This window comes from Ictidomys tridecemlineatus, chromosome 4 (genome assembly GCF_052094955.1).
Source record: "Ictidomys tridecemlineatus isolate mIctTri1 chromosome 4, mIctTri1.hap1, whole genome shotgun sequence".
Taxonomy (NCBI): Eukaryota; Metazoa; Chordata; class Mammalia; order Rodentia; family Sciuridae; genus Ictidomys; species Ictidomys tridecemlineatus.
The window spans coordinates 166611080-166755258 of NC_135480.1; the positions used below are offsets into that span (position 1 = coordinate 166611080).

At 34.5% G+C, this 144179-nt stretch overlaps 1 long non-coding RNA gene across 1 annotated transcript; it reads left to right on the forward strand.

Moving 5' to 3' along the window:
* Window positions 1-63519: 63519 nt before the first annotated feature.
* LOC144376904 (uncharacterized) lies at window positions 63520-109960 on the forward strand. Its single transcript, XR_013437259.1, has 4 exons — window positions 63520-63687; window positions 103256-103418; window positions 107270-107380; window positions 109307-109960. It is a non-coding gene; the product is annotated as an uncharacterized LOC144376904 (long non-coding RNA).
* Window positions 109961-144179: the final 34219 nt, after the last annotated feature.

Below are 144179 nucleotides of genomic sequence, written 5' to 3' on the forward strand. Positions count from 1 at the left end.
TTATATCCCACCATTTAAGTTTCCTAGAGAATAGATGAAACCATAGAACAAATATGCCCTCTCCCTGGAGCTCTCATTTTATTCAAAGTCCTGTGAAATACTGTACACTTAAGTTGTATAAATAGATTATTAGAAGAATTCAGATTCTCATAGATTTCAAAATTAAAAGCAAAAAAAAATGTTTCATACAAAGAGTCAATTCATCTACCTCCTCAGAGATCAAGGTGAGTAACATGACTCTATAATGCCATTGGTGGTTTTGGATAGGAAAGGTTAGGTAGGACTGCTGCATGCTCCTGACACCTTCATGAAAGAAAGCATTGAAATGATTCCAAAATTTAGTCAACACATACAGAAAGATTGTCCTCTGGCTCCCCTGTCCTTCAAATAGACCAGCACAGCTAAATGGACTCATTCACTTCCAAGTGCACACTGCCTCTTTAGCACCGATCCCGTTGTTTAAAAGCCATGGGTTCTCAGAGTCCACACAGCTGAGTGCTCCTTTTGTGTCTTTCTACATTACTATGTGACATCAGTCAAATTCTCCGTGCCACTTTTACCCTCCCTTCTCTATATCATGAGGTTTTAACCAAAATTTGAAAAAAAAATAGCAAACTGAAAAACAGAGAACAATGTTTTTATGAATGTTGGAGCCAGGGAAAAAAGAAAGCTTAGTAGACATGTAGAATCCAGTAAAAGTGAGGTTAAAGATAATGTTTTTCTCCCCAGTCCTATCCAACCTTTTCAGTTATGAGAAAATTGAGTTAATCACCCTTTTAACTCTGGGGATAACTAAGAAATGCTTCATTTCATTAGGATAAAACATTTCAATCACAGAATGTACCAAAAAAGGCAAAAGTTAAATTGGCTTTTACTCTACTAAAAATATGGTCTTTTTCTATTTCCTGTTTTTTGTCCTTCTTCCTTTTCTTTAGCAAAGTAGAAAGTGACAGATTTGTGAAAAGTAGGAAGACAGCTAGGGAAATACAACAGTCACAGCTGTTTCCCATATTTATTTCCAGTTCATTTTACACCTAATCCAACTATATTGTTTGTTGATATTCTGTTGGTAATAGACATGAGCTGTACACCCCTCTTGCTTTTATTAATATTTTTATATAAAGACAAGAGAATTTGATGAAAAGTTGCAGCAATGTTCTGAGTAATCTTTTCATTACATTCTCAAACTTTCCACTTTTTCACCCTCAGATGAAAAATGAAAAATGCTAACAGTGTCATTATAGAAACAGTACTGAAGTGTGAGTCATTCATAGGGAAAATTAATTCACCATGTCATTATAAGGACGTTCCTTGTTGTTACAGGTAGGAGTATCAATAAAGACTTACAGAAGAGTTGATACTGAGGTAGATCTATAGTTAGTCAACTTTCGATTACTGTAACAATACATGTGATGACTTAGATAAGGGTTTATTTTGACAGAATACCAGTAAACATAGTTGGATCATATATAAAATCAAAATGTCACCCAAAGTAACCTATTTTTGATGCTTGTGAATATTTCTTGTTTATCTTTTATTTGGATTTGCTATACCCTAGTTCAAAGAATAATCACCAACCCCATAATTTGTTTCCACCTATTTTACTGGCACTATTCCCAAGATTCTTTAAAAAAAAAAAAACTAATCATGTCCTTACCTACTTTTCTTATGTCCTACTATTTCCTATAAACTCCCAATATATTACTAGCAAAGTATGCAAGATTTTTAATACTGATTCATCTAATTTGTATTTACAAACTAATATCTTCCTATTTTCACATATTTTAAAGATTTTGAAATTCGATTCCTCCTATATTGAAGATCCTGTCATATACCTGGGCTTTTACACAGATATTTTATTCTGCCTAGATTTCCCTGTCATTCATCCTTCTAGACTTCTATAGTTTAGATCTTAAATGTCCCTCAAAGATCTATGTGTTAAAAAGGCTTAGTCCCAGGCTTGGTACTATTGGGAGCCCTTAAGAGATGGGGCCTAATAGGAGGTCTTTTGGTCATTGGGGACATGCCCTTGAAAAGGACAGTGGGACCCAAATCTTTCTTATATTTGCATCCCAGCCATGAGGTAAGCATCTGTGCTTTTTCATGCATTTTGTATAGTGATGTACTGCCTTGTCACAGGCTCAAAAACAACATGGTCAAATGACCATTGGAGAGAAACCTCTAAAAATATGAGCCAAAATAAACCTTTTCTCTTTTTATCTCATATATTTGTTACAGTAATAGAAAGCTGACTAACACATAGACCTACTTCCACATCAACATCTCTGTAAGCCTTTATTGACACTTCTACCTGTAGCAACAACAAAAATTCAACAATTACATGGTGACTTAATCTTCCCCCAGGAATGACTCATACTTCAGTATTGTTTTAATAGTAATACAATTCACAAGATGAAAAAATAAATGCAATTAATAATAGAAACAAATACAATTCCAAATGGTATTTTGATATTCCAATGGCTTAGTTTTTCAGTCATCTAATTAGAGTTACATAGATGATTCCTTTTATCTTTCTATATATTGGATCTTTAATCCAAAAATATTAATGTGCTTTCAGCACTTTAAGTTTTTCTGCATGACTATAAGGTTTTCACAGAACTATGTAACTATAGACTAAAAGAAAAAGAAATTCAGAATTTCATTACTAGAGATTGGAAGAAAAAAAAAGAACCTCAGATTCTCCCAAGCCCTAAAATGGGGAAAAATAATTCATAAAATTGGTTATCTAACTCAGATCTTTGTAGTAACTTCCAGAAATATTATTTTCAAGAGTTTGTTGGTATTACAAATACCTTTGCAAAAAATTTCTTAAAACAAAGGGAAGAATGGGCACTGTTAGGACTGGAAGTCAGTAAAATAGACATGACATCCACCAAAATGTGACTGCCTATATTTTGTCTCAAATCTCATGAAACAAATCTCATGAAACGTAAGCCCCCCTTATCCTTGCTACATCGTGTCTGTCTCCTACAAATGTAGCAGCATCTCAGTATGTCATCCCATTAATCCCTCATATAATTGTTTAATGGAATTTTGTCATATTGACTTAATTACCTCCTTCACTACCCCTTGGGGATTTCATAAATATGGGATGCTTTTGAAATAAAAAATAATAATTAGGTTTTGAAATTGCATGAAAAAAATGATGACCTGGGATGTTCCCAAAGCTTTTAAAATAATGTATGCTGTTGCATTCTTTATTTGTATTTTTGTTTTCATGCCTGTCCTGTAGCTGGAAGGGCTATATTCCTTCTGTTATTTCTTTCAAGAATAGGCCATCAGCTCCTATTCTTCAGAAATATAATAGAATAATCCTCAGAAAATTGTTTTTGGGGAGATTGGGGGAGGGCTTATTTTAATATTAATCTTGAAAAATGTCATAGTTTCTAAAGAGAAATGCAGGAAATGTTTTTTTTTCCTTTTCTCCATGATGCCAAATTGATATTCCTCAGCAAATCCTATTATTTTATCTTGATTAGAAATAAAGGTGCTTCCGTTTCCTACTGATGCTTCTTTTCTTAGCAGTTCTCTTGAGTCCCACCCTACTTAGGAAACATCATTGAATCCTTGCCATTAAACAGCTATCAAAATATATTGCTTTGTATTACAGTTATTGATATAATGGCTTATTGCTTCAACCAGATTTAAAACCCCTTGAGTGAAGGGATCTTGAACATTCATCTTCACATTCCTAAAATGATTGTGCTTTCAGAGTTTGTTCTCAAATTGTTTGTCAAATAATATATAAAAAAGAATATTATATATAACACAATGAGAACTTAATAAAAATGGTGCCAAAACTTTTGTATTAAAATAAGAAAATAGCTGATAATGATGGAAAATTACATAACTATCCTCCTATTATAATACGGACCAGCCTCAGTAGCATATGAAAACCTTGCCAATAGGCAGAGAAGACTTTGGCATGGGTAGGACAGATCTGCCCAACCATAATTAGGAAGAATTTCTTGAGAGGGCTGAAGTTAGATTGGCCTGCTCCTTTCTCTGAACCCCACAGTCCTGCAAACCAGTCAGGTCCTGCCAATCCCTAGGGAAGTCACCACTCCTGCCAGCTTCAACGCAGTCAGCAATGCTCTGTGACTGAAAGAGTTAATGGCCCTCCAAAATGTGTACAACTCAGTCCAATCTGATTGTTAGGATTAGCCCCATTTATGTTTTATTTGTAGTTTAGTTTCCTATTTTCTTTTCCTCTCAAAAATGAAAACACTGGGTCAGTTAAGTTCAATTTGAACAATTTTATGATAATTTCAAAACGAACTTTAAAAAAGTATCCAAGACTTTCATTCTCACTCTTCTATTAACAAATTCACCAATTTCAGACCCATCTCCCGTTTAGATCTAGTTCACCAAAAGCCGTGAAATACTGATAATGCCCCAGGGGGATGGGGCATGGTCTGTATTCCCAGGGAAGCAAATTTGAGTTTTGGCAACTTAGTCAGATCCTGTCTCAAAAACAGGAAAAGAAAGAAGAAGAAGAAAATAAAGGTATGGGGGAAAGCTTGGTGGTAGAGTGACTCTGGTTCCAAAACCCAGTAACACACACACACACACACACACAAAAAAAAAAAAAAAAAAAAAAACCCTGAGCCACAGCATTTTGAATTTTTTCTTAAATTGAAATGCTTTCCCACATTTAAAAATGATAAACACATATCTTATAATCTTATATAATAATACAGGTCAACAGATAATTTAAGAAATTGCCCTGTTAGTAAATATTTTGGATTCAAGAAGGAAAGAAAAAGAAAAAAGTGAGCAGTGTAATCTTAACTGTGTGGAATATCAAGACAATATTGATCAGAGCGAAATGGGATCATTAAAATGTGCTTTGTGTAAATACAAGCATTTAAAGACCTCAGATTGGAATCTCTGGATTAGTCAGGTCATGAATTAATGAATTAGGGGAGACCAAATGGAATAAGGCAAAGAACCAGATGTGAGGAAAGTTCTATGCTACAATTTTAATATGCCCCCCCAAAGTTCATGCATCAAAAACTTATTCCCCAATTCATAGGCTAATAGTATCTGGAGGTGGGTCTGTATAATTAGGATTAGATGAGGTCATGGGGGGAAGGCCTCCATGATGACACTTGTGGATTTATAAGAGGAGAAGCAGTGACCTGAGCTCCCATGCTTCCTGTCTCTACATGTGACACTCTCTATCATGTTATGATGCAGCAAGAAGGCCCTGACCAGATGTTGGACAAATGCCAGTACCATGCTCTAGATCTTCCCAGCCCACAGAATCATAAGCCAAACAAACTATTTATTATCAATTATAAATACCTGATCTCAGACATTTGGTTATAGTAACAGAACATGAACTGAGACACTATTACCTTAACCCAGTGATTTCAAGTGAGTAACTGATTCATTAATTCATTCATCAATGCTTTCATCTTTATCTCCATTCATCTATCATCATCTATTCTTGTATATATTTATCCATGATATAATGCAGTGCTTAGATAAGCTACTTAATTTCTGATTGAATGAATAAATTAATCAATGAATGAGGGGGTTTTTATTTTCTACACTAATATTTTTAATTTGGCTTACTTTCTAATTGAGGTAAAATTCATATAATGTAAAATTATTATTTCAACCATTTTTAATTATAGAATATGACAGTTTTTAGTACATTCATAGTGTTATACAACCATCATCATGATCTAATTTCAGAAGGTTTCTATTATTCTATTCTAGAACAACACCTTGTGGTCATTACATACTAACTCTCCATTCTAACTTATCAGTCCCTGGAAATTATTAAATTACTTTTTGTCTCTAAGGGTTTGCCTATTCTGAATGTTTCATATTAATTGAATTGCATGTATCTAGATTCTTTCATGAAATCATCATAATGTTTTCATTAAACTATTCATTATTTAATGGTTCATCCATATTGCAGCCTGAATAAGTATTTCATTTGTTTCTAAGGCTAAATGAAATTATGTTGTATGGATATACCACATTTGTGATATTATATTGAAACTTATATATCATTTTGGGAATTATTTTTATTTTATCAATATTAGTTTTTCTAATTCATGATCAAGAAATATCTTTGTATTTATGTAGTTCTTTATTTCTCTCAATAATGTTTTATAGCTTTCAGTGTACAAATATTAACACTTCCTTGTCTAAGCGTATGATTCAATTAATATTTTTCAAGCTTAAACGATGCAGTATGTACAGTGATAAGTAATGAAGACACAATTAAAAGCCAAATACCATTCCCTTTCATTTACTTATCTTAATATGTCCATTTACACTGAGATGGAAGCCTTTATTCAGGACTGAAAATACAAATCCAATCCTTCAAACTTTGACTATTTGTATTTCTATCAAAAACTGTTGCAAAGTTCAACCTGAATGCATCTCTAATTTTTCTTCTTGTATTGTTCTAGTGGTACCAAGTATTGTTAGTTAAGTGGCATAAAACAGATAAGTGGGTAGAAACATGCTTAAGTGATCAGAACTTTTATTCACTTATACACTAAATGATTCTATCCAATAACCTTTTAGAGCCACTATATATTAGACACAATTATAGGGACTAGAGATAATGAAGTGAAAAAGACATAGGTACTACCCTTGGAGAAGTTAATAAAATTGAGAAACATATATTAAACAATAAAATACTGGGTTAGAGCTAGGCACTGTTGTGCACACCTGTAATCCCTGTGGCTTGGGAGGTTGAGGCAGGAGGATCTCAGGTTCAAAGCCAGCCTCAGCAAAAACAAGGCACTAAGCAATTCAGTGAGAACCTGACTGTAAATAAAATACAAAATAGAGCTGGGGATGTGGCTCAGTGGTGGAGTGCCTGCTCCTGAGTTCAATCTCTGGTATCAAAAAAAAAAAAAAAAAAAAACAGGTTAGAGTTGGGAGTGGTGGTGCATACCTGTAATCCCATCAGCTTGGGAGGTTGAGGCAAGATCACAAGTTAGCAACTTAGTGAGGCCCTAAGCAACTTAGAAAGACCCTGTTTCAAAATAAAAAAAAATTAGAAAGGGCTGGGGATGTGGCTTAGTGATTAATCTCTCCTGGGTTCAATCCTCAATACCAATATATATTGGTATTAGCGATATTGTATACACACACACACACACACACACACGTTAGAAAGCAACAAGTTCTAGTACAACAGTTCTTGCAAGTGTTAGTTTAAAACAAACAAATTTTGACACCACCAACAATAAAGAGGTTTTCACCAGGTTTTCATGGCTGAAAGGCATTTTTCAATGAGAAGCTGCTCCAACCAGCTGCAATAGAATGTACAAAGCTTAGCAGCACAAAAGTATAAAGAAGGAACTTAAATTCATAAAACCACAGGTAGTTTGCAAATACAGGAGTGATGGATGTGCCCAGGAGTGGCTGCAAAGGATGAGGTTAAATAGGTACCCAGAGATAATGCCATCAGGATATCCTACACACCAGTGTTTTTCAAACATATTTTAGTCACATTGGCCTCTAAATCTAACCATAAGCAGAAGCAAAGCATAAATAAATGAAACCAGTAAAAACAAAAAACTTCATGTCCTCCTCAGCTACCTTATTATCATTAATTAGCAAACATTGATGAAAAATTTTTGAAAACTACTTCTGTTCATATGGTGAGGACCTGAAGTATATCCTGAAAATATTTGGAGATAGAGGAATTAATGAATTTTTACTGTTTAGAGGAAAGTGAATTTAAAAGTCCAAGACACAGATGGGCATGGTGGTGCACACCTGTAATAGAAGTGGCTTGGGAGGCCGAGGCAGCTGATGGTAAGTTTGGGGTCAGCTCAGCAATTTAGTGAGGTCCTAAGGGACCCTATCTCAAAAATAAAAAGTAAAACAGCTTTGGGGTGTAGCTAAATTGCAACCCACTCCTGGGTTTGATCCCCAGTACCATTAACAAAAAGGAAAAAAAAAAGTGTCTACGCTGTACTCAGCTTTTAGAAATGAACTATATACCCAAACTACTTTTGCTCTTGCTCTCCTATAATTCATTTACTACACATCTGTGAAAGTCATTGTTTAAAAAGTAAATCAGACCAACAGCATCTTGTTCATCCTCCCGCAGTTACATGTAAAGTAAGCTCCAGACCTCTCACCTCTCCACAAGGCAAGCTGCTCCTCCTAGCTCTTCACCTTTATTCTCCTACAACCCTCCCCAAGAACCTGCTCCAGCCACACAGTCTTTCTTTCTGTTCTTTGAACATGAGGCCTTTTCACTTTTTCTTCTGAAATACTTTACTTCTCTTCATCACTCAGGTTTCAGTTTAATTTCTCTTGTTCACAGAAGCCTCCTCTGTTGATATGTTCCAAGAAGGAGCTCTCTCCTGTCACTCCGTGATGCCACAACTCCTATTTTCTTCCTTGCATTTAACATAATCTTTAGCATCTGTATGTTTATATTTTCCATCTTAACTCCCTGCCCAATTCCCCTAAAAAGTAAGTATCATCAGACATGGACTTAATCACCCTATCCCCAGGTCTCAAAACAAGGCAAGGGGCATGGTATTCTCATTCCACATTTTTTGAATAAATGAGCTGAATACATGATACAACTAAGTATTTACATTCACAAAAAAGAAAAAGAAAGAGCATTGGGTATAAGTCAAATAGCACAGAACAAGCCTGGGGCCATCTGTAAGATTCTGATTGATTGTTCATTACTGAAGGGGACATTCTGTGTCTTCAGTATATGACTCATCACTTCTGCCCTTTATTTTATTTTTAATCTTCCTAATTCATTTTTCTACCCTCTTATAACACCTAGTCTTCATCTTGGAGCAAAGTGATTTTATGCAAAAGTAGTCTCCTAACAGCACAAAATAGGGGGGAAGGTGTTTAAAGTCAAAATAATGCAGTCTTGATGATTGTATGACAGACAACCAGCTGTCATAACTATGTGATGTCAAGTGAATGATAAATGTGAAAAAGGATCTCAGCACCAATAAGATGTATACCAGGAGTTACTTGCATTACTAAGAACACTATGTACACACAGAAAGATATTATACAGTTTCTGGGCTAAACTCACACCTAGGATTCACATTTTATTAACAGAATATGATTGAAAAGTCACTTCTTACCTTCAACAAACTATCTAGAAAACTCTCTTAAAGAACTTTTCACGACTTAAAGAAAATGGATGAACTAGAAAGAATTCTGACTTTAGGGTAGGACAAAATTAAATTGGTTTCCACTAGGTTGGCCACAATCAAGAAATTCAAACTTCACTCTGAAGGCAAGAGAGACACTTGAAGACTAGCAATATGGTTTCAGGGAGAGGAAGATGAATTTAACCAAAGTCTTTGAACTCTCTGGTGAGGAGGGAGGTCATAGATAGGAAGACCAAGAGGAAGTCTGCAGTAATCCAGGCGGGCAATGATTAAAGTCTGGATGAGAAAAGGAATTATTGATTGTCTAAAGGGGGAGTGGGTGGAGGGAGTTAATTTCCCTTGCTTCTTCTTTACCTCACACAAATAAATCATTGCTTTCACCTATACATCTGAAGAAAATACATCACAAAAAAAGCAGAACTACAGTGGTATGAGACGTTAAATGCTGCTGGAACTTGAATTTGTAAAGATAGCTCTCTAAATATAAATTATTAATTACTCAGGCCAATGCTTATTCCCCTATTGCCAGAGCCTGCTGAGATTCTGAAAACCAATATGTTTTGTCTTGAAGGGTGTTTGAAAGAAACTGGTTAACCTAAAAGGCCTTGAGATGTTAGGGGAATTACAGACGAGAGACTCTGTGAATCAATACAATTTCTTCAGCAAATACTGTATCAAAAAGAATGACATTGAATTCAACATTGTCAGCAATGGAGATAAAATCATTTATATCCAAGAAAGTGTAAACAGCCTCAGACTAAATAGTTGGCAGCACCAGAGGAAATTGAAAGAGGCCCTTCTCATACTGTAAGGCTCCGTATTTAGTAGGAGGCCTATTTACAAAGGCATACTATTGGTTTGAAGAATGACCACACCTCCAAAGCCTGCTTTGAACACTTAATAGAAAGCACTTTTGGTACAATGTTTCCTGTCTTCAAGGAGTGATTGCCACTGGTTAAAGGGTACAGAGGATATCTTCCATTTTACAGTCAGGGCACAGGAGTTCCAACTTTAAATTTCCACTAATTATGATCTTATGAAATCATCCCAAAAGTAAAGATAGAATTCCCAAAGGAGATGCTGCTACCAAAACAAAACACTAAAATATTCAAAGACTTTGTGCCAACTGCCACAAATCCCTTACTCTCTCCAGCCTCAGTTTCCTTTGTCTTTAAAATAAAGAAGCAGTACTTCATGAGTTGGGGCTATTTTAACATTCCACCCCTGGCAAAATACATAAAACAATTTACAAGAAGGAAGAGTCTATATTGACTCACTGTTTCAGAGGTTTCAGTTCATGGTTGGCTGGCTTCGTTGATTTGGGGCCATGGTGAGGCAGAACATCATGGTCCAGAGAGTGTGGTGAACAAAGCTGCTCACCTCATGACAGACAGCTGGGTAGAAAAGTGAGCAAGGAAGAGGCCTGGGTCCCTATATCCCCTTCTGGGGAATGCCCTCTGAGACCTAACTTCCTTCTCCTAGGCCCCACCTCAGGTCCAGATGCTTTCTATTTGAATTTATCACCAATTTACCGCTTCCCAATAGTACCACAGCTATAGCAACAAGCTATAGCATATAGGCCTTCAAGGGGCACTTAAAATCTAAACCATAACAGTTGTATACCATCCCATTCAAATATTCAATTAGGATGTACCCATGTTAACTTTTCTAGCTCCCAGAAAAATCCACACACAAAACTGTAGAACTTATCTTTATAAATATTCCTCTGTTCTCAAGAAAAAATCAAATGGAAATCATTTGACTTAAGTCAAAAGAATATCTAAAGGAGATGCCAGATGCCAAGAAATAAATGTCTGAATCAATGAAGAGGAAAATTAAGAATTGGATTAAACAGAATGAAGAACAAATTTGTCACTTACTAAGAATTTATTGATCATGAGCCACCATATAACTTACACTAAGGCATCAGAGAAAATGCAAAAGCACGGTAGTCATGGTTCTTCTACCTTCTAGAAAATGTCATCCTAGCATGCAGAAAATAAAATTAACTTCAAAAAAATCAGAGTGACATGTTTTAATCTTTGATGACTCTTAAAGTCAAACCATGGGAATTTTAGTAACATTTCACTCCATTTGGATTGTGTTACACCGGGAGATAGCATTATGTTAAACAAGGTAGATCTCTTCCCTTGATCACCATGTCTTGCCAGCAATTTTTGGCACTGGGTTATACCAGGAAGAATAACTAACAGGATGCAGATTCAGTAGTTGGTGTACTGAATGGGTGAGTTCTTCCCTAAATGTGCTACACCTGCTCACCATAGCTAAGGTCGTCAAGGGGATTTTCATTTGAGTTCATTACCAATTATAAGATGCTTAGGCTCCAATCCTTGAAGACTTATGTTCTCTACAGTCAGTCCCTCTGGTTTCTGTAGAGCTCTCAGAAAAGGCTGACTTCTCAGGTACCCTTTTCCCTCAATCAGATTCCCAGAGGTAAATAGTAGTGCCATTTCATTTCATCAGAAGGAAATATCCTTTTTTATGTCTACTAAGTATTATTTTTTTCAACATGGTACCTCCTACCCATTCCCTTTCTTCCAGAAATACACACTTAAGCAACCAGAGTAAATTTTCTCTTCCCTTTTTTTAGTGTAAAGATGAATTTATTATCATTTTAACCTTAATAGAGTTTGTGATTTCTGATAGGTTTTTACAAATGCTGAAAATAGTTTCTAGTTCTCTTTATTTGTTTAAGAATGTTTGGAGATTTGTAATGGATTTGAAGAATCCAAGTTACTACTAAGAAGGAAGAATTCAGTGACTTCTCAAAAATAAGTTACAAGTCCTGGTTAGTCTTATTTACTTTTTCCACAAAATGCTCCATAGTTTTTAAAAGAGGTAAGAAATATTTTTACATTATATAAGCATCTTAAGATGTATGGTAAGACTACAAAAGCAGCATGACAGGTTTTTCTATTACTTGGAAACTGGATTGGAAGGCCATGTTCAGAATTCCAGAAACATCAGGGAGATATTGTCATTTTAGTCCATTATTAGGATGACTACATTCATTCATCAGAGGATCTGGGTTGTATTGCCATCTTGCATCATGTGATCTTCATAAGCCTCCTAACTTCTGGATGTCAGAAACCTCATCACAGAGTGTGAGAGTCAAATTAGGTTATCCTGAATATCCTTTCTAGCTCTATTGTTTTAATTTCCACAAAATCAGAATAACAAATTTTAAGACATTTGGGAATCAGGGATTTTTGAAACTGTGTTCAATGCATAGTACTTCTAAAATTCTGACTTTTTTTGAGTTTGATTCACATATGTTTCTCCCCATGTTATTTTGTGCATTTAAACATATTTTCCTATTAAGCAACCTCTTCAATTTTAGAAATTCAGAAGTTCTTCAAGGATATTCTTTTTAGTTTCTTGTGTGTATTTATTTATTTTGGCTTCCTTTTAAAGTCTCTCTCCAAGATTTTTTTTCCTTTAGTTGTAGAGGGCAACAGCTTCACCACCTTTTCATGAGATACACCATCCTAACCCAAAGACACTTCATTCCTGATTTCAAAGACTTTGGAAAGATGCCCTCAGGGTATTAGCCTCTCCCTCTGATGGAGGCACTGAAATCCCTACATTCACAGCTTCAGTTGTCAAATCTGTTACATCATTTTGCTTGGAGCCAAGATTGGCAAAAATGAATATGGTAACACGACCTTTAGGATCAACTGCCACAGGACCTAAGGGACGCAGTGATCTCTTTAGTTCCTTGCTCTGGTTTTTATCTTTGTCCTTTGCACCAGCTTTCTTAGGCAAGTGGGTGCTGGTGCCAGAAGTAGAGGCCTGGGTGCGCAGTCCAGCTTGGTGGTGGATACACACACACACACACACACACACACACACACACACACACGCAAACACACACGTGCGCGCACACACACACACACACACAGGTAATGCCAGGAGTGTGGTCTATCCCATTTCTCACCAGAAGTAGGACATTTTTACGGCCTCTCCCTTCCCCTGGTTATCCTGATTATATCCTGGCTTATTTTAAGCTTGTAACTATGGAAAGTCACGATTATTGAGTATTTGTTTAGCCCCTACAGAAAATAACGGTTAAATTAAAATAAGGGTTAAAAATAATGGTTAAAAGACTCCCTAAGGTTAGAAAGTTTATAGTAATATTATCACAATACCAAGTTTCAAGAATCCAAAACAATAATGTATTTGTATTTCGATTACAGAAACACAAAGTAAAAATGAAAACAAATTGGTTTGCTTAGTTTTAATTATGATATGCACACAAGTACACAAATGTTCCAGACACTTCAGGATTTTAGTCTGATATTTGTTTACTTTTTAAATTTTTAATTGACTGGATTTTTTGTCACTAATAGGCACTAAAATCCATCTATTGAAATAAAATTGTAAGGCCTCCAAAGAGGATAGTGTCAATGACAAAGGAGCAGCATTCTGAAGATATATTAGGCTATTAATCTTTTACAAATCTGATGCCATGGTGGGAAAATATGGATACCATATGACAGACAGGAAAATCAAGTATGTGAGTGTTAAGTTGCTCAAGGTTGATCAGTAAATCACGAGAAGAGGGGAGCTTCAACTTAAAGACTGATGCCTTACTTATATAAAAACTAAACAGTTCTTAAGGAGACAGAGAAAACATAATATTTGATGAATTTTAGAACTTCAACAAGGTGGAGAAAAGCATGAAATATTAAATATGTCAATATAAAAAATTCTGTGACGTTTTGCAATACTGCTTTAGACTTACAGTAAATTAACCAGCCCTGAAATTGATCCATATATTTCTATAGATCATAAAAAATATTGCAGTCAGATAAGTGGTATACCAACCCAGTCATTTATTTATGATAAATGCAAGAAGACAGTCTGTGGGAGCCAATGATAACAATTTCCTATGGTGCTTATATGAAAAGATAAGAATTTTTCCTGATATTTACATGATTTACAAAAGTCACTATTTGGAATGCAGAGTTCCATATTCTCCTTAAGAGCCTCTGTAAAGTATTTGGCAAAACTTAGAAAGAAAGTTAATACATATTGAATTCCTGCTGTATTTCAGGTGCTAAACAAAGTAAAGCCAAGTCTTTACTCAAGGCTCAATACTTGTTATATCATTTAATTGTTATAAGATTTCAATAATGTAAACTGTAAATGAAGTTACTTCATTTCGCTGATACAGAATCATTGGTAGAAAATGATCGAACAACCAATCTAGGATCATGCAAGTAATAGTGAATGACACAGTTAGCATTTTGAATCCAATATGTTATTTTAAGGTGCCATGCTCATTACATTCCATGTGAGTTTGGGGATACATAGGAGTATTGCCTACCGTCTCCATCTGTCCTCTGGGGAGAAATTAATAACTCATCTAGACATGTTTCTCTTACTGAACTAGGCCCTACCTCAAGGAATATTCTAATAAGTCACTAGAAATCTGCTGGATTGGATCTCACACATAGTTTAAAAGCTGTCATATCTGCATAGAACTACACATGTTAGACACACACACACACACACACACACACACACGCATATTAAAACTTTAAAAGGTCCACCCCACTTAGAATTAGAACAATAGTTAACACACACACGCATATTAAAACTTTAAAAGGTCCACCCCACTTAGAATTAGAACAATAGTTAAGCACCCCAAGTATCCCAAATACTTTTAAGATGCATATCTTAAAAGACTCAAATCTAGATATATAGTATATTTCATTATTTGAGAGTCTGGAGAGAACTTCTCTCTTAAAATAATATTCCTCCAGAAGTTGTGCCTAAGAAGCTATCCTGTTTTTAACTTCTTGCAACTTAACCTAATTTTCGATTCCTGATTAAAGCCCTGTTACTACATTTATTAAGCCTCCCACGTTGTTCTAATCTGCATGCACATCTCTTTTCTTTTTCAGTTCAAAAATTTCCATTCAATTATTTATCTATCAGTCTATTATACACTGCCTTATACAGTTATCTTTAATATTTTTGGTTGCTATTTCTTATAAAATTTTGTATTGCAACAGCAATACCTGCCTGTTCTCTGTGGTGATGAGTTTGACTTCTATATCTAAATTACATACTCAAAGACATCCAAAATTAACATCAAACCTAAAAAAAATTTTTTGATAATGATGCAAATACAGTTTTGAGACAAGATCCCTAAACTTCCCCCTAAGCAAATATCTCTAACAAGAGGCTGCCTCCCCCAAGCACTTCTATGTCGGTAGAGAAGAGTATAGATAAAGAAATACTCTCATAGAAATATATTTATCTTTCTCTGAATCTCATGATGCTTAATGACCTAGTAGTTTTGTTTTCATAGGAATGTAGAATTCCCTACTATTATATGCAATTAAATATGAACTATAATTCCCTTCCCCTTTGCAAACAGAAAAAGGGGGGATTTGTAAATACGTAATTTCTAATCAGCACTGACTTGCTCAGTGAGAAATATAACAGATCTCAAGTGACTCAGAGGTTTACAAGCTTGAGTACATGATCTGACAGTGTTATATAATAACCTCATGCAATTCTGCAAATATCACTTTCTTTTAGTCTTCCCTCTTCTTGTGTCATCAGATTTTCATTCAAGGTACACTGAGAATATACTATGTTAGCCTCATGATAATTTTTGGTTCTTTTATTGTTATGCCTTTTTAACCAGGAGGAATTTGTGGTCCTAAGCCATCTTCTTTGTTGTCTGATTTATCATTTCATGCAGGGAAACCTTAATAACCCTAACATTGGGTGTGTTGCTTTGTTATATAATTCAAATTATGCAAGAACTTCAAAATATATGTGTGTGTGTGTGTGTTTGTGTGTATATATATATATATATATATATATATATATATATATATATATATATATGTTTGTTTATTTTAGATACCAATTAGGAGTTAAAGTGATCTGTTTTTTAACATTCATTTTACCTTTAATTCTGATTCCTGACAGGGACCATTTTTCTCTGCCCATTTGTTTCTAAGACACAGTGAGACCTATTTTTATATTTTTTTTTCTGCTTTCCTGTGAATCCCTTTACCAGACATCTAAGCAGTTAGAAAGTTTAAGAGCTGCCTTTCCTGGTTGATATGTGCTTTGACATCAATGGGAACTTACATGTGCAAATGAGAACTCTTCTATGGAAAGAATCTTCTTTAGGACCCATCTGGGCCAGCTAGATAAGTCTGAGAAGGGTTTTACATTACTCAAGCAATCTCAACTATTTATTACTGCTAGGTACTCTGAGCAGATTCGCATGGAATGTATTAACAATATTTGAAAATATTTTATACCATCATGCAAAAAATATCTCCAAAGTTATAGCCCTTCATATATTATAATAATTCCTCATATGAGCCTTTAAAAAGTACATCATTACTCAAGATTTGCACAACAATGACATGAAGTGTCAAGAAAATATAGTAACACTGTCATTTTTAGTTTAACTGACTGAGGCTTACCTATAAGATTAGATCATTTGATCAAGAGAGTAAATGGCAGATCCAGGATTACAAATTTAAAAATGTTCTGATTATAAATAATATAAAAGATGGATGATGCTGAAATAATTTTCTTAAAAAATAAATGAACTGATTTTGAAATTCCATTCAATTAAACCAGTATTTTATACTTACATGAAATGAAATGATTCACTTATCTATGTGTGTGTGTATATATACATATGTCGAATTTCATATATTCTGTTATTTCTTCAATAACCACTTATTAATTACCAAATATATCCCAGAAGTTAAGCTACACACAGAAGCAGATGTAGTGATAAACAAGATATGACCTGTTTAGTAGGTGGCAATGCAGTATGCTGTCTTAAGTACAAGTTCCTGAGTCAGAAGATTTAGTGTTTTATATCAGAAACAAGCTAGATATTGTTCTATAGCTCTGCATCTTTTATTTTCACATTAGTTATGTAATATATTTCATGTTCTATGTTACATATTAGAACAATTATTCACACAAATAGATATGAAAAACAAAAAAGAAAAGTGTATACAGCATTTTTTTATCTGAGATAATGTTAAACTTCCAAAAGATTTATATATATATATATATATATATATATATATATAGAGAGAGAGAGAGAGAGAGAGAGAGAGAGAGAGAGAGAGAGGAGGGGGGAGAAGATAGGGAGAGATGTTTTTGTAAAACATCATTATTTTAAAGAGAGAGAGACAGAGAGAGAGACATTAGTGAATGTTAAGTCTCAGCAGGGCAGAGTATGGAGGGAAATGTAGTATGATAGATAATGAGTGTGGTTTTTCTTTGGGAAAGCTCATTAATAATATACTCTTTTTCAAGGATGATATTTATATCTCTATATTGACAACTATGTGTGTGTAACTCTGTGAGAGTCATAGTATGTATATATGATTATACAAATCATCTGTCTTTTCTAGTGTTTGAGTTGGAAGGAGAATAGATTTTAATACAGTCCTTCATTAGTTCACATTTAATTTTCAAAGTCATTATCTTTTTTCTTTAACATGACAAATCAAACCTTGCTCATCCCTGGGGACCCTGGTAGTTAAAATACTTCATATGGCAAAATGTTTCCCTTCAAGTACACTCTTCTAATTTTATATGTGTTTATGAAATGCACAGAATCTATCTACAGAAGCTTCTGCAAAATACCTCCAAGTCTCCATCTCATATGTTACTTTCCTGGCCCTGATACTTCTCAGGAACCATGTTATTATATAGTTGAACCCCTCAGGAAATGTTGGCTTGTTGGTTGCATTACACATAATTCATTGGTGAAGAGTCAGAAAACAATTCTCTTTTATGCTTATTTCACATTTTAGATTTGATAAACTTAACTATATCACCAATTAAACCACTTTCCTTATCAACTTAGGCATATTTAATATGTTATAGTCAATAAGAGATTGTGATTGTGTAAATTTTCCTACATTCTAAGTCAATGCAATTTCACTAAGACAAAAACTGCAAATTTGTTTTAAATATCTAATTAGAGACACTGTCAAGTTTGACAAGACCCATGTACAATAAGAAAACTGAGGTTTGAACTTCAATTTTAGATTATAAACAAGCTAAGTGGAGGTTAAGCTCAAAAGCCTTTCTGAAATATTTTATTCTAATTACATTATGTTATTACATACCTAGTAACTAATTGCCAAATATATGTTATACTTAGTCTTATTCAACATGCCTGAAGAGTTTTGTAATTTTAACTAAGTATCATGAAACATTTATACAGTAAGGAACTATTTTTGTTGTTCATCTCTCAATATCAGAACTCAGCAATGAAAATTGTCTCTCTAGTGCCCAACTATTCAGGAAACTAAATCATTTTTTAATTAAATTTTATTTTATCTTTTGACCAGGTAATAACATTATCACAGATACTATTGGCTAAAATGTTAATTTTATCTTTCTAAAGAAGACAACTCAAGCCCGACTTGGTGTGTTCTTGCTATTGTTATGTTTACATAACACTTTTACAGGTTAGTGTGTGCGGCTTTCAAGCCTCCAAAACCATTGCCTTAAATGAATAGAAGTCTCAGAGAGGAAAAACATTCAAGCTGCAGCCAGAGGGCTCACCTTTTTATAGCATAAAGCTACTCCTGAGACCACCCAAATTGTCTATCACAGACTGTTCAAAACAATGACTTTATTTGATTTAAAAAAATACTAAACCATATTAAATTCTATTTTGTATATTCTAACCAATGATCAGGGGCATATTCTTTCCACATTATTTTAAATCACCAATATTGAAGTGTGAATCCACTGGGAAACTTATTTATCTAGAATGATTCCTGCACAGAGGGTTCTGATTAGAAAAGATGTTTCTATAATTATTTTTGTAAAGCATCATTATTTTAAAGATTAAAGAGACTTAAGGACATGTTCCTCAATAACCTCTTTGTCATATAGAGTATATGTATCATGGCTCACCAGAAGGGACAGACAGTTCAATGAGGTCACTAACCAAGGGGTGAAGCTAAGCCTATACCAGGGTTATGTCAGAGGTTGCTGCACACTCAGCACTATCCAATAGGCAGAGATATACTGATTAACAGATTTAAATCAAAAGGGAAAAAAAGTCACTCAAATGCAGCTGAAATGGGAGTTTTTTTCCTCTATCTATAAAAATAGTGTTTGCAAGAGTCAAAATGGTTTCTGATTCTTTAGTCACAAAACATTCAACCAAGTTTCAAAGGCGTTATATGTTCCATAATAGAAAAATATAACAGAGCAGCTTTGGGAAAGGGGGAAAGATAGGTTGATTCTATTAATATGGAGTGTTAAAAGATGCAATTTTGAATAATCAATAAGTTTCAGGCACAACAGGAAAAAGAGGGGAAATTTACTGAGAGGCCTAAATGTGTACTTAGCTGAATGAATGAGTGAATGGGTGAGGGTCTGCATTACAGAATGAAACTGTCACTGAAGTTAAGGTCATATAAAGCACTCCGAAACATGAATAAGTTATTGACCAATTCACCATGGCTAGAGCACAGATTGTACAATATACACAATGAAAGAGAAGGATTGAGACATAGGCAATGCAAACAATAGAATATTTTCTCTAATTTATAACTAACACCAAAGGCAAAGGAGATCATTTAAGTCTTAGCATAGGAAGATCAGTCTTTTTTAGATCTCAACAATAGCAAAGTGTAAGGAAGAAATTAATAAACTTGGTTTGAAATGCATTTAAGTTATCAAATTATCAAATTGATAAAATCCCTCCTACCCCCAAACCCAAACTAATCCTATGAAAGTATTTAGTATTAGTATAATTGACAACTAATTGGATTCAGGAGAGTGGTCAAATGTTCGAAAAACTCTCATGCAAATGGGAAAAACAAGGGAGATAATTAGTTGTTACTAATAACAATACACATTGCCTAATTTCCTATAGTCACACACATAGATAGGTGTAATTGTAAAGAAGGTGAAATGCTGATTTGATATGAGGCTTAAAGTGAGAAAGCTAAGGGTAAGATGAACCAATACATTGATGATACCAAAGCAAAGACAGCACAAGACAAATTTAAGCAAGGAAGAGGTTACTCAGGGCTATTGTAACATGGAAGGGAGAACAGAGCTCACTCTGGACTTATCTCCACAAAGGCAGGCAGAATTCTAGGTCACATGTTTGCCAATTGGCTGTACTCAAAGAAAGAAAGGTTTCTCCCATCTTTGTGACAAGAGATAGATTTAAGACCTGGAAAAAAACACTCACTGACTGATAGGCTCCTACTCTTCTGGGAAGACTAGGAGACAAGAAAGATTATCTTCCTTGAGGATTACATTTCAGAGATGAACCCTCTTGTTCTTGAGAAGTGACTTTCCTGGCTTGTAAAACCAACCAGAAGCATTTTAAAAAATTAATATTTCAAAGCGCCATAGAATCAAATAATTTTCTTACATAAATGTTCTAAAAATAGGGAAGTCAGGGGCCTAGAGACAGGAAGAAATTTCTCTAAAATGTAGTCAAACTGACGGAAATGTTAAGACCTTCTAGATGGATTGGAAGAACATGATTAAAATGATGTACGATGGATATGAGACTATGTGCAGGGAACTGGCCAAACCAGCAAAGAGATGGTGAAATGGAAGGAGACTAGAATGTCAAGGAATGACTGTTTTTACTAGATTTAAGAACGAAAGAGTGAAAAACTGAAAGAAGTGAATGTATAGGTGATGGTAATAAGTATTAATGTTTTCTTATATGGCAACTTAACATTTTGGGATGAGACACTATTTCAGGTTCACTATGAATATGGATTTTGTGTGAAGATAATAAAACTAGAACATCTGAGGCTGAGTTAATCTATTCTAACAGTAACAAGAGTCTTTTTTTGATGAGATCTCTATGCCTTATGATAAATGTATTGCATGTAGCACTAGCTCTAAACCCCCAAATTTGAAAGATGCTATTATATGACTTTTAGTTATGCTCATGCAATTTAAAAATACTGCTTGAAATCTGGTATACATTAATGCCCTGGATCATCATGATTTGGGAATTTTTGTGACCCTGGTAATTGGGTTTTAGTCAGTTTTTGATAATTATTAACAAAATACCTGACAAGAGCAACTTAGGGGTGGGCAAGTTTATTTGGGGCTCACTGGTTCATGGATCTCAGTCCATAAACAGCCAACTCCATTTCTCCATGCCCAAGGTAAGAACATCATGGTGGAAAAGAGTAATGGAGAAGTACAATTCTATTCATGGTAGCCAGGAAAGAGAGAGAGAGAACGAGGGAAAGGGCCATAGGAAAGATGAACCCTTCAAGGGCACATCCCTAGTGACCCACAACTATAGCCACACCTTAACTGCCTATAGTACAGTTAGCACCCAGTCAGTGCATTCAAACCAGGATGGACAGTGTAGGTTACAACTCTCACAATTTAACTATTTCACCTCTGAATATTCCTGCATTAACACAGGAGCCTTGGAAGGACACCTCATATTGAAATCATTAACAATATTGTTGATGGTGTGTTCATTTGGTCTTGTTATTTTTGTTCTTTTCCTACAGACTGCCGAGTCTTCTAATTTCTTCCAGTTACCTTTCTTAGTTTTCTAAACTGGCCATCTTAGTCTAAGAGATAAAAAAAAAAAAAAAAATCAGGCTGACTGAATTTTAAGAAAACTGAAAATAATTAATATTTATCACTTCTGGGAAGTTGAATGGGGGGGGGCAAAAGAGAGAATTTTCACTGTAAATACTTTTGTATTATTTGAATTTATTACAATAAATCCATAATTCCTTGGGAATTTGAGAAGGCTATTTTAAAAATTGTATGCAGATTAATTCTGCTTTAAGTGAGTACCTGAGGGACTTCCCCTAACAAAAATTAGTATTAGTGTGTGAGCTTTGCAGTTTCCATTCTGATTGCCCAGGGGGGTCTTTTCAATTGATCAGTGTCCTCTAAGTATTTGAGGTCACCAAGTTTTGACTTTTGAAGACTTAGGCCATTATTGTATGCACACATTTTCTAATCTGAAAAGACAATAATAGTGAAAGAATGATTTTTTAAAAACTGTCTGTTATTTAGCAGTGAAGTGGTTAAAAGCCCCACTACAGCTGATTTCAATGTTTTAGTGTTATTTGCTCTTGAAAAAACGCCTTCTCTTGTCATCACTAGAGAGTACTCTGCTCTTCTCATATTATGCAGAACAAAATCTCAGTCAGAAATAGGGAAAAACATCAATTATTAATTAGACATAAATTATTCCTAATCTACACACAATGCCTAATCCCTGGTTCACAGAAATGCAAATTGTGCTTCAAAAACAATATGTTAACAAGTCATTTGCCTGCAAAAGACAGGAGCCCAAGTTCAATATAAAATATAGAACAAATACTTCAAGCTCATTTCAAGGAATATGCTGATGGAAGGTTATCTGGAACTCTAAGGAAATAGAAAAGTATGCAAACAAAATACCCACAAGGTGAACTTGCCTTTTGGTGCATAAAAAACAACTAGTGTGCTCATTGTAGTTAGTTTTCAATTCTTCAAGAAAGTTAAGTAACTGGAAAATTGTACTGACATATTCTTTTCAGAGTAAAAACAGTAAATAAATAATGAAAGAAGTGAAGAGGACTTTAAGAAGCCAATTTTTCTTTACCCTAATAGGAACACTCAAAACAGAACTTTAAGTGGACTGCAAAACTATAGATGTTGGTGGACTATAAACATAAGCAACTGTCCTCTGATAAGAGACTCCTAGACTGAAGGTAACATATAAAGCTATCAGAGCTAACCATGGAACATATCTGTTCTCTCTCATTCAAGTCAAGTACCATACCACTGGCTTCATGCTTTTTGATGATCTTTTGGGTTTAGAAGTTCCACCTTATGTCCAGCTCCATGTATTTTCCCTATGCCCACATCAAAGATGATAGAGGAAAGATTAAACCATTACATTTTAATCTCTAGATGGAATTCTCTTGAAATTCCAGGTCACAGAAATCCCACAGTTAAGTGTTTAATTATTTAAAATGCTTTAAAAATACTAAGGATAACTTATATCACATTTCACCACTTATTCTGGGCAATGCCTTTAAGCATATGTGTACAGAGCAATACACCATTTTCAAAAGTACTTTCACTAAAAACTAATCCTTATGAGATTCTCCTTGCAGAAAAAGGCTCTGTGGTCAATAAATTTTGCAAGTTATGTCCCTGTACAGCTGAGGGATGTTCTCTTTTATCTCTTCCCCTTCCTCAAAGATAAGAATTTGCTATTCATATTGAACAGATTCCAGACACTTTTTTCATGCTATTTTATCACTAGGTGAGTTGTGTGATGCTTTCAGCCTGTGCCTACGACCCTGTCCTCTCCTGGCTCTAGTGCTGTGGAGCAGGCTCACTGACCAAAACCTCTTTTTTGGACCAGCCATCTTTTTCTCTCTATTTCTGTGTGCTTTTTTCTTCTGACAACTCTTGCCATGTAGTTGAGTCAGCAATCTAGTTGTCTGGTTTTTTTCTTCTTTTCATTCTTGTGGATTCTTTATGGAATGAGACAGGAATTATGTTAATAGTCACTCAAAGGGATCCGCCAAATTCTATCTTCAACTTCCTATTATAATTTAAATATATGGTAAACTGGAAACCTGGTTCAGCTGGCCATATTGGTCTTTGGGTAAAGGAACAAACATTTACCCCTACATGACTTATTAGCATATTTAACAGATTTCACTGGAGTATGATACACTCACATTATTAATACTAAAATGGTACTTTGAATTTCTTTCTATTATTATTGTTGATCCTGTATACAGCTTCCTCTGGGGAACCTCACAGAGAGAAAATAGGATTAGTACCAGGTGGGCCCCCTGACCATAATACCTTCCAAATGCTATCCCAGAATCCACTGCTACTTATACATACACTGTCTCTCACTTAGAGTACCAAAGTGCTTGCCTATATTAAAATATCTTAAAAGTCTTATTTAAAAAAGCTCTATACCTATGCAACCTGTGTTCTAAAACATTCAACCATGGGGTTTTTAAAAGTAACTTTTATGTTATTATGCAATTCTTATGCAAAAGAATGTCTCTATCCTAGAGACATTATTTGGGAACTTCTGCTCCAGAATGGAGTTCAAAAAATATAAGCAATTGTCTATATAGTCCAAACAAAAATATCAATTTGACATAAATTGTCTGTAAAACTACTCAATTCCTATTCATGTGCAGATTTTTCTTAAACTAATGCCATTAGAAATAAGCCAGAACAATATGCCCAATCAGCCATGATATTGCTCAAATAGTGGACTTCCTTAGTAACTTCTTTTACTTCTAACTGTTGCATATATGTATCCCGGGAACCTTTCTCAATAGTAATTAGATCTTGAAGAAATCAAAACACTAAATAATACTTTAACGATTACTTACACAGTATTTATTTCTTGTTAAATATCTAATCTTACCCCACAGGCCAAAATCTATAGAAATATAATAACCTAAATGACTTAACATTAGTTCATATACAGAACACTTACAAAAATTCCAAGGGCAATTTTTTGTGGAATATTATTATGTCATCGTATTTTGTTTTATCTCTCATATTATTTCTGAGTCTCTCTGAAATTCAGAATAAGAACTCTTTCTGGAAATATCTGAATTGAAATTAACTCAAAGATGCCATGTCTGAATTCTGAGTTTCTAAGCTTCTAACATAGATACATCCTAATCAGGAGCTCAGCTACTTCAGGCAGACCCTTCTAGACAAATCTGGTGTTAGGTAACTTTGATTTATCTCTCATTTATCAAGAAAAGAAAGTAGGCTATGGGCTAGAGAAGGAGTAATTTTGATTTTATGCAGCTGCTGCCTGCCAGAAGGGACATTGTCCCTTAGTTCTATTATTCAGTTGTATTAATGAATAGTATACTATCAACATTTTCTTTGCTTTAATGGATATCTAATATATTTAGTGTGTAACTAAAAGACCCATTGCATATTTTAAAATAAACTAACACTTCACATTAGACACATTGAATTTATAATCTTTTCAGAAAAATGCCCAGGAAGAAGGTTCTATTCAATTCTATGTTATCTTTGAATGTATCTTAAATGATAGTACAATTTCATTGACATGGCATGACTAATACAGACACGTACCTTAGAGAAAAATGAGTGAGAAAAATGCTTCCCTGGTTGAGATTTTTTTTTGGTGTCACAGGGAACTTGAACTTCTGTATAAAATCATCACTCTTGGACTACCAAAATAAAATGTCAGAGACCAGGTAGGTGACTTAAAACAGCAGAAATTTACTTTCTTGCAGTTCTGGAGTCTGTGAAGTCAAAGACCAAGGTGTAGGCAGACTCAGTTCCTCATAAAAGCTCTCTCCTTGGTTGCAGATGTCCAATCCCTTGTAATGTTTTCACATAGTCTTTGCTAAGTATACATATAACTCAGAGAGAGGAAAATCTCTCTCTTCCTATTTCAGTAAGGTCATTGAGTTAGGCAGCTTTTCATCACTGTGACTAAAACACATAACTAAAAGAAGTGAGAGAAGTAAAAATTTATTTGGACCTATAGTTGCAGAAGCTTAGTCCATGGTCAGCCAGTTTCATTGCTCTGGGCCCATGGTAAAACAGAGTATCATGGCTGAAGGGCAAGGTGGAAGAAAGTTACTCAGCTTCTGGCAGTCTGGCCGCAGAGAGAGGAGAAGGGGTAACAGGGAATATGAACAACCATCCTGAGCACACCTCCTCTAGTCATGCACCAATGTGCCTACACCTAGTTAGTCCATTCAAATTAGGATGAACTTATTCTAAACTATTATAATTATTTCCCCTCTGAATATCCCTGCATTAACATAGGAGCTTTTGGGGAAAAACATAGGAACTTTTGGGAAATAGCCCATATTCAAACTATAAGAGCCACTAATCCCATCCTGAGGCACATAGCCTCATGATCTAATCTAAGCCTCCTTAATATCTCCCTAAATTGCCCATCTCCAAACACTATGTTACTAGGTGTTAGGATTTCAGCATATAAATTTGGAGGGGGACACAAACGTTCAGTCTATAACACTATCATCCCAGGTGAATATTAAGTCTGCAAAACTGAATGATTACCATACATCAAAATTAATGGACAAATCAACTGCATGTAAGCATTACTAGTTTAGCTATGTGAGGAACCCTGACTGTTTCTTAGGTAGAAAGACACATATTTTCAGAAAGATTTTAGAAAAAAAGATCTTATCATTTTTCATGACACTTTTTCAAATGATGAAAAAAATCTTGATTATATGAATTTGTTTTCCTCTGTTCCTTCTAATATACTCACACAGGCATGGCTAAGAAAAGGACCCCATATAATAAGGTTGGCCCATGCTGTTTCATGCCAGAGCATTGCCCCCTCCAGAGCATTGCCCCCTCCTTTTCTCTGAGCTCATTGTCTAACACCTGTCTTCATGCTTTCCATGAAATATCCCCTATTTCATAGTCTTCTTTCAAAAATCTACAGGAATTCATTTCTCCTGCATTATTCATCTAGCCTTTGCTATATTTCCGGTTGAATCATAAGATAACCTTTGTTGTGTGTGCTAAAACTTTTTCACTAATGAAAAGGGAGAAGATTTTTGTATCCTTAACAACAGAGAGCACAAAGCTTTGCACTTGGTAGGTGTTATATAAATTTGGCTTTACCATGTGTGTCCTTTGAGAGGATTAATCAATATGCTAACTACAAAGGTTCTTAAAATTTTATCTTTTGAAAAAAAAATTTGCTTTGTTATTCCAGAATCCTCCCACTTTGGGATACCAGGTAATGAAACAGTACTAAAATAAAACTTCACTTACTAAAGAAAGTGTCTTTCTATTTTTGAGATATATTAGGAAACGTAATCCAGATGTTATACCATTTTTTGCTTAAAATAGTACAAAGCCCTTAAAAAAAAATCAGAAAGCTTACCTACTGTATAGTATACCTAAAAATCAAGGGTAAGTCTGTCTGCATTCATGTATCACAGAAGCACTATGGAAATGAGATCTCTAGCCACCTCAAGATCTCTGGAGGAGTTAAAGGTTTGTCCTGATTCTTACCGACAATCTGAATTTTTCACAGGCTTCTATGCTTACAATTGTGTCTTAAATCAGATGGAAGCCCCAACCTCAAGTTCTAAGAAAAAAAAACTAAGGCCATTGACTTCTTTCCTCCTGCACTTTGTCCAGTGTCCTCAGTGCAGCTGCCACAAAAGTGATGGATGCAGCAATGGAAAGCATGCAATACGGCCCAAGACTGATTACACGCAAAGAGAGAGGCCTACAGAAAACCCCACACTGGGAACTTATTTTATATCATTCCCTGTTGCTGCTCAGTCGTGAATGCTGCAGTGATTCATTTTCAACACTTGGAAATCTCTTGGCGTTTGTAATGTGCTCAGAAGCAGATATAAATCGATTGCTCAGCCTCCCTTTTTTTTTTTTTCAATTGACTTTTTTTTTTTTTAACTAACATTGAGCAACACACTTAATATTACTTCCGCATAACTTTATTTCAGCTCAGGAAAGTAAAACAGGTAGTTGTATAACAAGATTACATAACTTAGGAGAGCACCCTACAGTTTCTGTAACTACAGCTGCCCCTTTTCCTATATGTGGGAGAGCATGATTCACTGAAAGTGCAAAAAACTATGTTTTTGGAATTGAATTATTCCAGAATATTTTTTAATACTGAATGCATAGTGTTCTAGTAAGCTTTTTTTTTTTTTTTTTCCTGCTGTAACCAAAATACCTGACAAGAACAATTAAAGGAGAAAGGCTTATTTGGGGGCTCATGGTTTCAGACATCTCAGTCTATAGATTGCTTACTCTGTGGCTCTGGGCCTGAGACAAGGCAGAACATCATGATGGAAAGGTATGGCAGAGGAAACCAACTCAAGACATGGCTGAAGGAAGCAGAGAGAGCTCCGCTCACCAAGAACAAAATATACATCCCAAAGGCAGAGCCCCGCCCCCATGATCCACCTCCTCTGGTCATCTATCAGCCAACAGTTGCCACCCAGTTAATCCCTGTGAGGGGATTAATGCACTGATTAGGTTAAACCTCTTAAAACCCAATTGTTTCACCTTTAAACTTTCTTGCATTGTTTCACACATGAGCTTTTGGAAGATGCCTAATACCTAAACCATTATATATGGGCATGGAAAACTATAATGGAGTTTAGATATGTGAGTTTTGGGGATGAGATAATAAAACAGAATAAACCTCATCACAATTTCTGCAAGTAGACCTTGATAGGTAATCTTAAAATATCTTTTTAGAAGCATTCTTACTTTAAGAGCCCAGCATTCAATATAAGGCAATCGATAAAAAAAAAAAAAACAAACACATAAAATGCTTGTACATTAAGGCATAATTGAGCCCACCAAATATTAAGACAACATATAAACTCCTGTTTTCTAACCAAACACTAAATATTTAGTATTTTTTGATTTTATCTAATTGTCCTACATGAAATACATTTGTTGCTGTGCTCCGCCTATACCTATGTTCCAGATATGAAAATCTTAATAAGCAGGTTAGGACTCAAGAGTCAACTTGGTAAAATCAGGCCTCTTTGATTTTTGTTCTTCAAAATTTAAAAAGACAGTTTGCAATCTTGCCTAAGTGTTTCCTCTAGGTAGCAGTTCATTTAGGCAGAAACAGATTGCTTATTCCACTATAGCCAGTAGGAATCAAGCAATTTGTAAAGGGATTTCTCCATAGATGAGCTTTCTTCAAGCAGGAATTCTATCAGTAAAGAATTAAGATAATATGGTTCCTAAGCTTTGACAGTATTTTCTAAGTTATACTAGCTTTACCAATTCAATGCTTTATTGTAATATGACATTTAATTCCTCCCCTTCAACAACTAATTGTGTTTCAGCCTCATTTGATGCTTTGTGAATCTGGAATATCTTTAGCTGCAGTTACACCTTATTTAGCAAAGAAAATGCTATCTTAAACCATCATATAGGTTCTCATTAAATCTAGAAATAATCTTATCAACACTTTAGCCAATATAGCAATATTATGGTTTGGATATGAATTGTTCTCCAAAAGCTCATTTGTAAGACAATACAAGAATGTTCAGAAGTGAAATGATTAGATTAGGAGAGTTGTAACCTAATCAGTTGATTAATCTACTGATATGGATTAACTGGGTGGAAAATGTAAGAAGGTAGGGAATAGCTGAAAGAAATAGGTTGGGGCTTGCCTTTGAGGTTTATATTTTATTCTTAGAATCTCTCTCTCTCTCTCTCTCTCTCTCTCTCTCTCTCTCTCTCTCTCTCTCTCTCTCTCTTTCTCTCTCTCTTTCTCAGCCTCCTGGTTACCATGTCCTGAGCTGCTTTCCTCTGCTATACCCTTCCTCTATAATGTTCTGCCTTATTTTGGGGCCTATTTTAGAAGTGGAGTCAACCAACCATACACTGAGTCTCTAAAACTGTGAGCCAACATAAAAATTTTCTTCTCTAAGTTTTTCTTGTCAAGTATATTGGTCCCAGTGACACAAAGCTGACTTATATAAACAACGTTCACGTGCATTTCTTAAATAAAATGAGCATTGTGGTTTGGATATTTATTATTTAGGAATACAAGTTCCAGTAAGTTCTGACTGTATTCATGGCAAAACTCTGCAAATCAGCATCTACTTTGGATTAAGAAGAGGATAGACTTTAAAGCATTCACTCTGATTTGAAACCTGTCTCTATCCCTCACTACGTATGTATTTAGTATATATGTATATGTACAGTAATACTCTATACTAAATTTGTATATCATGCATTATACACATATACATGTATACTATATGCCATATATGTATACATATACTGTATGTGTTTATTGTATGTGTGTGTGTATAGAAGAGTTATTTAAACTCTGAGATTCTCAGTTATCTAATCTATAAAATAGGAAGGTTAATGTCTATTGTATTAACCTTAAAGAAGATTAACATTTATAAATTTTAATATCCTTCTACTAAGTATAGTTTTTATAAGTATAATTTCTACTAACAAGTCAGAAAATGGGTTGTTACTCATTTAAGACAAATATCATGAATCCTCCAACTGTATAGTAATTTTCTCCTTTAAATGGTTCAAACCACATTTCCTGAAATGTAGGAGTCCCCGGTGCCCATTCAAGAGACTTTTCTATCTTGGTTAGGTGGGAATGAAGAAGAGCTAGCCTAGGATCTCCTGAAATCTCTTACTCTGACTTTTGCTGACAGCTTGTCTTTATCTTTCCAAGCATTTCTCAATAGCTGAGAATCTTCTCTTTCACCTAATTCATGCTCTACTCAGAAGAGTCTCATTTTCCATGCTCCGATAAGTGATTATTCACCAAAAGCACAGGGCTCTGGTGCGTCATTACTAAACATCTATGGATAATAAAGAATAATTATCAAAAACTTGCAAATGCAATGCATAACACCATATATATGAGGAATATAAATAATTAAACATAGAAGCAAAGAATGATTGAGGTTGAGGGGAGGAGGAAGTGGAGAGATGCAAATCAACAGGTATAAAATTTCAGTTATGCAATATGACTGTATAACAGTTAACAATACTATATTGTACACTTAGAAATTTTAAAGGAGTAAACCAAGTGTTAATTGCTCTTACCACATTAAAAAGTAATTATAGCTAAAAGGAAAACACCTTTAAAATGCATGCCAGGAATAAGTGCTCCTAGAAATGTACCCTGAAATCTCCATTATAAGGAATTTCTTATTTGTTATGTAATATTATTGTTTGGATATGAAGTGACCCCCAAAGATTCATGTATTAAATGCTTGGTCACCAAGCTGGGGCTTTTGGAAAGTGATTGCATTATGAGGACTCTGGTCTCATCAGTAGATTAATTAATTATAGCTGAAATCCACTATTGAGAGGTGGTAGAGGCTTTGGAAGGTGGGACCTTGTTGAAGGAATGGTCCTGAGGGGCATGCCATTGGAGATTATTTCTTGTCTCTGACCCTCCCTCCCTCATTCCTCCACTCCACCCCACCTAGGAGGATGCCATGAGCTGAGCAGTTTTATTCTGATGCCATGAGCTGAGCAGTTTACTCTTCCACCAAAATTCTGCCTCACTTCAGGTCCAAATTAATGGAGTCAGCTAATCACAGTTTGAATTATGAAGCTAAATAAATCTTCCCTCCTTTAAATTTTTTATGTCAACTAATTTGGTCATAGTGACAATAAGGTAACACATGTGACTTCATGTGAGCTTCATGTGAGCCTGTTGCCATGTTGGTGTGGCTCCTTCTTCTCTTTCTTCAGTCATTTTCTTCTTTGTTTTCATCTCCACTCCCCCAAATCTGTTTGTCCTAAAATAACCACAGCACAATTCTCAGGTTTCCATTCTTCAGTACAACAAGGCTTTTCTTTGGATTCATCGAACAGACACACCAAAGATCCACCATGCACTTCTCTTGTTTCCTGGTCTCTCTTTCATGGCTACATGAGCTGAGCTGATGTTTCACTTTTAGGACAAAGGATTTAAGAACCTTTGTGCCTCTTTTATCTTTATCTACCCCTATCAAGCTGACTTTGAAGATATGTATTCCAGATGTGTATTACAAGATAAAAAGAGGCAACAGAACATGTACTAGAAGGAATGGTCCTGAGGGGCATGCCACTGGGGACTATTTCTTGTCCAAACCATTGAGATTTTAGGTGTTTTTGTTGTTGTTGGCCTTTTTCCTACTTGTACATTCCCTTCCTAAGGTTACCCTTTTGGAAATAACCCTAATATTCACATACATTTAGTTGCAATCATGAAAAAAACAAGCAAAGCTCTCTACAAGAAATAATCCTACAGGAGTGAATACAAACTGTTACCATTTTTATAAATACTTTTTATGATTATTAATAAAATATTAATAAAAATCATTCTCATCATTTCATTAAGTTTTAGGAAGAATTTGCAATAGGCATTAGCAAAGTTTATAGACATTGTCTGCATATATTACTTAGATGTGGGTTCAAGCAAGCAAGTGATGAGCAATCAAAACTTTTATCATATCAATAGTGACAAAACTCTAAGGTTGTACTTTTAGGAATTCCTTATTTTAGGAGTAGTTTAGTAATATTCTAGAGAAAAGGACTTCCCAGGTGACACTATTTGTTCTATTGAGATGTTAATGAAACTTTTATCCACAAAAGATCCTTGAAGATAGATAGAATTAGATAAAGGAAATGTGACTTTAAAGGCTATAAATATATAACTTAGAGAAGCAAATTGAAACTTTCATTTAGCCAATGAAAGTCTCTTGTTAAATCTAGGAACTAAAAAAGGGGATCAAACTTTTTTTTTTTTTAAAGGCACAGATGCCAATCTTTTTTTTTTTTTTTGTACTGGGGATTGAACCCAAAGTACTTTACCTCTGAGCAACATCCCTTTGCCCTTCTTATTTTTTTAAATTTTGAGACAGGGTCTCACTAAATTGCTTAGGGGTGCACTAAATTGCCTCAGCTGGCCTTGTACTTGGATTTCTCATTGCTCAGTCCCCTGAGTTCCTGGGATTATAAATGTATGCCACCGGTTCTCGATGCCAATTTTTGTAAATAGAAAGCTTATAAGATTTTTTTTCAGGCATCTGTCTCCTCAGAATAATTAGTAGACATGAAAATCCCTACATGACAGAGCTTAAATAAAAATACAGTAAAGAAAACTCTTTAATGTATAATATATTCCATTTTATTATTTTGTTAAACAAGAAAAAGAAAAAAAATGTATCTCAAACCAATGGAAAAATGAGACAGAAATGTGAAAAAAATCATAGAAAATTAATTGTAAATGACTCTGAAACACCATAAAAAAGCTAATTAAAAGCACATTGATATGCTATTTCTCTTCTGTTGGATTGGAAAATTCTAAAGTTTTCCCACATAATTTTGGGTAAAATACCAGAATTCTCATACCTTGATAGTAGAAATTTAAAACATTGCAAACCTTATGGAAAAATAGTTATAAAAAGCTAGAAAAGTCTATATGTATTTAAAATTTGATACAAAAATACTGTTTCTAGGTATTTATTGCAAACACATTTCAAAAATATGGAATTGTATGTGCAAATTTGTTCTATGCATCACTATTTGAAGTGACACACAAATTGGAAATAAAACAAATGTTCAAAAATAGGCAAATTGGCTGGGGATATAGCTCAGTGGTAGAGCACTTGCCAAGCATACACAAAGCTCTGGGTTCAATCCCCAGAACCATTAAAAACTTAAAAAACAAAAACAAGGAATACATCCATTAAAAAAACAGATCCTTAAAATAAAGCATGGCATGCCTCCAGTAAAGTACGTAAAAGTAGTACTCTGCTTTAAAATGGAATGAATATCTCTACATGCAATATAGAACAATTACTATAAGTATCAAGTGAACTCAGCAAAGTAGATCCCTACATGTCACAAATTACTATGTGTCTATAAAGGAAAGAAGACATTTATATATATTCATTTGTTTATTTTTATAAATAATGGAAAATAAACCTGAAAATTAAAAAAAAATGTTTACATGGACTGGGTGAAAGTAGAATTGGAAAGTAGGCCAATACTTTGAAGAGACGTGTTTCTAAAAGAGATACTCGTGGCTAATAAGCACACAAATAAATGTGCCTCATTGCTAGCCATCAAGGAAATGCAAACCAAAACCACAATGATAAACAACAACTTGAAACTACTAGGATGACTATAATAAAATACAGAGAAAAACAAGTGTTGAAAATGAAGTGGGGGAATCATAACACTCTGATACTGCAGGTGGGTATATAAAATAATGTAACAATATTAGAAAGCAGTCTGGCATGCTTTCAAAAGTTTAAATTTGGAGTTACTGTATGCTCTAGGAGTTCTACTCCTGGATATTTATCCAGGAGAAATGGAAACATGCATAGGCAAAACTTCATGCACAAATGCTTACAGCATCATTTGTAAAACACTGGAAGAAAACCAAAATTTCGTCAACTGATAAATGGAAAAGTAAATCAAATAATAGCCATGTAATAATTATTCAGTCATAAAAATTCAATGTAGTATTAAACCATATTACCACATAATATGCCAAAGGAAAAAATTCAGAAACAAAGGTCATATATTTTTATAATTCTACTTACATTAAATGTGCAGAATAGATGAATTCATAAATATAGAAAGTATATTAACTATTGACAAGGGTTGATTGGGGTAGGAGAGCTGAGTGAAAAGATGTAATTGCTAATAGTGGATGTGTAAGGAATAAGATCAAGACTAATTCTTTCAATACACCTTATTTTAAAAGTTTCACACTATATTTATACAATTTGTATATATTTGAAATAAAAATGTAAAATAAACTCTAAAATAGAAATAAACAAAAATATTGAATTTTATACTTACTTGTAGGAAGAATTTTGAAGAGCTTAAAATAGAGTAATTTGACAACTATACCTAGTGGGATATTATACAAATAAAATAATGCAGAAGAAATATAAAACTGTTCTCAAGTACAATATTGCTCTTATTGCCATTCTTAGGCAGTGTATCAATATTTGATATGAATACAATTAAAATTATGTTGTTATTGATAACTAGGGTTTTAGACATAGGAGATAGGAATGTAAAAGTACTAGTATAAAGTTATGAACCATTTTGCTTTTTAAAATCTAATTCTCATTTAGTAGCAAAACCCTCAAAGGCTTCCACTTCTGATGAATACACCTGTTTTTTAAATTTTTTTATTTGTTCTAATTAGTTATTACAAGACAGCAGAATGCATTTCAATTCATTGTACACAAATGGAACACAACTTTCATTTCTCTGGTGGTACATGAAGTACAGTGCAGTCAAACGTGTACCTAAGGTAATGATGTCCATCTCATTCCACCATCTGTCCTGCCTCCATAACTCCTCCAGTCCCCTCCCTCCTCTTTGCCTAATCAATGTTTCTCCACCACCACCCCCTTATGGATCAGCATCCACTTATCAGAGAGAACATTTGGTCTTTGTTTTTTGGGGATTGGTCTACTTTGCATAGTATGATATTCTCCAACTCCATCCATTTACCTGAAAATGCCATAATTTTATTCTCTTTTAATGCTGAGTAATATTCCATTTTGTATGTATACCACAGTTTCTTTATCCATTCATCTGTTGAAGGGCATCTAAGTTGGTTCCATAGTTTAGCTATTGTGAATTGTGCTGCTATGAACATTGATGTGGCTGCTTTACTATAGAATGCTGATTTTAAGTCCTTTAGGTATAACCAAGGAGTGTGATAGCTGGGTCAAATGGTGGTTCCATTCCAAGTTTTCTAAGGAATATCCATACTGCTTTCCATAGTCGTTGCACCAATTTGCAGCACCACTAGCAATGTATAAGTGTACCTTTTTCCTCACATCTTCACCAATACTTTTTATTGTTTGTATTCTTGATAATTGTCATTCTGACTAGAGTGAGATGAAATCTTAGAGTAGTTTTGATTTGCATTTTTCTAATTACTAGAGATGTTGAACATTTTTCCATATATTTGTTGATTGATTGTATATCTTCTTCTAAGAAATGTCTGTTCAATTCCTTAGCCCATTTTGATGAGTACACCTTTGCATAATCACCTTCTCTTTAGTGTGAATGGGATCTGTGACTTATTTCTCAACAATGGAATATGGTGAAGGTGTCACATTGGTAAGAATGTCATAGGTTTGATTAGATTATGTTATATGGCAAAAGTGGCCTCGCCCCAGTGATGATCATGCTGTATCAGGCTCTAGATGGACAGATTGAGGATTCTTTTTGCCAGCTTGATAAAGTGGGAAAGTATAAAGGAGAAATTCACATAGCAAGGAATTGTAGCACTCTTGAGAACATGAAAAGAGCAGATGGGCAGAAATAACTTGAGGCCTTCAGTCATACAATTACATAAACAACATGAATGAATATGGAAGTATCTTCTTTCTGGTGCAGCCTCCAGATGACAATATAGCTTAACCTGTTCACTTAAGCCTGAGAGACCCTGAGTAAAAGATTAAGCTGAGTCATGCTCAAATTCCTAACTAACAGAAATTGATAATGTGTACATATTCTTTAATATGCTGTTAAATATTTGAAAATTCATTATGCAGAAATAGAAAACTAATGTGTCTCACTATTTTAAAAGCTTACATCTAGACTGTAAATTGTTCATTTTTCCCCAGTGATGAGTTTTCCTTAGAGACTTGGTAACTGACTGACTTGGTGACTGGCATATAGTTACCAAGTCAGTCATTCAGTAGAGAAGATTCACAACTTAGCTTTAGATCTACATTAAAAACACAATGAAAAGAATAAATGTAAGATTAAAAAGAAAGAAGAAATATAAAAAATGAGTATATAAAGTAAAAAGTTTAATATATAGGTATGACAATAGATTAGGCACTGCAGAAGAAAACATTAATAAAACTTAAGATATACTATAGAGTCCACTCAAATGAACAGAGGAAAATTTAAAAAAAAAAAAAAAAGAAAATTGTGGACAGAGTCTTAGTTACATGTTGGACAATATCAAGTAGTCTAACTTACTCATTAAAAAAAATTCCCCCAATACAAACAGAAAGCAATGAAAGAAACAACTGTCTGGACTTTTCCAAAATTTGATAAAAATAGTGACCCCACAGATATGAGAGGCTCATCCAATTCTAAAAAGGATAAGCACAAAGAAAATCACATTGAAACATATAATAACAATTGAATTGCCAAAGCTAGTAGAAAAGAGAAACTCTTAAATGTAGACAGAGAAATAGGACACATAGTACACAGAGGAGTGAGAAAGAGAAAACTGCTTTTCTGCAATTATGCAAGCTCAAAGATTAAGTATTGGCATTTTTTTATATCCTGAAAGAAAAAAAAATACAACACACTCTACTGCCAATGAACATATTATTCAAAAATGAAGAAAAATGATACTTTCAGAGACAAAAATCTTAATAATTCATAACCAGAAAGGCTACATTATAATAATTGTAATATCAGTACTTCAAACAGAAAGAAAAAGATACAAGTTTGATAGCTGAATGCATGCCAAAAGTTGAAAATAATATAAGTGATATATTTGAAATACATATTATTTTAAGCTGCTAAATTTGTGATAATTAATTATGAAATAGAAAGGTAATAATACATCTATAATAAAAAGTTATAAACAATTATTAATTTATTAGCAAAGAACACACCTTCACCTAGTCTGTAGAACCATACTTTCTCACTAAAACAAAATAGTGACCCTAAGAAAAATGACAGATCATTGTAAGCTTGCATACATGTACATGCCTGCATGCACACACACACATCCCTATAAAAACTTTCCTTATTTTAAAACTAACTACCTTATATTCATTCACTCATGCATTTATTTATTCATTCACTGTGGTACTGGGGACTGAGCTATATCCCCAGTCCATCTTTTTTTTATATTTTTATTTTGAGACAGGAACTTGTGATTCTTCTGCTTCAGCCTCCAGAGTAGCTGGGGTTACAGGCATGAGCCACTATGCCAGGCTAAATTTTCTTTAAAGGTAATAAACAGTTTAAAGGAAAAATATTAACAATGTTATATTGAGGGTTATAACTTAGTAGTAGTAAAATGTATAATGAGTACAAAAGAGAGGAAAGGAGAAATTAAAGTATTAAAAAACTAGGGGTCATATATATAAAGTGATTATTTAAAGGTAGGTGATGAGAAATTAAAGATTCTATTTAAAAATATTAAAATATTAAAACATTAAATAAAGATAAGTGGAATTCTGAAAGAGTGACGTGTTAAGTCCAAAAAAAAAAAAAAAAAAGAAAGAAAAAGAAAGAAGAAAATAGACAAAAACAAAATATGGGAAAACTAAAATAGAGAAGATAAGAGGGCAGAAAATTTAAATTAAATTCAACCATATCAATAATTACATTAAATGTTCCAAACACTTCAATTAAAAAGCAGAAATTGTCAAACTATACCTAATTATAAGTCTTCTACAAGACAACCACTATAATATGTATGCAGTTTGCAGAAAATTAGAGTGGGAAAAGATATATTATGCAAGCAATAAACATAAAAATCTGGAATAGCTATGCAAATATGAGGTAAAGGCATGTCAGCAAAAGAATAAGAATAAATATATTAGTCCCTCAATGACAATAATTTTAAATGTATATACACACACTAAAAGAACTTTATAATAAATGAAGTAATAGATTGACAGAAATAAACACATAATTGGATATATTTTTTTAACTCTCAAAAATAGGATTAAACTAGAAATTGTTACAGAAAGATTTCTAGAAACTTACCAAAATATTTTCAAATTAAATGACAAATTTTTAAATAATTTATGGATTAAAGAAAAAAATGAGAAATTAGAAATTATTTTTAGAATATTAACATGAAAAAGCTCTGTATCAAAATTCATGGAATACAATTAAAATAATTCTCAGAAGGAAATTTATAGTTTTAAATGTTTATATTAGGATAAAGATACAAATTAATTATCAAAGTTTTACCTTAAGAAGCCAGAATAACATGAGAAAATTAAGGCAACATATGTAAAATAAAGGAAAATTACAGATAAAAGCAACAATCAAATAGGAAATGATTATTCAGAATAATAATTAGTAGACTGAATAGACTGGTGATTTTCCCGAGGTGGAACTGAGTAAAGGAGAAATTTAGAAAGCACAAGACAGAAATTTTGGCGATGAAAGAAAGGTCCTTAATGTATATTTTGGTAGTAGTTCTATATTTAAATATTATATATATATATATTTGAACTTTACACTTAAAATGAGCTATATTAAATTAACATAAGCATTAAAATATTTGCATATTGAAGAGTTATGATTTATTTAAATAATACTGTTTTTTAAAATAAAGAATCCTTATTCACTAGATTTGACATACTGATTATATTTATAGATAAAATCATAGGATCTTTGCATTTGGTTCATCATAATGTTGATAGCGGGGAAGCAGTTGGAGTCTCATGAGATGATTTGCCATAATCTGATAACTATTTAAAGTAAATGATGGGTATATAGGGATTCATAGTACAATACTCTCTACTTTTAAATTTGTTTGAAATCTTCTGTAATAAATTATCTTAAAATGTCTCTTTAGTTCACATTAAATCTAGTGTATTAAACTAAACTGAGGCATTGTAGTAGATTTTTCAACAATTAATGGCCCCTTTTCACCATATTTTGCCAATCAGCTCATTCTAGTACCTTATAGTTATTCCAGCTTGTATTATATTTATAGTCCCAATATTTTTTTCCCCTATTGAATAACCTTCCTTGGAACAGAGTCTCATAGAGGTTAAGGGTCAATCAATCCTTGGACTAAATCCCAGCTCGACCATTCTCTAGCTATATGACCTTGAAAACATTTTTCCAAGTCTGAGATTCCTCATCTATAAAATGGACCTGTACTAGCCCCACTGAGTTTTTGTACAGAATATAGGAAATTACCCACAAAACGTCTGTCCTGGTATCCAAAAATAAATGAGTTATTGTAATTATGCCGGCACTTGGGAATCCCAGAAACAGTTCTCAAAATTATATGAATCCACAAAACAAATACAGAACTGAATATAATTTCTCATTTTGCCTATATACCTAGATGGTTGCCATAATTTAAGCTCTTTTTATTAAACTTTGCTTTACCATCAAGAATAACTACACGGTAAGAATTGCACCCCTCTTCCAACCATTTCCAAGTTAGCCCTGCCATTAGCAACATATCAATACATTAATATTTATTCATAGATTTAGAATGCCTCATTCCTCCCTAATCTGCCCTAAAACAATTGCACTATTTTTCCAGCTATTTCAGCACCTTTTCTCTTTTTGGCTCCCATACTGTTCTTGGGATAGAGAGGCACAAAGTCAGAGCAATGACAATTGGAATTCCATGACTATTCCACTGAAATTCAATTGAATTTCAATTTCTTTCAATGGAGAAAGCCAGGAGGAACCAATTATTGTTGCTTTAACATTGTGCAATTTTACCTCAGGCACCACTTAGGATCCAAATGAAAACATTCAATTCCTGCTTATTACCTTCTTCCTGATGAAACACTACTTTTCCCTGGCTCCTGAAAATAGTGCTATGTCCAGGGAAAACTCTATTAAATACATTTCACTCTCTTGTTCATATTAACAACTATTAAAAGAAAAAAAAGATACACAGGGACCAATATTCCATACAATGCTATTTACTGTTTATTTTGCCAACCATTTCGTGCTGTTGCCCCGATTTCCACTTGTCTTGACAACTTATTAAGAAGGAAGTCAGTACAATTCACTTTCTGTTTGGGACATCAATTCCCAGTCTGGAAAAAATCTCATCTCCATGCTGAGTTAGCTTGCATCTGCCACAACCACAGGATTTCTGGGACGCTATTGGCACAACTCACACATTTCCACTGTGAAGCTTGGCTTTGGGAAGGAGTGAGAATGCTGTTCCCCTAGCAGTCATTCAGGGCCACAGACTGTGAAAGCCAGAGCCACCTAACAAGCTGTGAAAATTTCAGCCACCTGAGGAGCTGTGAAAGACAAAGATGGCGCTAGCTGAGGATCTGTGAGCAGGCAGGAGTCTCCAGAGGAGCTGCAAATATCCCAGGCCCTCATGTCAGTGAAGAAACAGTGTACTTTGAACTGAGTAACAAAGTCAGCAGGGACTGAAAGACATAAGAAATGAAAATAAACTCAATCACGTTAGAAAAATGACTATACAAGGGTGGGATATTAGCCATGCTAAGCCATTATGCTCTGGGTCTGTTGTACTGAAAGAAGACAAATTACAGAAGGAGAATAAAAAAGAAACTTAAGCACCAAATATAGCCAGGGCCTAATAATTGAGACAATTTCCAAGCCAGACTCTTGATACTGCAGCTCAGCATGTGAAGAACCTATAAAAAATGCAAAACTCTGGGGTAGCCCAGGATGCAAGGAAATGTACTATGTCTCTTTCCCAGTCCCCTCTTGTGTTAGAGCAGTAACCAGGAATTTTAATGGGTCATTACTTCTCCTTATGTTCTTCAAAATAGACCCATTCTGCCCAGGACACATCTGGTGCACTGCCTACCCACCCCCCAAGCCCTCTGAATACTCCTGCTTCTCTTGTCCCAGTTGGACATGAGATTGTCACGCAGATACAACTTCATTGCTACACCACTTTTCCTGCTAGTGTGATCCTCATCCCCAGCTTTTGAGAGTTTAAACAGCAATATCAATTATCCTTTCAAAGCTGTTTCACATCACTGGAGAAGCTTTGAAAATTAGATTTAAGCTCCTGTTGTCAACTTATCTTGGGGTTATGTTAGGTCTTAGAAACTGGCTTTTAGCCAAGGTATTGATGGGAAGCAAAGAAAAAACTTTGAACTTTGTTTTGTGGCTTGGCACTGCTCAAGAGACCAAGGGCAGTGTTTTGACTAATATTACAGAGCACCTCTCTGAAGATTTTTTCTTTTCCTTTTGTCATCCATAATGGATACTAATTGTGAAAGTAGTCGGAAGTAAAAATCTTGTAAAAAATGCGTTTAGAAATTTAGAAGGGCTTTAACATAGGGTTGGAAGAAATGGAAATTTTGCCCTTATGATTCGTTCCCTTAAATTGTAAGGGAGGTTATTAGAATTAAGAATTATATGGTGAATTCAGGCTAAATTCTCATTAAAGGATGGATTTTTACAGAGTAAAGTCATGACTCTTATGCAAATATAAAATGAGCCTAAATCAAAGATTTTATTTAACTCATTAATTAATAAGGGGACCAGTAAGATGTTACAATTATTTCAACAGAGGATTCAAAGAACTACACATACATAGGCCATCAGAAATGCAGAATGAATTTGCAATTAAGATGAAAAACTGAACAATTTCTCTCCCGATATAATGCTTTCACATTTCTGTGGACAAGAATCATTTGCATTGGTATCAGTTTTCTTCAACTTACAGAGTTATAAAATGAAAGGAGGAAATAATTTGGAAAGCTATCCTAGCCAATGCTTGGTTTTCTGCTAGAAACACGTAATAATCTTTTTCATCCAGTAAAGTTTTTCACATTGTTTCTTGTCTTTCTAAACCAAGGGCTGAAAAGCATAAAGCACATCTCTTGTCTGCTTTTGGACTTCTGATTAGAAAACCCAGAGGACTGCCTTGCACACACCACATTTGTTGTTCTATTGTCCTGTTGTTTATTTGGCATACAAATTCCAAATATTAGCCTATGGGAATATTATACATATATATGGTTTCTTAGTTTCATATAAATTACCAAAAAGGTGGCTTAAAACAACATAAATCTATTCTTTCATAATCCTACAGAATAGAAATGCAGGTCCCAGCAGGGTTTGTTCCTTCTAGGGGCTCTAGGAGAGAAGCTACTCCCATTCTGTGCCTTTCTCCTCCTTTCTAGGGGTTGTCCTCAATTTTTGGGATTTGTTTCCTGGCTTGCAGACATATCAATATCTCTGTCTCTGTGGTCACATGGGGTTTTCTCTGTGTGTCTTTGCCCAAACTTTCTTCTTTTTTAAAAAAAAAATTATTGATTTTTTAAATAAAGACAGCGGAATGCATTACATTTCTTATTACACACATAGAGCACAATTTTTCATATCTCTGGTTGTATATAAAGTATGTTCACACCAATTCGTGTGTTCATACATGTACTTTGGATAATGAAGTTCATCAAATTCCACCATCCTTGCTAATCCCCTGCTCCCTCCCTTCCCCTCCCACCCCTCTGTCCTATCTAGAGTTTGTTTTTTCCTCCCAAGCTCCCCCTCCCTACCCCACTATGAGTCAATCAACTTATATCAGAGAAAACATTCAGCATTTCTAAACTATTCTTTTTATGTGGACATCAGTTGTTTGAATTTAAAGCCCAATCTTATTCAATATGGTTTCATATTAACTTGATAACATTTATAAAACTCTGTTTCCAAATAAGATAGAATTTACAGGTTTTAGGTAGATATGAATTTGGGGAGCAGGACCCACTGTTCAATTCATTACACATGGTGATATCAAATCCAGGGTATGTGAAAGAAAATGTTTCTTACCCACAGATTTCCAGGTAACTGTGAAAGCCAGACTGTTTGAAGGGCAATGAGCTTAAATCAGAATACTCTAATTAAGGAGCAATTCTTGTTTATAATCAGGTCTGGATTGCCTCCAAAAAGCTAACCAAGCAAGTCAATGTGATACCAGATTTGTGGGCCAATGTTCCAAAGGCAGCAGTCCACTCATTCTCCAGGATTCAGAAGAACGAGCTCTTAAGTCTGGGTTTGTAGCTAATGAGCTGTGCGCACATGGCAATGCCCTCTATCTAACTGAGGCTTACTTCCCTCTTTTGTTAAAGAAGGAAATAGACTAGAATCTTTTAAAACCCCCTTCCACCTATAATGGGCTATGATTTATGATGTCTCTCTTATAAAAGCAAAATATTCAACTCAGTTATCAGGACAGAAGCAAGATTGTCTTTTAAAACTGTTCAAGAATACTTAACATCGACCCATACTTCCTAAGGTTACAATAGAATCTTTGGTTCTTTGATTTTTTGCTTGTTTTCTGTTGTCGCAGCATACAAAGATGGGGGTCTTTTGCCATCCCTTTTTCTTACTGCAGTGAGGGTCCCTGTTAGGATCCTGTGCCCTTACCCACAGCGGCAGGGCTTCTACTCTGACAAAGGAAAGGGACATTTCTATTGCAGTCATTGTCATGCTCCAAGGGGTGCCATGTAAAATACAGTTACATAGACAGCATTCGTGTAGACTTCCCATGCAACAGCGCTATTAAGGCTGTGCAATGGCATAGACACATTAGTGGTTGGGTCAGAGTGGACACTTGGCCAGGCTGGAACAGCTAGTGTTCATTCTTGAAGTTTTAGAATGAGGATAACACAGGATCACTCTAAGCACTTTTATTAAATTAAGAAATGTACATAAACTAGAAAGCTACTGAATACATTCATAAATTAAGCCAGTAGGCTAGTAGATTGAGAGGAAAAACCAGAGAGAAAGGAGACATTTTTTTAAATGTAAAGAGAGAATAGTATCTGAGGTCCTGATGACTAATCCTTTTGATACCTCAATTCCTTCTGTGTTCCTCTATTCTTTCTCTCTTTCTTTCTCTCTCTCTTTCTTTCTCTCTCTCTTTCTTTCTCTCTCTTTCTTTCTCTCTTTCTTTCTTTCTCTCTTTCTTTCTTTCTTCCTCTCTCTCTCTCTCTCTCTCTCTCTCTCTCTCTCTCTCTCTCTCTCTCTCTCTCTCTGTTTTTCTTTCTTTCTTTCTTTCTTAAAAATGTTTCCTTGAGGGTTGGGGTTGTGGCTCAACGGTAGAGCACTCGCCAGCACACGCGAGGCCCTGGGTTCAACTACAACTAAAAAAATATTTTTAAAAAAATGTTTCCTTAATTCATTGTCTTTTTTTTCTTTTTACTGGTTAATTAACAGAATTATTTCTTAAGCTGTTTGAAGGAGTTTTGTTACTTGCAATTTAAATAAAATTGGCTAAAACGTTGTGATTAAATATATTTTAATACAGAAATTTTCCTTATGTAAAAGTAAATTCACTGAATAATTTTCTCAGAAAAATAAAACATATATAAGTTTAATTTCCCCCAATAGGTAAGTATTTATTTATCAAGAAAGTTAATAAAATTATTGATCATTTTGACCATTCACAAAGTGATTATGCTATGTAAGATATTATTGAACAAATTACTTTAAATAAACATAAGTATACTTTAGGTGGTTCCTGCTTCAGGCAACATTTTTAAAAGATTATTAATGTTTCTTGTTTAAAACTTTGGCTAAGTTGCAATGTTCAAACACATATTTTCCATTATAACTCCTCATAATAGATATATGAGGAGGCCATTTGATTTAAGATCCATGAAAAGATTTCTACCAGTGATTATAAGTAGATTCTCAAAAGTATTGGTGAGTGCAAGAAATGCTGAGTTCTCCATAGCTCCCCAGCAGTAATAAGGATCCCAGAAGATCTCCCATAACATCTACAAAAAATAATAATTAGGTGCTCCAGAATGTACTGGGTAATCAAATGATGAAATCAGTCTAAGTAAAATCAGTTGACTAGACTTCTGCTCATGGCAGCGCATAATGGAACCCATTTCATGTGGACTATGTTGAGAATGGCAGAGCTCAAGCCAGTGAATCCTGAGCAGAACCCAGGACTCAAACCCATGTTTTACCCAGCCCTAGAGACAACCAGAGGCTGGGGAAGACCTGCATGCATGCCTCAGCTTCCCAGATGGTAACTTTTCTCAGCTGTTTCTTGAAGTAATCAATGATAAGATAAGCATCTCTAAATGTACATCTTATATTTTTTCCCCACAGAACCAGTCTCAAGGTCAAGAAATTCCTAGGATGAAATTTATGATACTTTGCTTCTTGAAAAAAAAAATTGGGGAGTGTTCTATAAATTCTAACACATTAAATACACACAAATCCATGTTTTGATCCTGGACAGCAATAACTGTGTGAGCAGAGGATTGAAATTCAGAAGACCTTATGTGACCAATGGGAAATGAATTAAGTATTATTAGTCAAATATCACTAACAAATATAGTGTTCTAAGAGTCCCAAATATATATTATTGCATGCCTCCTATACATTTATATAACAATAAACCCTAGAAGTTAATATATATTTGACATATACCATATAGCAGACACTGTGTGTGTTAGGTACTATAAACAATATAAAGTACCCAACACAGTGCTTGGTATACAGGTGTGTGTGTGTGTGTGTGTGTGTGTGTGTGTGTGTGTGTGTGTTCTTTCAGTCTACACCAAAATCCTATTGCATAGAAGTACCTACTATCATTCAACCACTACCTTCTACATTATATTATAAACATCAAGTTATATAGAGCTTTCTAAAATAAGGCACTTGATTTAGAATACTTCTAATTGATTTTCATTGATGATACAGAACATATTACATTTTTGGTATTATATCTATAATACTTATAAACTTATGACACCTCCCAAAACTTACCCATGAATCCTTTCCTGTTTTAAGCTGTGCCATATTTAAAGAAATATAACCCAAACTGAGTTATATTCTCTTCTGATGACTTCTTAAAACATTTAAAGGAATACAGAACTAAGTCAGTCCTTAGCAATTCACCTGCCCCCCATGACACCTTCTCAGAGACTCCCCCTCTTCTGTCCTACTGGACCTCCTCACCCACCTCAGCTTGCTCATGTGGCCTCCTCTCTTCTCTGGGCCAGCTCCTTAGTCTTTTATAACCTGCTCCCCACATGTCAACTGTTTTTGCCATGAAAATACCCCTGGGCTTGAAGTTCTTTTTTCTGCTCTAATTGCTTTCTGGAGAGAATTTGCCTTCATTCCTTTTATGGATTCTCTTTCTTGCAGAGAGAAAAGAAGGCAAAGGAGCTAACTGGGCAAAGGGAAAGAGGAAAGTATGACAATAAACTTTATACTGCAGAACATTTAGTGGGAACAATTCTTCCAACGCTAGTACAAAGTGACCTCAGATTTAACTGAGCTTAATCACTAAGGAAAAAAAAAAGAAAAAACCTAGAAGATGTCCCAAGAGCATTTGATCTTTTGCAGAAGCTTTACTTGTAGAAGTAGAAATGAAAAGGCATATGTAAAGGTGATATTTAAATATTGTGTAAAAACAAAATTTCAGAAAATTATAAGCATATAATTTTAACTATTACATTTGTGAAAAGAAACTCAGACTCTGAGGTGAGAGTGTGCTGGTTCAAGGTTCAGCTCACTTCTCTGACAGGGACTGCTGTATCCTCATATCTAAAATGGAATAATTATAATGCCTTCTGTATAAGAATGGTGTAAATGTCAATTTAGTAAACAACAACAAGTACAATTTTCCACTTTAAAATGATGATTATAATGATAACTTATGAAGTAACTTCTTTAGCATTACTATCTGTTCAATACTGAGCTAAGCGATTTTATATAATGTTCAATTCATATAATTACTTACAAGATAGGAATAATGCATATTAACTACTTAGTAGACTACCTGGTCTATAATAAGGTTTCATAAAGAGTAACTAAAATAATAATCGTTGCCTTAAATGCCATTGTTATGATTAGTCAATGTTACAATAAAGCTTATTCTCGTTGGAAGCATTTTTACCACAGATAGAAATTATAGAGAATGGATACAGATGTATTAAAACCATAGTTACTATATATTGTTTTCACTCAGGGAAAAAGACCAAGATGATAAGAGATAAAATTTTATAAAAAGAGGCAACAGGGAGTATGGTCTGAACTGGTCAAGACAAGTAAAGAGGAAGTCTGTGACTCATATTACTACTGATTTTTATCAATGAATATTTAGCAAGGGATTGAAGATGGAAGCTCAATGGAAAACAGCCCCCAAGCATCAGCCTCCAAGTGATGCTTGGGGCTGTTTTCCATTCGCCCCAGCCCAACTATTTCTATTATTTTTATCTAATGACCTCAGCCCCACTACAACTCCACCTCAAAGTTTCAGAAGATGCCATATGGGAGAGACCATGCATCAACTCATCTTAATTTATTTGCCACCACCTAGGAAACCCTACAACCAAGAAATCAGACGTTTCTACAGAGCCAGTTTTTCAGCAATTTTAAGGGTCCCTCGAATGTCACTTTCCCTGAGTGAGGAAAAGATAACTGTTTGCTGATGCTTGAAATTCTTTTGATGAGGTGGGGTAGCCTGTGGTCCAAAATGAGACAGTAGAAACTAAAAATAAAAACTCCTATGTTCAGAGGGTTAACATTTTAGTGAAAATGTTTCTGATAAAATGTAATTAAATATAAATCAAGGAATAGTATTAGTTGTTTTTCTATTTGCATGGGGCATTGGGAGTGAAGAGGGCAGGAGGTATCAGGACCTGAGAAGCCAGGAGATGAGAAGTCCTTACCTGAGCTGCAGGTGTATGCTTCCCACCAGGCTACTGCCTGCAGAGGACCCACACTGGGCTATTTTGACTGTGTCTGGGTAGCCACACGGCCAACCTAAGAAGGCTGTTTGTTGTTTCATTTTGTTTTAAGGCATAGTTTTTTTCTCAAAGAAATATTAATTGAGTAATTGAGTGTTGGCTGTAGTTTCAACTTGAATTCAGAATAATATTCACAGTGCAAGGATAGGTAGAGACTCTGGAGGAGGAGTTGGGCCATTCTAAGTTATAGGGCTGTTAATTTTTGCACATCTGTTAATTTTTGGACCCAAAGTTAAAGAATAATCAAAAGTTTGATACCACTACACTTTAGTAATCCTGGAAGTTACAATCTACCAAGAAATAAACTGCTTACTCTACACACAAATATATAGGAGGAAAAAGAGACTGGAAGGGAAATGAATCATAGGAGATAATTTGAGAGAGTTTGACATAAAGAATATTTTAATTTAGGAATAGGAGACAGCTGAGTTACTAAATGTTTTGCAGCAACAGGAAGGAAAGAGCCAAGTGTGCTCAGGGATTCCATCAAAACTTTTTTTTAGGTGAAACAAATTCATATGGATACAGTGTTTGCAACTAGTCTAATAGTTATTTCTAAGTGTTTCATAATCACATGGTGTGGGATGGGATGATTGCCATAGACCATACACCTCTATTTTATAGAACTTAGCCACTTTGAATGTTTCTATCAACTTTGACATTTTATTCACACACAGCAAGTACAAGGATGAAAGGAAGAAGCAATGCTAACAAATTCGTATACAGGATAAAAAGGAAGTATTAGAAAATGAGCAAAGGAATGAAGAAGAGGAGGAAAGAAACAAAATCTTCAAGGCATCCCACAATGGCTTCTCTTCTGGCTTCTCCCACATTAGCACTCTTTAGCTACTGGAATGAACATCAAGAAAGATCCTGAAGTGAGAGGAGGTGAAAGCAGGCACGAAACTGGCATTTCCGACAATAGCATAGCGTAAAAATCAACTCTGGTTTATATAAAAATCTATATTATTATCTATATGACATTTTGAATTGAATTATTTATATAAAGCAAATGTTAATATATGGCATGCTGTACTTTCATTTAATTACAAGAGCAGGTGAACAATAAGCATAGCACAACTAGCGGCATCTTCTAAGGCAATCACATTTTCACTTTTCCCCAGCTATAATAGGTTATCACTTAATTTACAGGTCACATTCCCAGAATGACCTCTGTGGGTATCACAGCAGAGTTCAGAATAATATTCACAGTGCAAGGACAGGTAGAGACTCGGGAGGAGGGGTGGGGCCACTCGGAGTTATGAGGCTGTGAAGTTTGCCAGCTCCAAGATCTGAGAGCCCAGGCTCTTCTGCAGCAGATGATGAATGGGCCAGTGGTGAACTCAGCCTTTCTTCTGGGGATATGTTTATAGGATGGAGCACAGGAGGCATTTTTTGCATAATGAGTCTGCTGAGGAAGGGAAGTACGGAATTGCTGAACCTGCTACACAGAGTACATCATTGGGAAGTCTGAAAACAAAAATAAAACAGTTTTCACTGGGGCATGTAATGCTCCTTCCCAAAGAAGAGACTCTAAACTCAGGGACAATTTAAACAACTCGGACTTGGTGGCAGTTCCAGTGTGCGGCTTGTCAAATTAATTTATGGCTGTGTATAATTGGGTGCTTGCTTTTCCTCTAGAAAGATGAAATAGCCAAGCCAAGAGAGATGTGTATCTCGCTATTTCTAATATAGAGATAAAGATCTTATTTTTAGTGTGAAAGGAAAAAAAATATGGGGGTGACAGGCAAAGATTAGGCTTTTGCAGAGTTGCAAAGGTAAGAAAAAAGCAAAAGAAATGGGGAAAGGTTTTAAAAAATCAGGAGCTACTTACTCAAATTTTTGAGAGTTAATTCTTGGACCTCCCCCAAATAGGAGGCATTGCTTCTTTTAAATTGTCTTAAGTTATAGTGAAATATTCCTGCAACTAAAAATCAAGTGCTTCTTACTTAAACCCCAGATATGCGGAAGCTTTATTTTTATTATCCTTTTAAAAATGTGCTTTATTCCAGCACTGGAATAAACTCTAGTCTCAAATAATAGCCATAGTTAATCAAAGTAGTTGGTTATACAATATCAGATTGATTTTCAAATTAAGTCTTACTTTGGGGTTCAGAGGAGAGGAAATACTTATGGTTAAGTAACAATTTTACAGGAATGGGAGTCTGAGGGACTTAAGAAAACCAGCTGGACACCAACCTCCCAGGCTGAGCTCCTCTCAGGAAAACCTTCTGTTAACCCTGCTGTAATAGAAGCACCAGAGGCTAGGCCACAACTTGTCAAACCGTGACATGTGTTGTTGAAGTCAGAGAGCTTTGGTATGCAGAACATGAAATTAATTTTCCACAGTGCAAAAATTGGAACTTTATTGACCTCAAAGGTCAATTACCCAAAAGAGTTTTAGATCCATCTAAGAAAGATTGGTCTCATATTCTGTATAAACTGGAAAAGTCTTGCTCAAACCTTTGGGGTTATTTTGTGCTGGGTGGGGTACAGAGGGCATCTTAAGTCTTCCAATACGCCGCCTATTGGATCTCCTGGAGATGCTCCAGACATCTAGGTAAACTCAGACCTTACCTACACATCACACCACGTGGTTAGATTAGGCTGAATGTGAAATGCATTGCAAGCTTGCTCCCCACATCAAGTATTTCAACAATTTTGGGGATTCCTTAACTTTACAAATGTTGCAGCAGAAGAGAAGAGATTAAATGACACTTTCATGCTAGGTGTACCCAGAGTAGAACCTAGGAAACACTTTGACTTCAAATAAAAATGAAGTTTCTTAACATATAATTAGCTGATTTTACATGAGGATAAGGAAATTGAAGTTTATAAGAAACTAAGGAACGATTATCGAAATGTACTCTTTTGAGTAAAGGAGTAACTTAAACTCACATCCTCCTCATCATCACTGCGTGCTGCTTTATATCTCACTGATTTTATTTTGCTAAACTTTGATTTTCTAAAATAGTTAAAGCAGTTGAGCTACAAAAAAGGTCACTACTTCTAACAAGTTGCTTTAAGAATGGGAGATTTTTAGTTTCTCTCCTATATAGAGACACTAATGTAAATGGAGAAGGGTAAGATTGTCTCTGGACCAGAACCTTTAGAAAATGCTTGCTTATTCAGATGATGTTCTTAGACCTGATGTACCCCACTGGTTTACTTGTTTTTGTTCTTGAATTATATATTATGGAAGGTACAGCATAAGAAACATTTGACTTGAGTCATGCTGAGTCCCAGGCTTGGTCCCAGGATTGCCTAGTTTCATTTCTATCTTGGTGGAAAATGCACACACCATGCATTCTAAATTCTGATCAAGATGAGTAATTTATAAAAGATGCCAAACAAATGTCAATTTTTCTTTTTGTTCATAGCCACCCCCCCCAAAAAATAAGGTTTTTGATAGCCTCCTGAATACTAATCTGATAGCCACATGAATACTAAATGTGTTTTGGTGGGACAGGAAGAAAGGTAGAATATAATGTTTTCACACTGAAAGAAGGAAGCAATATGTCAATTATTTGATCTGGGGGATGGTATTTTGAAGAGACCCAGGTACAATGTCTTGAGTTAGAGAGTGATCAATCATTGTGAATTCTTATAGCTTCCTAGGATGACAAGATTTGTGCTTAAGACTTAACTCTCCAACTTGATCTAGTTGGAGCAAAACCAGCAACCAGACTCTCAGATTGCTCTCGCAGCTTATTATCACAATCTGGAAAAACCTTTTGGACCACCCAGACCTTTACTAAACCTTGGCTCCTATTACAAAAGGATCCTTTCCATTATGTTTTAATCATTTGAGAACCATCTAGACAGTGATAAATTCATTATGCAAGCATTTAAAAAGAATTTCTTTCTTATCTAGAAAATGCCAAGTACACACATTTTTCTTTTCTAGCATTTTCCTATCAGAGGGTTGAGAGGAGAATAGCAAATATAACCTCCCCATTAGTATTGCAATATAAATCTTTGAAACAACTTTAAAATGATTTTTTAAACTTTATTGTCTAAGAAGGAAGACATTCCAAACTACTATGATTTAGATAAGTTTTACCAAGTTTGAGCAAATTAATTAAGAGACACAGATATTTGCTTTGGCTGATTTCCTATAAGTATTCAAGAAGAGCATATTGTTCTGAACTTACTTCCTAGAGAAATAAATTTTAAGTACCTGTAGCCACTCCAATATTCATTCATTTATTCATTTAAAAATTTTAACTAACTTATATTCTTTGTCATGCTTTATTATACACATATACTTGAATGATGTTATTCAGCACATATAGAACTTGGTTTGTAGGGTTAAAAACTCAAGGAAGTCAGAAGATGAGAAACTCAATACATAGAACAAACATTGTTAGAACAGAGGAACACAAAGCAGGAGAGAGAGATGAGCAAGTCAGAAAATGACTCTACTAAATGGAACAATTAGAACAAAGAAGATGGCACATGTGAGATTATGGAGGGAAACAAGGTTGGAAATCATGGGCAAGGGTCATCCCATGCTAGACTTTGATAGGCAAAGCAATTTGGACTTAATCTTGGAGAAAATGACAAGCTTTTGAGGAACTATATATGAAAAAGAGGATTGTGATACATATCATTAGCTTTGGGTTTTAGTAATATGAGTGTTACTTCAGTGCAAAATATATTTGGAGGTAGATGCTATGGTTTGAATGTATAGTCAACTCATATATTGAATATATTCAGTGTGTATTCAATTCATTGTTTAAATGTTTATTCAATTCATATATTGAAAACCTAATCCCTATGGTGTTAACATTTAGGAAGTGACTAGGTCATGTATATGATTTGGTGACTAACTCTGCCCTCATGAAAGAGATTAGTGTCTAATTTAAAACAGGCCTAAGGGAGCTTTTTCATTCCTTCCAACATGTGAGGATAAATATGGAAAATACATTATAGAATCAGGGAAAATGCACTCACCAGACACTGAGTTTGCCAGTCCCTTGACCTTGGATTTTCCAGTCTCTGGAATTGTCAGAAATGAATTCTATTGCTTGTGAACTACCCAGTTTATAGTAATTTGTATAGCATCCAAACTAAGAGAATAGATATGAATGGAAGCTTTAGACAGATATATAAAAGAATTGCCATAATCCAGATGAGGAATGATGGGAGCCTGAACTAATAGCTGAAAGACTGTGGTAGATATTGCTGAGGTAGCAACTATAAAACCAATCAGTTGATTAAATTAAATTGGAGAGAAAACATGGGGGGAAAATCCCATGATGGACTTTTTTAGTATGACTAGTACAATTACAGTGCCATTTGTGGAAATAAAGCAAATCTTAATAAAAGGCATTTTAACAGAAAGCAAAGCAATGATGTTTAGACAGTAGTTCATATGGTCCAACTTGTTCAGAAAAATTCGCATCTTTGCAATATGGCTTAATTTTTCCTGAAGATATTGTTGCACATTGAAAATACTGTTGATTTTCTTTTTTTACATAAGTTTTCATGATATAAACTCATTTTAAAATGTTGAACAGAAATTTCAGGGAACATCTTTTAATACAATAACAAATGTTATATCACTAAGTATAAATGTATATATTAAAAAATTTATTACTTTTATTTTAAAAAATATTTATTCCTGCTACATAATTTTGTTTAACTGTTCATTTAAATGAGCACAAAATTTAGAGTTGAATTTAGATTGAGTTAATACGTTGAGCACAACTATGTGCCAACATGTTCAACTTTCCTCCTACTTCTGCATAGTAGTAAAAAGATTAAGGGACTTCCCTAATGTCATAAGCCAGTAATAGCAGAAACACTAAACAAATCCAGGATAACCTTACTCCAGGGAAATCTTCATAATTGAAAATATGGAAAAATTTTGGAGATAGTGTCTTACTACATTATGGCATCAAAATTCTGGCTGATGTGATTCTTCTGCCTCAGTCTCCTGAGTGGTGGGTTGTAGTCACAAGCACATGCCACCATGCCTGATTTTTCTTTTCTTTTCTTTTCTTTCATTATATATCTTATTTCTGACTAACTACATTTTAACTGCTCAATGTCCACATGTGACTAGTGGCTGCCATATTGGATGGTGCAGTTCTGAAGAATTAAAAATAGTCTATGAAGTACTGTGTCTTAAGAATTATGCTCAAAAAGAATGTTTTTGTACTGATAAACACAGGAATTCATGTTGTGTTAGTCAGCTTTCCATTGCAAACCTATAGTTTCTACAACCTCTCAATAATGCCGTCAAATATGAATCCCTCAGTGGATTAAACCACTGATAAGCTCAGAACCCTTATTTATTTATTTATTTATTTATTTATTTATTTATTTATTATTTATTTTTATGTGGTGCTGAGGATCAAACACAGTGCCTCACACATGGGAGGCAGGCACTCTACCACTGAGCTATACCCCCAGCCTGCATATACACTCTTATAAAGAGTTGGCACAAAGAAAATTTTAAAACTGAGACAGAGATAGAAATATTACTAGAATTTTAAAGACACAGCAAGATAGAGAGTTAAAACTATAAAGAAGCAAAAACCATCTATGGATAAGCAGAAAGAGCATGCAGAGAAACATCCAGTAGTAACAGTGCACCAAACAGAGACCTAGACAAAAGGAAGTTGAATCATGATAATAGCAGTCTACTGAAAATGTCAGTTGCCCAGTAAGCTGTTATATAATTTAAAGTGTTATTTCAGTTCTCCATGAGACCTGACATGTAGCTTAAGAATAAGGTTCCTATCTCCCTTCATTACCACATTTCCTTTCAATGAACTTCCATCAGCCATATGTGCATTATGTCAAGTTGAAAGCAACTTTACTTGCCTTCCACTGTCTCTTTAAATTTATTTATAGAATATTCTTTCCTTGGTCCTAAAAAAAAAAATCCAACTAGCAACCTGACTTTCGTGACCACTCTAAGATGATAAAAAATTCAGTGGCTCTTAGTTTTCTCTTGCTTCTGTAATTGAAATGCTCAATATCAGGTCATAAGTAAAACTTCAGATCACTTATTTCTGCTGTGAATAGGAAGCAGATAGTCAGGAAAAAAATGTGTTTTATTTTTCTTTATTCCCAACCACTCTCCATTGTAACCACAGTTTTGTTTTATTATTGTTTTTTTATCTCCAGGAGGAGATGGGGAAGAAGGATGGAAAGTTGACAAGAAATGTTTGTGATGATCAAGCATCAGAATCCCTGAGATTGTCACGTGTTTGAAATGGACTCTTCTTTTTTCATTGCATTTTTTGTGGGTTCTTCAGTGATATCCATTTGCCCCACACAGTGGATGGATGGTCTCTCTTTAGCTCAGGGGTACTTCAACATGATTCAGTACAGATGGTTGCATTTGAATACTTAGGACTTTGACATCCTGTCATTTGTGTCTAGCTGTTTTCTTCTGGTGTTAGCCTGAGTTAACACACACCCCACACTAATAATGTCTGTACTAATGAAACAGAAATATTGAAAATCCCTTGCATAAAGGTTGGATGGGCATCACTAAGGTGTGCCTTTACTTTCTTACCCACTTTCTTCTCCCACTGTTTGTGAACCTCTACTAATTGACTCTAGAGCTATATATGTTAATAAAGTAAATCAGATTACCACTAAGTCTCTTTATGCATTGTTACTCAACTTGCATGACATTTCTCTGTTCCATTATTTATTGACTTATAAAGATTAGCTCTCAAAGTATAATTAATTTTTTCATATCCTAGTTTCCGAGAAAAGCTTTACATACACACACACACACACACACACACACACACACACACACATGCTGAAAGCACTAAGCTTTCACTTTGGGATATTTTAAGCAAATTTCATGACAATAGACTTGTTTTTCAATACTTTGCTCTTTCTGTTCTGCATATTAAGAGCTTGATGCTCAAAGACACAATTTTAAAAATGTCCTAATAAGCAAGTCATGAATATTTAAACTCAAATTGAGAAGGCTTTCTTAAATTCCTTCCCTCCTTAAATGTACTCTAAAATAAGCCAAATTTTCAAACTCTGGCTCACTGCTCACATTGGTTTAAATGCCCAATTCATTTCTACTTGAGCTATCACTTGGAAAATACATGAATAAATATTGCTGCTTGGGTAAAAAGAAGGATTGTTTTTTAAAGGAAGGAAATTATAAACTATAAAAGTTAGAAAACAAAATTTGCAGGTGAACTACAAATATTAATCCCATGAACATTCATCTCTGTGATTTGGAGGAAAAGTTTCTAAGTACATTTAAATAACTGAATTACTAGCTGGACATAGAGGTGTACACCTATAAATCCTAGCAACTTTGGAGGCTGAAGGCAGGAAGATCACAAATTCAAAGCTAGCCTCAGCAACTAGTAAGTGAGGCCCTAAGCAATTTAGTGAGACCCTGTTTCAAAATTTAAAAGTAAATTAATAAAAGGGGAGGCTGGGATATAACTAGTTGTTCAATCCCCAGTACCCAAAACAAAAAACAAAAAAACAACTGCAAAAAGTAAGTTTGATTTCAGCAATCACTTATTTCCTAAAGGTAAGAATCATTTTGAAAATGCACACAAGGCTTCAATGACACCATCTCTGAACAGCCACTTTTGTGTTTGGTATGACACTTACTGGGTCACACTTCAAGCTCAAGAAATTCAAGTGAACCTTAAGAAGAATACAGATAATGTATATATTTGCAAAGCTGAGTGGAAACATAAAGATAATTCATCTGATAATTCAGATTAAAACTCCTTCCTATTAGATGAAGTCCAGTATTTAAGGCATGAATAGCATTTAATATTGAATTTTTTATATAACTGGATGTCATAAGTCTTCATTTAAATTTTACAGAAAGATACTGTAAAAGAACCCTTCGTAATTGGAAGTGACTACCAACTTTGAAGTAAAGTCTGAATTGAAGTTTAAAGATAGCATTTAGTCTAATTAAGGTGACATTACTATTAACAATTGAAATTCATATTTGACATATAACAGTAAATAGCAATTAGTAAAACACAATAGTTAACACTTATTGAGTAATTACTACTCTTTGCCAGGTACTGTGCTAGAATCTTTACATGGAGTATCACATAAGCATAATCGGCCACAATGGAGGTGTAACAATGTGATTTTTTTTTTTTCAACTGAGAAGGATGGATGGAAGAATGAGTCCTGGGATGGATGATCATCATTTCACGATGGACCCATGATGGTGTTTATGAGTGAGATAGTACCCATGAATCATTCCGAAATTAAGAAGCGATTTTTATCCCTTAATATATAGATGAAACAGCATTATGTTATTCTAAAACTCTTTCATAAGCTGACTAGAGATAGTATTTGTTGAGCTGTTCTTCTCATATCTACAGACCATAGGCTTTTTGTTTTTTGGACATGAGATATATTCTACATTGGTTTCTATTCACTACTTTTGCTGTTGTGAGTCATTCAAATATTTATAATTGGGGCTTTTATATTTTTTCTTTGCCCCATTGGTGATGTATATTTTCTGAATACAGTGGATAAAATAGCATGCATGCAGGTCTTATAGCTTTTGAGCTTATTGTCACTTCCTCCTTCTCATACATAATAAATAAATTAGGGAGGGTTGGAGCCCTTGAATTAACAAAAGGTTAAATAAAATTTTATGATCTCCCTTGCTGATTTCCTGGCTAGGACCATATTTTGAGTAATACATCATTAGAGAAATCACCTTCTAATGCATTATTGTAATATTATGATGTGAAAGTTGTTACTTAGAGATACCTCCTTAAATAGATTGTTAGCCCCAAGAGCCTTGAAAGACGCAAGTAAGTTGCTTCATTCCAGGGTTGCTGACCAAAAGATCTTCAAAGGGCTCCAGGACTGGAGACAAAATTAATGGCTTTAGGGGACCGTTTTGCATTAACTCAGAAAGCCTGAGGCATCAAATGGAAGTCCTTAGCTTGTCAAATTATATAGTTATTATCTTGCAAAATGTTTCAATGAATTTATTTTGGCTTAAAGAGCCAAAAAGAACCAATAAGTGGAAAGAACATCCTTGAAGGTTAAATTTGTTATGTCTATAAGCACTGAATTCAAATTTGACCCTTTTTTCTTCAACCTTAATTACCACCAGTGTAAAGACTTTCAACTTATTTTTGGATGTTTGAGAAAAAAGGGTTGTTATATAATACACAAGAGAAATTACTGTACTCATTCAATACAAAAGTTAGCTAACACAATGAGGCAAATTTACCACCTTCTTTTTACTTTAATTAAAAAAAATCCTTTGGCAATATCATCTATGTTTTTGTTTGACTTTCTACCTTCCTTTTCTCCATGAAAAGGAAGAAAGATAATTTCTTCAAGCTACCTCTCCCTGAACGTGAGCAGCTGTGCCAAGAAAAGGAAAATCAAGAGCTGAGGGAGTTTGAGTCAGTCTAACTCCTCTACCCACAAAACAGTAAGTAAGAAGGCTTATCTTCATTATCAAATTCAAATTTTTGCAGAATGAGGAAGTAAAAGTATTAATTATTCAAAATGCTTTTGCACTAAAAGAATATGTATGAAATTGGCTTATTGCTAAAGGTTCAGGCTCTTCAGAAAGAATCATTTGAAAGATGTTTTTAAGTAGCTCAAATGTATCACTGGGAGTAATGAACTTTTATCCCAGAGCAACTGTAAAAGTCAGTCAAGTCACTTCTCTTGCCTTGCTTTTATTAAGCCTTTAAAGCACTTATCAAAAATAAGGTGATATATTCCTTTTAACAACCCGGGTGAGCCTTTGTTATTCACTCATTCTGAGGAGGAAAGGTGAAGACAGAAACTTGAATGCCTTTACTGAGGTCACAAGGCAAGAGAGGGCTGGGCAAGTTAATGAGGAAGCCAAATTCCTAATTTGCTTTCCAGTCACCCTTGCAGGAAAGCTCAAAATCATATCATTTTTGTCATAAAAATATCTGACTAATTTTCAGACTGTGCAACCTTAAGCAAAGGCCCAAAATAAGATTGCAAAGAGACAAAGATAATAGATAATAGTCTGTCTGAGGTGACTTTTATTTGGTTCTAAAGATTTCACTCAGACCACAAACCATGCCAAAGACAACACTGCCACACAATGAGGAGAAATGGGAGGCAATTTGATTTCCAGATTAAGATCAGTTAGGATTGTTCAGCCTTGGCAGACAGAACAAAGGTTTTCAATGTAATACACACACCCTCTCCAACTTTTATGGCTTCTTTTGTTAATATTTTCAACTCCAAGAAAGCAGTGATGAATGACATGCTTTTGAAAGAAACAGTTGCAACAGGATAAATGAAGAGAGGGGAAAATAAGAAGTAGAGCAAAGAAATGGAAGAAAGAACTGAGAACAGCTACAGAAGGCGGACAGATGCACTAAGATGGAAGAGGAGTTTTGTCCAACAGTTGAACAAACATTGTTTCACCAAATTCTCTCTAGTTTCAAGATGATCTCTATCTTTACAAATGCTCCCTTTGGCTTACATTTTGAGGTTTCATGTCTGTAACTGTTATCAGGGGAAAGATGTGATAAAACTGTCCTTGTAATATTTATTTAAAGAAGAGGAGAAAAAGAAGAGAGAATAGAATTGTGCTAAAAATTGCTACCTTTTAGTGAGGCTCTACTATGTGCTAAACACTCTACTAGGCATTTTCTATATATTATTTCTAATTCCCCCCCCAAAATATAGTAAATATATTTTTAATAATCCCCCATTGAAAAACATATCACTTCTCTCATCAACCTCTCTGAATCCCCCATTGAAAAACATATCACTTCTCTCATCAACCTCTCTGAACAAAAAATTTGAAAGATCAAGTAACTTTCAATTATTACATAGCTTGAAAGTAGTTGAATTGAGATTTGGAATTCAGTCTGCCTCCTTATGCCTTTCTTTTTAAACCACTTAATATTGATTATGTATTTAGGTCAGTAATCAGGATTTTAGTAGAATGAAGAATGGACTGTTGGGAATAATTTTGATCACCCCCAACCCAGCAAGGTTGTCATATTTTTAACTTTTAAATATGTAGCATGGTAATTAGATGAATGGTTTAATCAAAATCCTAATTTAAATGTTGGAATAGAAACAACAGTACAATATTAAGGGTACATGCCTTAAGGATATATATTTCAAATAAGAACTCACTTTGGAGGATTTTATTCAGTTTAATAAAACAATTTGTTCCAGAGACAGTTTGGGACTTAAATCAATAAATAATCCTACCCATCCAAAGAGCACAGGATTTATTAACATGTCCACTGTCTTTCCTCATTGACACTAGGTACAAGGTGTGTACTATGAAGTAGGAATCTAAAACATGCCTGACAAAAGATAGGTCCCCGCCAAAAAAAATGTTTCTCAAATGACATCATCAACAAACACAGTTAAAAAAATACCTAGCAAATTGGACTTTAGCTTCATGTACAATTTAGCCAAACTCATGCTTCAAAGATGTTAAAGTGTCTTTCTTAATATAGTTTTCTAGATTGCAATGGTAAGTGATCTAGGAGAAACTATGTTAGAAATAGAACTGTTTGAAACATTGACAATCCAGAAATAACTGCCAATTTCTGAATGTTTAAATTTACTATAATGTATGAATTTTATACACATACTCTACTAACAGATAATCTTATAAAAATAGTACCTTTACTGCTAAACTAGCAAAAGCTTGAAAATATGGGGGTTTGCAGCTGAATCTGGAAAACCTTTGTAGAAGGAGTCCCTTGGAGGGCAATATTTGTTGTTATAGTTATCTAAATCCTTAATCAAGTTACTAACAGCCTGGGCCTTAAAACTCCTAGAGAAATAAAGAGTTTGAACTAAAAAAAATGCTGCTTTACCATCAACTTTTGTCTTTCTTGAAGTATATGGTTGCAGAACAGACTGGTGTAATCCATTGTAACCTGGATCCTCTCCATTTTGTTCAAAGGAAAATAATCTTTATTCTGCAACCTCCTTGCAGATGGGGATAATCAATTAAATCTGAGTGGTTTGTGGAGATGGATTCCCAAACTTCTTCTTTTTCCCCTCTATTTTTTCTCCTTCCTCTTGCCTAGAACTGGAGCCCAACGAGAACTAGAACCCCAGAAGCTATATTGTGACTCTGAGAGTAGGATTCACAAGCTAAGGCAAGATAGAAGAACCCTGAGAGTGATGGTCCCTTGGTACTAACATCCTAGTTCTGAACTGAAACGAGTTTTTAATATTCATATTTATTGATTTTTATCCTTCACATGAATACAAAGGACTCTGGATTAGAGACTGAGTTCTTATGAATTACCTCAGAATACCTGTCCACCACCCCATTTCTCTTGCCCCAGATCTCACCCCTGGTGTTACTTGGTAAAAACCAGGTCAAGGGTCCTGTGCTAGCTACTGGACAATACACAGGTGAGAAATGGGCAATAGATTTTCCTTCACTGGTGCTCAGAAGACAGACAACACACCCTTACTCCATCCAAAAGGAGAGGAAAGAGTTTTTTGCTGATGGGATAAGGATCCCCTTGAGATGGGAGAGAAAAACTCCTGAATTCCCTCTTGGACCTTCTAGAATATAAATAAACAAATCCTTATAGGGGCTAGAAAAACTACTGGGTATATTTCACAACTTCTATGATAAAAAGGTGTCTCTGAGGTCTGGCTTCATCTCTTCTAAAATGGAAACACTTAGTGAGATATTTCTCATTTTCCTGACATCTTGGTCTTCACTTAAGGACTTGGTCTAGATTATAAGCATTTGGCTCTTTTAAATCAGAGCAGTCAGGGAGACAAATGGCTACAGAACTTAGTCCCACAAGTAAGGAGTAATATTTCTAGGGAAATGAACTCACTGTACCCATCATACAGATGTCTGTGACTCAAGAGGCTAAGGTTTTGACAAAGGTTCAGAGAGATACAGAGAACTTTTATTTCTCCACAGCAGGCTATATCTAGATTTCTCCCAAAGAGAATAAACCCTGTGTATAAGCCACTGTCATCATATCTCAACTATTAGCATCAAAACACAAATCCTAGTTGACACAACCATTGAATTTAAAGTACAAGGGATTTAGATAAAATCTAGCCTTCAACTCCTAGAACTACCAAATCTCATAGTTCTAAACATGTATGGAACCCTCAATACAGAATGCAGAAATTAATGAATTAATAAGCACCCAATAGAAGTCACTCAAATAATCCTATTGTACCAAGCAAAAGTAAATAAGTAGAACTCAATATGACCATGACCTGGATGAATGCTCCCTGTGATTGTCCTCACTGTCCTGATATTACATCAGCTCTAACCCTACACATTTCATTAGTCTTTTAAAGCATTTAATCTGACCATCCTCAATATTCACCTGACTAATCCAAGGGTCAGCTTAAATGAAGCATCTTCAGGAGCCAAACTGGACAGTTGTCTTGACCATATTAAATTATTTTATTATTTATTTTTTAACATTCATATTTAACTTTTCAGAGTACTTATCACATTAAAATTGCCTATCATCACAATTGATTTTAAATCCCAGTAAGGATCAGAGACATGTTCATATTAGAGTTGACAGAATTCCAAGTATTTAGCTCAGTGTCTGACTTCTTCATGTGGGAAAAAATAATCAGTTTTGTGTGTGTGTGTGTGTTGTGTGTCTTTTTCTTTTCCTTTTGCAAAATGTTAATTGTCATTTTCTAACAATAGTCAGCCAATGGCCTGCCACACTTTGATGGTGTTTTTCAGACTGCATTATTATCTGGCCATGAATCATTGTCCTATGGTTGTCTGCTTTGCGATGTGGCTGTGGACAAAATTACACTCTGTAAAAGAGATAGGAGCAGATGATATAGCCCTAGAGAACTGATTTCCTGCTTCAAATATGTTTCCTGATTGAAGATTGCACACCTAGGAGGTGAGATGAGAGAGCTATTTTATAAAAGTGTCCAGCAGATGTACTGCAGTAATCCTCACTATATTCATCATTTACTAAATTGCCCACACACCAGAGGTATAATCCAATGTAAATGATCTCATCACCCATCAGTATGAGGGCTCACAAATTCAACTTGGCCTTGAGCTAAAACTTGACATTTCAAGGTTCTCAAATCCACAGTAAGTAAGCAGTGTATTGATGACTTCCAAACGTCTCTTCTTGAAACGGCACCAAGCTTTTGAGAAATGCAGGTGTTTGGGATCTAGAAATAGAAGTGGCCAGCTGCCCTTGAGATACTTGGGGCACAGTTCCATATTTTCTATCCCTGATTTGGCCTTGAGAATAGAACATTTTGTGCGGGAGATAATGGAGTTGACACCGTTTGCATTCTGCTCACACAAATATCCAAGAATAAAATTTAAAAGGTTCATTTTTAAAGTATCCCTTCTTGCAGTTTTACTGGCATTGCTGTGCATGGAAGACATAAGGCATTCTCATGCTGTGAAATCAGAAGAACACAGAGATTGGCAGAGACCTTGGGAGACCATCGATGCGTGAACCCACCCCTAACAGAGGGTTATGAGATCTGAGGTAAGCTGACTGCCTGAGTCAGTGTTTATGGAACCTTGACTAGAGAGAACAAGGCCAAATGATTTTAAATGTGCTCTACATGTTTAATATTTTCAGATTTCACAATCCTGGCCAAAATTACTTTCAGAATAATTTCATTGAGGTCCATTATTGTCAATTTCCCATTATTTCCATGTAGACTATGTAGTATGCTGAAAAAAACTTAGGTTTGTCATACATACCTGCCATCTAGTTTTTGTTTCATATCTATATGGATCTATGTACATCTTAGCCATGTGATCTTGGACAAAACACTTATTCTCCTTACATTTCAGATTTACTTTTCGTGTAAAATGGAAACAACTATAACTTTTTCATAAGGTTGCAGTTGATATTAAATGATATTCATAAGTACCAGAGGAGAGCTAATTTTCCCAGAAATGGTAATTCTTTTTTGTCATGATTCCCTTAGCATTTTACATTTTCAAGCATGTAATATACATCTAAAAATAAACTTGCAATAATAAACAAAATTTTATTACCTACTTATCTTCTTTTTTTCCTGTGGCTCCTTTTCCTCCCCATTTTAAACTACATTTTCTCACTTCCTTATCTACCCCTGCTTATAATTTACAATATTATTTCATTCTACAATGTTATGCATTCTTGGCTGTAAACGACAGATAATAAACTTGAATTATGTAAAAAGAGCAGGGAAGGGATGTTTATTGGAATGCTATTATAGCAGCCTGATAAAAGAAAATCAATAGGAGCTAAATAACCCCAGAACCATGGTCTTAATCCCCTATCACCCTCACTTCCCTCTGACAGTGAACGATTATCCTCAGGCTTCTCCACACTGAAGTGAACATAGCTCCTGGCAAATCTGGAATCATATTCTTATAATTGCTAACCATAATATAAAACAAAATTCTTATGTGTTGTGTGTGTGTGTGTGTAATGGTGCAAGGAAGTATTCTGATTGGTCTCCCTTGATCACATGTTTACTCTCTGAGCCAACCATAGAAGTCGGAACTGTGATCTTCAAGTTGGCTTAACCTGAGTTACCCATCCCCTATAAGGAGGGAAGGGCAGGGTCTGTTACCATAAGAAGAGGGGTAAAATATACGGGATAAACAAAACTGACGTTGTTACTGTAGATTTTATATGTATTCACTGCAGTCTTAGCTCTGGACCTATAGAAAAAATGAGCTTAACATGATTTAAGTAGAATTACACGTAAAAGTAATACTCTACTATCTCTTTTTGATTTGGCAGTTATAATTGGGGTGAAGCATGGATATAAAATATTTTTGATTGTCATTGAATATTACCTTATAATTCCTTTAATGGATAATTTCTTCAAAGATTTACATAAAGGAGAAACTATTCTGAAGGATCTAGCTCACTGGGAAGTACAAATAAAGGTATAAATGATTGAGTCCACTTCTCTTTTAAAGAGTAAGTTTGCACAAGGGAAAAAAGAGAGTCTGTATAGGGTTCCTGAGAAGGGACTGGTGTGAAGTATACAATTAAAACTATGATTGAAGATTCAAATGAAAAAAGAAAAAAAATAGATTTTCTTTTTAATTGGCTGAAAATAGTTCAGGACATTAATAACCAAGGATGCACTAAGATTTCTAAAACTATTGCTCATTTTCTAATTAAACCTATAACTATTCTTGTGAAGTATCTAGGAGCCAGCAGTAATTATCCCCATTTTATGAATAAAGAAACAGTGTCTGAGAGGTGAGGTAGTTTTAATGTGGAATCAAATCAGTAACACTTAACAACAAAACAGATCTAACATGTGACAAGAGAGAGGGTACCTTTTTTTTTCCTTTTGTTTCTTTTTCTTTTTTATTTTTTTAGCATGCAGAAGTGTTAATAATAGGCAAGTCAGTTGGTATATGATACAAAGTTGAGTTTAGAATTAGAAAATTCAAATTTAAATGGAGTTTTCTAATTCACAAAGGTTAGAACTTGGGCAAGTCACTTCACATTTTGTTATCTATGAACTAGAGATAACAGTGACCACTTTAGAGCCCTGCCAGTAGACAACATGAGAATACTTCTGTGTTGATGTGGAGGAATATTCATGGGGACTCATGGCTCCTCTTTCCTGCTGAAAGCACTCATCTTTGATGGAAACCTGGAAGTTACCGTAGGCCTCAGTTAGCAGGTACCATTTCCCAAAGAGTCACAAGATTTAATTTCCATGAATTTTGCATCTTTAATCAGTATCTGAGCACTATGAAGAATGGAGTCTGCCTATTAAAATATTAAGATGTCTGTACCAAGTATCTTTTCTTGTTATAAAAGAAACTTTGGGAGACTTTGAAGAATAATTTAGCTAAATTTTCAGTCAATTATACTGACTGTTTCATTTTACAGAAAAAGACAATGAGCCCCAAAGATGGATGTGACATATACAAGTTAACAATAAATTAACTAAGATCAGATCCCTATCACATATGTCTGTACATTTTTAAACAAAACCTTCCTCCAAGGGGTAGTTAAGAAAGGTGGAACTGAAGCTTCTTTACAACACACACACACACACACACACACACACACACACACAAACATACACACACACAAATACTCAGGGTAGGTATCCTGAGCTGGCTATATTCTCCTTAATAAAAACTAACCTGGCAAGACATCTGAAATACAGAATATGTGATTCTGTACTCTGCAAAACAGAGAAAAGAAAAAAGCATAGAAGAGAGCTATAACTGTGCTGAGATGCCATGGGTAACTATCAAGAACCAGGTAATCCTTGATCCCAGGTCTAATACCAGCTTAAAGTTTAAATAGAATCAACATACAACAAAACCCCTCGTGAAATGTAAAATCAATCTAAAACTTTACTTCTAAACTTAGGCTTTCCTTTAAGCTTTCTCAATTTTCTTTGTAAGGCAGAGAGTGGAACACTGTAATTTCTCATAACATTTTCCTACTGCACCAAGTGCAATGCCACTATTCAGGGAGTACTGGCTGCAGGGACATGCTCGGTTCTGATGGCCAGAAGGAAGAGGACTGGTGAAACCATGGACACCATCAGTAACCCAAATTCCCAAGTAGGATGACTTCTAAAGACTTCCAAATCAATGTTGCAAATGATGACATGATGTTTTGCAAAATTATTAGAAGATTCTTTTTATGGTAATTTCAGTTACTCTTTATCTTCCCATGGAAGTCCATGCATCTGGAAAAGAGATGATTAAGTAAAAAGACACAAATAAAAAAGTAAATTCTCAGACTTTGAGTTTCAAGGTACACTTTTAAAATATATGACAAAAATTTGAGGGAACAGGCATTTGAGTCGTAAGAAATTTAGTTTTGATTGACAAGATCAGAGTCCTGAGAGATCCAAGGAATAAAGTCTATGCAAAATCAATAGAGAGAGAAAAATAAGCGTCTCATCCTCAGTCCAGTTGTGCTAGAACAATATGGTATATTTCAGTCAGGCCAAAGAAAGTGCCAGAGACAGCATGGGAGACGTGTGATTTATTGGGGAAAGCTAACAGGAGATTATAGAGTCTACTCCAAGAGGACTTCAGTGGTAACAGGCTGATAGAACCTCTCCTCTGTCCCCCATTATGCTTTGCCAGATAGTTCCTCCTTTCCCTCAGAGTGTTTTGATCAATGTCAGCTGGATGGATGAGTAACAAGTATCCTTTCTACAGTGCCTTTAGTTCCACACCCTTCCCCACTAAGAGTAGGGGTTTTATATCTTAGGCTGCAGAAGCATTGACATCATCAGCATTAGCTGGCTTAGTTTGCTTCTTGCATCCCAAAAAAGCAACTGTTCTGTATGTGAAAGAATGAAGCTTTTGACTGATAACATTACCTTATCCTCGTTCCCAGTAGGCCTAAGAAAAAGCCATTGTCCTTCAAGGTAATATGTATCTAGACTGTTTAGCGAGACTTGCTCCCATTGTCTCCTTAACTCAGTGAGGTTTTGGGGAATAGAAAGTGGACATTAAGGGACATTGTGATTTACTGTCCCCTTTGTTTCAAGGTTGATACAATAAGTCATCTAATATTATATTTTTTCTATAAATCTAAATGAAGACCTCAAATGGAAATTTAAATAGAGCCCAAAGGGAAGAGAATTAGAGCTTATTCTATGTGTCACAAAAGGGGCTTGTACCATGACTTTCTTATCCCTTCTTCCCTAGGATGCTTCCCAGGTTAAATTGTGTCATAAGATACTAAATAGGTTTTGAAAACACAGGTAACTTCTGCAGTTTATCCTAGGGGTAAAGTCTTGGGATGGTAAAGTCTTGAAAAATAGCCTCCTGTCAGCAAGGCATGGATACCTGCATAGTTTCCCAAGGCTGCTGTAACAAATACCAAAACAAGGTGACTCATTTCAGTCAGAGGTTAGATGACCAAAATTCAGGTGTTGGCAAGGCTGAGCTCTCTCTGAGACCCTGATTGGAATGCCTAGGCCATTGCCTCTTTCTAGAAGATGTAGGTGGACACCAGTCCTTGGTTTTGTAGATACACCATTCTGCCTCTGTCATCTCATGGCTGTCATCTCCTGTGTGTCTCTGCCTTTATGTCATCTCTTATAAAGATACCAGTGTTCCAGTCATATAGGATAAGGACCTATTCTCTGCATAACAAGAACCTATTTTCAAATAAGATAACATTTACAGGTACCAGAGACTGGGACTTAAACCTTGAGAGAAACAAAATTCAATCTATAAGAGGGATATAGTATAAAAATTATTATCTCATATGTTAACACAAAGGTCCTTAGACAATTTCAGATAGTGTTTAGTAGCTCTAAGGGATATTTGAGAAAAGTCAATTATTTCTTTGCCCCTATCCCAAGAATGATTTAGAAGCAGTGAGGAAGAGAGCTTAGGTTGGAGAGAATTTTCATCATGATAAAGTACTAGTGATTACATCTTTTTTTAATAATCAGAATTTTATTTCTACTTCAGTGAGTTTAATCATACACTTAAGACACACACACACACACACACAACTTTTTCTTACTGAAACTTTCAAACATATATGAAAATAGAATCGAATCGTAAGCCACCACATACTCAACACCCAGCTTTAACAATTATCAATTCGTGGTCAACCTTCTTTGTACTATAACTGATTTCCCCATCTCCAGTATTTGTTTAAAAAAATTTTAATTTGTTTTAATTAGTTATACATGATAGTAGAATACATTTATGCACTTTGATATATCATACATAGATGGAATATATTTTCTCATTTTTCTGAGCATACATGTTGCAGAGAATCATATTGGTCATGTGGTCACATATATACATATGATAATAATGTCTGCTTCATTCTTCTATCTTTCCTATACCCACGACCCCTCGACCCCTCCTCTCCCCTCCCATCACTTCCCTCTACCTAATCTAAGGTAACACTATTCTTCTCTAATGCCCCTCCCCTCTTATTGTGAAAGAGCATCTGCATATTAGAGGAAACATTTGGCCTTTGGTTTTGTGGGATTGGCAAATTGAAAGCAATTTTTTCTCAGAAAATTGGGAATGAAACCACCATATGACCCAGCTATCCCACTCCTTGGTTTCTACCCAAAGGACTTAAAATCAGCATACTATATTGATGCAGCCACATCAATGTTTATAGCAGTTCAATTCACAATAGCTAGACTATGGAACCAACCTAGGTGGCCCTCAATAGACGAACAGATAAAGAAAATGTGGTATTTATACTCAATGGAATATTACTCAGCTTTAAAGAAGTGTAAAATTATGGCATGTGCCAGTAAATGGTTGAAGTTTGAGAATATCATGCTAAGCGAAATAAGCCAGGGATTGTATTTTATGGGCCCATGAAATATTTGCAAACATGGAATTCTCAGCAGATGGAAACATACAGCAGCCCACCATCAAGTAAGATAATGTTAGAGAATATCAAGATGGAATAGATAAGAATCACAACATATCATTATATTGCACGTATATTGATATTTTGATGCTTCTTAAGGCACTCAAGAATGTAGATTTCACATGTCCCCTTAAGATTTATATGCTTGTATCTTAGAGATAAAAGGGAGGGAAATCGGAAGGGAGACAGGTACAGTGGCACACCCCCGAAATCCCAGCTACTCAAGAAGCTGATGCAGAAGGATCACTAGTTTGAGGTCAGTCTCTGCAGTTTAGTGAGACCCTGTCTCAAAATAAAAAATAAAAAGTCTGGGGGTGTGATTCAGAGTTCAGTGTCTAATACTACAAATAATAATAAGTTTGAATAGGGAAAACTTCGAATTGACTGAAAATCTTTGGTGAAATGGATGAATTTATCCCAGATTGACTAACCTTACATTTTTCCCCATTAGATTAAATCATAAGAAAGAAAAAAATAAAGAAAAAAATTGTATTGTCACTGAAAGATCAAAGAAAGTGACACTTCTTGACAACCTTAACTCATGATCTGAGATTTATATATATTGCCTATTTAATGAAAGGTGGAAAAACTCTCTGGGACCCCCTGGGCAAAGATCTATCAATATAGAAACTGTCTTATGTAGAACATGCTGCCAATGTAAAAATAAAGAACATATTAGACTGCAACACTGAAACATGGAGAGCTATAATTTCAGGGGAATCCTGTAGACTCTAAAATGTGCATCACAGAGGTAAAGACTGTAATCAGACATGGTTGCTTTTATTCTGGCAGTGCCTATCATTTTTATTTTGACAAGTGAAGATCGTTTCACTACATTGATCAGGATAGAGTTCCCAAAGGCTGATTCATTGCACATACACAGCCTGTATCCCATGAAATTGTGAAAACTATATACATGATAAAGGAAAATATGGTATGTTTGTGAATTGGATTTGCCTGAAACATTATGTAGATGAAAATCACAATCGATGTGGAGATTAGAGAATAAGAGTGACAGCTTTATATATGAAAATCTTATGTTTGAGTCTCAGCTCTTATTAACTAGATGATCTTGGGTAAGTGACTTAATGTAAATAAACCTTGTTATCATAACATGACAAATGGCCTTAACAAAGTACCAGCCTCACATAATTAAATGACTTAAATGAGATAATGCATGTTTAACACATAGCACAATGCCTGGCACATAGTAGGCATCTAAAAATATTAATTACTAATTTTATTATTTAATTTATTCAATTTTATTCTTCAATTTATTGTTTTTTTTCTTTAATTTATTCAAGAATTTTTATTCTTTAAATTTATTCTTTTATTTCTTTAATTTATTTTTTAAATTAATTTATTTTACATTTTTGAGTATATTTGTAACAGAGACTATGCTAGGCTCTGGGTATGAATTTGTGAAAAAAAAACCAGACATGGATCTCTCTAATGGAGTTTTAGTCTAGTTATATAGATAGATGTTAATCAAATAATGACCTTTACATATGTAATTATAAGTTGAAAGGAAAAAGTATGATAGTAGAGCATATAATAAAAGGACTAATTCTAAAGCAAGGAGCATCAGTGATAGCTTACTTGGGGAAGTGACTCTTATTTTGAAAACCAAAAGATAAATTAAATGAATTTTGCTAAATATGCACTGCACCAAGACCTCTTGTTTACAAAATTTGAGCTATTAGATACTGGTGTTCCAAGCATAGTGTCAGTCAATGCAGTCATTATATATTTAAGTATTTTATTATGTATTGAAGAATGGAGAAAATAATTTTAGACAGTGCACTGTATGCATGAGAAATTAAAATCAATGTGGTTGAATGTTCTGAAACAGGAAAGCTGTGCACAGGCTAGACCACCTGGGTTCTTACAAGCATGGGTTCTTACAAGGTTAAGGATTTTCATGATCATCTTTATAAAGGTGGGACAATATTAAAGGGTTTTCATCAGGTGGATGTCTTAGTCATGTGTGCATTTTTATTCACTCTGGCTATAGCTCATTGGTGCTACTACTGCAGTAGTTACCACAACAGTGCTGGTTACCAAGGTGGCAATGGTAGTGACAGAAAGAACTTCATAGACATGAAAACTATTTAGGGCATATATTTAACAGAAAATAACAGAAGTCAGAAGTAACTGGAAAATGATTTGGGGGGAGAAATTATGAGATCAGGGGTTTGAGGCATGTGGAGTTTGTGCTTCTTTTGAAACTTTTAAATGGAGTTGTTGACTATGCAGTTGGATCACCAAGTGGTGGGGTCAGCAACCTTGATAAAGTGAGGTTGTCAGAGCTCTTTCAAACATGGAAAGTTTGAGGTAGCCATTATAGAAACAAGGTAATGAGCCAAAAACAGAAATGTAGTGAAATTATCAGGCAATGTTTGGATCTTCTCAAAGCTGGTGGATCATGCATTTATGATGATATTGGTATGCTCTGTGGTGTCACTATCTCTGATGTTGCTCAATTGCACAGATTTAATTAACTGTCAATCAGCTACCATTTACTGATGCTATTAGCACAATAGGGCAGTTTCAGATGCTATGGGGAATGCAAACATGAATAGGCCTAGGCTTTGACTTTTACTTAGCCAAGATAATTAAAACTTTACATCTTGGGACTCTAGTTCTAAATTCAGTGTAGCTGGTGTTATACTAATCTACTAAGAAATAGCAATTATAAACTCTGGAAAATATTAAAACTTAAACAAGTCTTTAAAGGCCTTGGGGAGCAAACAAAAGCAGGGAGAAAATACAGGTAATTCAACTTTCCCAAGAAGAAAATTACACAGGGTGAGGGCTATGCTAATTTGGCTTCTTTTTCCTGAAAGCACTCAACCACATAAGAAGTCACTTGAACTTAAAACAGAAAATAGCCTTCCTTACTTGAGGAGTCAAAGTACTGAGTAGGAGCTAGCAACCAAGATGATTAAATACTAGAAAGATTACAACCAGGTGGAGAGAGTCTAAATCTACATAGAAATATTTTCAAATATTTGAAGACCACTGAATTGTATATTCAAGGAACCCATCAGAATCTGGACATAAAGTACAGTTGCTATCCCTCACAGACAGCAACTGGAATTTGAATATTATCAAGTTAGAGAGGCTTGGAAAATATCTTCAAGTTTCCACTGATAAAAATAGGGTCATATTTTAGGAATAAATATTTTATTAAAGGACTAGACTTGCTCTAAGATTAGGGCAAGGAAGATTAAGATCAAAGACAAAAATCCATTCATCCTCCAAAGGGATAAACCATGCCTCTACAAGGTCACAGTAATCTTGTACTTGCTACAATGAAAACCATAGTTTTAGAGGATTGTATGGTTCTCCACAATGTATTACCTATGTTCAGCATGCAATAAATACATCAGAAAACAAAAGACAGAAAACTACTTTCAAGCAAGAAAAAAGCAATCAACACAAACAAATATCAAAACAACTCGTATTTTGGAAATATCAGACAAGGAATTTAAACAAGTTATTATAAAAAGTAGTTACAATGTGCTTTGTTCTACTAAGTCCATTTTGGGGCCCGCCCCTTCTCAAGGTCTAAAATGCTATTAATTTCTTTTGAGTACTATTTTCTCCCTTCCTGTTCTCTGTGTAAGAATTATAGTATAAAAGTGAGGAGCAGTGGAGGACGCTTATAATCCCAATGGCTCCAAAAGATGAGGCTGGAGAATAGCAAGTTCAAAGCCAGCCTCAGCAACTTATCAAGGCCCTAAGAAACTCATCAAGACTCTGTTACAAAGTAAATAAAAAATATTTTAAAAGGGCTGGGGATGTGACTCAGTGGTTAAGTGCCCGTAGGCTCCATTTCTGGTGCCAGTGGGTGGGGAAGGGGAAGAATTACAGTATAAAAATATGTATGCCTAGGCCATAGACAAAGAAATACAACTCTAATTCTAGTAAAGGATCACACCTGAAAAACAAATTTTTCTGGATTAGATTAGAAAGATACTGGAGACAACAGAAGAAAGGTTCAGTGGATTTGAAAATATACAAATATAAATCATTCAATTTGAAAAGCAGAGAAGAAAAATTGGTAAAGAGAAACTGTACTGACCTATAGGGCAACATTAAATTGAAAAACATATGTGTAAACAGAATCCCAGAAAGAGATGTAGAGGGCAAATGAGACAGAAACTATTTTTTTTAAAAAATGTACGAAAATTTTATAACTGGGGAGAAACACAAAAACTATATGCCAAGGTAACTCAGTGAACCTCAAGAAAAATAATACAAAAGAAAACCAAAAATAAAGATAAATTCTTGAAAACAACCAAAGGAAAAAATGATACATAATAATATTCATGACAGCTGACTTCTGTTGGAAACTGCAAGAACAGAAGACCCTGGTATTATATGCTAGACACAGATTTCTATAAACCTGTAATGGAAAGAATTTTTACCTAAAAGAAAGGTGACAAATGTGCTACCAGCAGAATTGCATTATTAGATCCATAAGAAGCAATAAAAAGTACTACATGTGGTAAATACATGGATAAACATAATGACTCTCCTTTCCTTTAAAAGAAAAATTATAGCTTTGTGAAAAGCATGTAATACTATATTGTAGAATTATAACTATTTAATAAATTATATATAACGAAAACACAAATGGAAGCATGTAACACATCCAATACCTTTGTATAACATGACCCAGTTTTGTAAATACATAGAATTTTCTGATTCTTGAATTTACTACTGAAAATTTACAGTCAAAGATGTTTTTGTCCAGGGGGAATGGAAAGTAGGAAAAAATAAATATAAGATAAAAACAAGCATCACTGTGTTTATTTTTTAATTTTTTATTGACTTTTTAAAAAATAAATGACAGTGGAATGCATTACAATTCTTATTACATATATACAGCACAATTTTTCATATCTCTGGTTGTATATAAGGCATGTTGACACCAATTTGTGTTCTCATGCATGTACTTTGGATAATAATGTCTATCACATTCCAGGAACCTTGCTAATTTCCTGCCCCTCCCTTTCCCTCCCACCCCTTTGCCCTATCTAGAATTCTTCTATTCCTCCCATGCTCCCCCTCCCTACCCCACTATGAGTCAGCCTCCTTATATCAGAGAAAATATTCGGCATTTGTTTTTTTGGGATTGGCTAACTTCACTTAGCATTATCTTCTCCAACATCATCCATTTACCTGTAAATGCCATGATTTTATTCTCTTTTATTGCTGAATAAAATTCCATTGTGTATATATGCCACATTTTTTTATCCAATCATCCACTGAAGGACATCTAGGTTGACTCCACAGTTTAGCTATTGTGAATTGTGCTGCTATAAACATTAGATTATGTAGTATGCTGTAGTATGCTGTTTTTAAGCCTTTTGTATATAGACCGAGGAGAGGGATAGTTGGGTCAAATGGTGGTTCTATTCCCAGATTTCCAAGGAATCACCGTACTGCTTCTCACATTGGATGCACTAATTTGCAGTCCCACCAGCAATGTATGAGTGTGCCTTTTTCCTCACATCCTTACCAACACTTATTGTTGTTTGTCTTCATAATAGCTGCCATTCTGACTGGAGTGAGGTGATACCTTAGAGTAGGTTTGATTTGCATTTCTCTAATTGCTAGAGATGATGAACATTTTTTCATATATTTGTTGACTGATTATATATCCTCTCTGAGAAGTGCCTGTTCACGTCCTTGACCCATTTGTTGATTGGGTTATTTGTTTTTCTGGTGCTTAGCTTTTTGAGTTCTTTATATGCCCTAGAGATTAGAAGCATCACTGTGTTTAGTTCTGTTCAACTATAAGAGAAAGGGGACCAGGCAAGAAGGCTCATATTATCTCACATGGCAGTGCTTTAGTGTAAGGACTTCTAGAAAGTGTCAAAGCACAAAAAAATCATTCCAAGGGGGAATTGTCAGAGCTCAAGGAGAAATGAAACATCATTCATAACCTTCCACACAGGTTTCCATAAACTACTCAGAAATTAACAACTTTTCAATTGGTTAAACCTCCAGTATCTCCCTTGAAAATGATATTTACCCTAAAGAAAAACTAAGGTGCACAGAAGCAGAGACAACCATTATGCAAGTCATCTAGGGGAATTAAATGTACAACATCCATTAAGGTCTCAGGACAACCCTCCCAAAAATAATTAACAATGAATTAGAATTAAAAATGTGTATTTGCACTGAGAATGGTGGTGCACACCTGTAATCTCAGCAGTTCATTCAGGAGGATGAGACAGGAGGATCTTGAGTGCAAAGCCAGCCTCAGCCAAAGTGAGGCACTAAGCAACTTATTGAGACCCTGTTTCCAAATAATATACAAAAAATAGGGCTGGGGATGTGGCTCAGTTTTTCAGTGCCCCTGAGTTCAATTATACCATTAGGGGGGAAAAAAAAGTATATTTGCTACAAAAGCTAGGTATAGAGTTTTGTGACTCTGGTCACACTGTTCTATTATGTAAATTATTATAACTCTGTCTTTTCTACAAGAACCAAGTTTTTAATTTTTAATATATAATGATATTTTCAGACTCTACCCTTAATAGGTCATTTATGCAGCGAATTTCATCCACTCCTTAGGTATTGATTTCAGTGCCCTCCCCACTACAGTTTAAGTCAGTACATGCCTGCCTTTGATAGACTATAATAAGAGAATTTCATATGTTCACCTGTGGTTTATGAAGGAAGAAGAGAGTGGGCAACAAAGATTCATACTCGCTTTGTAGATAGAAGAAACAATTTGGCTTTTTAAAAAAGGCATAAGTCAAGCACCTCAACATTTCGTATGATTTTATGTGAAACAGGAAGCAAATGCTGGATTTTTTAACTTACTACTACCAGTTTATTATAAAGGTTATAACAAGGACACAAATGTTCATCCAAATCAAGGATACATAGAAGGTCCCAAACTATCCCAAACATTGACACTCCTATCCCCAGATACAGGACTGCTTTGATTAATGATCCATGAATTTCTTTTATAAAGGACTAAATTTATCATTCAGCAGAAATAATGAAGTATTAAAATGCAAAAGACGCCTTGGAATAAAAAACAAGGGCTTGATTGACTATTGGCATTTAATGCATAAACACTGAGACATTATTTTTAACCTATTTGGATAGATTCCAACAGGATACCTGTTTTCCACAGTGTTCACATACTCAGTGTGTGTTCATATAGATATTGTTTTAAATCACTAATATTAGATTCATTCTGGAAAGCAGCTTTTTTTAACAATTTGAGACAAGGAGAAAGAAAAGACTTGAAAGTGTTGAATGGAATGCTTGGGTGGTTTGAAAGCAAGAACAATAGAGAAAAAAAAAACCAAGATTCCCCCATTTATTCACTGTTGACTCCAAATTAAGACATTTTAGACTCTTAGTTTTTAGAGTTTCCTTTAGAGGAAAGGGGCAACATGAACTGTTTTAATCTGCTAGGATATCACTTAGTAAATTAAGAAGAAACTCCCCAAATGGGCTCTGATTTTAGTACCTTATTAAGGCCAAGGTGTTTAAGAAAACGTATGAGCTAAAGTAGTGTAAGTTGTAGTTTGAGCATCATATGCTGAACCATGTCTGGAAAAATTCACCCAATCCCAGTACAGTTACCTGAGACAGACTTGCAGGCACATTGAGTTAAACTTCTCATACTCATGCATTGTGACTTTACACTGTCCTCAAACTGACCCTTTTAAAAACTCTCTCTCATTTCCAAAATACTCACTGCCATGCACAGCCTTTTATCCCACCTGTAAAGTCTAAAGGATGTCTGGTCTGACTTGCCCCTTCAGGAGGTACTGAGGAAATCACCTCAGTGCCATGTCAATTACTGTCGTAAAGGATTCAATGAGAAAAAAAAATCATGTTTGCTATTGTTTCATGAGTTACTAGAATGTTTATTAGCTTTGGCATCCTTCAAGAATTTTTGCGGTGTTCTAGCTATGGAAATATATGAATCAGTTTTAAGATTTGATCAAAGCTCTATATAACCAAGTTAATTTATTTTATTGTTTTTCATTGAATAACTTATAATTTCAGACACCTTCCTGAATAGGAACAATAAATGTGTATGTATGTTTGAATACTGACAAAAAGGGACAACATTTCTCTGAATTGTATTTTAAATACACTGGAATATTAAAATTTTACTTCAGAATATTAAAGTCATCATGTTTGAATGAGTGTAATTATATTATCTTTATCAAATATTTTGAATTAAAGTAATATCTTCTCTATCAAGTGCAGAGTAAGAGATATTTCATATTTACTCTGTTGTTAGGATGATAAATGTAATTGTTATATTTATTATATGATGTTCTAGGGGATGTATAGCATATTTCTTGTGAATCCATTATCCATAAATCAAATGCCCTTCAAAGCATTTTGACATTCTATAATTTTGACCTCTATTTGAAGCTTATTATTCAGAAATATTTTTCTTGATTACAATGTTGCTAAAAACAATAAAAATTCCTTGGGCTGCCATAATTAGTAAGTGTTCCAAACATATTAGCACTTGTTAGTCCTGAAAAACAGAACCAAGTTATTTCAAGTGTTAAAGTCAGCATTAATATTGATCACCATGCTAATTAGTCCTAGTAGTAAAAGTAGACAATTTGATCAACTACTATTAGTTTTGGCTTTGTCCCACTATAATCATCCAGGCTCACTGTAGAATAGTGCTAAAATTAATGTGTTTCCTATAATTTATATTATCATTTATTCCTTTCATCACCCAAATAAATCCTGGCCTGTGCATTTATTATAGTCCAAGTTCTTCCTGGCTCAGACTTTTACAATAATCTACTGTTGGTTCAGGAATTGAGCAATGTAATGGCAAAGGTCTCGTAATAATGCCACTGAATTGATTCCAAAACTCTAGTCCCCATGTCCAAGGCCCTTCAGCTAATCAGCTGTCACAGTCCACAACATCATGATCATTAAAATCTGAGCATAATTCTGACTCTATCCCAAATTCACACTGCAGTCCAGACAGTCTAAATTCAGTAGATTTTGTCCATAAACCAAAAAAAAAAAAAAAGATTAAAACTCTCCCCTGTGTCTTTTCAAATGCAAACAATTTGTGTGCATTTTTCATGGTATTTTTGTTTCTTATTGAAGCTTTTGTATGTAAGTCTTTCCTTTTCCATGTATAATAAGCATGTTTTTAGTATGCATCTACATCAGTGGAACAAAGCCTTAGAGAGTTTTCATTTACTTGGACTCTGATTACTTCTGCCTGGATGTCTTTGCCCACTCTGTCAACTTGGAGAATGTTCACTTATCCATCATGAATCAACTCACCCAACACATTTCTAGGTCATGATCTTGAAGTGACAACTTAGGGAGAAGAAGCACTCCAGAAAATGCAGGGTATACAAAAATTGGTAAAACTCCAGTTCTGTCCTCAAGATTTTATCAGACTGCTTGGAGTTTTTGTGTAAGTTTCAGCAAGTGACTTATATATTGTATGCTCCAATTTCCTCATTTCAAAATGCAAATAAAATACTACTTATCTCAGAGGGTTTTTTCAGCATTATGAATATTTATTTTAGGAGAAGCTTAATATAAAACAAATGCCCAATAAATATTAGCTATTAATGACATAATCATAAAATATTCAGTATTAGAATGAATATGTTTTTATGGTTTCCTGCCATCTTTAATAATGTCTTGATTCTCATTTAATGGATTACTCTTCTATTGAAATTTCTCTATTTGGGAGGTTTGGAATTTGTTTTTGAGTTCCTGTGTGTGTACCCTTACCTTTGAGTATTCTTTATATTGCTGGTTAAATGGTCATGAATTCTTTTAGTTTATCATTCTCACGGAAAGTTTTTATTTCCTAATTGAATTTGAAGGAGATCTTCGCTAGGGATAGAAATCTTGGCTGGTGATTGTTTTCTTTTAGAGGTGGAATATCTCATTGTAGGCTCTCCTTGATTTCAGGGTCTGAGTGGAGAAGTCAGAGTGAGCCTTATTGGTTTGTCTTTAAATGTGACCTGATGTTTTCTCTTCTTGTTTTAATATTATTTTCTTATTTTCTATATTAGGCATTTTGATTATGACACGTCTTAGCGAGCTTCTTTTCTGATCTATTCTATTTGGTTTCCTGTGTGACTCCTGTATGTGGATGTCTCTCATTTTTAACATGGGAAAAGTTTTCTGTTACTATCTCATTGAAATATTCTTAATGCCTTGAGCTTGTATCTCCATGTTCTTTTCTATCTCAGTGATTTTTAAGGGTTGGTCACTTGATGTTGTCCCAGAGTTCTTGTATATTCTGAATGTGTTCTACCATTTCTTTCTTTTGTTGCCTATTGGGTACTCAAGTTCATGTACCCTGTCTTCCAGGCCTGAAGTTCTGTCTTCAAAGGATGAAGTTCTATTTTCTACATAGTCTAATCTGTTGGTGATGCTTTCAAGTGAATTTTTAGTTTGGTTGATTGTATCTTTCATTTATAGGAGTTCTTATTGATTTCATTTAACTGTTTCTATTTCTTCATATACACACAAAATCATGCAGTAAAAAAAGTGAAGATAATATAAAATAATGTTTGAAAATGTTAACATTTAAAATGAGTAAAAATTGTCAGAATATTGAGGACAACAGAGATAAGAAAACAAAATAAACAGAAAAAAAGAAATATCTTAATGAGAGATAGAGGGCTTCCTTCCTCTGTGGTGATCAAATCTGTTGGCAGAGATACATTTTCAGTCTTTATATTAATTGTTGACTCTGTATTTTTGGCCACTGTCCTTATGATCCTTGCCTAGATGTCCTCCAAGTATAGTAGCTTTCAGCTTCTAATCTCCCAGTATGGGATAGAATAAACTGAGCATTGCTGAAGAAATGTGTAATCTATGCATTCCCCCTATAGTGCAGATGTGTTTTTCTGGCTGCAGTGAGCTTCTTCACAATAGCTCTTATGGGGTGCCAGCTATTGTGGGATTTTTTTCCCTTGGGATGCAGAGGCTGAAAGGTCCAGGAAAAAATGTTCTTTGTGCCTGTTTCACTCTCTCTGGTTCAGGTGGACTCTGGGAATTTTTTTGGTTGGCTTCTAGTAACTTCCTTTGTGAGTTCCCAATTCCCCTATCTGGGGTCACAGCTGCATGAGCTACATGGACAGTTCTCTGCTCCTGAGTGCTCACCTGCCAGTGTGTTCTGTGGTACAGAATTGCCCACAGCGGGTGAAGGTGCTTTGGGCTTCACACTTAGCCACCCCCAGAATGCTTTTACCCTGGTAGATTTGTTTTTGCTGAGATTCTGACCCTTCCAACTCTGTGTCAATTAAAATCAGACTTCCTCTGTAAATAAGAAACCTACAGGTTTCCATAGGTCAATTTTTCTTTATTTTTAATTTCTGTATCCACTGTCCATGTTATCTCTTTTGTCTGTGCTTCCCACTCTCTGTGAGAGGAGCTGGGGCATCTCTAAGGTAGTATTTCTTATACGTAAGTTACTGACTTTCTATAGCTCTATGCTTTTTTTTTTTTTTTAATTACAGTCCAGTATTATGTTTCAGTGAGATTTCTCTGTTACCTCTTTGAGGAGAAGTCTTTCCATTAATGATTGTGAGTTATATTTGCTAACTTTGTTTTCCTAACCCATAAAATAACATCTTCATTAACATTATGGGTAAGAAACTATGTCTATTCCAGCACTATTCTCATCTCATGTGAGCTGATCAAGATATATTTCTATTTGTTATACATGAAATTTTGTACAATTAATGATCAATGGTGGTGTAGATTTCGTACCCAATGACTGGTCACTTCAAACTATGTGCATAGGTGCAATGAAAGTTTTTGAGCTACTCAGGTTGAAGGACTCACAAGGGTTCAAAGTTTATACCTATTTATTCTCACAGGTTATTTTGAGAAGAAAATTCTATACAATATTTTATAAATATACTCCCAAATACATATAATTTTTGACACATACTTTGTTATTCATTTACCCATATTTTCTAATATTATTTGGATCCATTTGAGGAAGGAAAATGTAAAATTATCATAAAGACAATGGCTCATGAATTAAATGCCATGGCCCAGTGCAGTGCTTGCTTAATTCCCTAGAGTTTTCTGTTCTATCCCTGAGGCTGATCCATGATTCCATTGAATTTTTTTTTAATAGCCTTTACTGAATTAAGATAATGTCACAGGAAACATAATTATGTTGCAGTCAATGATGAACCTGCAAATATGAGAATGGTTCTACAACATTATAATGGAGCTGAAAAATTCCTATCACCTACCGACATTGTGATTGCTGTGATGTAATAGTGTAATACATTAATCACTGGTTCATAATGATGCTGGTATAAGCAAATCTATAGTATGGCACACATAAATGAAAAAATGTATGGCACATACAACTATGTATGAGGCATGATACTTGATAATGGTAATAAAAAGCTATGTTACTGGTTTATGTATTTACTATACTAAACTACTGTTATTTTAGAAAGTACTCCTACTTTTTTGGATTAAATTTTACTGTAAAATAGTACACAGTTATAATAACCTTCTACCCATTTCTACCTACTCCTTTAAATTTTTAATAGAATTGTCTTTCTTATCCACCGAGATTCTAACAATTTTCGATTTTTCATATATCCTTAACAATTTGAATATATGTCTGCGAACACTTATTTTACTATTGTAAAGTGTTTTGATCAGACATTTTTTCCTCTTTTTTACCTGGCTTTTATTCCTTGGGATAGAATCATCATCCCAATATATATTTGTTGCCTAAAAGATACTAAACTAGTGAAAATAATTATTAAATTTAATAGAGCACTTAATTTTCATGAAAATTTCTAAATTTAGAATAAATTCCCAAAATATGTAACTTAATCTACCTCAAGTTGAAGAATGTCTCAGAGAGGTTAAAAACGCCACCTCCAATAACACAGTCAATTTGTGGTTATATAATCTTGATAGTTATTGAAGAAAAAATATTTTAAGAAGATGAAAATATAATTTGACATAGAAGTGGGCATGCATAGGAAAAGCAAGTAGCACATTGCATCAATTGGGGTCCAATCAGGAAAACTGAAACCTTACCTAAGTTATATCAACAGAAATAATTTAATACAGAAAATTGGTTACATAGGTGGGAAAAGGCTGAAAGAGTCTAAGGGAAATACTGAATAAATAAATATTGAATAAATCCAGAGACAGTAATTATTACCTATTATCTGTATTGCTTGTGGGACAAATGGGAAGAAGTCAAATTGCCAAATTTAGAATTTCAAATAAGAAAGCTCTATAGAAAGAACTATGGTCAGACCTCTGAGGTTGAGGGAACACCTACCTGATTCTGCTACCTCTGAAGATGCATCCTACACTAGCATGGGAATGGAAAGAGCCTGAAGCTAACCACTTCTACCGAAGCATTGCTGATAAAAGCACAGAAGAAGACAGGGAAGGAGGGCCCCTCTGCCTTCCTCCTGGCAATGTCTCTTATCGACTGAACTTAACAGAAGCCATTGAACGAGGAAGTCTGAGAAATGTAGTTTATAGTACCTCAGCCTCGGTATCACAATGCAGAGTCTGAAAGTATGGTTTTGGAATTAAGGCAATACAATAGTGATCAGAATGCCCAATTTGAATGTAATCTGGATTATTTGGAGAAATATATGTGCAAGAAAAGGACACAAAAGGAAAAATAACTCATTTTCTTCAAGTGCCTCCTAAGCACCTGACAAGGTTAAAAATATTTTAAAAGATTAATTCAACCAATAGTTGTTGCACATTTGCTATTTCCAGGCACTGTGAATGTAAGTACAAGTGCAGTAGTGAAAAGATAGCATTTTAAAAGGTGAACTCTGACTTTTCTTAACAAACGGACTACGGGAAGATAAAAGTTGTAGCTGAGAAGAAAATTGTGAGGTTTTTGCAGTTCTTCAGTAATGAAACGCAGCTTAAACTAAGGTGATAATAACAAAACTAAAAAGAATAGATGGACTTAACAGTAAGAAGGCAGGCTTATTTACTTAAACTTGTTGCTAGAATTGGCATGGATGGCAGGAGGAGGTGGAGTGACAGTCAATGACTTGATTGGGGTTGGAAGAAGGGATACAAAAGAAAATCTTAAGTGTGAAAGAAATACTAGAGCCTGACCTTTTGCTCTGACTTTCACATGTCCTGGTGCCTCTAAGAAATGCTCACCAGGGAGAGTAAATATAAACAGGAAGAGCTTGGTCCAAGTACTCTGCCCTTCTGTGTTTTTCTGCTTTTTATGCAGTGGTTTAGATAATCCTACGAGTATACAGATGCCATCTGTGGCACCCAGCCTACACAAAGTCTCCAAGGTCCCCACTACCTTATATTCACACACTTGTACTATCTCTATCATACTGAATGTAGGAGGGTACCCAGGTGATCAAAAGAATCCAGTGGACAGGATGAAGTTTATTCAACTAATGAGTAGACTTCTAATATATTCCAGGTACTCTTAAAATGATGAGGCAACAATATTGAAATACTTAATAATAGCAATTATTCTTGTGGGGGATCAACAGAGATATTAAGCACATGCACCACAGAATTTTTAAATCTAATTAAAGAACTGCATTAACACAGGGACCATATATTTCCTAAATAGGTAAATTTGAGCAACTTAAATTCCTTAAATTCATTGCTTTAGATGTATATTAAACTTAATAACGGAATGAAACATGCTGGACTGAGTTCAACCAGTTTATTATACCTTGAAGAATTAAGATATTTTTTGTCTTGCTAATATGAAATCATATTCCATAGGATAATATGTAGAGAAGGGCTAGAAACCAAGTACAAAATACTTGCAAAATATTCAGTTACTGGAAAAGTGATGGAAGTGAAAATAAATTTAACCTATTTTTAAGCAGTTAATAATGACCTGCATGAAGATGTAAAAGTTTTTAAATCACAGGACATACTAAATTAGAATTGTTGCCAGAGACAAGAAAAAAGAGTAATAATATAATATAAAAAGAAAAGGAAAATTAGATATAAGGGGCAAGAAATAACAAGATGAGATGAACTTCGAAAGTACATAGTAAAATGTAAAAAATATAATGACAAAAATCTCTTTGCTTGGAGATAATTAGGAAGTTGCAAGGAAGTCAAAAAGATAAGATATCACAATGGATGGTAAATAAAATGAGAATAATAAAATACTGTTAACAAACTGCAAAGGTGACATTGATTTGCCTATAAAACAATAATCCATGATAGATTCTTAAATCATAGAATGTGATTCTATATAGTATGCATTGCCTTACCATATATGCAGATAACTATGCTGCATGTATGCTTCAGTGTCTGTTGGGATCATTCAGATTACTAGGGAGAAAAATTAAGAAAAAATAAAATGTAATCAAAATATAATTTTAAAGGTATTTTAAGTTCAGAATACAAAAAAAGCAGATTCATAAAATTTATGAGATTTCTGAGAATTTCTAAAACGTTAGGAAAGCATATAATTTACCCACCAAAAATGCAGTACAGGAAGGCCTTTCCAGAGTTAGGGTATATATAGAGAGAATATTACATTCTCTTCTTCATTCACAGTTCCTAAATCCAGTGCTCATGATTTTATGTGTGACTTGTGAAGTGACAAATTATAATTTACAATGTTATGGACCTTTAGGGTCATATGCAAATAGTTCTAGCTGGTTTATATCCAAATTTATACTAAAAATGTCTGGTATGATTATTAAAATAAAAATATTTATGCTCTGGGGCTCAATTTGAATAAGCACCCAAGATAATTTGGACACAAGTCACCCTCAGCCTATACAAGGGGTTAATTTTAAGTGTGTAATTCTAATGGGAGACACTCTCTAGATCCAATAACAACAAACAGATTGATGCAGCCTCTACCAGGGATAACTGATTGGCAAATAAATTACATGTGAGCTGGGAAAAAAATTAGCGTGTTGTATAATGAAGGCATTCCTGAAGCATTTGGTGTAACTATCAGGCAAGGAAAGTGACTGCTTAAGAATAACAACCTCTCAAGTTGCTTTCTGATTTAAATTTTTCATAAATGTAGAGATTATCTTCGGAAGATAGTTCAGCCATTTTTGCTTGTTTGTTTTTTAGCTGAAAAGCAAAGGTACTTTCTAATGTATTATAGCAAATCATGCTTCTCTAGAAAAAGTAATAATTATGTTTCTATGAATTGACTTGTGGGGTTTCATTAATTACAATACCAAAGATCCTGACTCCTTTTTAATACGATGTTAGAATGCATAAACACATCAACATACTCTTTTCATTATATTTACTGTTTCTGTCCCAAAACATGTACCTAGGAGGTACCTGGATAAATGTCTCTGTTTTGTGGCTCCTCTCATGGAACTGCCTCTATCATTACAGGCTATGAGTTAGATTTGCTTTCTGCATCCCCAGCCAGTATCTCAACCTTAGATATAAATCTGACTTCTGGAGGGAACTCACTGGTAATGAATAGGCTTTTAACTACACTGAGGAAGAGTGTAGAAATTGTATAATTTCAGTCATTCTTCAGCATAGGCATTACATTACAGTTCCAATTGAACAAGGGAAACAAGCAAAAGTAAGAAAAAATATCATTAAGTAAAAACAAGGGCCATTTTCTTGATGTAAGATTGAGAAGACTTATAGGGCAAGTAATTTAAGTAAAGAAAAGTGGTGTATTCATTTATTATAACCTGATTTTGTTTATAGTTCTATTTTATGGAATGCTTGATGTGAACAATATCTTAATTAGTGCTCTCTTGTCTTTCTGCATTTAGAAATTGTCCTATATGGGAATTTATATTGTGTATTTTTCCACAGATGACAGGGATAGAATGGGAAGCATTTCGACCTGTCATTTCATTTTACTTTAAGGCTGGTCTGTACCAAAAAGTCCTCACTACTTCTCCCATAGGGCAAGTGGCCTGGTTGACAATCAAGTAATACTGAATCAGAAGCAGGATCCTAGGGCATTTATGGTAACCTAAGATACCTACTTTGGGTGATCAGGAGGAGAAGAAGGAAGGGGCAGGTCTATTTCTTCCAGGAAGAGTAAGACACTTCAACAAAGAACTTTCAAGTTCAAAGTTGAAGACAAGATATGACTTATAAGAGAGTAAAGATATAAGATGAGTGTATAGCCAGACAATAATAAATCCCATTCATTCCAGATGTTTGCTGATAGCAACCTTGAGGTATCTTTCATAAACAGAATGACTTTATCACTTCTTATGATTTTGGGGGTCAGAATAGAAGAGCAAAATAAATTTTCTGAGTCCATTTTAAAGACAATCTGCTAGATAGAGTACATGAGAAATTTGCAAGGCAATAATTCTACTTGCCTCTGTTCACCAGGAATTAACAAAGGACCTGACCAAGATATTGCTATTTAGTCTTTTCTGTAGTTTAGAAAGAAGACATTATTTCACCCACTGCTTTACTGTAGCACCTTTCAGCATTAAAAAAGTACATATCTGTGGTTATCCTGGCATACCATCTTCAGTGACTGTTTTTTAATGTTGGACTGTCAGATTGCCTTAGCTGCCTACATTAGTGGTCAGGAGATTAATGGGAATTGAATGAGAAATCTGTTCTGAGATTCCTAAAGTGTCTTTGAGGAGCTTAATAACAGCAAGTTGGATAAGAAAGGCAGAATCCAATAATCACTTTTACTTGTGACAAGCCTTGTTTTAAAAACCATACCTTTGTATCCATTGTGCTTTCTGATTTCTCACTTAAAAAGTATTATGCAAAGTGTAAGATAAATAATGAAATGGAAAAAGGTTATAATAATAGTGTACACATGGGGGAAAGATCCAATTGTAGAAATAGCTGTGTGCAAACATTTAAATTAATACAAATATCAAACAACCTTAAAGAATCAAAGAAGGCTTTTTATCTGAATTACCATAATTGCTTAGATATAAAAGAAAAGTGCCTCAAAACAGGAATCTAGAAGTTCCATAAAGAAGTAATTTGGGGCAGACAATATTTCATATAATATTCCTGCCAACCTTCAGTTTCCAAATCAAAAACCGGAAGTACAGGGGTTCTTTGTAAGCATTTCAGGAGACTAAGAAGTATCATAGGAGAAGCAAGGGGCTTGGTTTTGTTTTATTTTGGTTAATTTGTTTTTTGTGGTTTTAGGTCTGGACTATTTCTAAGTTATTTGAACTCGTGTAAATTCATCTGAGCATCAATTTATTTTTGACCCCAAATTATATATTGTATGAACCTCTTAAAAATTTGTAGATGAGTGTTGTGAAAATATAAGAGAAAAAATGAGGTACTGTATCAACAGTGTTATAAACTGAAAAGTACCACCTAAAGGTGAGCTGTCACTGTGTGCCTGGGTGACAGTCTTGTTTCTGTGCTCTGCAGGCCTATGGCCATTGTTGCTTCCTGCAGTAATATATAACAGTCTTACTCTTACAATATCTAGATTCTTCTAGACATCACCTTCTTATTCTTTGACCATTTTATCTGCAGCCTGTCCACAAAGCAAATGCCATCCTCATTAGCACTTCTTCCCAAACTAATAAGGCTCAATAGGAAAAGAGACACTAGCAGATGATTATATGGGCAGCTTCTTTTCTCTTGGAAAGTAAGGTTGCTTCTGGAAATTTCGGAGATACTGTATCTTGTTGGGGACTGTACTCCCTGCTACTCAGGAGACTAAATGTTGTATCTGATCCCTGTTCACCTCTCTCTCACCTTCACCTAATTATGTTCACTTGGTTTCCTAGTCACAGATTTTTCTTCTAACACTAGCCAACCATCTCAAAATGAATGCCCAGTGTCAAAACACATTCTGGAAGGGAGAGGCTGAAAATATTCAATTCCCATGAGGAAAAGAACAACTGTTGAGAATAAATTTTAAATCTCAGTAATCACTTGAGCACTTGATTCAGGATAATAATTTAAATATTAATTTAGGTGTTTTCTTTCTTTTATTTCTTTCCCTTATAATACCACTCCTCCCAACCTTCATTGAAACTGGGAGACTTGGTTTGTTTTTTCCCTTTAAAGGAATTTTGGGAAGAGTGATTTGTTTTCAGAATTTCATACCTACACAGGAAATATTATGGCATGCTCTTGAAAAAATATGGAGAAAAAGGTATTTGAACCCATGGGCTACATTTCTAGTGGAAGCAGGGTTCTCCCCATATATTTATTAGCAAAAGATTTCCTTTAACTTGACTACGAAACAAAAGAAGAAAAAATATTCTATCAATACAAAGAGAAAACTTATCTTCTAGTTTTCGGTGAAAAAGTTTACAGAAAAGGGCACCAAGAAACTACATCAAAGATTCTATACTTATGTTTGCAAGGAAGAGTGAATGAGAAAGCCTTGGGACCATGCATACAGATGCTGCAGAGTCTCAGATGCCATCAGAGTGAATTCTGGACCTCAGACCTGACTTCTCCCTCTCCCTCTGAGACCTAGTAATTAATGGGTATTGTTCTTCAGAGAAAATGGACATGGAACTTCAGGTACAAATTAAATTGAGTTTTGATTTTGTATCTGCATTAGCCCAAGAGAAGAGATTATAGTGAGAAATCATCATTTAAAAAAAAAAAGAAAGAAAGATTGTTTTCTTCCACCTCTGGATTTATAGGTCCAGATTCAGTACATATTTAATGCCTCAGTTAATCCCTATGTCAACACTACAGAGTAGGAATCCCTCTTCTTCTTATGGAAGAAAAAGCCTGAATAGAGGAGTTTAAAGTTAGCACAGGTTATGATAGTGGCTAAAATTTGGCCCTAAGTCTGAATACAAAGCCGTTTTATCTGTTGGCTTGCTAATAGCACCCATATCATGAGGTTGAGTAGACTGGGAAAAACCCAGTATTGGCCAATTATACTACTGATTAATTCAAAGTTAATATGAATCTGGGATGCACCTTTGTCCCTTCATATTAGTACAGGGATGAAAAAAAAAGAGCTGTTCAGTGCTCAGTCACAAAAGTAAACTCTATAAATACATATATATATTATCAACATTCATGTTTGCCTTTTGTAACTACAATCGCAACTCTGAAACACCAACTAGATTCTTCATAGGCATTTTACAGCTTAATTTCTTCACATGGCTCTGCTCAGTGGTGGTTCAGAAAGGACAAAGCCCATGAGGGATAAAGATCCATCTGTAGTCATGGAGTAATTTTCTGAAGATTAGAGACTCGGCTGGTCTACAGAACACTTTGGCAAGCCCCAGGAGTAGAGGAGGCAGTTGGGATAGTTCAGGGCCACTCACTCGGGCCCCACATGCATCAGAAGGGGCTGGCATCAAATGGTCACCCAACGAGCTGCCAACAGAAATTGGCACCAGTGGTGCACCAAGACCAAGAGGGAAACACATCGCAGGACAGTGGTGCCAGCTGGAAAGATGCTGCCTGTGAAAGGAAAGAGATGAGCTCTCATGGACCGTGCTGAATAATAATTTCTGAAATGTGCAGAGAAGAATGAAGTGTGGACACAGGGGACTAGAAACAGCTGTGGGTCAATGATGCAAACAACCAAAATGGAAGACAGGGAGGAATGAAGGAAGGAGAAAGTAAGTGAATGGGGAAAATGTGACCCTTGATGGACTCATGAAAGCCAGGCAGTTAGCCAATCTCTGAACAGGGAGCTTGGTCTAGTTCATGTCATATCTACTACATTAAACCATCAGGTGAGGAAAAAAGAGAAAAGAGAGAAACAAAATTATTATCTGAGTAAGGAAAATAATACATATTGAAAATCACATCAATCTGATTTTTTAAGCCAAGGTCAGTCACTTCAAAATATATAGCCTTGTGAATATCAGTTTTCTCATTTGTAGTATGGAGCTGATAAGTCAGACATGATAGTAAATAGTATCTATTAAGAACTACACTCTTATAAGCATTTAATAATGCTATGCACTTTGCCAAGCATGTTAAGTAAATTATCCCATATATTTAGTATAATACCTCCATGAGGTACTAGAATCAAAGCTCTTAGTAGGGTACCAGATTCATACCAGGTGCTCAATAAATAATGTCTACTATTAATAATGCCATTGATCTTAGTTCTTTTTAGCTAGTTAATTCCTAATCTCAAAAATGCTTTTAATGAATATTTATTACTATATTGTACCAGATAAAGTTGGAGACCACATAATGGGAATGAAGGATTTTCGATTCTACTCCTTACATAAATTCCAGATAAAGTCCCAGTTTCAAACAGGTGCAAAATGCGGACAGAAACAAACACCTTGAGATAAAACAGAAGTCATAACTATTATGCATTCCAAGATGGAATTTCTCCTTTGCACAATAAGTCTTCTCTGATAACCAGACACAATTTTTCTTCTATTATCCACTGGCTGCATGAAAACTTTTTCTTTACTCTTCTACTCTAGGTACATTTTTTTTTAAAGAGAGAGTGAGTGAGAGAGAGAGAGAGAATTTTTTAGTATTTATTTTTTAGTTTTCAGTGGACACAACATCTTTTTTTGTATGTGGTGCTGAGGATCAAACCTGGGCCGCATGCATGCCAGGCGAGCGCACTACCGATTGAGCCACATCCCCAGCCCGTACTCTAGGTACATTTTTACAAACGTGCTGTGAGACGGTTGTTGACTGAATATGTACAATTGCTAAGCTTTCCAGCATCTTCAGGAAATAGTATTCTCTCCTTAATAAGGGAGTGGCTAACTCCTTTTCACCAGAGAATGTTGCCTCCTTGAAAGCCTTCCCAATACACCAATGAAAATTATGTTTTCCTATTAATTTCCATCTCATTTCCCCATATACCATTCTAAAATTACCTTTCAAAATTTGTAACCTATTTTATTTGCTTGTAGGTTCGCTTGTTTTGTCTTTAGGTCTCACTGAAAGAGTAAATTCTGTGAGAGAAGTAATGACATCTGTATTCCTCAGCATTCAGAAATATTCACTAAGCATCTACTAGGCACCAGCCATTGTTCGAGGCTCTGGGATACAGCAGTAAGCTGACATGCTTAGCAGTGGCAACAGACAAAAAATGAATAGCAAAAAAAAATGGCAGGTGGTAATATTAAGAAGTATACATGAGAGGATAAACAGAGCACCTGGGATAAAAGCAATGAGAAGCTGTTGGGATGGTGATCAGGTTTCCTAATAATTGGACCCATTATAGTTACTAGGGAAAGACAGTTCTAGGAACAGGATACAGAATGTGTGGGGGCCACTGAGAGTCTGGGGTCTGCTTGGTGTGTTTACAGAACAGCATTTCATCATTGAAATGTCCAGTGTCCTGGACACCAAGGGATCAGTGACACCATATGAGGACAGAGAATAGAGTCTTGGATTTCATACTGGGGCAGTGCCTGATAACCTGGATAGGGTGAGAAGGTGTGTGGGATATTGGGGACAAATGCTTGAATGGAACAGTTTTAAGAGAATTTGGGAGAAACTGAAGCAGAGGAAGTAGAATACAAACAACTTTTTCAAGGGATTTTGCCATTGAGGAGATTAGAGAAATGGGGGTGCAGTGGAGAGGGATGTGAAGTCAAGGGGACATGTTTTGTAAATGGGATTTTACTTTCAAAAGGGATAATGAGCATATTTACAAAAGGGAAGAAAAATTGATGCTACCGAGGGGAATGAGGCAATCAGAGGGAAGTCTTTGCCTAAAAGAGAGGATGGGATATATTATCTAAGAGAAGAGTTGGTCATTAGTGAAGCTGGAAGAGTTCTTTCACTGTAATAGGGGAAAAGGAAGAGCAACTGGTACGGATGTATGCAGACAGGGACATGCAGCAAGGGTTCATGGCAAAAGTTTCCTTGCATTCCTCAACCGAATCCTGAGCACTTATCACACTGCCTGGCACATGGTAGGCATTTTGAAAAGTATTGAATGAATGAATGAATGAAGGTACATTATTAGTTCTGGTTCCAGAGAACTTCCTAAGAATAAATCTCTGTTGGGGCTCTCCTTGTATTTTCGCTTAAATCTGCACCATAAAACAGAAGTGAGAGAAAAAGAGACGCTTTTCAAATAAGCTTTATAGATTTACTCCCTCACCTCCGCCCCTTGCCTTTCCTCGCTAAAACAAAGATGTGGCTAGAAAGGTATGAAACATTGTACTTTTATTATAGAAACAATTGGATATCTGTGGCTCCTCTTACCCTCTCATAATATCTGTTGGATAGAACTCTTAGCTTTCTCATTTTGGCTACAGTCCCAGAACTGTATGTAAAGTGTTTTCTTGAAATATTGAAAAGGAACTTATATTTCGAGTTCATCATCTCTTGGCCTGAAAAGTGGGCTTGTTCTTTTTTTGTTGAGATTGCATTGTGTGTGGACTTATCTCTTCCTTTACTATTAAAGTTAAAACTCGGAAACTGCAAATTGCATACAAGCCAAGTATATTGTGGTAGAGAATAAAAAGATTCACACACCAATAAGGGAAAGAAAATAAAGATGACTGCAAGGGGTTTAAATATAAATTAATGGGAGGAGTAGGGCCCAAGGTTCACTGAGAGTCTACCACATGCTAGACTCTGCATCTATTCTGTATAGTTAGTCATGGCCCAAAATCCCAGAAAGTAGATATTGTTATCCACATGATATATAGAGTGGAACAGAAAGTTTGAGGTTTTAAAAAGGGAAGATTTTCCAATTTTAGGTACAATTTTATTGACCAAGTATATTGCTAAATACTTCATATGCATGATCAGCTTTAACTTTAGAATAACACAAACACACACACACATATATATATGTGTGTGTATATACATATATACATATATATATATTACTCCATTTTATAATATGAGAAAATTGAAGCATAAAAAGTTAATAATTTGCTGAAATTAATATAACTACCAGAAGTTCAAGGCAGATAATGACTGTTATTGAAAACATATTTCATGTCACACCCTGTTGTCCCTTGAGGAAATAGGTCAGGGAATTGACCAATACATGAAAATAAAGCAATACATAATTATTGAATAAATTTTAAAAGCTAGCCTCAGTGGTTCAACTGTTCTGATGATTTAATCTAATGTAGATAAATCATAGCATAGACTACATATTTAAATTATTTGTATAGCAGTGCCAGGTACTGCCACATTTTCTATCTGTGACGCAAGGAAAGGCTTGTGTCCTATAAGCCTAACAAAAGGGAAAGAGAATGAAGATATTTAAATATGATAAGGAGCTTAATAAATATGAATACAGGTAGTGTATTCTTCCAATACACACACATATCAATATATATAGATATATAGATAGATAGAGATATATAATCCAGACCAAAAATTTCCTAAAACTATTTGACAAGCTAGGGAATTTGAAAAAAAAAAAAACATTTTAAATTGTGATTTTAGTTTTTGTTCAACTAAAGTCCAAACACTCCTAACCAATCCCAAAGGACCTCTCCAATTATTATAAATATTTATTTAGGTGAGGAAATATTGTCAATTCAATGTTATTTCTTCATCCCAAATATCATGTCAGAACTACACATAGCCCATGGCCGAGGACAGAAACCTGGGGAAAATGGTTTTATTCTCTCAGAGCTTTATCTCCACAAATACAAACACTGTCCATATTTTCATGTTTGAAGTCACCTCCTTCAAGAAAATTTGAACTGTGCTCTGATTCTCCTTTTGAAAATTCACATAGCTTTTCCTCCCTCTCTTTTCTCCTATTCGCTCTCTTCTTTTCTCCTTCCTTTTCTCCCTCCTCTATCTGCATTGCTCACTGCATGTTTCTGAGGGACAGGAACTAACAGGCTATGCACCTTATTTCCACACAGATCTTAACACCAGCCCGGGAGGTGCATCACTTCTTTCTCACATTTGTATGAAACCTTCAATGTATTCTCCACACTAAAACAATAACTGATTATATTTTATTGTTTTCCTTCTGCCACAGTCTCTGATAAGTGCTTTGAGAATATTCACTCATTCAATTCTCACCATCACCCCAACTAGTTTCCAATATTACAACTGTTTTGTGAGTTGGGAAGTTGAAGCTTAGAGAATGTCAGTCACTGGCCTGAGCTCCCACACTGGAGATGCCTTACTTGATCTGTGACCCCAAGGTCCATGCTCTTGACCACCCTGAAAAGATCATCACTGCAGACCCTCAAAAAATACTACATGAACAAACAAATAAAAGTCAAGGACTATATTTATGTTGTGCTATTCTCCAATTCCAAAATGAGATGTAGGCAAGTAAGTAATCACATTTTTTTTAAAGACCCAGAAATTTCTTCACATAAAAAGAATACACCAAGACTAATGCTTAAAAATTTATCTGTCCTTTGAATAACACTCTGATGTATAATATATACTGGGTACTACAAAGAATATTTATTCTAAGTGACTTACAAACTGTCAGTTACTTGGACTTAATGAATTGTGAAGGCCTTGACCTTGCATTTAAAGTTTCAAAATGAAAAGAGACTTGTTTTTTATTTACTTTAATTAGTCAGATGAGTTATTCTTGTCATTAACCATTTTCTTTTCCACCCCAAGAGGGATTAAAGTAATGGTTTTAAACATTTTCTAGTGATTACTACCATTACATTTGATTCACATTATTAAGGTGCCATTGCTTATCAATAGTATAGAATAAAACTTTCATTCAGATTTAAAAAAATAATAATTAGGTAAATATAAACCTGACATACATCAGTTGCAAAGAAAGAGAGTCTTGTTAGTTTAGATGATATATTCATCCAAGCAGCTCTCCACATTCAGTGTGCTCTGAACTATTTTGATATCTTGTACTTTTAAGTGGGCGTTAAATAAGGTAATACTATAGCTCATTAAAGATAGCCTAAGTGTAGCAAAAAGCAAATGTGCATATATTAACACTGACTGGACCTGTATTATTTTGATAAGCAGTAATTTGGGAATTTATGAAAAGCCTATGAACAAAGAAAACTGAAAGTGAGAGGGTTACTCTTGCTAATATAAAATACATCTGTTAATCTTCTTATAGGACCTGAAGGGTTAAAAATACGCAAAAAATCCAATCAACATTTGAATCCTAGCATTCTTTAAAGAATCTCAGAACTATACTTAGGCTAATATTTTGACAACCATAGTTGCTTTGTGGCTCTGGAAGAAACCTACCTAGGTGACTTACACAACTATTGCCAATCCTAATTAGGAAATCATTTGTCTTCCAATCATGAATTTAATTCTTTGAAAAAAATTAATGACATTTGCAACTTCTAATCAGAGTTTCTGATAAAAATAACTAGGTATGTTAATAAAATTTTAACTCAAAGCAGAGCTTGACTTTTTATTAGCATGTTTAACTTTATGTCAGGTAAATGTATCAGTGTTTTAAAAGATTTTTTTAAAATATTGAAGAGTTCTATAGTACTAAAATCTACCCACCTATTGCCTTAAAGTGCTGAGGTTTGAAAAATGATAAAGTAATTCCAAAAGTCACACAAATAATGGGATTCTCTTGTAGGATAAGGTTGAGATAGCAAATGGTTTTATGCCAAGTAACAGTGTTGATATGGGCTGTACTGATTTGTGTTTCATCTCAAGATGAAAAGAGGAAAGAAATCACACTTGAGAAAGCTAGGAAGCTTTCTGAGATAGAATGTTGTTAGAGAGCTCTGTAATTGATGAAAATGTCTGTTGGATGAGTCTGTTTATATGTGATTGGTGCACTACGATTAGACAAGCAGGAAAAATAAGCTCTCATTTCATGAAAGATGGGTGGAGATTTTCCAATCATTCTTCTGAGCGTAAACACAGGTCTATCTACCATCAGAATTTTTAGTTGATATTTTTTTCTGAAGCATCCCTGTGGTAATGTATATATGTGGGAACTGCTCAAGGTTGCTTTTGGTAGTGAGGTTTGTTTTTTACCCCCATCTTGAGATTTAAGCTGGAAAACAGGGGGTTTCCTAAATTGCCTAACTGACTCTAGACTCTAAAACTCTAATTATCATGAATTTGCAAGTAGAACAGATAATCCCACTCATTCAACAGTGAACATGCCAAGTGTTGTGATAGGTGTTGGAGATTCAATAAGGAACATGAGTATCATGGAATTTCTATTAACAAAAATCCCAATAACTTTGAATGGTAATGAGTCTTATACAAGAGGGAAAATGATGAGATGGTGATCAGTACTGTGAAAAATACTTCTGTCTCTCCCCCAGACACATGTTAGATTACACATCCTGCCATACTATGGTTATTTATGACTCTGTTACTTATTTTGACCAATAATATGGAGGGGAGCTATTGTGGATCGCTTCTGTATATGACTTCTGAAAGCCAGCATGCCATCTACCACACTGTTGCTTTTTCTTCCAGTAGTAGCTGATAACTTTTTGAGGTGGCTGCTCTGGAAACTTGGGTCCTGAAATACAATCAGTGGAAAATAGGGGTCTTAGCACACCCATGACAAATATGTAGCATGAGCTGTAACTGAGTTAAAGCTCTGAGATTTAGGGTTTATTTGTCATTGTAGAATACCCTAAACTCTGCTGACTTTTATGAGTACTTTATGGGATATATAGAAAGTACACCTACTCCAAACTTTGATGGGGGTGATAGATGTGTTTTCTTGTGTATTACTTATACATTCACAAGTTTTTTCCATAATTATCACCTATGAATTATCACCTATGAGGACATAGTATCTTGTACAATGTTTTTACCCAGTAAATGCTGGTTTAAGTTGGAAGGGTCAAAAATAAAACTACATTTTCAGAAATTCAACTCAGTGGTCTTTTTTTAGTGCCTGTTAACCAGAAAGAACACTCATTCTTGGAAAATGTTAGTACTGCTACACTATATAATTGGGAAATTGTACATGTGTTTCTTTCTATCTTTTCTTCTTTTTTTTTATTTGATGGGTGTCAATTCCTTCTTCAGCTAAATTTGAATGATAATTTCACAAAATTATAATCTTAGTTCAAAACGGACGATCAATAACATGCTATTTTTGATCATTGTTCTCTGTCTTGTTCATATTCCAATGATGATAAGCTCTAAACTAGATATGGAAACCAAGATATCAATTTGTTTTCACAACACTGATAGTTTAAAAAAATTGAAAACATATACACTAAAATTAACATACATCAAAGGTCTTTCCCTTAAAATAAGTTGGAATTGATAATAATATTGGTAAAAATAAAATATTTATTGCATATTTACCTCAAGAACACTTGTAGATTTTTCCTTTGAGATTTGCATGTGTCTTGCCTAGAAATCTCTAAATTTGTTTTTTATTAATATCATCAGCTCCTGAGTGGTCAAAAAAAAATGTACCTGCAGATGTAGGTCAATTTAATTGCATGCACTACTTCAGACAGTTTGAATTCTACATGAGTGATTTAACTAGGATTGGATATTTGATGATTAAATGATATATACTTACATTTTTTCAAGTATCCTATGTGTCTCAGGCATTCTTCATTAAGTACTGCTCCAATTTCTTGTATTCTTAGTAAAGCTAAACTCAATAGCTTGTCTTCCATGACATAATTTATAAAGAAATCTTCCATTATCCTTGCTGATAAGAATGAGTTCCATTGTGCACTGATGCATCCTCAAATAGAAATTCATCTCAATCAGTAAAAAAAAAATCTTTTTAATGTTTATAGTGCCATGATTTACCATTGTCAGATCAGAAAAGATAAATCCAAAGAGCCTTGATAAAGTCTATGCCAAAAAATATCGGTAACAAGTATTTGACCAAACAACAAAAAAATTTTTTTTGAACTTGTGTTTTACCTTTGATGGCCTCAGACATACTCCTACAGATTTGAAAAGAAATAAAAAATGGACAGAAACTTTGTAAATTCTTTACATAAACCTTCTTATTGAGTCACCAAAAACAAAAAAGCAAAACAAAATGACTGAAGGTGTCTCTAAATAAGAGGGATCAGGATGCTATCAGTAAAATTTGTTCAACTAATCTAATGGAAGATCATTTTGAAATATGCCACCAGTTTGTATGTTAAATAGCTAAAGACAGACTGAATTTAGATTCTCTCCACCTAAATCCGCAAACTCATGTTATTTGCAAACAATTTGGATGAGCATAAAATTAGCAGCCATATTGCTCTGATCCATCTGATTTCAATGGAGCCCTTGGGGATGGACTCAATGCAGCTGACTGGTTTCTTCCTATATTAAATTGTTCCTAATCTGATTGGCTACATTTTGATATCATAGACTACAGACTATTTGTCACAGCATGTTTCTACATTTGGTTCTCTGTGAGTTTAGGCAAGTTAGTTATTTGCTTAAAGCTTTGCTTTTTTAATTTCACAAGTTGAGGATGTGACCATTATCAGCAAATGTCATTAGGATATAGAAATGGAACTAGAGATTATAGCTATACTCCATAATTAAAATGATATTCATAGGCTGTAACATCTCTTAATTCAGAAGTCCTCTTTAAAGCATTTTCCAATTCCACTCTTAGAATCGGTGAGTGTGCATGGTACAGGTATGTGTGGTGTGCATGCACATGTACACAGGTTTCAGCCTGGCCTATGTTTGGCACAAAAGTGTCATTTACAATAGAGATTATATGGGCATCAGTGTTTCACCATGTGTCCCAAGGCTAAAGATACAGATTACAGTGTGAGAACTGGAGTAATTATAGCCTTCCATATCCTAGATTCTCAAATTTCCTAATTTTGAAGGGCACCATTAGTTTACTGTCTCAGAGCTGATTTCAGCATTTAGACAGATGTTTTATGAAAGTTGTAAATGGGTACAAAATGTAGAATAGTCTAATATTGAGAGTAGTAAATATCATTGTCACAAGCCTAATTTCTCTATATGCATTAGAAGAAAGTACTTTACAAAGAGAACAGTTAGAAGGTAAAAGAGAATAAATCACTATTGTAATAATCATAAAAAAGCAATTGCATGGCAGTGTTAGATATTCTCTGGGTAACCAGGTGCTAATAATTTTACTACATTAATGAAGACTTAAAGTCATATTAGTCTACTGATTTGGGTGGATTTCCTTCAGCATTAGGAAAGCTTGGTATTGTCCTTTTAAACCCTATTTACTAACTTGACCCTATTATTAGGAGATTGCAGTTCTTAATTCAAGGATAATTCACAATGGCATCTATAACATTAGATACAAATGCAACATTAACTAGAAATGAAGTAGAAGATATTCATGAATTTTTTTAAAGTGCTATTGTGGCTAATAGAGGGTCAATCCTATGCACACATGGTAGATAGACATACACAGCCTCTCTCCTTTTCCTCCTCCACTTACAAATCCCAGATCATGTGGAGAAATGCAAATTCAGAGGTCTAAATGGTTTAACATGAGATGCAAAGGTTTAAAACATTATATTTTTTCTACAAAGTTAAAGAATTCAGTTCTGACAGAAGTATAAATACTTCCAATTTTTCAATTTTTAAGATCATCTAACTAAGAGCATTTTAGTGCAATAATTTATCAGATGCTTAAAGGCAATCCTTTTCAAGATTTGAGTCAATTCTATTTTGACTTTAACAAAAATGTCCATATCAGGATAAGATTGATTAGGATAGGTTCACTGAACTATATAATCCCTACAATCAATACCTTTAAAACAAAGCAAGTGTGATCACTAACAGTCATAGATGTTTCCAAGGAAAGCTCTCATAGCTAACTTCTCACTGAAGTCAGGAATGAGCAAGTTCCTGCTATTCTTGCCTTTGTCTGACCTATTCCTAACACTAGTCAAAGCAAGGGTAGCAATTGGTCCTATTTAACTCAGCAACTCTCAACCATGGTTACATAAAATCATCTGGGATGTTTTTGAAAACATTAATATTTTAACCCCACCTCAGGCCAACCAAACCAGAACTTCAGTGGTACACAAACTTTTAAGCTCCTCACGTAATTCTAAAGTTCAGCTAAGGTTGAAAATCTGGACCTACTTATTTACTGTGATCTGAGAAGAAAGACACTCCCGATCAAAAGTATCATTTGCCCTAGCTTGCTGCAGTACCTGATATTTCACAGTTAAAACAACTCATTATATGTATCCTGCAGGCTGAATTGTCCAATACAGTAGTAACTAGAAATGTGGCCACTCCAAATTGAGATATCCTATATGAATAAACTATACACCTAATTTCAAAAAAAAATTAGGAAAAGTACTAAAAGGCACAAGTAACACAATAATAATTTTAGTGCTGATTTCATGTTGAAATGATAATATATTGGCTATCACTTTAGTCAGCTTTTTCACAACTTGACTAAAAGACCTAACAAGAACAATGAGAGAAGAAAAAGTTTATCTTGGGGCTCATGGTTTCAGTGGTCTATTAACTGAAATAGATGCCAACTCCATTTCCTGGGCCCAAGGTGAGGGCAGAACAGCACGGCTGAAGGCTGTAGTTGAGAAAAGCAGTTCAGGACATGGCATCAGGAAGCAGAAAATCTCTGCTCACCAAGAACAAACTATACACCACAAAGCACACCTCTAGGAACCTACCTTCTCCAGTCATAGCTTATCTGCCTACAGTTACCACCCAGTTAATCCATATTAGGAGATTAATGCATTGATTGGTTAAAACTCTCATAACTCAATTATTTCACCTCTAAACTTTCTTGCATTGTCTCATATGTGAGATTTCAGGGGACACCTAATATCTAAACTATAACAGCTATGCATTAAATAAAACATATTAATAAAATTGATTTCTTTTTTTGCTTTCTTATTGTAGCTAATAGAAATTTACATCTGAAACTGACTTCATTTTTTTAAAGAAAATTGCTATGCTAGGAAAATGATTTTGATGTGGTAAAGACAGTAGGTTGGGAAATTTACACAAATTTGTTTACATATCAGCCTTTTCAAAACTGTCAGTTCCATGACTATACTGGCAGAGAAAGAGGCTTTGAGAAAGTTGAAAATGTAACAGGTAGATATTGCTATTGAAGAGAAGATTGAAACAATCCAGATCATGAAATGTTTCTTCAATTTGGAACAAAACTGCAATGTTGGGCCATTGGAGTTAGTGAGTTGGATAATCTCTGTTCACTTTATGGTTGAGAGTCCTTCTTATACTTGTCTTCCTCCTGATAAAGTTAACAGTGGTAAACTGCCAAGGCCAATGTCTCGGCTTGGCACCAGAATCACGAGGCACTCACAGCTTTGTAGGTTCAAACAGCAATTCTTTATTCCCGCTCTCACACCGCCTCCACACAGGTCCAGGGGCAAACACGTTCTACCGTCTCCCGCACAAACCACCTACTCCACGAGGCTCTCTCCAAATCCCATTTTAATCTCACGAGAACTCAACGGGAACAAGCAGCAGGAACACCCTAATCCCAGCAATAATCTTCAACTTCCAACTTCCCTAAAACCCATTATCTTAAACTGGCAACGCCTTAAACTCAAGGAGCCGGTTACTTCCTCAAACCTGATCAGCTCTAAACCCGGATCTGCCTAGGTCCTTGAGCAAGGTCACCTCATTAAAGCATGCATGCAATGTCCCATCAAATGTCCTCTAAGCAGCATGGGGTACGCTTGGCAAGGAAATTTCGATGTGTCATTCCTACTTGGTAATGGCCCTCAGCAGTAAACATCATATTCTCCTTTTCAGGGTACCATAATGGCAATGCTATGAACCTCTTAAATTTTTAGTTTGGGGGTTATGGTCTAGTTCTTACAATACTGCCTCTGTGATATTAAGAAATTCACTTCTCAGACTCTACATTTTTTAAATCTATAAGACGGAGTTAAAAATACAGCTACAAAGATTAATGAGATGTTATCTTATACAAAAACAAAACTGAAAACCTGTTCCTGTCAGAGTGCAGAATTCAAGCAATGACATATTTGTTCTTCTCTTTCTTCATGTGGAAAACAACTATTTCTTTCTTGTAACTCAAAACCTTTATTGTGAGGCCATGACTAAAAACTCACTCTTCCATTTTCTATGAAACATCAACCACACTTTAATTATTCAGCAACATATCTGTTTTGTCCTCTAGGTCATAGTGAACTTCTTGAGGTCAGAGACTTTCTAATTTTATGTAACCCCAGTGTCTAGTACAGGCCTAAATACAGCAGATGTTCAAGATTTGCTGTATGGAAGAAGGGAGGGAGAATAGCTGGATGTCTTTAAGCTTTGCCTCCCTCAACCCAGCACTGGCTCCAATTCCAACCTCATTCAACTACAAGTCTCTCCTCCTTCAACCCTATGTACTTTCCTTTTATACACTATTGCTCATTCACCTGTTACCCCTGAAGTAGTCCTCTTCCTATTCTAGGTCCTCTCACCTGGCCCTTCCCAACCCTGCCAACTTAAGCCTCAGGAAATTCTGTATCTTTAAGATATGGTTCAAAGGATGCTCTGCTCTCTCTAATTAGATCAGTATAAATGACCAACATAAGTTCTGTCCTCACATAGCATGTTGTTCATGACCCTAACTGGCAATTAAACTGTTCTTGATCCATCAATTATTTGTTCCTCTAGAATATAAGATCATGGAGGAAAGGAACAGTTTATTATCTTATCTGTATCTGTTGTGATGCCTGGCTCAGAAGCTTGCACTTCATAGCCAGTAAGAAAATTGTAGTAGGACTAAAGTGTATCCCTAGTATAAAATATTTAAGCCAGTGGACAGTAGATTTTGCCTTTTTGAATTATCATACCAATTATGTTTCTATTGAGATATTAATTATGAGTCTAATATCTTTTAATTCTTTCCAAATAGAAAAATTCAAAGTTCCCTTAAACAAAAAGGATGTAACCAGGGCTCCCGGTATCTGGTAGGGAGTAGCCTTCATTGAACCATGTGAAGAATGGAAGAAGGTGGGACTAGCTTTGCTGTTACCAAGAGCAAGATATGGTGAAGATGTCAAGACATGCTAGACGAGGTAATATTTAAATGCCCTACAGAATTATTTATTCAAAATTTATCTGTTGAGGTCTAGAGAAATTAACTTCCAAAAAATTGGTTTTATTTAAAATATAAGAGATATGTTAGAAACACGCAATGTAACATTTTTAATTATTTGAAACTGCTTTTTATTTCAGTATTAATTGCCTTTTAATTAGATATCATTATTCAACTTTCACTTAGGATAGATGTAACTATAGGGATGAAAATTTAAAATCCCATGTAGGTATTTCACTATGCATTATTCATTTTGAAAATTTTATCTCATACCATCATTGGTGACTCTCATTTATTCACTGTATATTTGAAGGCTCAGCCTGTAACAGTCAAAGGTGGAAGCCTGAGTTCATTAGCAACAGTTACTTTTCAGATTTACATCAGCAATATTTTATTGTTGCTTACAGACTGAGTCAGGCTCTACAATTCAACCCTGGCCTGGAGCCAATGATATATTCAAGGTTGAACCACCAAATCTATTGATCAAAGTTGGATCAATACCGTTATTTGATCTGTATCAGTCAGCTTGAATGCCTATTGAATTTATGTTTCATTCCTAACTTTACCCAGTTCTTCCCCTCGTTTCTGAGAGATCTTAGCATGTTTCTATACTTCTGTAAAGTTTCCAATCATCCACTATATGATCATCATGAAAAAAGTATTTACTACTTGGGGTAATTATAAGAATTAAATAAGATAATTATTTAGAATATGAAATATACTGATGTTCAATAACTTAAATATTGCTTACTTCTCCAAGAAGAGCGAGAATAAATGAGAAGTAGAAAAAAGAAAAAGCCAATTTATAGATGTAAAAATTTCTAAACCTCAAAGAAAAACTGAGTAGTGTGATCCAGTGAAAATGATTTTCAGAGTCACCCAGTTTTGGGTCTGGATCCCAGATTCACAATATGAATAGCATAATATTAAATAGATAACTTATGTTCTCTGAGCCTCCATTTCCTTACTTAGTAAAAGGATCTAGCAACAACTTCCCTGTAAATTTGGAGTATTAAGTGATATAACATAGATAAAGCTCTGAGAGATAAAAAATGTGAGAGAATGTGAAAAGGGGTTAAATTAGTACAGCATTGGTATGTAGACTGACCCACCATAGCTAGTGATATGAAAGATGCTCTGTTTACTTGGTGATTCTCTCTCAGATGTAGATGAAAATACTAGGTCTTGATACCACCAGACTATTTTAAAATAACCTTCTAGCTGAGCTATAGCTGTGCTACCATGTTACTGTTGATTGTGCCAGGAGTTTGTTAACCTGTTGAATTTCTTGGACAGTACATCAATAAACAGGAAAAGCCACTTTCAAAGCTGATGATACTGGAAGCAGTCCTTGGGGAGAAGTGGAGTGGGCTGGTTGGAGAATCAGGATGCTGCACAGAGATCAATGATGTGTGGAACCAGATTAAAGATATCATGTCTCAGTGCTTCATTGTGATAGAGTTTGTTAAATGTCTTTTCTAAAACACAAATTCTTCCCCTTTTGCCCACTAGGATTTTTTTTAATGACTCTAAAAAGCCTTTATCTTGTCCCTACAGACAATCCCAAATGATTAGCTCTAAATCTCACTTATTTGTACAATCCCAAACATTGTTCAAACTAAATATCCACTAAATGCTTATTGAATAAAAGCAATAACTTGTTTAAAATAAGATAACCATATCTTGTTCATGAGGGAAGAGGTAATTGGTAAACTTTCTTAGAAAAGAATGAAGAATTCCAAACAAAAGATATTAAAGTGTTTACACTCCATGATTCTTTAATTTTACTTGTATGAAATGATTCAATAGAAAAATAAAGCTATGTATATGATATTCTTTTCTAGGCAATATTATTTGAAACAGTGTAACTATTTCACTAAACAGAGTTGCTCAAGTAGATTATAGCATTTCACAAGATATTATGTGTACCCTAAAAAATTATAAAGACACAATATTTTATAAAGCAACATTTTGTAACAGTAATAGATATACAAACCTTAATTATGCTATGTTAATAATTACATAAAATACATATAACCATGCATTAGCTACTAAAAAAACAATGCAAAACTATGAATACTTGTTAATTCAGAATGGCAGAATTATTAATATTTCACTTAATAGAAATCTTTACAATTATTTAAAAATAATTTAAAAGAAATATGAGCCTCATAACTTTCTTGTCACACAGAGCACTATGTAACAGGAACAGAAGCAGGTAAATTCAGTACTAGTGTATGTGTCCTGCATCAGATTATTACAGAAGCCAGAGACCTGGCTTTGTGAGGACAACTTGGTTCGGTGTCTTTCGTCCTCTCTAGATGTAAGTTTCCTGAGGCTCTGTGAAGGCCAGGACTGTGCGTGTCTTTTTTTTTTTTTTAATTCTAATTTGTTATATATGACAGCAGAATGCATTTCAATTCATATCAAACATATAGAGCACAATATTTCATGTCTCTGGTTGTACACAACGTAGAGTCACACCATTTGTGTCTTCATACTTATACTTAGGGAAATGAGGATTATCTTATTCCACCATTTTCTCTACCCCCATGCCCACTCTCTTTCCCTCCCTCACCTTTGCCCTATTTAAAATTTGTCCATTCCTCCCATGCTCCCCACCATCCCCATTAGGGATCAGCATCCTCATATCAGAGGTTTCTTGGGATTGGTTTACTTCACTTAGCATAACATTCTCCAACTCCGTCCATTTACCTGCAAATGCCATGATTTTATTCTCTTTTAATGCTAAGTAATAATCAATTGTGTATATATACCACATTTTCTTTATCCATTTATTTATTGAAGGGCATCTAGGTTGGCTCCACAATTTAGCTATCATGAATTGTGCTGCTATAAACATTGACATGACTGTGTCCCTGTAGTATGCTGTTTTTAAGCCCTTTGGCTAAAATGCAAGTTTTCCAAGGAATCTCCATGTTATTTTCCATATTGGCTGCACCAATTTGCAGTCCCAACAGCAATGTATCAGTGTGCCTTTTTCCCCATATCCTCACTAACATATATGGTTGTTTGTATTCTTAATAGCTGCCAATCAGACTAGAGTGAGATGATATGTTAGAGTAGTTTTGATTTGCATTTCTCTAATTACTACAGATGTTGAACATTTTTTCATATATTTGTTGATTGATTGTATAGCATCTTCTGAGAAGTGTCTGTTCAGTTGCTTGGCCCATTTATTGATTGGATTATTTGGTTTGGGGATGTTAAGATTTTTAAATTCTTTATGTCTTCTAGAGATTAGTGCTCTATCTGACATGTGTGTGGTAAGAATTTGTTCCCAATTAGTAGTCCCTCTATTCACCTCACTGATTGTTTCTTTTACTGAGAAGAAGATTTTTAGTTTGAATCCATCCCATTTATTGATTCTTGATTTTATTTCTTGCACTATAGGAGTCTTATTAAGGAAGTTGGGGCCTAATCCTAAATCTCCATTTGGGCCTACTTTTTCTTCTATTAGGCGCAGAGTCTCTGGTTTAATTCCTAGGTCCTTGATCCACTTTGAGTTGAATTTTGTTGCAATTTGTACTCATCTCTTCCATTTTTATAAGAATACACATAACAAGTAATATTCGATTTTTTAAATCATAAAAGTGGTCACTGTTTGATTGAAAGTAGTGTATACTCTTTCATTTAAAAACTAGAAACACAGCTGTCTCATTTCAAAAAATCTCTTTGAAGATGTTTACTTAGAATCTTTTCTGATATTCAGAGAAGTAATGTCCACATGGATTATGCTACTTAAGTATGTCATCCCCACACATTGTCTATTATCCAAAAATCTATTGTAAATTTCATCTTTTTTTTCAGAAAATAAACTGGTTAAAACTATTGTCAGTCATTTACAACTGATATTTTGCTGAGAAATAATTTTGATAAAGGACATCAGACTTCTTAAATGGGATACAAAGTACATGAAAGGTAAGTGGAAGGCACACTAAAGATACTTTTTGTTTATTTTACAACCAAGTACATGTACAATATCTTTGATTTGAATCTGTACTCTTGTTAACTCAGTATTAACATAATGTATAACAAACAAGTTATAATGCAACCAGTACTCAAATTAACAAATGCAGAATCCTCAGTTACTCAAAAATGTACTGCACATTGTTTATTGATGACATTTGCTTACAGATGAAAATCAAACCACAAACAAATCATTAACATTAAATATTTAGAAAAAAAGTTTTCAGAGGATATCTAAGTGACAATTTTTTAAATCTTTGATCTTCTTCAAATACACAGTTTATAATTGTAGTATTTAATTATAGAGAAATTTGAACCTAGAAATGGCTCAGGAATGAATAATCTGATTTTATAAGTGAATAAATGGAGAATCAAACAGGTGACCACCAGCCAGTGATAATAATCCAAAGCTCAAGGTCAATCACCACTTAGTCACTAACCCAAAACTCAAATATTAGACATGACTTCAATCACAGGCAATTCCTCATCATCATCATCCTTAGTGATGTCTTTGAAATATTACAAAATTTAGTGTAATCAAGAAAGATTTGGTTATACTTCTGAAGTTGTATGTATTGAGCCAAGGAAAACCCCTTCTTGAATAAAGCCCACACAAACCCACTCATGTCTATATAGTCATGCAAAGAATTTTCTGGGATTAGGAGTAATAACAAAAATATTTTTAAGAATGTGTACTTAACCAAAAATATATTCTAATTGCAGATTTATTTACATGAGATTTCATGTGGAAATCTAAAAGCTTTTCAATATCAATGTCTATGGCTGCTACAAGCAGTTAAAGAAAATGAAAAGCTGATTTTAAAAACTGAAATATAATTTCAATAACATCACATCTCTTAAAAGCCCTGTGTCCAGGGAAGATAAAACAAAGTAATTTCTAGTTGATTTTTCAAGCAGTACGCTTTGAAAATTATCCTTCTCATATACAAATTCTTTGATTTCTAGTGGTCATTGTTTGATTGAAAATAGTACGTATTGTGTAATTTACAGACTAAAGACATGGCTAACTCATTTCAAAAAAGTCTTTGAAGATGTTTACTTAGAATCATTTCTGATGTTCAAAGAAGTAATAACCACATGGAACTTGGCTACATATTTCTCTATCAATAGGATAATATGTCACAAGCAACTACAGAATATATATTTAATATAATATTGCCTTCAGAATTTTCATATCACTAAGCCAATTTCCTTTGTCAGTTGCAAAGGTGAGAGGCACAGGGACATTTAAGATCTATTAAGTTTAATGACCCTCCATCTTGTTAAAGAAAATGAAAGGACAAATTCTTCAATGAAAATTTTACATTTAAACTGATGAAAGACCACTAAAGACAAATGATTTGTAGCAAGAATGGTCCATGACAAAGAAGTTTTTTCTTCTTAGAGCTGTTTCTATAAACATCCAGTTACAATTATTTTTTCAAGTAATTTGTATAGGTCTTATAAAACCATGTCTAAACATTTCAACTTATTTTAAATAAATGTGTGTATGGATTTTATATTTTAAAATTTGCTTTTTGAAATAATTTTGGGGAAAATGATTCTTAAGTGCTAAGTTGCAAATTATTTTTTAAGTAAAATTTGAATTTGACATGAAAATATTATGCTGTGGTTTAGATATGGTTTGAACGTATTCCTCAAGGGTTCCTGTGTTGAGAGCTTGGTCCTTAGAGTAACAGTATTGGAGTGTGGTGTGGAGCCTTTAAGAAGTGGAGCCCAGTGGGAAGTAATTAGGTCATTGAAGCTGCTGTCCTTGGAAGGAATTGATGCAATTCCTATGGAGCTCTGGTTATTTCTTGCAAGGGAGTTATTATCAAAGAAGAGGAAAAGACTGATTCCTCCCTGTTCTCTCTTTAGCTTCCTATGATGTCATACCCATGTGATGTGGCCAAGGGGGTCCTCACCTAAGCCACGTCAGTACTGGCACCATGCCCTCAAACCTCCAGAACTGTGAGAAAATTAAACCTCTTTTTTCTAAGTTACCAGGCCTTAAGTATTTTGTTAGAGTAACAGAAAAGTTACAAATACATAAGTAGTTAATTTCTGCTTTATAATATTTTTGTATATTCAATAATAGAATATTAGAAAAATATTATTTATAAAATTAAACATGAAAATGTAGCAATTGCATATGGTTTTTAAACTATGTAGTTTTTAATTTATGAATTTAATAATTTGTTCATTAAATCTGATTTCTAGTTTTGCTTTGCTAGCTCAATGCTTCCCAAAATATAAATATATAATGATAGGAATTTACAAAAGAAAATTTGGTTTCCATGAACCAGTAAGTTTAGAAAATCCTGGCTAATATTAAGTAGTAAGTTTAATGTAGCACCTCTTCATGATTGTATACAGAGATACGATAAATTGTGGTATAAAGGTATATTAAGAATTGTAAGCCAAAAAATTAAAAATAAATAAAAGTAAAAAAATAAAATAAAATAAAGTGCTAATGTGTACCATGAGTCTATTCTGGGGTATAGTGAATAAAACATTTTCCTAAGAGTTGACTCTACCACCATTATTTATGTATAATTTGCATTAAAAAATATCAGTAAATATCAATTTAATTACAAATCATGAAGTGCTTTTTTTTAAGTTCCCAGTGTTACAGGAAACACCAGCTATTGATGTGTATATCATTTACTATTATAAATTCATATATACATATAAATCTACTTTATTTACTTTATCTTCCCAAATGTAGCAGAGACTGTTAGTTGTTTATAGCAGTGTCTTTTCTACCCATCTTCTTTGGTAATGAATGCTCAGCTTTTATTTGAGCACAGTGCCACCTAGAATAAAGCCTGCATTTACCAGTCCTCTCAATGTGATGTTTAAGAATGCATATATGATAGCTTTGGGGAAATATTAAAAAATAACTGCTATATGCTGATACAACTGTATTCTCTTTTCCATGTTGCTACTTTCAATATAAATGTGCTGTGTTCCTGGGAGATATTGCTAAAATATTTTCCTCCCACTCATCACCCACCCTCTGTGGAATGTGACCCTCATCCTCGTAGTTCAAAATTCATCCTGTTCTCAGAATTTTCTTCTCCTCTGAACATGGTTTGGACTTTATACGTGGCTTAAGTTGCAGAGTGTGACCATATTAGAATGCGCATGGACTCCACTGGGCTAGTAAATCTCACTATTTGGGAATCTGTTATATAGAAAAAAGATTCTTGGTATTGAAGGGTTGGAATAGAAGTATACTAGAGGGCTAACCTGCCTCTTTTCATTCTTGAGCATCCCAGAATTGCTTTAGTGTTCTCCTTCTTCAGACTTGCCAGTTCAACAAATTCTTTGAATTTCCTTTTTCTATCTAAGCCAGGCAAAATTGATTTCAGTTGCTTATGTAACATTATTAAAATATGGTGATATAGAAAATTTGGAGGAAATTACACATAACGACATTGCATAGTTAATTTTAGGGGTCAATTTGAGTGGGCCATAGAGTTCCCAGATTAAATCTGTTTCTGGGTGTCTGTGAGGGTGATTCCAGATGAAATGAGAATTTGGGTCAGTATACTCAGGAAATTGCCCTCCCCAATGTGCTAGAATATCATCCAATTCAAACAGGGTCTAAACACAATCAAAGGAGAAATTTGCCCCCCCACCCGGCCTTTTTTTTTTTTTTTTTTTACCTGCCTCACTGTTTCAACGGGGATATAGGATCATATCATTATATTTCATTAGCTGCCCGGGGCTATGAATTACACCATGAGCTTCCCTCATTCAGGCCTTTGGGCTTATACTGCATGACACTGCTAGATTCCTTGTATCTCTAGCTTGCAGATAACAGAGATTGGGAGTTTCACAGCCTCCATAATCATGTGAGCCAATTTCTCAGAATAAATTGTCTACACATCTTTCTCCTCTTGATTCTGTTTCTTTGGAGAACCCTGATTAATACAGTATCTAAAACCCCTGTTTAAACCAACGTGAAATTGAAGAAATCAAACTAGGAAATCTAGATTACAGAAACATTTGCATTGATGCAGAAATTCAAACCCCTTCCTATTCTTCTTCCCAATGCTTCTGATAATCCTGACACATAAATGAACAACTTTATTATTTCAGGTGCCTAGTAATAGATTGGCCTGTCCCCATATCTTTCTCCTCATGAACATCTGCCAGGTTACCTCCCCAAAACTTCTTATTCATCATTTCAGTCAGAAAACATCCCTGTCTTCCTTTTGCCCATCAATCACTTCAAACTCAATTCCCGGCTGTCCAGTATTTCCATCACTCATTCCTGTCTTAACTTCCTAGTCAAAGAGATCTTTGGTCAAATTCTTGCCAATAGGCTTGGCTGTTAATTATCAAAATATATTCAATGATTTTTTTTCTCTTCTTTGGAGAAAAAGAGATAAAATATAATTTATGACTCCTAATTATTTCAAGTTACATAAAATCTCCATGTGTTTTTGTTTGAAATATATAGTGCACATACTTACAATAAATGAACTATGCAAAACTAGCAAAATTTTTGTGAGAACTCATTGCTAAGAATTTCTACCAGCCTGTGGTTGAAATAATTACTGAAAGAAAAGAGCAGCTTTCTGATTGAGCTTCTCATACGAGATAATGACCCATGTTTGGATGTCATCACTGCCAATCATTTCCACCACAGCAGAGGTTACAAAAAGGGCCAGCATCACTTCTTTTCTTTATCACATCAAAATTCTTTGGATTTCCCTAAAATGTAATAGTCCCAAGTCTCCCACTTTAAAAGCAGAGACTAGAGCTAAAACTAATTTGGCAATATCTGAACACTGCATAGTAAACATTTATACAATGGATAAAACATTAGTAGAAAAGCATTTGACTGGTATCAAGGTTCTTCTTATTTTAAAATTTTGCCTCATTTATATTTTAAAAAATTAAAATTGGGCCTAGTATGGAAAAGAAGGTCACCTTGATTATGACTAGTACCTAAGATACCACTCTCTGTTCATTCTCAGCCAACTGTAGGAGAAAAGTAATTTGGGAAATTGCTCAGGACCCTAAACTTTTTAGAATATGTCAACATTCAGACTTTACACAAAATAAAAATACAAACTGTTTTTAGATTCATTCTGCCCACTAGCCTTATCAAAATCACCAAGACAACTGTAGGGATCCTACCACTGCCCCAGTCTTTTGTCATAGAAACTCTTTTGAGATTCCTATTCCCTCTATTCACTGCAAACCTTCCTGAGAGTTTCAATAGGCTCCTAAGATGCTGAAGCAAATGAAGCCATACTCCCCTGGTCATGAAATAGGTTAGATTGGCTTTGGGAATCCAAAACTTCCTCAGTCCCTGTTGAAAGACTTTGGAACTAGATGTATCTTTGATCAGTTTGCAAATTTGTTCCACCCACCTCTGGCCATTTTTTATACAGTTTCCCTCTCACCCAAAGCCTTTATTCCACTGTGCCCAGTCAAATCAGCCTTTCAAGGAGGAATTTCCCTACAACACTTCATGATCTGCCCAGCCCATCTTGATCTCTTTCTATTATGTTATGCCATGTTGATGTTCTGTTATTACACTTAGAAGTACCTCAATAAATAGCTTTAATCATTACCCAGTTCTGTTTGATATTTCTGTTCTTTTACCAGATTGTAAGCTCCAGGGTACAGAATTTAAACTGCACCTTCCTAGAACACTGGGACCACACTGCTGGGTCAAAATGTGTTGGCAGAACAATAAAAGAAATCTCCTTTTGTCATCTTAGTCACTGGCACTGATTTAATGGCAGGCCATACCTGCCTCCCCACTTTGTGACCAGTACACATACTGCACGCAATCATTCTATTTGGTATTCTCCTTATCTTACATTTTAGGTAGCTAAACACTTCTTTATTCTTCAAGTCTCCAGTGAGATCTTACTTCTTCAGGAAAGTATTACTTGTAAGCCCAAGACTGGTTTATTTCTTTACTGTAGGATTATTTGTCATTGTAATTAAGTAATTAGAAATTAGTTAATCAAGACTAGTCAGTGGTTCTTGATAACACATGCTCTTCTAACCCCAGGACATTTTCCAGGTTCTGGAGATGTGTTTGGTTATCACAGCTAGGTTCAGTGGATGGTTGCCACTGGCAGCTACTGAGTAGAGAGTAGCGGTGCTGCCAAACATCCCACAATGCACAACAAAAAATCATCCAGCTCAAAATGTTGTTATAGACAATGTTTAGGAATACTGCCTAGCTCCACGGCATAATGTCACATTGATATGTGTTTTGATGTTCACTCTCAAGCTACTAAAAATACTATAAGACTCAGCTTTATAAAATTCTGAGATATTGAGGATGTTATCTACCACATTGAACATTGTTTCCTTTGAGAAAAGCAAACAAAAGTTTTCTTTCTGGAAAAGTCATACTTCCTTATTCAATAAATTTCTTAGGTTATTGTTTTTCCTTATTTCTTTAGCTGCTAGAAAATTAGAAACAAAATGTCTTTCCACATATAACAATAATATAAGATATATTTTATTGCCAGCTTTATTATTTTCTCTCTTTTTATTTCCTTTTTATTCTAATTTGTTCAGTTGTTTCTTCCTTTTGTCAGACATAAATAAGTCCATTTTCAATGAAGCAACACTTATACTTAAATAAGCGATTAACTAGAGTAGAGAACCAAAAGAGGCACAGCTTGTCAATAAATATGCTTTGAATCCACATAGCTTTCAGAGGAAAAAATAATAGAATAAATTTATTAATATTTTCAGAGTCATGGAAATAATAACAGCCGACTAAACACATAGTGATATAACCAAATCTTTCATTTTAAGCAGAGGGAACATTGACTCAAGAAATAATAGGCATCGTCTAAGTTTATATAGAAGCACCAAAATTGTACCCAAGGATCTTGATTTCCATTCTCTGGAAACAAATATGCCATTTTTTACATGAACAAATGGTAATCGAAATCTTTGTTCTTCTGTTCTTCGGGTACCATAGACTTAGGGACAGTTCAAGAGCCTATCATTTAGGAAGCCAAAATGTAAAACTCGAAGGTTCCAGTAATTGTATATTTAGAACAAAACATCTACCACTTTATAGTTCTGTTGCTTTAATCACTTACTTCCACAAAAGAAAATTACACATCAGAATGCCACGGATTCCTATAACATCCTTGGAGGAAGAATAGCTTTAAATCACACATGAAAATTTGATCCTGAGAAATAAGCAGAAGCAAGTGTCTTGAAGTCATCCTATCTAAGAGAATGTTCCTTTTAGAGATCACATCTATCTAAAAAATGCATCTATCTAAAAAGTCATGCAGGGATGACCTGCTATCTTAGGTAAAATGTGATTAGCTCTCCCGCTTTTACAATGTCCTTCACATGAGTTCATATTTGGTTTTTCTTTGCACTAACTTGTAGGACTTTTTCTTTTTTTATTTATTTTTTTTATTTCACCACTGAATTCTTCTTCTTAATTCCTGGTATAATTTTACATTAGAAAACAATCATTTTACTTCTTGGCCTTGCCACTTTTAGCCTTTCTTTCACAAATATATCATGAAAGCCAGGAAATGGATCAATGCTTTCCTCTACTGTGTTTAAATAACAAAGTCCCCTCCCCAAATAGGTATTCCATGAAGAGTTATTGAGTGAAATATCTAAAACACAGACAGAAATACTAACAGTACTTTTTATTCTGTTATAAAATAATGAAATTTGACTTAGTTGGGTCCTAAAGTTTGTTCAGAGTTGGAGAAATCACCCATCATACTTTTTTTTTTTTTCTGCCAAGCTCTGAAACACATTTCTCCAAGAGGGAAGTCTGAATAAAATTACATGTAATAAAAACATTTCTATATAAACCATTATGCTTTGCTACTAAAATGTATACATCTACACATAAATACGTATGGAGTAAAACCTTTGTTTTAAATTCATGATATTGTTTCCATTGAAAAAGTTTCAGTTTACCTTTTAAATCTTAAATTAAAAAAATCTTTGAAGGCAGTCACCTTCTTCTAGTGGGTCTCACTAATTTTTAAAACTTTTTGATGAATTATTGCTTTCTAAAATTTGGTGTTAAGGATGATTTAAGAGGCAATATAATCTTTGCAGTATCCATCCAATAAAAAAAAAAGCACTTGCTAATTCCTAATTTGTGTGTTTTAAGTGGATTGTAAGTCATTTGAATGAATCAGAAGTAGAAGACAGAGGACTCTTTCTCTAATATCATACACTTCAAATATGAGCCCTAGCTCAAACAGTCTGTGGGGAAGGATTTCTTAATTTATTAGTTTTCTTGAGAGTTTTTGGTGGGTTTTGGTGCCTATATCCTAAAAATGCTAAAAATATGAAGGAAAACTGTCTAATGGGAAACAGTGCATTGCTTTATGATTAGCTGAATATATCCCCAAACACACCCAGCATGCTCACACCCAATACAGGGGCATTTCAATAAAACTGGACTGTAGAATGTTACAGAGGCTCAAGGGTTCCATGTCTACCTTTCCAAACAAAGATGGTCAGGGCTGCTTAGCTTAGAAGGTCAGAAGGGGAAAAGGAGCTTTGCCTTTTGAGTCTAAACCCGAGCCTGAGACTTAAGGCACAGTACCCATACTAACTAGTAAAACAGCCAATTAATGCCCATATTTGACCCCCAAGTTTAGTCATTCCTATTCTAGAGCTGGCGTGAAAGGGTGTCAGGGGTGGAAAGAGGGGTGAGCAGAGGAAAAACAACCTGGGCATAGGATTGAAATTTATTAATGAGTCAAATTATCTCTTATTTTGAAAGGAGAAAACAGATTAGGGAGAAAACAAGTTATCCCTTACCTAACCTTGGGAATAATAAGTGTTTTAAAAATAATAAGCAACTTCAAACCGTTTTTCAAAATAGGCAGTATGTGTAACAAACCCAATAAACTGATGATAAATAATAAAATGTTGACAGAAATTGTATCTAAAGACTCCAAATGGAAAGTAACTTTCCTAGTATCTTGTTGGCTAGTATTCTTTTTAAAAGTCCCATTATTAAACTTGTATTTAAAAAACTGAATCACTCTTATTAAATTAAACTAGAATAGTATTTAATTTCACATTACTTGGTGGCCTGATTCAAAAGAAAGTTTTGAGAGAATAAAAAAAAAACCATAAAAATCTTTGCAAACTCAAACCAAGCCTATGAAAAGTACTTTTAAGTATCCCTTTATCATGTAGTAATTTTTAAAAGACATGTAAAACACATGGACTTAACCTAAAATGAAATCAGTTCAACCAGCATCTGTGTATAAATATAGAATCAAATATAAAAACTAAATAAATTAAAATTTTTCTTCTAAAAATAATCATTCATTACAAATGATGACTCTCAGGAAGCCAAAAATTAATTGCAAAACTCATTTTTACATTTTTTTTCACTTCTGACCACTATCCAACTTTAAGTGCTTTACTTTCAGAAATGAATATAACTTTAAATTGTATATATTTTATGCTCCTAGTAAAACCTGTAGATAATGGTGTCACTAAGAAAAAAAAAAAACTTTTCAGATGATTCCACATGCACAGCTGAAGGTATCTCCAGAACTATTTATTTACAACTTCATTTCTTTGAAATGGTCCCCTTAGAATATCTATTTTAAAAACCAAAGATGAAACTTTGGGCCTACAATAAAATTAGATAGCTAAAACTAAATGGTACTGCTCTACTATAAGAAAGATATATATATATTTTTTTCTTTTTCCTATATAAGCTACACATTACAAATATTTGGCATTCTAAAAAATATAACAAAAAGTTTTCTCTCTATTCTTACTTCAGCTATGTTTCCACATAAGCTTTTATTGCATACCTGAAGAGAAGGTTAGCACTTTTGTTATTAACCACATTTTTCAAGAGTGTTGAAATTTCTTTTCTACCTTTCTTACTTGATATTGCAAGAAAACTCAATTATATGTTTGGAAACTCAAGAAGACTCATTTTAAGTGTTTTTATATTTCTCTTTACTATTTTATACTGAAACCAAAACAAACTTTTCTCTCAACAATACAGGCACTGAAATGTTAAGACTCAACTGGAATAATCAGGCTTTTTATTTTCATTATATGACCTAATTAATCTCCATTTCAAAGATACAATTTAAAAAAATGACTAAAAAATGAGCCTAAGAATTAGTTTTTTTAATTTTTTATTAAAGAAAAATTTTCCTGTCCTTTCTTTTCTCTTTCTGCTGTAAATGTCAACATTATTGAATCAACTTGGTAATAGAAAAAAGTAGAATTATATAAACATAGAAATAAATATGATCTAGTTTTTGAAAGATTCCCCCAACAGATTGCAGATATACTCAATAATAGAATGTTTTGACATTTTGGGGATGTGCAAATATAATATATATAGATACATTATGTTGTATATTCTTTGTATCTAGCAGAACTATGCCTGCAAATGCAAATAAACATTTACAAATCATTTTTGACTTCTACTTTTTAAATGTATGTTTGATTACTATAAATAAGGAATCTTTTATCTATTTAATGTGCTATAGTTTATGAAATTGTATGTTACCAATATGCATATAGAAATGGGAAATGCACATGTATCCTTTTAATGGTAAAAATAAAAATAAAAATACATCTTTTCCACATTTGTTTGTGTAAAGCTTATGTTGTATGCACTTATCATGGTCATGGGCAGGATCTCACAGTAGGCAGTGTGGGATGTGAGATGAAGAATAAAGATTTCTAATGCTAAAAGATCTTTGGCCCTAAGTGATTCTACACCACAAAAAAAAAAAAAAAAAAAAAAAAAATTCCTGGCATAATGTACAAAATTTTCCACTGAACTTGGTTAATTCTATTAAATTTAATCTTTGTTTAGCAAAGATTTCCTCATTTTTTAGATGTTTTGAGATTACATCCTGGGACATTGACTTCAAGACACATGTTTTTATCATAATTGGCTTAGTTATTATTATCTTTATCATTTTTTAAAATTTATTGTTTGAAATACCAGATATTAAAACTGCCAATGTTTTGCTTCAGGCTTTAATGATCTCCATATCAAGAGCAGCACTTAGAGTAGATTTAAACAATTATGCCTCAATTTCAACAAATTTACATTTTCTTCATTCATAATTAACAATATCCAAAAGAAAGTTCATGTCTAGTCTAGGCCATGACTATATATATCTCTGAATCGTATTTTGTTGTTGGTGGTGGTTTTTTTTTTTTTTTTTTTTTTTTTTTTTTTTACTTTTTGTGGTAGAAGAAAAGTTTCAAGGTAAAATATGAGTTTTAAAGCTTATTCGATTGACTTTTTATTTTTTCTACAGTAGTTTCAGAGTTAAATATGGAAGACAAAAGATATTATTATTTCCCTTCTATGTTACAGGAGTGTCTTCCTGAGCTGAGTGTACCTGAGAGAACCTGAAAAATAAACTATAGTCAAAAAATTAAATTAACATCACAGAGGAAAAGAGTTTGTTTTTAATGATGAACTAAAGATCTTTCATCTATGTTCCTTTTGTGTGCTGCCATATCATACTAAAGGAATCAAATCCACCGTGAATTCAAAGATCAATTTAAACTATGTTATAAAACAACAGAATGTCTGTGTCTGTCATTTAAAACTTAGAAGTGATAACAGCTTTTGTTCCAATTGTACGTGTAATTTGGGTTTATATAGCACACACAGAGAGAAAGTAATATCTCCTGAGTATTCATTGAAAGCTGACAAATTTATTTCTGGAGTAAAAGAGAGTAATTTTTTTTTTCATGACAAACTCTCAGTAAACTATATGTGCTTGAAAAGCTGTTTATGTAGTTTTTAAAATTCAATAACAAATTGAAAAAATACAAAAGGTGGCATCAGACCCAACTCAAAATTTGCCAGAAGTATTGATTACAATGATATCTTCATTCAGTCACTTTCAAGGATATTTTCAATAAAAATCATTATTTTAATCCAGTAACAGGATAAAATAGTGTTTTTTCCAGTAAAAATCATTATTTTAATCTATAATCAATAACAGGATAAAATAGTGTTGAGTCTAATGAAACAAAATCTGAACATTGTTGGCAGTTTCACACATGTATTTTGGAAATACACTTGGTTAGTACACTCAGCTGTAAAGATTTTATATTTACTACAATATTTTACACTAAAAAATTATAGAACATATATTTCTGGCAAGATTTAAATTATACTGGGGTTGGGGATGTGACTCAAGCGGTAGTGCACTTGCCTGGCATGCATGGGGCGCTGGGTTGGATCCTCAGCACCAAATAAAAAACTAAAATAAAGATGTTGTGTCCACCGAAAACTAAAAATAAATATTAAAAAATTCTCTCTCTCTCTCTCTCTCTCTCAAAAAAAAGATTTATATTATACTAAATTATAATAATTTCAATGCCCTTACCTCAATCTGTTAACCTTTGTTCATAGTTAATAGAAAGCTATGAAATATCATAATGTTTATAATACTTAAGTCCATCCAATAAATAACCTTTGGTGACTTTCAATTATAATTGTCAATAAATTTAAAATTTGGAACATAAATTACTTTTAACTCAAATAAGTACATTGATCAGACCTAGCTTACTTTGCCAATCAACAGTGTAGTCTGGAAAAGAATTGGTGTCTAAAAACATGCTTCATCTATGAATCAAGCCTCAGCTATATATATCTCATCAAACAAGTGCTGTGGAGAGTAAGTAACCTATGGATTTTGGCCAATAACTAAACTAAAACATGTCAAAATGTTTTTTTGGCCTATTTTTTTTTACCATGTCCAGGAATACAAATATATTTCATAATTGAATGCAATATTTGCCAGTCTTTTTCTTTTATGACTTAGTTTCATTCTTCACTTCCATTTCTTGTATGCTTTTCTTGTTTTTCTAAATAGAATAGTACCTACTAGTATAAAATTTGAAACAACTTAGAAAAAAATATATAAAAACTTCACATAGCTTTTCTCACTACATTTTCAGACCATTTTTTGATCCCTGTCATTTCTTTGATTCCTGTTGTTATTTTAGTTCAAATACCAAACATAAACTGAATCTTCTGAGCCAAAATCTTTCATGGATACTTAAAGGGAAATATGTAATTGTTCATAGGCTTGCTTTTATCTGGAAAATATGCAGTCTTGTTTGAAATGCAGGACTTCATGTCTAAGGACATTTTTCTAGAACCATTCACTGCTTAATTTTGGTACCTTGGAGATTTTTTGGACACCCTTCATACATCCTTATTCAATAATAATCTCCCAGTGTGTATCCCCTGTCGCCTATCCCAGGATGGCAAATTGTTTTCATCCCCAGTGCCAACTCCAATAAATTAGCAATGAAAAGCCCAGAGTAGTACATTGAGAAAGATTATAAAAACACACCTGAACTCAGTAGGAAGGAATTCCATGTTGAGTTAATGAAGTCAGCTCCATGGCAGTGCTCCAAACCATCCTCTTTGGGTGATCTTTTTAAAGCATGACTCAGATCATATTGGCGCCCTGCTCAAAAGTTTTAATTTGTCCCCAGTGATCTGGCAGGCGGAGTCTAAGCTCTTTGAATATTGCCAAAGTTTGCCAATGATCTTGCTCCAAACATCTCCCTTATTGCTCCTCTTCCATTCCACATCTGTTACAGAATTACACTATTTCTTATCACTGCATTTTTGCTTTCTCTGTATCTTTTTCACAAGTAGCTATTGGCCCAAATTTTACTCATATATCAAATATATCATACTTATTAATCAAAGTCCAGCTCAGATACCATTTCTTCTATTTTACTATTGTGGGCATTTTCAGGCAGCATGAATAAGTCATTCCTCAGCCCTCCCATAGTTTTCTAAAAAGAACATTCTTCAGAGCAAACATCCCATTTTCTAATTATTAGTCAGCATTTGGGGGAATGTGTCTTTTTCTTCTTGGGCTCTCCCTGAGACAGGTATCTCATCACAGTAGGGATTTAAAAAAAATTTCAATAATGACTTCTCATAAAGCATACAGAATGCCGTTTTAATCAACATGAATATATAAATACAACTTTAGCAACCTAATGCAAGTTTTCTGAACTGTAAATTTCCTTTGAACAAATAGTATGTATTGTGATAAACAACAAAATGTAAGATATATCATACAAAGTAAAGCAATTGTCAAAGAAGCACTGAGCAACAGTAGGTAAATCTGTGTGTTTTAACTGTTAGTATACATAACAGAGGGCAAGGGTGTTTTGGAACCAAAAATACATTGTTTTTCCAGGTGTTTGAATATACTGAATGAAGAAAATTAGCATTGCAGATGTACATGTGAATGTGTAATTGTGCATGGAAGCTATGTATCTCTCTCTCTCTCTCTCTCTCTCTCTCTCTCTCTCTCTCTCTCTCTCTCTCTTTCTCTGTCACACACACACACACACACACACACACACACACACACACACACACACTTACTTGTTTCCTGAATCTTAAATCAAGTGTTCTGAAATATTTTAATGATGGAACTATAAGTTAGAATGTTTTATTTTCAATCTGGCTAAAATGGAATTAAGTTTGGAAACCCTAGCAATGTTTCTCACATACATTCCAGATGACATAAGAAGTTAAAATGTTCTAGTTTTCTAATCCAAAAGAGATCTATGAACTAGTAGCATGGCATGGCCTAGATGCTTGATAGAAACAGTACCATCCACTCCAAAGTCTTAATTGAATTGATCCACATTTGACAAAATTCTCTGGTTATTCATATTTGGATTAATGTTTGGAATACACTGGTCTAGAACACTAGAAACACTTGAATCACCTTCCTCAGGGATTCCAATTTAATTGGACTGAGCATATCTATACATTGGAATTTTAAAATATTCACAAGTATTTTAATTATGCAACCAATGTTAAGCAAACATTGGTGGGTACTGGAACTATCAGGGGAACTTGGAAAAAATATGAAGGGCAGATCTTATGCAACTTTAAGAATATGGGCTCCAAATTAGTTCTCCAGGTTTTTCAGAAACATCACAGTTTGAGAGAAACTGGTCTAGAAAAGTTTAAGATCTCTACTAGCCAGATAATGAGTGCTGACAGAATGTGTATAGACCTACTGGAGAAAAAAGTTCCAAAGATGTCCCCATGCCCTGCAAACAAGACTCTACCTGGATAGTTATTTAATAAAACACTAATCTGGGTACTATTTTGAAAGAATATTGGAGTTGGATTTAAGGTTATTAATCAGCTGACCTCAAAACAACATTATCTTGGATTATCTGGGTGATCCCATTGTAATTATAAGAGTCTTTAAAAACATCAAAGGAAGAGGCAAAAGAGAAAAATAGGAGATAAATAAAAGAATGACTATTCAGAAGAACCACTATCAGTCTGACAAACAATCTTAAAAGAAAAGTTTCAGAATGAAAATAAAGGAAATAATAGAAGAGGCTGTCCTAAAACTAAAACACATGTTTAGATTCAAATGTTTTACTGAGAACAACGAATGGAACAAAACTCATAATATACCCAGACTAAGAAGCATTATATAAAAATTTTAGAAGGCTGGGCATGCTGGTTCATATTTATAATTCCAACAACTCAGGAGGTTAAGGCAGGAGAATCCCAAGTTTGAGGCTGGCCTCAGCAACTCAATTTAGTGAGACTCTTGGCAATTTAGACACTGTCTCAAAATTTAAAAAGAAAATGAATTAAGAAAAAAAAACATTAAAAAAAAACAGTCAGTCAAAATTTCCAGGAAAAAAAATTTCATTATTTGACAAAGATTGGGCATTATAATGCTATTTATCATTGTTCTTGTTGTTAATCTTTTTGGTTATACATGACAGTAGAGTATAATTTGACATATTTATACAAACATGGGAGTACATCTTATTCTATTAGGATCTCAGTATTGTGGTTGTATCTGAGCGAGTCACTGTCGTATATTCATATATGTACATAGAAAAATTATGTCAGAATCATGCCACTGTCTTTCAATGACAACTCTGGGAGTTAACAATCAATGGAGAAAAGCGATTGAAGTGATATGGGAATGTTATTAAGCCCAGAATTCTGCGTTTAGTCAAAATGGCAGCTGTGAATGGATATACTCAATGTTTACTTTGAAGAACTGTGTCCTATAAAACTACATGGAATACAAATCATCACATCAAGACAACAAACAAAAAAAAAATTAGAAGACATGGGATCCTGGAGGTGAGGATGGGGGGTTCATATAGCAGTGACAAATCAAAGAAATTCCCAGGATCAGAAAAACCAGTGTTCCTGGAAGACTGCTATGCCGAGGGCCTAGAGAGCAATGGATCTATGTAGGAGAAACCGTATACATCCAGGAGATACGCATGGAAAGAAGGTGCTAGGGAGAAAGAGTACTGTTGTTCTACAGGGTACAGCAGAATATTAAGTTGTCATCTCCAACTTATTTTATAAAGTATGTTTTATTAGATAATAATGATTTCTGGGAACATGTTATCTATTTTAATTCTCATAAATAATATGTGTTTCAAGTCTCTAATCAGGTCTACTCCATTTTTAGTTATGCCAAAATGAAAAGATTTATTCTGATATAGACTTTTTGTGAACCTAGAGAAATTAGAATTGAATTGGATATTAAAACCCTGATAATTTCATTTCGTAGATGACAAAATTAAATCCAGAAAAAAATGAGTGACTTTATGTTACTCTTGCATATAGATGCCCTTCTACTGTTTTCAATCCACAGAATTGTTTCTATCTACATGATAAGTAGTAATATTACCAATTACCAGTGTATGTAAAACACTACAGCATTTTATGTGCACTGTTAATAATCATAATAACCCAATTTTTTTTTTTTTGTACATGAAGAACCTGATTCCTGGTGAAATAAAGTGGATTCCTAAATACCACATAGCCAGTAAACACTATGATGAGCTCTTTAAAGCCTATACTATTCTGCTGTTCCCTGCTGGCACCCACTTAGATTGGCCTCATCATCTGATGCAGACATTTCCTTCTGAACAGAAGGAAAATACACCCAACAAGGTTTTTGTTGTTGTTTTGTTTTGTTTTTAATAACATAGGCTCAGTTTTGGTCACAGAAGCAGAGTGAAATCATTATTTACTTCAACATATAGTTTCAATGACTTACCTAATATCACTGGCATTTTAAAATGCTGCACCAAAATAAGAGCAAATTATTTAAGCCTGAGTTTGTGTTGTTTTAACAAATTCAGGTGGACCGTATTTCCAATAATGTTTCTCAATAAATTAATTAGCCTCTAATTGGCCAATGTCTTATGGTTAGCTGTTAATTTAATTATAAGCATGCACATTAATACAATAGTAAATATTCTGTTCCCATAACTTCATACAGAGGTTTGGCAAAAATTACAAGATAAGAGAATTATTATTATATTATTAATTATTATTAATAATTATTAAAATACAAAATATAGATGACCTAAGTCAAATTTTTAAAAAGGAAGAGAAAAGAAAATAATAAATATAACATTCAATAATAAATCAATTTTCATATTGAAATTAAGTTATTACAATACCATGAGACTAATTGCAAGGTGGAATTATGGAAAGTTAATTTTCTAAAGTATTAAACCATCAATGGAAGGAAAATATATATATGCTAGACTGTAAATCAAGCTAGAAATTTCTGTATGATTTTTGGCCAAAGGTATAAAGTAAAAATTATAATAACTAACTTCTTTTATTTTGGGGGATTTAGAGAAAACAGCACAAGAATAGCAGAAACTTTGTCTCATTAAAAGATTTATCAATTACTACCAGTCCATGTACTCTGCACACTATCTGCTGTTCAGCTCAAATACACACAAAATTATCCAGCATCCCAAAGTAGTTATTGAAATTCTAATCAAACACTTTTGCAGCCCATCAAGTTGACCAACTTGAAGCAAAGAAAATATCAAAAGTCTAAAATCTCATCTGCATGAAATTATCCCTAACATTTTCCAAAAAAAAAAGTACCATTTTATCAGTGAGGGGTTATTTCATACAATAGGATCTCTTTACCCACATTCTCAAAATTTTACCTTATTTAAAAACTGGCATTAATTTACCTGAATTATTATTTTTTCATGCAAACCTATATTTAATGGGAATCAACAAAAGTGAATTTCCCTCTTCAATCTTTTGAATTTGTGCCTACCTTTTCTATTTCTTATCTCAGCACCTACAAATGATAAAAGACTCAACTCTTTATTTACATTTATATTTCATTCACAATGTATCAGCTTCTTGAATATAGGGACAATGCTCTGGCCATTTTCATTCCCACTGCCTAGCCTCATACACAGTAGGCGTCTAGTAAGTATTTATTAGGTGAATATGTGTGGTAACAGATTTCACATTATAACTTTAGTGAACTTTATCAACATTCTTCACTCTGACCATCAAGCATTTCTGCCAGGCTCCATATTCATTTTAAAGGAAAATCCTTCTGATTGAATTTTATATTTAAAGATCAGGCTATTCATGCATGAGAAGAAATTGTCACTTAGAACAAATTTTAAAACCTTAACTATTGTTATAGTACTTACAAATTTACCTACTACTTTTATATTCAGTAAGTTAACCACATGCACGGCACCATATTGGTACATGGTAGTGCTAGCACTATAATGTTAATGTGCAAGTTGTACATCAGTACCCACAGGAGATTAGTCCTAGGACTTCAAGAATACCAAAATCCAATGCTTAAGTTCATAAAAAAACATAGTATTTATATATACCAAGCATATATGTCCTGTGTACTTTAAATTATCTCTAGATTACTTATAATACCTAATACAATATAAATGCCATGTAATAATTAGATATTGTACTGTATTTTTTAGGGATAAAGAAAAGAATTTAAAAGTCCACCCATGTTCAGTACAGATAACACCTTTTTACAAATATTTTTTAAGCCATGGTTGGTGGAATCTGTAGTACCCACAAATACAGTGGGCTGCCTCTACTATCCTCGAAAAACAGTTTCTCACCATAATTCAGTTTCTTTGGTAAGTTAAGATTTTTGTGATTAGACTTCTATAGTTATGTATAAAGTACTATTTTTTTTCTGAGTATAAAAGTAGAAACAGGAACAGAACTCTTGCAGTGCAAGAGGGAACTCAATAGTAGGTTTTCTCCCTAAAAGTAGTATTTCTAAAGCTTTGTTCTAACTCTAAATCTCCATAAATAATTAATAATAATAATGTTACACATTGGAGGCAAAGTATCAGAGGATATTGCTGAAATTTGCACAATTTTTCAGCAAGAGTTACTGAACCAAATTGTCTTTTAATTTGGGAAAACACAAAGTAGGAATAGTAAGAGAAAAAACTATGTATTAAGCTTTAAAAATAGTTTTCTGGAAAATAAAAAAAAGACTCACTAATCTTTGGAATAGAACCAAATCAAAAGATATATATAAAGGTGAATTTTCCTGGGAAAAGAATCGGCTAAAATTCCTATTTTAAAAGATGTATCAGTTTCCTATTTCCTGTGCATAATTTTAGTAGAAAACATAAACCAGCCTGCTCCCCCACACTGCTCCCTGCCTCTGAGCAAGGTCAGTGCTCCTCCTAGCAATAGACCAACTCAGAAAAAAATAAGCATTGTATTCAGAAGTGAAATGAAATAGTGTGTGACTCATCCAGAATAGAAATCTTCAGTGAATAAGTCAGTATTCTTTACATTAGAAATTAATGTTATGTCTGGCCCTCCAAACAGTCATATATTAAATTAAATTGCCAAATCCTAATAAGTCAACTTGTTCATTGAAGAAAGGGAATTGAGGAGGTGAAAGAAAAAACCAACACCTGTTGAGAACCTACATTTTCATAGGTTTTCACAAACATTCTTGGTGAATGCTCATGTTTTCTGAAGGTAGGTACATTTCTTAATTATCAATGAAAAAAAATGAGGTTCATGCAGCCAAATTATCATCCCAAGTTGCCCAGAGACAATACAGTGAAAACTCAGGTTAAGACCTGTCTGAATCTAAGAATCTTTCTCTTTCCATGAGTAAATGGAAGTCCCATCCAGCTGGAGGAAGCAAGGAAATGTAGAAAGATTGATAGCCCATTTGTGATCAAATATTTTGGTTAAGGTTGACACTGATGGAGGTAGAGTTCAGGGAAGAATGAAAAATCTACCACATTTCTTTCTGATCTCACTATGGATTTTGGATTTCAGGTCTATAGTGGATACAGAGCGAGCAAGATGAGAAAACAAGTTGTTTAACATTAAGTCTGGTTTAAATGTGAATCTAAAGAGCTGTATTTGAAGCCCAGTGAGAAGTTAAAAATATCCAGGTCAGAGTGAAAAGGAAGCAACTTCTTGGGTAGTAAAGTATGTGAAAGCTAGATGTTATATTTAGTTAAAATATATGAGTCAGAAGCAATGAGGAGGCATGCATTCTTAATAGATTTGAACATGAGATGTCTGATTTGTGATATTTCTTCATACTTACACAAATTGCATAATGATTTCAGTGGCTGGGAATGACCCATGAGTATGCCTCTGGTCAAAAAAAAATTTTTTTTTCTGCTTTTCTTTTATGGACAGGAAAGAAAGTTCTCATTGAAAGGCTACTCTTTTTGGCCCTTGTATTTATCTTTCCATTATTTCTTTAATAATGCCTCTTTTTGCTATCTCATCAAATACAGTTGAGTATATTCGGAATAGTTAAAAGCACAGCTAAATTTGACATCATTAGGAAATCTTTGGGAAGCAAACTACACACTGATGCTCCCCTGCCATTACCCGCTGAGTAGAAGTGTCATTTCTACTCAGCTTTTCCTTCCTGGAGGCTGACAGCATGCAATGGAAGGCCAATGGCAACCCCATCTTTCCTGAGAAGTTCCATTGCAAGATATACTGATTAGCATTAATTTAATAAGACTATACAGGGAACACTTAAAGAAAGTTACCCAGAAATAATGACCAGTCTTGATTGATAGGATCCATCAGTCTTGACGGATATAAGGTCCTTTAGGTGACAGGTCTAAAGAGGCTGCCTCCCAGTGCAACAACTCTGGAAATAAAGAACTTACGATCCAGAACTGGAATGTGGTGAGTGTGTTCTCCCCCCAAAATAAAACGCAACCCCATACCTTGTGCATAGTAGCAAGCAAGTGTTCAACTCTCTCCCAGGACAGGTCCCAAATTGAACTAGACTCTCAGGATCCCTGAGGGAGTCTGCAAGTTTCTCACCTTTGTTAGCAGAGCTCACGCTGGGATCAGATCTTGACAAGTGATGGAAAGGACCACTCTGCAAAACAGACAAGCTCAGGACATGGATGGATAATGAAGATGAGGTGGATGTCTGAGTAGCAGAGAAGATTTTTCGGCACTAATCTCATGACAATAGCCGAGCACTTGAGGGACACACACGGGTACACAACCCAAGGCAAGTGGGATAGCTGGCTGAAATACAAAGGACTTATTTCCTCAAAAGAATATGAAATTTATTATCTATTGGAGGATTGAACATTGTAATGATATGCTGCAACTTTGATGTCAACAGGTTGCTAATGAGCTTGGGAAGGTAGTGCAAGAGTGAAGGCTGGAATACCCATCAACTAATGCGGTTTTTACAGTCATATGAATAGAGGGTGATAGTGGCATGGGCGAAGAAATCTGGAAAGAAAAGAATTTTGTGGCAGAGAAAAGGTTAGAGAATAGCCTGAAGATCTGAAGTGTAAGTTCCAATGGAAATAACCAGAGACCCTGATTCTCCCTCTGGGGCAACATTGCTCCAGATATAATAAAAGAAGAACTAAACAACTGGCCAGTTCCTCTCTCTTGAAACTAGCAGAGATCCATATTACTCTGCCCATTAACTACATAATGTCTTTTTAGGTGAATCAATAGAAATCTTTTCTCCTAGAACCCAATTATCACTCTTCCACATGATCCTATTTGAATCCTATTTAGACTGGAATGCCCCCCTCAAATATTACGTCTTTAGTGAGCCTCCTTCAACACAATGGCAAGATTGCTCTCTTTTTCCTCTGACTTCTAGCATTTTATAAAAAGCATATTTTCCTTTAGTATCCATACTACCTTCTTTATGAAATTATTTGCCAAACAGTGAATGAGAACGTATTTTATGCTAGGCTCTATATTAGATGGTAAACCCTTTGATAGACTGACTTATCATGTGCCATGGACACTGCAGACCCTTGAATAAATATAAGAATGTAGAGCTTGGCTAAAGAAGCAAGCAGAACTTAAGTTTGCTAATTTCTAAACAAATTTTCTCTCCCATAACTCAATATCTAATGTCTTTCCTCTATAGATATGTCAAATTAGATTTTTAAAATATGCCATAAAATAATAAATGTACATCAATTTGGATAATTGCATCTACTTCATGCATCAATTTTTTAGAGTAAGGCAATTCACAATTCACGCCAACCGAACACCTTTTAAACCACTTAGTTTATATAAGGATGAATCATGCTTATGTTAATTCAGTTGTCTTTTCCTGTAGCTTCTGGGGGAAAAAAAACCAGTGTAATTAAAATACTGAGGTACAATAAAAATAATTTCTGCATCCACTTATTTTGACTCCATTATTCTCAATTTTTGGAGAATTGTTTTATCTTCACTTTCTTAAAACATCACAGGAAAAAATCTTCTAAGGAAATAATATCATTTGTCATTAAGTGTTCACCAGATTTCAGGTATTCTGTGTATATTAGATCATTAAACAATCCATTTGATAGCTAATGTTCTTCACACTGAATATGTTGAAGAACTAGCCTAGAGACTGAGTAATTTTCTTAAGATCATATAGCTAATAAATGACAAAACTTGAAAGAACTTCATATTTATACTCTTTTATTTGTAAATATGAAATTCCATAGATCTACTTTTATGATTCTTAGGAAATAAATCTTTCTACACTGTAAGTAACAGGAAATTCTCATTAAAAATTAGCTAGTTCCTTTTCTTATATTTTTTCCTAGCCCTAAAAATAAAAACATTCGGAAGATGTTACCTTTGGATTAGTACTTTTGAGGAGAAATTGAAAACAATAAATCAAAACAAAACTTGTTTTATGCAAAACATTTTAAATACATTAAGTTACTAAAAGCATACATATCAAGTGAGGCTTATTTCCATGGAAAACAAATAAGAAATTAGTACTTTCTGTCTTAAAACAAAACAAAACACAACAAAAAAATACAACTAAAAGGAATGCCACCAACCCTCAAAAATAGATTACATCTTTTTCATGGAAAAAAGAAAAAGTGTACACAACTAATTCATTTATTTTAATTAATTAACTTATAGCAACTTAATGAAAACTCTTAATCATTATATAAAAGGAATTTTAAAAGCATTTTGTATTGAAATTTTGAGAACTCATCTTAGTGAAAAATGAATGATGAATGATATGAAATACTCCACAATTGGTGGCGAATGAGGTTATAAGAAACTCACACAGTTATATATTAAAAAGCAAATATACTAGAATTGATATCAGTAATGGTTATTTATTTTTACAAATTTTCATATGTTAGAGGAAAATCTGAGACTAACTAAACTAATTCTCCCCATTGTACTTATAATAAAAAATAATAAACAGAGTTGAAGGAACTTGCTCAAGGTCACAGATGTACCTACTAGTTTAGCAAGAATTAGATCAGAATCCTCCTAGAATGGAATTGCCCACTGACAGTATCTGTTAGTTTTGATGGACTCAAACATGACTCAAGGGATCATTCATATTATAACTCCAATATTTCAAGTTTAAATATATGTATAATTTTTCATTCTGGGTCCATGCACTCGATTTGAATTTAGAAACCTTAGAATCCCTGACTTTCATTTCATCGTTAATAATGTGGAAATTTTTGTTTATCTTCTCCTGGGGACACTAAGGTTCCAGTGTCAGTTCTGTTTCTAGGACTGTGCCTTCAGCAGAGCAAAGGGAGATCTCAAGTCCTGAGGTCTGACCCATAGGAGGCCAGTATTGCTTTGAGTTCTTTGTAGTCACTCCCCAAGCCCATCCTGCTGTGTTCCAGCCTTCTTCAGTGGTGCTAACACCCTTCCTCAGAGCTAGACTCTAGTTTGCAGGTTATGATTGAGGCCCACTGATCTGAGTCTATCATTCTTGCTCCACTTAACAATATTTCTGAATCTCACTCCTAATTTCTAACCTGGCCCCTACCAAGGTAAATTCTTCTGGGGTTTGAAATCAAGCTACTGATTCTGAGGTACTTATTTCTAGATGAATATCATTCTCTCATCTCTACAATCAGAGAATTGAAAGAAATTATTTCTGAAGTCCTTGAAATCTCAAAGCCTATGATTTTTCCAAAGGCCCACCATTTATCCAGCCACTAACTTTTCTCTGAAATTTAGATCCCTACTAAAAAATCTGTTTCACTGTTTCAGCCACCTATCTAGGTCCTCCTTTGCTGTTGGAGACAAAATTATAATAGAAACAAAGAAATATATCAAAATTACAATGCAAGTCTTTGACAATAGTGAATTAACATAAGATTTGTGAATTTCTTTGTACCATGTGAAAAAAGAATGAGTTTCATTATTGTTATGGAATTATAATTTCTTCCATTTTGACATCTGTATTAGAAATACCTGAGCCCTAAGGGGAAAAATCTAATTAAAATTTATACGTTATCAATAATAGAAATAGTTTCAAAAAATAATGACCTTGCTAATTGCAGCATAAATACCATATACTTTACAGTTTCCTCTAATATAAAGTTTTATCAAGCACCAAGGATACTTTGGAGTTTTGAAATTAGTTTGGTACAAGGAATGAGGACTATTAGAAAGCATTAAGATCACTCTTTATATCTCCCAGACCTTATTAGTGGGTGAGACACTCTCTCTCTCCCTGATGCATTCAGCGTAAGAATATAACTTACTTTAAAGAAGAAAGCATTGGAGTGTTGCCTTTGGGGGTGAGGGTTAGGGGGAGTGTATAAAATGAAAATCTACTAATAAACTGACAAAAAATTGAATCCATTATCCTCAATTTCCTTCTTCTAGATCCTCCATAAAGGCTTGAGGAAGTGACCCTATTATATTATTGACATTCATGTTTAGAAACTCCATTCAGCTATAATGGAAAAGCCAACAAGTGAAAACTCAGAAAGAAACCCTGGATCAGAAAAGGATTTAAAATTATTTAAATTGCTTTCCAGGTCACCATTAATAAAAAAAAAATTTTTTTTGAGGTAATACATAGCTCAGGGGAAATTCTATTTTAGGATTTTCAGGGTACTAGTCAGAGAAGTTTAAAGAATTTTAATTCTCTAGGTTCATCAAATCAAGTTAAATAGCATTTTATAAACTAAAAGCACCTTCATGTACTTAAATTATTTGAGTCTTTCAAAAACTGTTTGAGGTAAATATTATTAGTGTTTCCATTTTATATATGAATAAAAGGGCTTCCAGGAATTTCAATGATTGATTCATAGAAATGCTACATTAGTAAATAGAACAGCATTCGATTTTCTGACTCTTTATCATAATGATGTCATTAAATTAAAGAAAATACATTATTCAAGTTGTAGGTTTTCATAGAATTTTAATCAGGTTGAGGAAATTCCCTTTTTCCCCAGATTTTGATGGGTTTCATTATGAATAGATGTTAAATTTTGCCTAATTCTTTTTCTGAATTGAGGTAGTAATGTGACTTTTTCTCTTTTTACCTGTTAGACTGATTTTTTAGATTGATTGTGTTGAGAATATTAAAATGAATTAGCATTATTTGAATAAACATCATTTGGAATAATGCTTTTAATTTTTATATATTGATGCACTTCATTTGCTTATATTTTGTTAAAGATTTTATACCTGTCATCCTGAGGAATACTGGTCTGTACTTTTCTTATAATGAACCTATTTGGCGTTGGTGTCAGGATTATACTGACTTTACAAAACAAGTTGGGCTGTTTTTTCTTCCTCTTTGCTATGAAATTTCTTATGTCTAGAAAAAATAGTGAATGAAGGGACTGGGGAAATAGTTCAGTTGGTAGAATGTTTGCCTAGCATGCACAAATCCCTGGTTTCAATTTCCAGAACAACCAAATAATAATAATAATAATAATAATAATAACAATAACATTTCTAAATTTTCTGTAGGGTATAATGGTTTGCATTTAGAGTGAGGAAAACAATCACCTTTAAAAGATAAAAATGGGCCAGTTATATTACTATAACTGTGGCATTAGTTTCCACCAGTATTCTATAATTTCTATGAGCTATCATCCCACTTCATTGTATTTTTTCATAAAACTGATCTGTTTCCTTAGATAGCTCCCAAACATCCTCCAATAAGCCTCCTTTTTTCCTTTAGAAATCAAGCCTCCACAGCTCAGAATGTGACAGAGGTTCCCCTCCAGAGACAGGAGAAGGCCAAGACATGATGTTTCCAAGTCAGTCCTTCCAAATCCTGGAAATGAACTGCATCAAAGCACAGAATTCAGAATAAGTGATTCAGAAACCAACTGGCTGCTTTGACATGTTTCAAGCAAGACAATAAAACCATTCAACAATTTTACCGCAAACAGGCAGCATTGACCTTGGATAAAAGCCATAATGATGACCAGAAATAATTTCAGCTGCCATCAGCAACATTATATATTCATGAAGTTATGTTTATTTGTTCTCTGCATCAAAGATACATACAAATTAACCAAGTACTTAAGTTGTCTTTGCCCTCTTTGACATCAGCATGAGCAGCAACAATACGCATTTCATATCTTTTAACTACACAGAAAAGAGCTAGTTTATAAAATATGATGATGAAACTTGTCTTTCTCCTCCTACACTCTCCATTATCCACTGAGCCCTGCAGATACTTCTCACAGTTTTCAATGTATTTGTTGTAAACATTTCTTGACCTCAGTTAACTCTAGATGCAAGATCCACTCAAACATAGAAGAAAAATGAGAAGAGAAAGACAAAAAAAAAAAAAAACAGCTTACACGTTTAGCTAGAAGGAAGCGAATGCCCTGCCCTGCCACAAAACATATTTTTATGTGTAAAGTTCTCTCTTCTCATTATAAATGTGGAATTTCAAAACAAAGGAACACAGCAAAGTAACAGTGTCCCCAGAGAAGCAGGCAGGCAAGGTTCCAAAAGACTGTGAGAGGACATTTTCTTTATTGAATTCATCCCAGTTCAAGGTCTGCCCTTCAGTTATATAGAGTAAGAAAGTTATCAGATCAGAGAGAAGAGAATAGTCCACATTAACCAAGCTTACAGATAATAATATGTAAAATTATTAATTCATAATCAACAATGAAAACCATAACAATCATTCAGGATCACATGACCAGGACATTCTAAAGCTTTTGAGTGGTTCTTCATTGATACTAAAGCATAATCATAAAAGTTCTTGGAGATAAGGGATTTAAAGAAAAGAGGTTTGCCTAGGTGATTTGTATAGTGAACACCTCAGCACATTTAAGATAACTAACCTTATGTGTTCATATGTCCTGCAGGGATTGTTTGTGAACTTGGTCATTCCACTATTTGAACAACATTTTCTTTTCTAAATCTGGATCCCTGCTGGGATTTGTACCAAATATTTTAAGAGTGGTTTCAGTTTACTCTGGTTTATCATAGTAGATTTTTGTTAAACTCTCAGGGATTGATCAGATTATTAAAAACTAACTTTAAAAATTAATACTTTGGAAATATGTGCACACACACAACACACACACTTTGTGCTATATCATAGAGCGTATCACAGAACTTACTTGTTCAATTAAGCAGGACTTTATTCTGTCCTTCTCATCTTACTCAACCCCTAAGACATTTTTCCACTCTATGCTAGAATTCACATCACAATCCTGGCATACAGTAACTGTTTATTTGTTGAAAAGAATGAGTAGAGTGACATCATTTCCAAAAGTGAGCCCCCTATTAAGAAAAAGGAAGACTTTGGGTAAATCTTAAGCACTTAGCAGCATGCATGCAGGTGGCATAGTGAAGGAAGATAGGAAATAGATGTAGGCCTCAGAGGGAAAAGGCTGGGAAACTCAAAGATATGTTTTCACTATTTAAAATTTTTGCTAAGGACTAGTTTAAATCATAAACGAATCTGTGAAAATTAGACAGCCTTCACATTTTAATGCTCAGGAAATATCCCTAAATTGGATTCAGGGGTAAAGTCCTTGGAAGTAACCATTTCCCGCCTTCCCCCACTTCACTTTCTTTTTCTTTTCCTATCTAAATTCCAGAAACATTCTGATTTCAGGGATGATGGGAAAGAAAGGAAGTAGGAAAAATGAGAAACAAGTTAAGTGAACTGGAGCAGGGCAAAAAGAAATTTCTCTAAGCTTGCAAATGGATTTGCTATGTTGGTAAATTCTCTTTCTTTCATAACAATGAAAGTAAAGTTAGAGTGGTTTTGATTTGCATTTCTCTAATTGCTAGTGATGTTGAACATTTGTTTTTCATATATTTGTTGATTTATTGTATAGCATCTTCTGAGAAGTGTCTGTTTAGGTCCTTGGCCCATTTCATTGATTGGGTTATTTGGGTTTTTTGGTGCTTAGCTTTTTGAGTTCTTTATATACCCTAGAGATTAGTGCTCTTTCTGGTGTGTGTGGGGTAGAGATTTGCTCCCAAGATGTAGGCTCTCTATTCACCTTACAGATTGTTTCTTTTGCTGAGAAGAAACTTTCAGTTTGAGTCCTACAAATGAGAGTAAGTGTTGGCTTGTGGGGGAAAAGGTACACTCATATACTGCTACTAGGACTGCAAATTGGTACAGCCAATATGGAAAGCTGTTTGGAGATCTCATGGAAAATTGGGAATGGAACCACCATTTGACCCAGCTATCCTTCTTGGTCTATACCCAAAGGGCTTAAAAACAGCATACTACAGGGACACAGCCACATCAATGTTTATAGCAGCACAATTCACAATAGCTAAACTGTGAAACTAACCTAGATGCCCTTCAGTAGATGAGTTGATAAAAAGAATGTGGCATATACACAAAATGGAATACTACTCAGCAATAAAAGATAGTTAAATCATGGCATTTTCAGGTAGAATGAAGTTAGAGAAGATAATGCTAAGTGAAATGTTTTCTTTGATATAAGGAGGCTGATTCATAGTGGGGTTGGAAGTGGGAGCATGGGAGGAATAGACAAACTCTAGATAGGGCAGAGGGATGGGAGGGTAAGGGAGGGTGCATGGGGTTAGAAATGATGGTGGAATATGATGGTCATTATTACCCAAAGTACATGTACAAAGACATGAATTGGTGTGAATATACTTTGTATACAACCAGAGATATGAAAAATTGTGCTCTATATGTGTAATAAGAATTGTAATGCATTCTACTGTCACATGTAACTAAAAAAATAATTAAAAAATAAAGTAAGGTTAGAATTTACTAATATTCAACAGACATTTTCCCACTTTTGAAGAATAAAATTGGCAAACTTGTAAAACTTACCTCAAAGGACTTTACTAAGTTAACTAACAAAAGCCAACAAAAGGACACTTTGTATTATTTACACAACAAATGATGAGCAGATATCTTAAGATAAAAATCTAATAACTATTAATCAATAACAGAAAGGGATTATAAAATTATAATCATATTATATAAAGTGTAAGCTTCCAAACAACTGAAGAGTGAATAGATTCCATTTTGCTCCATAAGATTTCAGCACAATTATTGCTTCATTTCTTCTTTCACTTCTATTTTTTAATAATATAATCCTTTCTTGTGCAGTTTAAGAAAGTAGGTAAGAGCAATGCACACACAAATAGAGTTCTGACACTATCTAAATTGAGCCGCGTCAGGATGACAGTCTGATTTAGCTCCAAGTCGGCCTAGAAAACTTGACTTATCTTTTATTAGTCCAGTAGGAACTGTCCTATTTAACTGCACAATGGCTAACAACTCATAAAAATGAAAGTCAGATCTAAGCTTGACTTCCAGACCCAGGGTAACAGGGCAATCATTGCATATAAGTGTAGCATATTTAAATTAAAATAGAAAGGTTTTAATACTTTTCTAATGTCATCGAGATTTCTATTTGAAACAGTAGAAATCACGCTCATTAATCCAATATTTATGAGTAACTTTCTATCAATTGTTCAGATTTGAAATAAAAAAATTATATAGGAGTTTGAGCAACAAATTTCTTCTGAGTATGCCTTTTAAAAATCTGTGATGGAAGAATTTGAGTGGTGGATGAATCTGACTTCATTTTCCCAGTTCAGTGATATATCAATGGTTAAGGACATGAATGCTATAGTCACATGGACTGGGCTAGAACCCTGAATTAACTGGCTCTTAGCTATGGAACACTGGGAAAATTATTAAACTCTTTAAGCCTCAGTCTTCTCAGCTCTAAAGTGGTAATGACACCAGTGCTTACGTCAGAGGGTTGTTCCATGAATTAAACAACATAGTTCATAAAAACTGGCAAGTAGTAAGTAGTGTATGAAGTAAACAAAAATATCCTAGGATCTATTTAAGGTGCTTTGAGGATGTTACTTAGAAATATTAAATGATAAATGACTAATAGAAGGGAACTGCTATTTTTTTTTTTTTTTGTCCAAGAAAGACAAGTTAATGTTAGCATAGGAAATTCATCTTCTTGAACAAGGCTTAAAACCATGGCCCTTGAATTAAGTGATGGTGTTTTCTAGAGACTACCATGTTCTCTTCCATAAAGATAGTCACTAAATAATTTCCTTCTTTCATCTAGAAGTTGAGAATTCCCAAAGACATGAGAGACATGATGGGTGAACAACTAGGTTTTCCTAATTTATCTTGAATTACATAAAGTCACACAGAATCCCTGTGGTAGATAGGAACAATAAAATAAGAACACTGCTCATTTTATTTACCTATAAGTAAGGGTTTTATCCTGCCACAGTGTCTCTGGGCTGGTCTCCCATCTCTCCTTCATTGCCACTCAGCTGGTCCTCAAGGAAGGGCAACAGAGACTGACTTCACAGTGGCAATGCAAGTATAGAGATGCACTGAGAAAATGCATAAGATCAAGAATTGTCCCCATGGAGAAGCAAAAGTGAACCACATATTCAGAGAGTAGAAGTGTATCAGCACTACAGTACAGAGTGTCAATTAATGGTAGGTTAACTGTGAGGTGTGGAGGTCAAGACCAAGCTTTGGCTAATAGCATTATTGAAAATCACACATATGACATGACTTTTAATGTTCACTAAGTCTTAATTCATCCACATGCAAAATGGGTAATAAGGTCTCCATCTCAGAGTTATTGTTACAATAAACTGAGACATAATGCATGTACAATATGGCACAAAGCTTGGCACCTAACATGTCACCAGAATGTGATAGCTAATGTTGTTGTCATTATTATCAGCTGTTTATAATCTAAGGGGATATTTTACTATACATTTCATATTCTCCAGTGCTGAAGACTAGTCTACTCCTAAATTTTTAAATTAAAAAAAAATAGACTAAAAGCAAAACAATAACACAGGGAAAATCAGTGAGTCAGTTAATTTTAACAGTCTATTTAGCAGATCTATGTACTTACAGAATTTAAAAGATATATGTATACAGCATGGTATATGGAGTCGTGAGAGAAACCAGAAAGAAACATGGAAATCTGCCTCTACATATGTACATGTGAGGTGATTATAATAATGCCTAGAAAATGGGTTTTTCTAGATCACCCACCAGATGGTTAGTCACTAGCACTAGCAGCCAAAGTATCTTCCAGTCTTTCCACATTTCCATACAATTCATCCTGGCCTTCGTTATCAGCTACTATAGGGCTTCTTATTAGACAGAGTGTAGACTGATGAAGCAATTTTGGAGTGCCCTTGAAAACTGACAAAAGGAGTTAGGACAGTAACACTTTTATATAAGATTTTGGGGATGCTTTAGATGATGTCATTTCCAAATTTTATTGCAAGACAGTATTTCTGGTTTTATTCATGACTCAAAACAATGAAAGAAAGTCAAGCATAGAAGGTAGTGTTTACCTGAGTAATTGGAACAGCTTCTTATGAGCTGTTTTATTTACTCTTTGGATAAATATATTTATTATTCAGGTAGATTACTTTTATGCATTACATATTTATATAACATTTTAAATGCATATGATTTTATAAACCCTGCCTAAAGTACATTGTATGCTGACAATAATTACCATAAATTGAAGCGTATCATAAAAAAGTCTATGAAACTTTAGGGAATTCCTAGTCTCTTCAGTTTTACTACTGATATAACCACTGTGGGATTTACAGAATGCCATTGCCAAACCATCTCAAAGAGCAATGATTTTTCTAGAGATATATAGAGATTTATGGTCCAACACAGATCTTAATTAGTAAACTTGAAAAATTTGGATCAGTTTATACACTAATAATTGCAAAATATTTCCAGCTGTTATTTCAGTCCACTCAATATTATTACATGTGGCAAATACTTTCTTGTCTTTTACTGTTCCAGGAATTTTGTTAAATAAGCACCTGGCTCTAGCTCATGGTTTTCTTAACTTTTGAAATTTAGGGCCAGAAAATTCTTTATTGTGGGGCTTTCCTCATGCATTGTAGGATGTTTTCTGAGACATTCCTACCTTCTACTTTTCTAGACACCAGTAACAGCAATAAGAAATGCCTCCTGGTAACTGTCATAGATTCCCCTATTGGCAGAACCCCTGATTTTTTCTTCATTGGATTCTCTCAATAATTCCAGGAAGCCATATATTACTATTTTCTAGATGAGCTGACAGAATTTAAAGAGTTTAAGAATTTCCCGAATGTCACACAAATAGAAAGTAAAAATCAAAACAACTAAAGAGCCAATAATTTAATCATTGAATGAAGCAACCTAGATGAATATATCAAGTTCTATGTAACCATGGAAATTTTTCCAGTGCCCTATGGAAATGAAGCAATGTGGCTGCTTTGAAAAAGCCCAGCTACCGTTTTCCTGAAAAGTCTTTACTCTCATAGATGATACATCTATTCAATTATGCTGTAGCCACAAAACATGAAAATGTCAGTGGCTTAATATTGGCTCCCATTATGTTGTCATCGTGAAGCGGCATGGACTCTGCTCCCTTTTTCCAAGATGTGGATCAAAGATGAGGAACTCCTGGAGACATACCAGGCTCTGGCAGAGTGATAACATAAGCACAGGAAGGCTCCTGAAGGTTTTGTGAGAAAAATCCTTTTTTTTTTTTTTTTCAGTTTACATGGTCAAAGCTAGTCAGGTGGCCAATGTTACGTCAGTGAATAGGAAGTATAGCCCTCCCTCAGGGAGGAGCCACATCGAGAAGGGCCAGATAAAGGGCATCTTAATAGGAAAACGCCATCAATGCTGTTGAAAAGTAATTCCACATTCATACAGTGAAAATGAATAATAACACATAGAAAGACAGGTAGCTTTTTATTCAAAATGCCCATAACTGAGTGGTTTTGGAGCTTCTGCTTTAGAAAGTAATCCTAACATGGCAACCAAGTACCAGAAATGGAAGAACCACCCAGTCAATATTTTAAAGCCTCAAGACAGTAGCATATATCAGCAGCATCACAAGACAAATGGACGCGGTATCCCGAGTCCTTCCCAACAGCCTTTCTTTCAGAGATAGAATAAGTTCCTCTTCTTCTCTTTAAATCTGTTCCATGATCTCTTAAATGGGAGCTCTAAAAACTATTCAATTTATACTTGATTTCTAGGCCATTCTGAGGAAGGAGCAGATAAACTGCTAGGAATAGAAAGAGTAGTTGTACTTGGTATTTGGTGAGAAGGCATTTCATCAATCACAGGGGTCCATGAGAGCATCCATCACGGGCTCTTCATTTTAACCCTCTCGCCACACAAGCCTTTCTGACCCTGTTCCAAACAAAATATACCCCACAAACTGCCAAGAAAAGTTTCGATTAAAAACCATAGAAACCACTTGAAGACAAGAAGTTATGTTTAAATATTCTTATATATCAGTGATTTAGTTGGGTTGCATAGCAGATAATTTGACTTAGAGAATTAAAGGATACTTGAGAGTTAAAATATACTTGGGAGGAAAAGAGAGAAGGATAGAGAAATAGAAAGAAAAAGAATAGGGAAAGGGAAACGTGGGCATGGTAGGTTAAAGACTGTGACAAATCTTTAATATTCCTCCCACAGAGATGTGAGCCTAGTTGTCTCCTCCTGAGTTTGAGCTGGAATTAGTGGCTTCTTTGATTAACAGAAGGTGGGAGAAAGGACATTCTGGGCCTTCAAGAGTAGTCAGTTACATTTTTTAAATGTTTTACAACTTTAGCCCACATCTTTTGAAATACTTAGTGTGGACAGAACTTTTGTGGATAGAACTATGCTCCACAAAAATATGTTGAAGTCTTAAACTCCACCCCACCTGTGAATGTGATATTATTTAGAAATAGGGTCTTTGGCATTATAATCAAGAGTCAAGTTAACATGGGGTTATTTGCAATTAGAGGAGGGCCATAAATTCAAAAGCTGATATCTTTACATGGAGAGAGAGAATTGGAGACTGAAGACACATTCAGAGGGAAGACAGGCATAGGAAGACAGAGGGAGCAGTTGCAATGATGCCACCAAGAGCTAAGGAATGCCAAAGATGGCCAGGAGCTAGCAGAGTCAGGAAGAGACAGAGAAGGATCCTTCCTAGAAGCCTTCAGAAGGAGCCTGGCCCTGGCAGCCACTTGATTTCAGACTTCCTGCCTCCAAAACTGTGAGAAAATTAATTCCTGTTATTGAACTACTTGGTTTTTGGAAATTTGTTGTATTGGCCCAAGAAATAAACATTCTTGATCTTAGGATGCTCTCGCATTTCATGCTGCATTACAAACCAACCACACGTGTGAGCACTCTGGTCCAGTGCAAAAGCAGCTCAGCATCAACTGCCAGCATCAACTTGGCACAAGAGGTTATGAACAACGAAGTCATCTAATCTGACACTCTGGATATGAGGTGATCTTGTAGCCAATTCATTCTAGAATTTCTGATCCACAAAATTGTGAGTAAAATAAAATTGTTTTAATGTACTGAGTGTTGGGGTAATTTGTTACATGGCCATAAATAAGCAGAAATAAATGGAACAGAAACTGGTACTTGGAAGTAGATGTTTATCAGAAAGAAACCCTGAAATATATAGCTTTAACCTTGGGACTAGGCAGCAGGCAGAAATTGGAAGGATTTCAAGGAGTCTGCTAGTGAAGGCTAGAAGTACAATGAGGAAAATATTATTGGAAACCAAAGGGAAAAAATAGCCATGATAATGTAGTGGTGAAAAGTTTGGCAACATGGTCCCAATGATGGCCAGGAAAATAAAGTTGCTTCATGAACTCTTGGCTGTGACTGGGGAGATTTCTGGAAATAATGTAGAAGTGTCAGCTGGCCAACCAAAAACTTTATCAAATTTCTAACCAGGAAAATAATGAACTAAATAAATGGCATACTAAGTAAGTTACTAAGTTGGGGAATAGAGAAATGGAGGGAAAAAAGTCAGAGGAAGAGGAAGAGGAATCTGGGAGAATAAGGATGAACAAAGTTTTTTCCAACTGAAGTCTAAAGTCTAATATCCCTACCCTTGAATCGGGACTTGTGTTAATGAGAAGTTTATTATAGAGCAATGAATAACCAGAACAGAGAAAAAGGAAAGACGAGTTTAATTAATGATTATATATACAGGCACAACCTGGTCACTAATACAAATCATCTTCTCTCCACTATGTTTGAACAAAGAAAGAGCTGTATCATTCAGGATGATAATTTAACTCTTATATTTATTGAGAACTACTCTTTGTTTTTCACAAGTTATCTCTCTGAGGTATATTCAAGTATAAATCTCTTGTCTTAAACAATGACTTCCCAAATTTAACTTCTTTAAAATGTGACTGCCTTATATCTTTTCAAATAAAAAAGATTCGCACAAAGTAGAACACACCTGATAAAAGTATTGGAGTGATTATTAAGTGATAAAGATACAACCTAATACTTGTGCATTTCTCTATAGATAGATCTTATTCCAAAAATATTTAAAGTGGTTCATAACCCTCATTCAGCACTCAATAAAAATATGCAAAATCCAGAACTAGAAAATAATCTAAAGTAGAATAATTAAGTTGAATTTGATTGTGAGTTTCCAGATGGATAAAGAGAAGAAGAAATACCAATTGCATGTTTCTCAGTAGTTGTGAGTAGAAAATATTTCAATTGCAAAAAAGAAACTAAATTGTTCATGCAAAAGAATTCTGAAAATAATAGTCCTTCAGGAATTTCCAGTGTAGACACCATGATCTCAACATCTTTCCAACTGATACCTTACACAGAAACATATTTCTTCACAGTTTTTTCAGTGAGAGTCTCATTAGAAAGCTTAACTCAGTCATAACTATATACAAGACTAAGGAAAGATGTCCAAAAATGCAACTCGATGTTTTTGTCCTCCACTAGACTATGAGCTCTTCAAGGACTATTCTTGTTTTTCTTCAAAAAATTCTATAATGGGTACCATACAGAACTAGCACTTTGGGTACATGGTTTCATACAGATATAGCTTAGGCAAAAATATTGACTATACAAATAAACCAAATTCATTTACTTCCAAGTTGTTGGATGACCTCATCTTTAAACATGATGTAATGACATTGTGATTTTTTTTAGGTTGTATTATGAGTGCAGAATAATATATCAATGTGAGTGCATGCCTGTGGAATACTAGAAAACAAAAAGTAAATATTATGATGGGAGTTATCTGAACATACTTCTCTTTTCTTTTGCACAATGCACTGCAG